Genomic DNA, 144,179 nt, shown 5'->3' on the forward strand with positions numbered 1-144,179 from the left:
GTAGAACAAGTGTAAATCGGGCCTATGTTATTTACATGTGTGCAATTGGTGTAATTTGAGCTCGTAGGCCCAATTTATACTTAAGGCAAAGTGTGGCTCAAAGGTGTAGTTTGGGTTCGTAGACCTGAACTACACTTGGGAAAAATAAAGGTCAAGTGTACATCGGACCTATAGATCTGAACTACACTAAAAAAGTGCAAGTTAGGTGAAGTTCGTGTCTATGAATCCAAAATACACCAAAACTGGTGCAGTTTGGGTCTACGGATCCAAACTACACCAAGACAAGTGTAGTTTGGGTCTATGGATCCAAACTACACCAAGACATGTGCAATTTAGGTCTATAAATCCTAGCTACACCAAAATAGGTGCAGTTCAGGTCTATGAATCCAAACTACACTAAAATAGGTGCACAAGTGCAAAATCAGGTTTAAGAACCTATTTGACACTAGAAACCCCTATACAAGTGTAAAATCGGGTTTAGGACTTGATTTGACACCAAAATCAACAAAGATGAAATAAACTAACTCCAAAAGGGCATTTTGCTCAATCTTTCAAATTGACAACCTAAGACTTCAAATCCATATGATCTCTTGAGGGTCAAGTCACAAATGAAGACAACAAAAATTTACCTCAATCAACGTGCTTAAAACACATGGGCTACAAATTGGACAAAATTTATAGGGGTTATCCCATAATTATGAGCAAGCCAAAATTGAGGATAATAAAAGACAACATTGAGGATAACAGATAGATAATAGTAATAATTCTTAAACCCTTTTTAGTCATTTTCTAATTTAGTGGTACTTATCTTCCAATATAATAATTCCTAATTATTTTAATCAATATTATTTATAAGGGAATAGATCATTGGATGCTCTCGCTTTGCAACCTAGTGAATTTTTGTGAATGTGGATGATATCGAATGGATATGGCCTTGATTGTGGGGGGGGGGGTGGCAAGACCTCCACCCCAAATAATCCAACATTATCCAACATTTGGAATGATTCCATGGTTAAAGTTATTGATAATGAAAAGGTAGTTTAAAGGATGTACCTATTTTCTTGGTAGATGTGGACACTACTAAATGTCTAGCTAGGAAATTCATAGATGAATGGTTCAAAAATATTTGGACAAAAAAATTAGGGTTTCTTTTTTCATTTTGTAGAATGATGGAGAAAGGTTTATTTGTTATTTATTTAAAGATGCCAAATCTTAAGTGGTAGTTATTCATTTAAGCAATTTTGGCCTATTGGGAGTTGTACCTTTAGGGCCCTTAATTGGTCTCATGATGTTGTTCATGATGAAATTCTTGCACTTTCATGCCCTAGATGGATTGTTATGAAAAGTCCTATGATTCTATGGAATTTTATTTCATAGTTGCTTGAATATATTGGGAGAGTGATTAGGGTTGATAAATCCCAATCCCTTATCCCTCATTTGGATACATGGGTGCTAATATCGATTAATCGTATCCAAGAGATTCATAGGTTTATTGAGATTAGTATTGATAATTTCCCTACATCATGCCTAATTAAAACCCTAGGTGGGATCAAATATGTGTTTTCTTTGTAGACACGAAGGGCACATTAGAAAGAAGTGCCATATTTTAACCTCCTGCAAAACACCCACATCTTCTAATAAAGTTGATAAGACTCACTCTATGGAGAAGGGGGAAGATAATGTCCCTTCTCCTTCTGCATCTAGTCATAACCACCAAACTCCCTCGATGGATAAGATTGATGCTCTTAATAAATATGTCAAAGATGTGGTTTCTAACCCAGTGGTTGATCTCCCAATGTTTAGTCTACCAAATTTAGGGTGTTTACTATTAATGCCATCACTCACTCGATTATCTCTAAGGCTCTTGCTCAAGTTGGGGATTCTCAAAAAGATAACTTTAAGCATTTTGTGAATCCCAAATTGTGTAAAACCAAGAGGAAAATTGCTCAACAATTTTGGCCATGGATAAAATTAAATTTTGTGTAGCCTCTAGGAAAGATTTCAATCTTACCCCTCGAGAGCCCCCTATTTATTGCACAATCCATGTTCCTATGGATGATGATGCTTGTGGCACCCTGCCTGAGAGTAGGTTATCTATTGTCAAGGGTTTTGAAGAGAAAGAATGTGCTATCAATAGCAAAGCTAAGTCAGGTGGAAATATTTCCTCCTCTAAGACCACATGCAACTTAAATTTATCTAATAAATTTGATACTCTCACAAAAGTTTACCCTGAGACCTCTATGCCTGATGAGGCATGCAAGGATCTATATAACTGAGGGGTGAATCTTCCCTCTCTAACCTCCCAAATTATTTCAAGTCCCACTCTTGAAATTTTAAATCCCCGTGAATTACCTAACAAAGATTGTGTATATCTTGATATTATTACTACTGACACTTTTTTATAGTCCCTACACTTGATAAGGCTCTCAGGCTTTCTATGGTATTGTATGATGCTAATAAGATGAGTATTAGTGAAGATGTCCTTGAGACTCATTATACTGAGTCTTATATGGAGATAGAGTCAATTTCTAGTGACTCAATCACTAATGGGGACCAAGTTATAGAGAAAGATATTCATGGGGATGGTGATCCAGATAGAATTGGAATTCTAGTGCCCGTTGGTAAGGGCAAGTTTATCAAAGCTAGGCAGAAGAGAGAGGGGCCTAAATGTAAACTATCCCTCATCCCCAAGAAACTTGATACTAAGAAGGAGTTGCCTAAATGTTTCAACAACTTTATGGCTACCAAGAATCCTTAATATTACTTTGTATTAATGACATTGAAGTACATATCTTGAAACATTATGGGGCTTGAATCCCCTGATAGGAAACATGTGGTTAGAAGATTTCTTAATCAACATAAGGATGTAGACATAGTTATGTTTCAAAAACTCAAAGCGACCAAATTTACCTTAGAAGTGAATCTGAAGTTCATTTGGAAAGATGCCTTACAAATATCCACCAATTATGAAAAGGGGAAGGGTTGTGTTGTCTTGTTAATCAAAGGAAGATGGAGAGACTTGATCATAGATATGGCTCCTCGCCTTACAATAGATCTGTCTGGGCAACTATGAACTTTTGTAGTACTAGAATTGGGATTTGCTCAATATATGCACCCAATGAGTACAAAGAAAGAATAGAGTTGTGGCAGTGGATTAGTTTCCTTTCAGACATCCCCTGGATTAGACTTTAATATGATTGAGCATCTGAAGTATAAGATAGGGGGCATTAACATGGATTGGAAAGGGGGGGAGAAATTGAATTAGTATAGAATGAAGAACAATATGAGGCTATTTGATCCTTTGGAAGGCTAAAAAAAAGAATATCAGGGGATTTGGTTTACTTGGTGTAACTTGTAGCAAGGTCATAAAAGAATTTATTGTAGGCTGGATAGATTTTATGTGAATACAGATTCCTTTTCCTTTGTTCAAGATGATAAAGGGGACTCTGTTAAAGTTTTTCTATATACACTTTTTGATCACCATCTGATTGTCTCTCAAGTCTGTTTAAAAGATAGAACCATTCCTCAAAAGGTGAGTAATGAGAAGTTCATATTGAACACTAAACTATTGTAGGATCAAAATGTGCCCACTATTGCATATATGATTAGGAAATTATTAAATGGAACAATTTTTCAAGTTCAAACATTAAAAGGTGGAACCAGAACGTAGAGAGTTGGAAGTGTTTGTTTCAAAAAATTGGAAAAAAGAAGGCCAAAGATAGTAGGAAACTTGAGAGAGATCTTGTGGACAACCTCTAAATGATGGAGTCTCTAGTCCAAAATTATCCTTTCAATTCTAGGCATGCCAATTTTATGGCACAGTTTAGAGATTGCCTTAGGATTATCTAATAAAACAAGAGTCAAGGAGCCAAAATTAGGGCTAGATTGAACTGGTTGCAACAAGGAGATAAAGGCTCTAATTTATTATTCAATATGCATAAGCAAAAGGAAGATAAAGAGAATACTGTGGGATGAAGGGAAGGAGCTGGTGGGAGACCATGAGGTTAAATCTATATCTCTAAACTACTATCAGAAGCTCTTTACCTTTGAAGATAAATCTTTCTCTTGCATATCTGCTAGAGATAGATGTAGAAAAATGATCCCTAATGTAATCTCTGTTGAAGATTATTTAGCTCTCAAGAATCCTATTTCCATTAAGGATATTAGAAAAGCCATTTGTTCTCTAAATATTGATAAGGTCCCAGACCCAAATGACTTACCTATAGAATTCTACAGAGCTAATATTGACTGGATTAGTGAATATCTCCTTATGGTATACAAGGAAGTTGTACTAAGGGGTATGTTGGCCTAGATATCAACAAGGGGATTATTAAGCTCCTTCCTAAAGAAGGGGATAAGTCACTGATAAAGAATTGGAGACCAATTACTCTACTAAATGCTTCATATAAGATCCTTGCTAAGATTATGGTGCTCAGACTGGTGGATATTTTGCCTAGTTTCATAAGCTCTACATAAACTCGATTCATCATGGGAAGATACACTCTCAAGAACCTTATCACAAGCTAGGAAGACATGAGCTGGGAAAGGTCTACTAATGAAAATGTGGCTTTATGTTCCTCCTTGATTTTGAAAAGGCATACGATTATGTAGAATGGGGCTTTATTACCATGATGCTAGAAGCTTTCGAGTTCCCCAAAGAATTTTGGCATATGGTTAAGGTCCTACTTAAGGATGCTTCTGCTCAAGTGGAAATTAATGGGTCTTGGACTAAAGTATTTAAACTGGAAATATCTATAAGGCAAGGCTGCCCCTTGGCACCTGAGTTATTTGTTATTTCCTCTGATGCCATGTTCTATTTGATGCAAGATGGAACTCTTTCACCAAAAATTAGAGATATTTCTCTATCAAATAAAGTGGACTCGATAAATATACAATTTGTTGATGATACAAATTTATTTCTTGAATTGAATGAGGAAAATATGGATTCCCTAATGTTTAAACTCAACATCTTTTGTGAGGCCTTAGGAGCCAAAACTTCTCCATCTAAATCCATCCTCCTAGGTTGGCTTGATGACCCTCCTAATTGGTTGAGCAAGTATGATTATCAGTGGGGAGGTACCTCTAAGCAAGTTTGATATTTGGGCATTCCTTTCTCTATTTGCCCTTGTCTAAAATAAATGTGGCTTTGGATTAAGGGCAAATTGGAGACCAAGTTAAGTTAAGGAAATGGGATAAACATTATCTGTCACTCACTACTAGAATCTAGGTTTGTTAGAAGATTCTACCTTCTTATAGTTTATACTATGCTTCGGTATAGATGTTCAAAAATTATCAAATTAATGAAATTCTAAAAAACTATAAGGAATTTCTTGTGGTCGGATGGAAGAGGGAACAAGAAAAAAGACTTTGTCAAGTGGAATTGGTGTTGTCTTGATAAGAAGATAGGTGGGTTGGGGTTGAAGGTTCTCAATCTCCAAGGCATTGCTCTAGATACTAAATGGATCTTTCACCCTCTGGAAGACGATGAACCATGGAAGGTCCTTATCATAAACAACATCGTGTTGGTTGTCCCCAAGCAAGCCAAGTCTTGGAAGTCACTCCCCTTTAGTGACCTAGTTGCTAGGAATTTCCCTGTCTCTATAGTCGGTTCAAATGTTTTTAAAGAAATATGGAACGCTTAGGAGTTTGTTAAGTCTTGGGTCTATAATAGTAGGGTTAGCAGTAATAATGGCATAATATGTGGGCAAAGGTCTATCTGGTAGAATCTATTGCACAAAGGCAAACCCCGTGCTCTTTTCCAAGGCTGCTCTGTGAAGAGTTGAGATATCAAAGGTATATATTTCTTTAAAGATATTATTATTAATGATCATCTTATTTCATGGGCTGAATTGTCTTAGAAATTTCAGCTTCTTGTGTCTAATGGGATGACATACTCTTGTAATAGTGGGAAAGTGGTGAATGATAGATCAAGAAGGAAACTACCCTTTCCCTCAAAGAGAGATGGGAATTTCGCTATTGATTACCATTCAAGCACTTTTCACCATGTTACATTAGAAAGAGGAGAGGATAATTCACTAGGTTCAATCTCTCCACATGAAGATGGTAGATTGAATTCTGAATGAATTGGGAATGTTAAGTTGATCCCCTCTTCCTTGTTTGAAATGGAAAGGAAATTTATTGAACTATGTAGTGCAAAAGTGACAAATAATTGATTATAACTTGAGATAGGAATATGGGATGAAGTTGTGCAGTTGGATCTGGCAGTAAAATGTCGAGACGAAGTCGCCCTATGAATTTGAGGAAAAGTTGCTCGGACCATGGTGGGAACGTACACGGTCCTCTGAAAAATCTGCAAAATGAAAAGGGTTTTTCTACCTCTGCAAATGGAGCCTGAATCCAAAAGTACATTTGCACACCTGCAACCTACACACAAAAAAGAGAGGAAAATGGGTTGGGATTGGGGGTTTGCCTTTAGGTCAAACCCCAATTCTGGAATTAACTAAGTAATTAAAGAAAGTACTTGCAAGTAGATGTAAATAAAAGCACTGAATTGTAAATCACCTCAAGGGAGGTTGTAGTAGCAATGTTGATAGAAGTGCTTCTGTGGAATTGAATGTTGAAATTAATCTCCTCTTCAATGGTTGAATCCTTGACTTGAATGCAACACCTAGCCTTGAAGGGAGACTTGAGAATGCTCAAAGCTGGAAAAGAATGCTTGAATGCTCTTGAATGTTTGCTCACTTGAATTTCTCCAACTTTGACCTATCCAACTTATCGAACTTTTGCAAATGAGAGGACAAACGCCTCTTAAATACATGTTAGTGGATTTGAATTTCATCACGTGCTGACATCGAGGGAGTTTCTCGCCCGAGGCACAACCAACAATGCAACCCTAGGAAGGGTCCTACCCCAAAATAGGGTAGGGACAGGGGTGCCATGCCTTGTCCTAGGAGGGATAGTGGCACAACGCCCCTATCCTACCCCTTTCTCCAGGGCAGAGTGTGGACAGGGTGATGCAGAGGCCAAGGAAGAAGTTGTTTTTGCAAACTAAGCAATCTTCAGTCTCCGATCAGGCTAGAGGATTCGAACTCGCATGCGTGAGGACCCTAATGTAGTCAAAATTTGCTAGGGTTGCAATTTTATGACACTAAAACTCTATGTTAAGGGATGCATGCAATATACTACAACTGCCTAAACCTTATACTAAACATTTTGATAGAAGTCTTTCCTACACCTGGACGAATAACACTCCACTTATTAGAACCATAACAAAGTTGGTCTATAATACATTATGTTGCAATATCGATCTTATTTATCATATCAATGTCGTATGGTTTACTAATTTTTCTAACAATTAATGGCATAAATGTTTTGTTAGATTATGGAGCAGTGATATGGCTCCTAAAAAGAAATGTTTCAAATGGCTTCTTATTTTAAATAGGCTTCCTTTCAAAAATTACTAGCATGCAATTGATATATGCAATACTTGCAGGGTGGCTAAAACTACTAACCATACTTTCTTTGAATGCATCATTGCCAATAAGATCTCGCTTCTCTTTGAAATCATGGATATAGTTACTGGTTTTGCGCATGGTTTAGAAAATATTGTAATTGTTTTTGGCATGTATTATCATGTGCAATTTTGTGGTATATATGGAAGATTAGAAATGAGGATAAGTATCAAGGTAAAGTTAGGATGCTTACTAAGTGTCTAAGAAGACTTACTTTTCACCATATTACTATGCAGATTACTATAGTCATGAGGATGGCCAAAAAAGAAGTTCGGGAGATTCCTAGAGGATGGGACAATGAGAGTATTCACTTCAGAGATCTCTCACGGGTACACTTGGAGCAAATTCAATATGGAGAGAACCCCATTCATGAGTGCCTTTGTAGATTTCATGCACGAAATTAATGAAGAAAGATGGAGAGGGAATACCAAGCTAATCTCGTAGCACTTGGAGAAATCCCAGTCAACAGTAACAAAGTTATTATATGGATGGATGGTCCCCTTGGATGGACAAACTACATGGACCTATAATCTTTGGGTCTTACAATTTTCACATATGGGTTTTGTAAAATATCTATTATATATGAGTCTCGTTAGATTATGGTATTATAATGTCTCTTTGGCCTGTAATTAAATATATCGTATACAAGGGTTTATCGAACTTTCTGATTATTTTTGTAGGATTAACCTAATTTTTTGGAGAGTATATCCATATAATGTCCCTATGTAATGTTTTATCTTTATATTTAATACAACAAAATTTGATAATTCCTTTAATTTTTTAAGAATTTTAGGAATCCCAAAAACATCTTGTTGTACATACAATACATGCTTCATCCCAAATGTACGTCCCAAATTGATAATTCAATGTAAGTTGTTATAATTGATGGTTTCTTAATAAAGGAAACTATTGTCCATTATGTAGATGTACATGACCTCATATCTCCATATTATTAGTTGTATAGGGAACCGTACACTTTATTACTTCCCCAAATTGCAAAAATTCATTCATTCTACTAATCTAAGGCACCAATTTGTAAAATCAATGGTAAGATAAAACTACTGTAGATTATTACAACAAGAGGTAAATACCACCTCCTTAGTGGATAGCTTGTAAATTTTATAAATATAATAAATCGTCACATGGATGTCTAGATCATAGAAAATTAGAAAAGGTAAAATTTGAGTGCTCCATAAATTACCAATGACTCCAACAACTAAAATACTCAACATGCGAAATTCGGCACCCAACTCTAGGAGACATGCAAATGACATATGTAAATATGCACAAACATCCACTTCCAACTATACCCCACCCTCAAAGTGGATACCCAAATTGGATAATTTTTCATGTGTTTTGTAACCTTCACTAAAATGTGTCCACCTCTATAGAAGGGAATTATAATTTGACATAGGAAATAAAGATAAATATTTAGACTCTCATGTCTCTTAGAACATTTTCCAAGGAATGTGGAGACATGTAAGAATGACTTCGGAATGCAAGGTTTGTGTCATCTATCCTATCATTCTCCTACTTGGCATTATACATTGCAATTACATCCATGACATACATAAAAAACTAAATAATAAAGGCTTATGGATTTCTCACACCAACAAGGCAAAGACATCCCTTTGCCACACATGCACCACTTGATTCTTCAACTAGGTACCTGCAATAGCAACCAAGGTAAACACCATCAAGCAATAACTCCTTGTATCCTCCAAAATGCCACTTAAAAAAGAAAAAGGAACATTGCAATGTGAAACATACCAACTAAAACCAAATCCTACATAAATTTATACATGAACACAAGCATTAAATTAAATTATGACAAAGGCTCCAAGTAACTACCTTACTCATACTGATATAGAATAGCAACCACAACTAGTTGCTAACTCATCTAGTCTAACCATGGCTCGAAAAGGAGTAAAACATCATATATAAAAATTCATAACATCAACATTGCAAACAAAAATTATAATTAAGTCTTTATACATCCATCCTCATATAGAGCTTAAATGCAACATACCAATGCATGAATGACTAAAAACAAAGCCAACAAACAAAGTCTACATTAACATTAAATTAATATTGTGGATATGGATAGTCTACATAAAAATCATCCCGCTACAATCAATATGCTAAGATCACCTAAAAAATGCATAACTTGCAGATCTTAATACAATCAAACATGCAAACTTATCATCACATTAGTCACTAGCAGACTAATAAATGAAAGAGGATAACAAAACATATATAACTAGAAACTCCCACTACACAAGTAATGTCAAATCTAAAAATAGATCAAGGTATACCAAGTCTACCTATACTAATTCACATAAAGGATATGGCTAACTCCTCTACTACATAATGTTAAGAAAACATACAATTATATGCAAATTATACAAACAAATGTCACAGTACCTCTCTCACTAATAGTCTCTATATCTCTCCCAAGTCCTTTGCACTCAATCGAAGAAAGAGATTAAGGACCTCCATATTGTTACCAAAGAAAAATGAATAAAAAATGACCACAAACGTACAAATCACCATGACTCCAACCTAAACTCAAACTAATGTCATATAAATACAAACATCCAGGAAGAGGAACATGACCCAAGAGAGAACATTCAAATCAAACCATATCCTTTTTTCACTCTAAAATTTACCAAAATGTATATAGTAATATTTACTCCACATTCCTGAATTGAAAGGTGCAATGGTGAAAAATACTTTTAGGGTTTCCACCATTACATGTATGAAGACCACTAATATTTTTTATTAGGGACCATTACATAAAAGAGGACTCAATTCAATAGATCTAGCCTCAATCCAACAGATCTAGCCTCAATCCAACAAAGATGGGGCTGAGAATTCTAATTAGATTCATTGGCTGGAGTTTGATACCCTCTTTTTAAGTTGAATTGTAAAAATGTTGATGTAAATTGAAGCAATTATGCATAAACAGTGAGCTACAGTCATTAAATAGATCCACAAACTTGGATATGAGCAATATGTGAGTGTTTGGATATGTTCCCAGAAGGTCTTCATGAATTGTTGGGACCAGAATGCTCATTTCTCTAGTCCTTTGCACTTTTTATCATCCAAAGGAGAACTTGTTTGTAGCTATGAATAATGTTGATCCTAAAAATTATAGCTCTGCACCTATTCCTGCACATAGTAGAGAAGGGGAAATGGTTGGGAATAGGATTTTTCCTTAGGTCAAACCCCGATTCTGAAATTAACCATGAAATGGAATTGAAATGTAAATGGAATGTTGTAATGGAAATGATTTCCTTTTGAGGGAAATGCTAGAAATGTTTCAAACACTAATGAAATAGTTTTTTAATGAAGTTTTGTTTGTCTTCACAAAAAACTAGGGTTTCATGTAGTCTTCATAAAACATAGAACATGGATGTCATCTCCAATGCTTGAATCTTGACTTTACTTTTGCTCCAATGCATGAAAGAAGATTGGTTGCTTCCTCACTTGAATTTTAATGAATTCTTGATATGAATGTGTGATTAATGAATTCATGAATGTCAAAATGAGAGGGGTAGACCTCCTTTTATACATGCTTGGTCAAAAAACAAATTAATTTTTCAACATGAGCCGACACGAGATCCAGGTTCCTACTCATTTCAAGTTACCATTGTGAAGCCCCAAAATGGGCCCTGATTGGGAGGACCAAAGTGAGGGTGCTCTAATCCCTGAGGACCAAGGCTAGCACTTTGGTCTTGACCAATCAAGGACTTCAAATTTTGGGGGAGAAAGTATAGGTGTTGAAAAAAAACAGTTTGGTGCTTGGTAAGAGCAAAATCAAGGTTCTAATTAGGCCTTGAGGGACGAACGCTAAGGTAAGGGCCCAAATGAGGACAAAATTATAAGGGAGCACAATTTAGGATGCTACATTTAGCCCCCACTTTAGCAGAAGTATGAGACTAAGAATACTCTCAGTAAAGTACAAATATTTGCATTGAAAATTTTTCATCGAGACATCGAGGAGGAAAGACACACCAAGCCCCCACGTGACTTTAGGATATTACAAATTCAATATCAAAATAAAAAAGGGACATCATAAGAGAAAGGAAAGAGAATCATGACTATTGGCCTAGTAACGTTTGCTTACTATGAGTCGTGAAAAAGAAAAACACCCAAATTACAAAGCAAAAGGCTCAGTTTGCAAAGTAACTTGAGTATATAGACATGTGATAGTGTGTGCATAAAGTGAAACATTGAGTGGAGTGTATGCCTCCATGTTAAAGTGATTGCATATGCCTTATCAGGAGCAATTGCTTTAAGGTAGCATGCATCTAAAAGGCAAGCACATTACTACAATGATATTCCCCCAAAAACAGACAAATCAAAGGATAATGGTGACAAAACACATAAGGGATACACTAACTTTGGGGTTAGTATGCTCTTATGATAAATAATGTATATCATGAAAATATTTGCATTGAATTGATCCTATCCCCTAAAGGTAGTGGAACCACAAGCACAATGGAAGAAAGGAACATGTGTCTTTTGAGTCAATATGGAAGAGACCAACAGAGATATCAACGCTTAATTTGCATCATCCCCAAGTAGACAACACAAGGGATAACAAATAGAAGAAGTGATACAAATAGAAGAATTGCACAATAGAAAGAGCAAGAGAGGAGAGAGAGAGAATCTATGACACAAATGAAGCTAATCAAGCAAATCATTTGCCTCCCAATCTTGCCGAACATTGTTTTGGGAAGGTGGACAAGATGCAAGAGGAGCAACTGCAAGCACGGTAGATGGAGCTACTGCAAGTTCCAAGCAAGGACCATGCTCTAATGATGAATCACTTTGTCTGTCACTAGGAGCTAGGATTGATGTTTTTGAAAATTGTTTAGATAAATCGTTGTCAACGTCAACAAGCTCGTATTTATGATTCAAATTATTATCATCAACATTGTTAGCATGAACATCATTTTCATATATTTCTTCATCAAGATTAATAAAAATAGGATCTATAATATGAATAGAACATGAACCATCATCTTTCTTAAGCATTTTTAATCTTGGTGGTTTAAGTTGAACTTCCTCCCCAAGGCTAGGTGAAGGTTGGACAAATGGGAACAAGTCAACATTTGGTGTCTTCAAGGAGGAAACGAGTTGAGAAGCAAGTTCACAAGCCATAGCATAATGTCTATGTCGGTATTCTCTTGCACAATGGTTTCTTTTAGTTTTAGTTGAGGGTTGTGAAGGTTTAGGATCAATAGAAATAAGCTTATTCTCTTCCTTTAAAGGAGGATGAATGGGATAAGGTATACTAGGTTGAAAGATAGGAGATGTCGGGCGCTTTCCTTTGTAGGAAATAGGAGGTGGGATTGTGTCATATATAGGAGGAATCGAAGGTGTAGGAAAGATACCGAGTCCATCACGAGGAGGAGGAATAGGTCTAGGATCTCTAGGCTTACTCAAAGATAAGATCATCTCATTCTTCCACTTTTGATAAGATTGAAAGAGAGCATCACTTTAAGGCTTAAGAGGCTCAAATTGTTTAGGCTAAAAGTAATTGTTAGATTAAATTAATATTTACTCACATGCTTAAGTTTAATTAGACAAATTTATCATTTCCTAGGTGTTAGGTAAGGTTTATTTGTTTTTATTTACCTACATCTAGTATTATGGGTTGGGTGGTTGTACCTACCCTTGCACCTCATTAGTCCTTGCAAGGTTGCTCTTGCCTAAATAAGGAGAGCTCATGTACATTTTAATTATATCAATCTCATCATTCATCTATTGGTGATTTATATTTTTCTTGTGAAGGTTTATAATTGTTTGCAGGTTATGGGAAATTCATAATTTCTACATGGTATTAGAGTCGTCTTCCAGCAACTCCTTCCAAATTTGAGATATTTTGCCAGCATTGATTGAGGTCTTGGGAGGTTCTATTGGAAATGTTAGTGCCATTGTATTTGGCTCCCCTCCATTCTTTTTTTTGTCTGGGTTATATTTATCCATAGTTTTTAATTATTCCTATAGAAGCTAGTTTCTTCGAATTATAGGACAATTTTCATACTACAACATCATAATTGGTGGATGCGTTCAATCTTTTGAGCGTTTCATCCTAGGCTATATTTGAATTTTGTGGATTCGTATTTGCTTGGCTAGCTATATTGTGGGTCAGATTTTGCTTTTGATTTGCAAGCATCGTAGTTTGTATATTGGCTCACTTTATTGGTGGTCAACACTGTGTTTAGCTGCAACTAATGTTATTGCTCAAATTGAACGGTGTCTCATATCTCTGATATCTTTGGTGATATTGGTATCTTAGTTTTGCCTAAGTCACGGTTTGCCTTTGGGCCTTTGTTTAAGCCAACGACAGTTTTGGAGGCATATTTATGGACCAACAAATTCATTTGTTTTTGGTCTCTGCTAATATGTGGTGTCTTGTATCATCTGGCTCCTTATTGGAAAAGCTCGATCTTCATTGGCTCAGATCTGGCTATGCTTGACCAGTTGTTTTGGCACTTGATCTGTGTGAAAAGTGTTATTGTTTGGCTGGTCTCTCACATGTTGGTGCACTCCATTTCTTGGCCCAAAGGGTTTGCAGAGATTGTTGTGATCAGGCTCCTTGCATATGGCCAGGGGTTATAAACTAGTGCATCTGATTTTTGTGGCGATTTCAATTCATTAGTCCGTGTTTTAGTTGGCTACTACATTATCTTTGTGGTTGACAGGTTTCACTTTCTCAACGAACTCATTACAGTCAGCAGCCCGTATCCTCACATTGATAGTTTCTTGTGTTGGGTATGCACATTCATTTTAACTACATTATTTGTGTGGCCAGTTATTTTTGACCAATGTTTGCAGCTTTGTTTAGGACCTCAACTTTGACAGTTTGGGAATCGATCCATATACCCTAGTGATTAGTGGACAACATTACCTTCATTTGCCAGTCAGTACTAGGTCTAAACCAATTGCACAATGCCTTGACTAACATTTTTCGAGTTGCATCAGGTGGGGTTAGGCGTAATCATTGATCAATCTATTATATTTTTTGTAGATCAGTGCTAACTTTCCACAATTGCTTCATTTTGTTGTATCAATGTCCTTTTTCAGAATTGGTGCAAGTTCTTATTCTTTTGTAGCATCACCTCATATTTTATCTATAGCTTGCATAATCTAATTGGCTTTGGTGAGCCCATGCACTTTTGTGTTTGAAGGATTTGGGATGTCATTAATCCCACATTCGTTCCTTTGAGGAGGCTCACAACATGTCTTAACTGAGCTTGTGAGTTATTGATGCTAATTGCCGTGTGTTAAATGCCATCTCATCGTCATCCCACCCCACCATCTTTTTTTTTTTTTGCAAATCAGGTTTATTATTTTTTTGGAGGTTATTATTGTGATGACACTATCTTTGCAACTTTTTTGAAGAATTATCATTATAATGGGTTTTTTTAATTACTTTGGAGAGGGGATCCTCATCCATCTTAGTGAGTGGGATATATTGCCATATTTGTATAATGAAGTTCCTTATCTCGGCACACCTTGGGAGTATAGTATTGTAAAGCGGAAAATCGCGATCGAACCCTAGTTGCACTCCCTCTTCCAACTCCGAGGAGAGAGAAGGGAGGTTCGCTAGGATTCGATGGTTTTCACTTAGGGGAGAGACTTTACATTCAAAAGAGGGGTTGAAACCCACAAGATCCAATCCCACGCAATGCAAGATTGGATGCTAAATGTGTTTCAAGGGTTAAGACAGCAAGGCTACCCTCTTTTGTAAAGAATGTGCATAGAAGCTTGAATGCTTGAGTATAGTTTCCACGCCTTTTCCCTCATGTATGTGTTATATCCAAATGAGAGAGAAAAATGTAGTTTATATACTTGCCAATTAGGGCTGATAGACTGATTTTCCCGACCTTAGGCCGACCAGGAAATGTAATTTCCAAATTGCAAACAAAAAGACCCGCAATCTCCTTAGGAGACCGGGCCCAAAATAGGACCCAGGGACCAGGGCGCTGGGCGCTCTGGTCCCACCTCCCGGGACAGCAGGGTGCAAGGAGGTTCAGGCCAGGGTACTTGAAAAATGCAGTTTTTGGTGTCGTGAGCAAGTTTCAGGGTCTCCATTCAGGTTGCGTGTTGCGTCGCCATCGTGAAGACCGAAATGCAGTCGAAATTGCAAGTGTCGCAATTTTAGGACGCTACATTTAGCCCCCACTTTAGCGGGAGTATGTATGCTCATACTTCCGGTAAAGTACAAGGAAACAACATTGAAAGACTTTCACCACGTCAAGGAGGCAAGATACACCAAGCCCCCAGTGGACTAAGGATCTTACGACTTCGATTGACAAAGTAAAAGGGAAGATCACGAGGGAGAACCATGACTGTCAGTAGTAAGGTTCCCTCACTATGAGTCATGCAAGAAAGATATCAAAAATTTTCAAGGCAAGGTTAAATTTGTCAAGAAATTTTCAAGTATCTTGAAAAGATATGAACGGGATGTATGCCCCCCTACGTTAAAGCGATCGCACACGCCTCACCGGGGGTGATTGTTTTAACGTAGTGATACACATAAGAAATGAGAAAGGAAAGGAGCACGTTATCGCAAGGATTTAGCCCCCAAGTGTGAGATAAGCCCAAGGATAATATACACAAAACACAAAGCACGAGGTGACTTCGCTTTCCTTGGGGTCAGTATGCTGTATGATAATTCATGTATATCATATGTATGTATGCATAATTGTTCTTCATTCCCCAATCAAGGAAGGTCACCTAGAAGAAGGGAACACATGTGTCTTTTGAGTCAACATGAGAGAGATCGAGAGATCTCAATGCTTTGCATCGTCCTCAAGTAGACAACACTAAGGACAACAAATAGAAGAATGAGAATAACATATAGAAGAAGTAACACAAGAGAGGAGGAGAGAATCTGCTATGCTAATGTAACTAGTCTAGCACGTCATCTACCCCCCAATCTTGCTGATCAATGTTTCGGGAAGGCAGGGAACATGCTAGAGGAAGAACATCCAACACAGCAGATGGAGCTATCACTAGATCCAAACAAGGGCTATGTTCATATCCCAAGCCGCGGTGTTCTTGTCTAGGAGCTAGGATAAGTGCTTTAGAAAATTCATTAGATAAATGGTTATCAATATCAACAAGTTCATACTCACTATCAGAATGAACAAGAGAAGTAGCATTTTCATCATGAATAACATTTTCATCTATATCATCATCAAGATTTATAAAAATAGGATCTTTAACTCGCACAGGATCGAGACCATCATGCATCTTATGTTTAGGAGATTTAGGCTCAATGTCCGGCTGAGGAGAAAATGGAATAATGCTTGTTGAAGGTGTTTTTGGGGATTGCAAAGTTTGAGCTCTAAGACGACGCTTTCGTCGGCGTTCACGTGCAGAACGATTTCGTCTAGTCTTAGTAGGAAGATTAGGAGATTGAGGAGGAGGGATGTTCTCATCCTTATCACTTGGGTGTTTAGGTTGTGGTCTCTTAGGCTGGATAATAGGAGAAGAAGAAGGTCTCTTCTCTCTATAAAAGGACGGAGGAGGAACTGCTCCATATAAAGGAGGAATTTTTGGTTTAGGAAGGGGACCAAGTCCATCATGACGAGGAGGGATAGGTCTACTTTTAGGAGGTTTATTAGGCATAGACATAGTCACATCCATAGGGATAGGTTGGGAATCTTCTTGAGGAAAGATATTAGTTTTATCTTTTAAAGGAAGAACTTCCTTCTCAAGAATGATAGGAATATCAAGTTTAGGTGTTCTAGGTTCACTTAGAGATAGGATCATATCTGTTTTCCACTTTTGATAAGATTTGAAAAGATGATCACTTCGCGGAGGAAGAGATTGGAATTGTTTAGGCCAAAAGTAATCAATAGGAACGCTAGAAGTTCTTTCAGCTAGTTTAAAGAGACTATGATTGACAGTAACAATTTCACCATTATGGGGAAATTTCAAACACTTATGAATAGGAGAAGCAATAGCATTCATGGAAGATAGCCAAGGATAACCAAGCTTCACACGAAATTGTTCGGACGATGGAATAATAGCAAAGTTCACATCAAGGGATTTGTTATGGACCTCAATAGGCAATGTAATAGAACCAATTGCAGGAGAAGAAAATGCATCAAATAGTTTCACAATCACATCTGTTTTGTCATATATCACTTGATTCAATTGCAAAGTAAAAAGAAATTCTTCAGTAATAACATTAACCATGCACGAAGGATCAATAAGCACTCCACGGCAAGGTGTATTCTTGACTTTTGCAACTATGTATAAAGGACCATCAGGTGCCCTAATGGTTTCACTGGAATCAAATGTGATGGAAGGTTCTTTAGGGATTTCTTGCTGCTCTACAAAGTTAATCACATTCGGAGCCATAGACACAAGACCATCAGATGAAAAAGAGGAATCATTAGCCTCAATCGCATTAGAGGTATGAGAAGTATGAGAAGGTAATGGATCAGTAAAAATCTGAAGATTTTGATTAGGAGGAGCTACAGATGTATTGCCTTTATCATTCACTCCAGAAACAGAAATAGTATTATTATCAATCAAATCTTGAATTTTACCCTTTAAAGAAAAACATTTTTCAGTATCATGCCCAGGCTGACGATGAAATTGACAAAAGGCTTTGTTATCAAAATAAGGTGAAGTAATCTTTGCAGGATCAATTTGCCTTATAGGAGGAAGAGTAAGCACATTTTGTTCCAATAATTTATTCATAATACTATGCAATGATTCATTCAAAGGAGTATACTTTCTTTCTTTCTTGAAAAATTTAGAAATAGGAGGCACACCTGATGCTGCATTCACATTGTTGTTGATGATTTTTTCATTGAATTTGATGGAATCTATGTTCGGTTTAAACTTCCCAAATGGTTGTTGACTGCTATCACCCTTATCACTCGGAGCCATAGGATGTGATTGTTCCATTTGACTCACAGTCAGTTGATAATTGTGAAGAGTTGCACACAACTGTTGGAAAGAAGTAAACTCAGAAAACAGAAGTTTGTCTCGAATATCTTTTTGTAAATTAGAAATAAAGATTCTTTGAATATCATTGTCAGGCACTGGAAAAGAAATTTGAGCATACAAATGCTTATATCTACCAATGAAATCAGTCACTTTTTCTTTAACACCTTGTTTACAATGCATTAAATCAATCAAAGTAACTTTAGGACTTATATTGTTTTGAAATTGTTGAATGAAAGCATTTGCAAGTTGTTCGAAAGAAGTAATAGAATAAGAAGGCAACGAGCGATACCATTGTAGGGCTTTGTCTCTTAATGTTCTAGTGAACAATTTTGCAAGCAACCTTTGGTCATAAGCAAAATCAGTACATATTGTTTGAAAAGTCTTAACATGTGTTAGAGGATCACCTTTACCATTATAAAGCTCCAAATGCGGGATTTCAACATGTTTAGGAGGGATAGCTCGAACAATGTCAAGAGAAAGTGGGCTCGCAACATCAAATGTGGGCACACTAAACTTAGATTGATTCATAGAGGCAATTTGTTGCTGTAAAGAAGAGACAGTTTGTGCAAGATTGTTAATGGTCGCTTCAGTCGAAGAATTCATATTGGATGTGTTAGATTGAGATGGAGGTGTTATGTTATTGAAAGAAGGTAAAGAGTAAGGTGGTGGGACTCTATGATAATTAGTCATAGGAGATGATTGGACAGGAGGAACACTACAAGGAGGAATGGAATGGTTAAACAAATTGCCCCCTTGCGTCATGTTCATTTGTGGAGATATAATAGGGACATTCATTGAAGGAATGAATGAAGAAGTCGGATTAAATGAAGGAAGAGGGTTAATTGAAGAAGAAGGGTTGCCCCCATGACTAGTAATCACGGGAGGAATGTCTTGTGTAGAAGTAGCCATTATGTTTGATGTAAAGGTAGGTATGCTAGCAATAGAAGTCATCAAAGGAATAGAATGATTGACTTGAGTGGGAGGTTGTGTATAACCTAATGTTTCGGCACAACTTTTCACAGGCATCACATTTGAATCCACAATGTGTGCAATACCACGCAAAATATCAATTCCATTCTTATCACTTTGAAGCATACGTTTTAGACCCTCAATTAAAGAAAAAGCTTGACTATCACGGTATTCTTGAGACATCCATTGTCGAAAATCATCAAATTGGTTATCCAATTTCGAAAGTTGTTCTACAGAAACCTCATGGAGAGCTTCTTCATCATTAGGAGGATTAGAGGAATTACCCATGTCCTCGTTAAAAAGGCTATTCAAATTAGGTTCCATTTCCTCAGTAATTAAACCTCGGAAAGACTTAATTCTACGGCTTCGTCTAACGGGAATAGTGTAAGTAGGGCTTATTGTTGTAAAACTCATGCACTAGAGAGAGAGAAAAAAATTTGAATTTAGAGGTAGCAATTTTCAGTAAAATCAGCCAATCTTCTGGATTTAAGCTGTTAAATGCAATCACGACAGTCTCCCGAAATTTCGGAAAAAATGTCTGGGACCGTGGCGCTCGGAGTGCAACACGGTCCTTGCAACTTTTTTTGAAATTTGCAGGGATGAAAGGTATGATGATTTTAAAGCCAATCTGAAAAAATTGAGTGATTTTACGATCTATAGATAGGCCAAATTAAAGTTGCAATCTCGAAATTGAACCCTACCAAGATTGTCGAAAAATGCAAAATTTGAATTTTGAAAAAGAGAGGGAAACTGAAATTTTGAATTTTATGATTTTAGAGGGAATACCAAAAGCAATGCAAGTTTTGAAATTTGAAAGTTGACTCAATTTCACGCAAAATTCAATTTTGAAAGCGGAAATTAAAGTTGTTGTAATTAAGCACTTAATTTCAAAAGTCACAAAATGCAAGAATTTGAATAAAGCACTGAAATTTTTAATGAATGCAAACACACTTTTCAGATTTAGGGCAGTAAGAACACAATTTTGACACAAAATTTCAATTTCAATGATTTTTGAATGTTTAAAAGCCTTAATCCAAGCAATCACAAGACCAACTTTGACTGTAATTTTGAAGGTGTTAAAATTGATAAAATCAGCCAAAATTCTGAATTTTAGCAGGAAAATACAGTAAGATCTTGCTCCCGAAATTTCGGAAAAAATGTCGGGGACGATGGCGCTCGGCGCCACGGTCCTCGCAACTTTTTTCCAAATTTTCAGGGATGAAAGATATTGTGATTTTATTGCGGAATCCAAAGTTACAGCTGATTTGGAGATGTTTTGATCGGTGAACTTGTCCGTCAAAGGTTGAATCAAGAGGGTTTCAAAAATTAGGGTTTTGACACTTAACCACTTAATTTTCAAAATTAAAGCATAGATATGAATTGATAATTTGTAATAGAAGGACAGATCTGAAACAAGCATTAACAATTAAATATTTCACAAGTTTAATTACTAAAAAGAAATTTTAGGGTTTTTATGCAATCACCTCTAAAATTTGCAAAAGATCAAACATGGAAATGTAATCAATTTTTTCAAATCTAAGCATGAAAAATCAGAAAGGATGTTCACGTCGGGTTCACCAAAATGTAAAGCGGAAAATCGCGATCGAACCCTAGTTGCACTCCCCTCTTCCAACTCCGAGGAGAGAGAAGGGAGGTACACTAGGATTCGATGGTTTTCACTTAGGGGAGAGACTTTACATTCAAAAGAGGGGTTGAAACCCACAAGATCCAATCCCACGCAATGCAAGATTGGATGCTAAATGTGTTTCAAGGGTTAAGACAGCAAGGCTACCCTCTTTTGTAAAGAATGTGCATAGAAGAATTAAGCTAGGAATGCATAGAAAGTGAGAAAGATTCGCTTATAAACTGAGTTAGGGATATAGGATGAAGCTGCGGACCTGGAATTAGCAGTAAAATGTCGATACGACGTTGTCCTGCAAATTTGAGCAAAAGTTGTCGGGACGATGGCGCCCAGCGCCACGGTCCTCCGAAAAATCCGCGAAATGAAGGGGGATCTGTTCGTCTCTGCACAAGGATTCCAGATCTTCAATTTCAGCTGCGTACCTGCAACCTACACATAGAAAAGTGAAGACGATTGGGGGGTTAGGGATTAGGGGTTTGCCTTTAGGTCAAACCCCGGTTTTGGAATTAACCAAGAAATGAGCAAGAGCTGTAAATGTAAATGACTGTAAAACAAGTACTAATACCTTGTTCTAAGGATGTTTGTATCCTTATGTGCGAAGGTTTAGATGTTGTATGTTGTATGTTGTATGTAGCATGTAGTATGTGATCTCCTCTTCAATGGTTGAATCCTTGTCTTGAATGCAACACTTAGCCTTGAATGGAGACTTGAAATGATCAATTGCTTGAAGGAATGCTTGAATGCTTGAATGCTTGAGTATAGTTTCCACGCCTTTTCCCTCATGTATGTGTTATATCCAAATGAGAGAGAAAAATGTAGTTTATATACTTGTCAATTAGGGCTGATAGACTGATTTTCCCGACCTTAGGCCGACCAAGAAATGTAATTTCCAAATTGCAAACAAAAAGACCCGCAATCTCCTTAGGAGACCGGGCCCAAAATAGGACCCAGGGACCAGGGCGCTGGGCCTGAGGGACCAGGGAGCTGGGCGCTCTCGTCCCATCTCCCGGGACAGCAGGGTGCAAGGAGGTTCAGGCCAGGGTACTTGAAAAATGCAGTTTTTGGTGTCGTGAGCAAGTTTCAGGGTCTCCATTCAGGTTGCGTGTTGCGTCGCCATCGTGAAGACCGAAATGCAGTCGAAATTGCAAGTGTCGCAATTTTAGGACGCTACAAGTATTTGGAAAAGCTTAGAGCTGAAGTTTTTAGAGTCATTTTTTAAACATATTGATGATGACTTTTTGGAGTCCCTTATTCACTTTCAGAGTCCTCATGCTTTTTGGACTCCTATTTCGGAGGTATATGAGGACCTTGATTCTTCACCATCTCTTGACACTTCTCTTCCCAACTCCAATGTGCCTCTTTATTCTTTAGAATTGGTAACCCATGCTTGTGATCCTTTGGAGGATTTGGAGACTTCATATGTCATTGCAGATTCTTCAGAGGTTCTTGATTCTTTATCAAAGATAGTTGATTAGCCTTCGCATTCAATTAAGATTTCCATCATTCTTGAGAAACGTGTATCTATTTGTCTTACTGATTAGGATTCCTACTTGCCAAATATTGGTACTTTGTTTGTGGAGTCTCATATTTCAGATTTGGGAGACATACTTGAGGGGATTTCTCTTTTCTTTGATGATAGTTTCATCATAGTTGGGGATTATTCTACATTGTATTTGGAGATTGAAATCCATGAGTCTCCTCCTTCATTTGTTTTGTCACATTTTATGGTTTAGTTTGATTATGAGCAAGTGATGGCTTCTTCAAGCTTGGGGGCTCCTATTCAGTTTTTAGAGGCATATTTGATATTTGATGATAGTCGTGGCACTAGTGTTATCACTTAATCTTTGTCTTTGGATCTAACTCCGAAAGAATTTTGATGCAGAGATTCTTGGAGTGGATTCAAATCACCAACTTGTCTTCCTTGTTCTCCCTCCAACCTACTAACCACTCAAGCCCTTCCAAAGGTACTTGGTATAGGTTCTGATAGTTAGACCTCCAAGGCCTAATGCACCTTATCTTGCCTCCAAGGTATAGCCACAAGTTCTTTACTCAACTCTTCCTATTGAGGATTCCACTTCAATCCCTATCACACCTTCCTAATACTCCAACAACCTCTGCTAAGGATCTTTATCCACCATTATGTTCTATGCATTCAAGATGCATTTACATAGTGTCTTTGTTGTCTTTTATGGGTTTGATCACTTTCTAGTCCATCGCCAAGCTTTCTCAACCTCTCTTGGTCTCTACTGGCTCCAAATAGGCCTAATACAATTAGCCCTCCTGTTGCGGTTTTAAGGGATTAGTTTCAAATCTTCCCACACAAGGCCAAAAATAAATTTCAGATTTGAGTACCCTTTTCAGAGTTACAAACAATATTGAAGAATTGCATTTGGGTTCTCCGTACACATGGGGTAACCAAAACTGTCCTATTTTAAAGGGTTTAGGCCTACCCGGGTGACTTACAAATTTGGTCTTAAAAACCTTCACCAGTCAAATCATCTGCACAAATAAATTAAGGATTCTTTAAGTACATTCATAGGGCTTTCCAACCATGTCTCAATTTTGGCTCCACCAATCCATATGTGCTCTTAAAACGCACCTCCCTTGTTGTCCTAAACTTGCCAAGTCCTAGTTGTGAGCCTAGGGTATCATTGTAGAAACACCACAAAGGCCTGCAAAACTAAAACACCTACTCTAAACATATGTACAGACTCTAACCTAGCGTTTCACTTGATTTCAACTGGTTCCATCAATGGATGCTCAGGTTAGAGCCATTTTCCCCTTAAACCCTACTTTGCAAGGGTTTTACACCTAGTCACAGAGAATAGATTAGATCTCTGCAACCAAACACAATCAAACTTGTTAATCTACCTTGTTGGGAAGAGTATTCAACAAATTATCATGCCCTACAATCATATTTTTCTAACAAGTCCGTATCAGACCATACAAGGCAACAAAACAAAGGAAAACAGTTAAAACAGTGTCAAAACAAGATTTCTTCTTGCAACAAAAACTTGCTTTTGCATTCCAAATCCTCCAACCCGTACAATGAATTTGTTTTTGGCTTATATGCTCATAATTTAGTTGGTTGAACCAACTTTTCAATGCCAATCAACAAAAGTGCAACTTTTTTCAAATGTTGCAAAATGTTGCTCAGCAACTTTTACATCTTTTCACCCTGAGAATGCAACTTTGCACTCAAGTGCATTCCAAGGCTCAAAAAGGCCCTCAATACATTCTAGGAGACTTAAAACAATATATTGCACCTTATTACATAATGACTCTATTCTAGAGTAGTGCACCTATGACCATCATGATCATTACATCTTCTAGGATATCACCATCCTGAACACAACAAAAGCTTGGACAACTCAACCATGACTTCCTGGAGTCCCAAATGGCTGGTCCATTATTACAACTTGAAAGACAACACAAAAACTTAGAACAAACCAAAATTTTTTGCTTGGAGTGATGTGTGCCCTGCACCATACTCCCCTGGGACAAAGAACTCAAGTCCCTTGAGTTGAAAGGTCTGCAATTTCCACTCCATGCTAAAGTATATCTGATTCTGACATCCACATAGCATCTAATTCGGGTAACCTTGCCCACTTGACAAGATAATGCTTGTATACTCCTTTCCTTATCTTCTTTACTATCTTGGTGTCCAAGATACTTTCCAACTTGACCGGTTGGCATGGTGGAAAACCACTCACCCAATCTTCATTAGCCTGTGATGAAATGTCCAACTAATGTCTTTGTAATTCTCCCTTGTATGGATAGAGATCACATGCATTAAAGATAGGAGAAATACCCAAGGTGGGAGGGAGTTCAACTTCTTATGCATTATGTCCATATTTGTGCACCACCTTGAGAGGTCCAATCTTCTTCATCAATAACCTAGTAGGCTACCCTTTTGGAAGTCTCTCCTTCCTTAGGTATGCTAGGACCAAATCTCCAATCTTAAATTACACATTCCTTCTTGTTTTATCAACATTCATCTTATACTGCTCAGAATTTTGTTGTAAGGTCTACCTTACCTTATCATGCATTTCTTTGATACCTTCTGCAAAATTCTCACCTTGTGCACTCTTAGGTGCCATAGAACTGAGATCTTCGAGCTCTTGTATGCCCCTAGGATGAAATCTATACACTATCTCAAAGGGACTTTTACCTGTGCTTCGGTTAACTAAGTCATTGTATGCATATTCTACTTGGCTGAGTACCAAATCCCAAGTCTGCCCATGTTGTTTAGTAAGGCATCTGAGAAGATTACCCAAGGATCTGTTGACTACCTCTGTTTGACCATCTGATTGAGGATGATAGGTAGATGAAAAGGATAATCTTGTGCCCAACTTTCTCCAAAGTGTCCTCCAAAAGTGGCTTAAGAACTTCACATCTCTATCACTAACTATGTTGATTGGAAGGCCATGAATTCTAACTATCTCCTTCAAGAAGAGGCCTGCAATATAGGTGACATCATTGGTCCTCTTGCAAGGTATAAAATGTGCCATTTTTCTGAACCTATCAACCACTACATACACATTGTCAAATCCCCTTGGAGTTCTTGGTAAGCCTAACACAAAATACATGCTCAAACATTCCCAAGGCCTCTGAGGTATGACTAAAGGTTGGTATAGACCTGCATTAATTGATGAACCTTTTTCTCTTTGACAAATTGCACATTGTTCTACAAACCTTCTCACTTCTGATTGCAACTTGGGCCAATAGTAAAACCTACTAACCTACTCCATAGTTTTATCTATGCCAAAATGACCTCCTAGATGTTGGCATTATGTGAACCGGCATGATGACAAAATGATATTGTATGTTGTCATAGATGTCAATATGAGACATGGTGAGAACCGGCACATGTGATAGGTGAAGAGAGAGGAACCGACATATATATGAACCGATTTATATGCCAAAGTGAAGCGGCATATTTGTTCAAGGTGAACCGGCATGTAGTTATGAGAACCGGCACATGGAAGCATTGTATGACTACCGGTTGGTAGGCAGCTTCCACTTCGGGGTTTTCGGTTGGAGTACCTCAAGTCTGTGTGACTCAATCAGTGATCCTTGTGTGATGAGTTAGCAGTATGATGGAGGACAGATCGTGTTACCACATAAGCTCTGTGCGTGTGAAGGATCTTGCATGAAGAAGACTATTCCTATCTACCTCAGGAATGTGCGAAGTTTGTCAAACAGTGATAACGCGTGATGGGTTATCCACCGCCATGAAAATGGTGGATAATGGACGATGGAGAATGTCTTGAGATCGATTCAAGATTGTTGCATTTAATGCAGTATGATTCAATGGTCAGAATCGAGCCATTTGAATTGCTTAACCTAACAGGTTTAGGGTTTAGGGTTTTTGCTACCGATCTGTATGTTTCCTATAAGGTCGACGTTGTGTTTCTTTCTGAAGTTGTTGGCAAAAGTTATGAGTGTGTATCCAAGGGAAGTGATACGTGTTTCTTGCCAGACCAAAGGAGAGAAGAGATATCTGCAAAGTGAATGTGCAGAAGGTGAAGAGGAGCCAAAAATGGATCTGTATTAGCATTGGGTGTTGTTAACAGATCATTGTAATACCTGTTGATCTCTAACCATTTCAACAGTTGTAAAATCCCCTAACAGGGTAGCCTTAACTGGCTTGATTCAAAATCCCTTAAATCGGGTGGTCTTAACCGGCTTGTTTTAAATCCCTTAACCGGGTAACTCAAGGCTAATGAGTTCTGAGAAGCTTGAGAAGCTTAGGAGATCCTTTCAGCTATTGAGTTCTTGAAATCCTCTAACAAGGTGACCCTACCGAGTTTAACCCTTAACCGGGTATCCCTTAACCGGGTGATCCCTAATAGGATCAGTTCCTACCAGAACCAATTGTAATGTCCTTAACCGGACAAGGCTCCTAACAGAGTGGACTTCCAAAAAGTTCAAATAGCAGCTTGTGGGTATTCATCCCTACCGTGGTTTTTCCCAGTTGGGTTTCCACGTGAAAAATATGTGTGTCATGCGAAATGCTTTTGTCTTGTGATGCTTTGTTTTATCTATTAAGCACATGAAGGTTCTATGTTTTATGCCTATCTATAAAACATATTGAACTCACTGTTGTGAAGATCTGATGGTTAAGTTTACTTGTTTATGCATGAGAATATAATGATACTATAGTATTGAGCGAAGAGGAAAGCTTATTGAGTGACCGGTTCATGACCGATTGAACTATACTGGATGTTACCAGTTGCACTCTGTTTTACTGATATTCCTGTTTGTCAATCTTTTGGAGTATTTGTTGTCAAACCAGTTTCTGACTGTATTTGTGTTTGTACTGATTCACCCCCCCCTCTTAGTACCGGTTTGGTACTAGTGGTTCATCATTGAGTTATCACTAGACCTCCTTGATGCTTTTCTTGTATAATGTTTTGTCTCATAGAACATTGGGGAATGCAAAGAAGGTATCCTTTGAACAACAAACCCTCTAGTATCATATATTATGAATAAGAGACATGTGAAGTGTTAGAAAAATCAGTACAAACAGCATATATTTATGCAAAAATTTTATCACCCTTGTAGAGGTCTTTTAACTCATTCAATCCCACACTTTGCAATTGTATCTCTTGCATAGTCATGACTCTCCTACTTAATGCATCAGCTACCTTGTTTGTAGTGCCCTTTTTGTGCTTGATAGTGAAGGTATAGGATTGTAGGTATTCAACCCACTTTAGGTGTCTTTGATTCAACTTCTCTTGCCCATTAAGGAAACTAAGGGCATGGTTGTCAGTGAAAACTACAAACTCTTTGGGCAGCAAGTAATGACGCCACTTCTTCAATGCTTGCACCATGGCATATAACTCCAAATCATATGTGGAGTATCTCTGCTTAGCTTCATTCAATTTCTCTGAGAAGAATGCTATAGGATGACCTTCTTGGCTTAAAATTGCCCCTATTGCCCTTTGGCTGGCATCACATTCTATTGTAAACAACTGACTGAAATCAGGCAATCTAAGGGTTGGCAGCTCTGCTATCTTAGCTTTCAACACTTCAAATCCCTTATTGGCTTCCTCTGTCCACTTAAAGTGACATTTAATCCCTCCTTTAATGGTGTTAAGGATAGGAGCACAGACATGGCTAAAGTCTCTCACAAACTTCCTATAAAAAGATATCATTCCATGAAAACTTCTAACATCACTTATGCTCCTAGGTGTAGGCCAATTAAGTATTGCTTCTACTTTACTTGGATCCATCTTTAAACAACCTTGTGAAATAACAAAACCAAGGTAAACTAGCTCTATTTTCAAAAACTCAAATTTTTCAAGGTTGATTTTGAGTTGAGCCTCCTTCAACTTCTTCAAGACCATCTCCACATGCTTAAGGTGTTCCTCCTTGGACCTACTAAAGACCAAAATATCATCAAGATACACAATAACAAATTTACCAATAAACTCAACTAAGAATTCATTCATGAGCCTTTGAAAGGTACTAGGTGCATTGGTGAGGCCAAAAGGCATCATCAACCACTCATATAGGCCTACATTGGTTCTAAATATTGTCTTCCATTCATCTCCAGGTCTAATTCTTATCTGATGATAACCAAATTTCAAGTCCACCTTTGTGAAGTAGCTTGATCAGCCTAGATTGTCCAATAGTTCCTCAATCCTTGGCATGGAAAACTGGTATCTTATAGTGATCTTATTGATTGTTCTTGAGTCAGTGCATGTCCTCCATTTTCCTCCCTTTGTTGGCACTAATACAGTAGGAGCAACACATGGACTCAAACTCTTTTTAATAAACCCCTTGTCCAATAGTTCTTGCACTTGTTTGGCGATCTCTTCATTTTGGCTACGTGTCATTTTATAAGCAGCTTTGTTAGGCAGATTTGCTCCTGGCATCAAATCTATTTGATGATTTACATCTCTCATTGGAGGCAAAGAATCAGGCATATCATCTCCTATATCTTCTACATATTGCTTTAGTAACCCTTGCACTTCTTGAGGCACTTCACTCATTGGATTTGCCTTAGCTTCATCTTTAGGCTTTAACACTATAGCATTGCCCTAATTACCTTCTTGTTTTAATACTTTAAGGAACTCTTTACCACTCAGCAACATAACACTTGACCCTACTTGTTTTCCTCTTTTGGATCAGGTAATGGATCCATTTGATACTTCTGTCCATTCTTGGTGATGAGATAACTATTATTTTCTCCATCATGACTGGATTTTACATCATATTGCCATAGACAGCCCAAAAGCAGATGACAAGCATCCATAGGCAATATGTCACGTAGTAGTTTGTCTTTGTACTCATCAATTTCAAAGTCCACCCATGATTGTTCATCAACTAAGACATGTCGACCCCGATTGAGCCATGACACCTTATATGATGGTATGATGAAAGAATAAGTATCTAGTAGAATACTGAGAGGGGGGATGAATCAGTATACTGAAAAACTGATACAAAATTCCCAAGCTCAAATTCAATCACACAAAGTAAACATATCTCATTCAAGTTCAATATTCATAAGAATACTTGACATCAACCGGTTTGACTGTTATGACAACTTAACAGTAAACAACTTCAATCTTGTAAACATCAACAATGCTTAATCATAACTCAACATATTCATCTCTCAATAATTCTAGTTATAATGCCTTATCATAAGTTAATCAAAATCAACAAATAATATCATAACCACAAAAATTTCACCACTTGACACAAATGTTTCTACGTGGAAAACCCAAATAGGTAAAAACCACGGTGAGATGAGACTCACTAGGATAGCTATCTAAACTCTGCTGAAGTTCACCCTGTTAGGAGCCAGGCCTGTTAAAGCTTTACAATAAGTCCTGTTAAGAACTAATTCAGGTTAGGAATCACCTGGTTAAGGGATTTACAAATATGCCTTGATGAAAAACACCATACCCTGTTAGGAGTAACCTCGCTAGAGGATTTAAGAATCCAAGTTAATGGACCACCTTGTTAGAGGATTTAATGAGTAACCAAACTTGTTAGAGCTTACCCGATTAAGGGATTTCACTTCTGCTGTAATTGTTAGAAAACAACAAGTTTTCTTGATCTATCTGAATAGCAATACATTTGCTTGATCAGATCCTGTTAAGCTTCAATCTACCTTCACTCAAAGTGCAGATCCATTCACCGGTTAGGCAACTACACACTCAACAGGTTTCTGCCAATCTTGCCAATACTTTTACAAACAACTTCATCAACCTTAAATACAAATCAATTAGGTCGGTAACACAATAAAAACCTAATTCTCATCATCAAGATTACAAACAATTCGGTATAATATTGACCGTTTAGAAATCATAACAATCTCTTCACATTCTTCAAGAAAATTCCAACCACTCCATGATCACCACTTCATCGAACTTTGTAACTCATCACGCGTTGTGCACTAGATGCAATCTACTTTGCTCTTCCCTAGACAATAAACAAACGTGCCAAAACAATTTGAACTTATCCTCATATAGTGATCACACGTGTCTCCATCATTATTGCTCATCAGATAATAAACCAACAAACTTGATCGGTTAGGGTTTAACAATTACATTGCATAGAAAGGTTTAACCCTTTTACATCGGTTTACCAGTTCAACTCACAAACTTAACATACTGGTTTACAACATCTTCCACAAATCTCTTCTTACCAGTTACTAGCCAATATCAACAATAACATAAATACCATTACCAGTTCAATTGACATCAATGACAACATATCATTAATGCAATCTTTATACAAAATGCAAACAAATTAAATATGCCAACAATCTCCACCTTTGGCATTGATGGCAATACAAATATCAATGCCTCTGATTGCTGCTGAGATTGGTGAATAGGAATCCTGGTTTACATTACCAAGTATTCACCTTGCTCTATCTGTCTTCAACCTACCGCTGGTTCACCTGATCAGACACATAATTCTTCTCCTCAATCACATAATTATTCTCCCCCTTTCACAACAATGCCAAAGTGAAAGTAAAAACATGTAATTCTGCTCTCACTGTGTATCAACATCATACTGCAACTTGATGTCCCCCCTATGGAATACATCCACTTCTTGATCAATCCATGTAAGATTCTACAAGTATTTCAGGGACTGATGCAATCAACATCATGCTCAACTAACTTCATGAAGAGGGACAACCCCCAGTTGACTTCTAAGATACTCAAAAGTGGTCTTAGGAAGAGGTTTGGTAAAGATATCTGCAAGTTGCTCCTTGGTAGAAACATGCTCCAAGATAACATCTTTACATTCAAATTTTTCCCTCAAGAAGTGATACGTCAATTCAATGTGCTTAGTCCTTGCGTACAAAACAAGATTTTTAGAAATGTTTATTGCACTTGTATATCACACAAAATCTTTATTGGTTCTGATATTTTCATCTTCAAACCTTCCAAAATGTGCCTCATCCACATAGCTTGTGTGCAATTCATATAAGTTGCTACATACTCAACTTCAGCAGTAGATTATGAAGTACAACTCTGCTTTTTACTACTCCATGAAACTAGCCTCCCCCCTAGAAAGAGTGCTCCATTGGTAGTACTCTTTCGATCATCAATATTTCCTACCCAATCAGCATCTGTGTATGCCTTCAAGTCAAAATTTCCACAATATGGATACAACCCATAGTCAACAATACCTTTCATATATCTAAAAATTCTCTTGGTTGCCATCAAATGTGCTTCTTTTGGATTCTTCTGAAATCTAGCAACAATACCAACTACATGGGCAATATTTGGTCGATTGTGAACAACATAGTGTAATTTGTCAATCATTGATATGTATTCCTTTTCATCTACAGAATTAGATGTATCTTCCTTGGACAACTTACAACTTGTAACCATTGGGGTTCCAACTAGTTTACAGTCACTCATACCGGAAGTCTTTAAAACCTCTTTCACATACTTGGATTGAGTAATGAAAATACCATTCTTCATATGTTGTGTCTACAAGCCTATTAATTTTTTTATTTCCCCTACTAATGACATCTCAAACTAATTCTTCATTTCATCTACAAAATAATTACTCGTGTCATCATTACCTCCAAATATAATGTCATCAACAAATACTTCACTGACCAGTATTTCATCTCCTTCATATTTGAGATAAATGTTGTTGTCATCACTAGTTCTAGCAAAGCCTATCTTCATCAGATGAGTATGAAGTCGTTCATACCATGCTTTGGGTGTCTGCTTTAATCCATACCAAGCTTTATTCAATTTGCATACCATGTCTTCCTTATCTGTCAATGCATAACCATTAGGCTACTCTATATAAACCTCTTCTTCCAATATCCCACTAAAAAATGCAGACTTGACATCCATCTAATATACCTTGAACTTCTTATGCGCTACAAATGCAAGTAAAGTTCTGACACCTTCCAGTCTTGCTACTGGTGCAAAAGTTTCTCCATAATCTTCTCCTTCTTCTTGCGCATAACCTTTGCATACTAATCTTGCCTTGTTGCGAACTACAACACCATCTTCATTTAACTTGTTTCTGAACACCCATTTAGTACCTATAACATTCTTGTTTACCGGTCGGGGTACCAAGGTCCAAGTGTCGTTCTTCTCAATTTGATCTAACTCCTCCTCCATAGCTTTCACCCAATGATCATCATCAAATGCCTCCTTAGAACTTCTAGGTTCAAAGGTGGAAATCATGCAAGTGTTCTCTCTTGTTCTCTTTCTAGTTAGTACTCCAGCATCCTTATCCCCAATAATATGTTCAGGATTGTGATTCAGTCTCACATACCTAAGAATAAAATGATCATTCTCTTAAGGTTCAGCTTCTTCATTATCATCTTCTTCTGAATTTATTTGTTCTAGTTGAACAAGTACATTAGGATTTGCTTTACCAGTTTCTAATTTAATAGTTTTAGGTTCCAAAAGCAAAATGCAAGGATCTTCATCCTTCTTCTCTGAACTAGTTCCTTCTAAAACTTCAGGACATTCATCTACATGAACATTAGCACTCTCAACAATTTTCTGTGTCCGGTTGTTGAAGCATTTATAGGCCTTACTCTTGGTGGAATAGCCAAGAAATATGCCTTCATCACTTTTAGCTTCAAACTTGCTTATGTAATCACCTCTTTTAATAAAACACTTCCTTCCAAATATCTTAAAATAGCTAACATCGGGTGATCTTCCATACCAATATTCATAAGGGGTCTTGTCCTTACCTCTTTTCAACAGAACTCGGTTCATTGTGTAGACAATTGTACTTACAACTTCTTTCCAAAATGTTTTTGCTACACCTCCTTGTACCAACATAGTCCTAGCAGCTTCAACCACTGATCGATTCTTTCTCTCTGCTATACCATTCTGTTGTGGTGCCCTTGGTGCAGAAAGCTACCACTTTATACCATTCTCATTACAGTACTTAGTGAATTCCTCAGAAGCAAAATTTGCCGCCTTGATCTGTTCTCAGACATATTATCTTTTTGCCACTATCTTTCTCAGCTAAGGCCCTAAATGCCTTGAATTTACCAAAAGCTTCATTCTTATCCTTCAAGAACGTGACCCACATCATCATTGAACAATCATCAATGAAGATCATGAAATATCTATCACTTTGAATGCTTCTTGTTCTTATTGGTCCACATAGATTTGTATGAACCAAATCTAACAAGTGCTCTACTGAGAAGGACTTGCTCTTGAAAGTTGAAGAAGTCATCTTTCCTAATTGACATTCTTTACAAAGAGCATTAACTAGTTTGTCTAGTTGAGGTAAACCTCTTACTGTCTTAGACTTGCTTACTTTAACAATATTGTCAAAATTTATATGACAAAATCTCCTATGCCAAAGCCAACTATCATCTATTTTTGCAATCAAACAGTTGCTAACTTTAGGATTAAGATGAAATAGATTACCTCTGGTCTGTTTCCCGGTCGCAATCAGTTTACCTTTGTTGTCAAATATTTTGCACATACCATTTCTAAACTCCAGTGGGTATCCTCTATCATTAAGTTGTGCCACACTCAAAATATTGTGCTTCAGGCCTTCAACCCAATAGAAATTGTCAGCATTTCTCTTCTCATTAAGAGAAATAAATCCCTTACCTTTAACCATACAGGGTGAGTCATTCCCAAATCTGACAACACCGCCATCAAACTCCTTCGGGGAAAGAAATTTACTCTGATCACCGTTCATATGATGTGAACAATCACTATCAATGATCCAATCATCAGAGTTATCCATCCTAGATACTAGTGCCTTCTGATCTGACATTCTTCCTTAATAGATACAAACATAATATCTTCACTAGCATCATCATTAGATTCTTCATCAGTAATACCACTATCAATAGCTACAAGACAATTTGTCTTGCCTTTACCCTTATACTTCTTAAATTTGTCTCTCTTGTATTCATTTTCACCATTAGGACAATTAGCTGCTATATGACAAATCTTGTTGCATGCAAAACATTTTAAAGGTAGCTTACCTCTATATTTACCAGTGCCTCTAGGAAGTCATTTTTCCAACAATGTTTCAAGTTCCACTAAGTTGTCTTCATCATTATCATCTCTGCTGGATCTATATTTATAACCATGGCCAGTATCTCTACTTCTTTTCATAGATGGGTTAGAGACAAAATCTTTGAATGTATATTATGATGTCTATACACTACCATCATAGCCATTTAGTTCAAAAGCAGTGAGTTTGCCAATAATAGAGTCGAGAGTTACCTTTGTCTTGTCAATGGATTTCAGCTCCTGAATAGCTGCAACTCAGATAGCATAGATTGGTAGCAGGGTTCTCAGTACCTTACTGATCACCATGGCATCTTCCACTTTCCCTCCTGCACTCTTTATTTCACCAACTATCTCTTTAATCCTTTGACCATACTGCAAGATATTCTCACCTTCAGACATTCTCATGTCATCAAACTTTCCTCGTAGACTCTCTTCTTTTGCAATCTTATCATGTTCATCACCGCTATAAATCTCTTCAAATTTTTTCCATACTTCATATGCAGTTTCAAGACCATGAACATCTACATATTCAACATCAGATAGGGAACTGATAATAGCCTCTAATGCTTGATGATTTTCTTCTTGTTATTTCTTCTAATCATCAATTAGGATACCAGTAGGTGCAATATACTTAGTCTCTATATGATCCCAATACTGACTACCAAGACTCTTGATGTAAATCTTCATTCTATCACTCCATATTCTATATTTATCTTTGTTGATCTTCAAACCTTCTTTCTTCATCATGATCTACAAGATCTTTTCCTCAAGTTGTTAGGCTTTTAGATTAAAGAGGACCTGAGATGCTCTGATACCAATTGATGGTATCATGAAAGAATAAGTATCCAGTAGAATACTAAGAGTGGGGGTGAATCAATATACTGAAAAACTGATACAAAGTTCCCAAACTCAAATTCAATCACACAAAGTAAACATATCTTAGTCAAGATCAATATTCATAAGAATACTTGACATCAACCGGTTTGACTGTTATGACAACTTAACAGTAAACAACTTCAATCTTGTAAACATCAATAATGCTTAATCATAACTCAATATATTCATCTCTCAATACTTCCAATTATCATGCCTTATCATAAGTTAATCAAAATCAACAAAAAAGATCATAACCACAAAAACATTCACCACTTGACACAAATGTTTATACGTGGAAAACCCAAATAGTTAATGTAAAGCAGAAAATCGAACCCTAGGTGTTCTCCCCCACTCCAAGGAGAAAGGGGGTCACTAGGATTGGCAGTTTTCACTTAGGAGGGACTTTACACTCAAAAGAGGGGTAGAAACTCACAAGATCCAATCCCGCACAATGCAAGACTAGATTCTAAATGAGTTTCAAGGGTTGAGACATCAAGGATACCCTCTTTTGTAAAGATTGTAGATAGAAAGATTGAACTAGGAATGCATGCAAAGTAAGAAAGATTCACTTATAAACAGAGATAGGGATACGGGATGAAGCTGCGGACCTGGAATTAGCAGTAAAATGTCGAGATGATGCTGTTCTGCAAATTCGGGCGAAAGTTGACGGGACGATGGCGCCCGGCGTGCACACGGTCCTCCGAAAAATCTGTGAAACGAAGGGGGATCTGTTCATCTCTGCACAAGGGTTCCAGATCTTCAATTACAACCGCGTACCTGCAACCTACACACATAAAAGAGAGGACGATTGGGGGGTTAGGGATTAGGGGTTTGCCTTTAGGTCAAACCCCGGTTTTGGAATTAACCAAGAAATGAGAATGTTGTAAATGTAAATGTTTGTAATGTAAACAAGTACTGATACCTTGTTGTAAGAATGTTTGTATTCTTACATGCAAAGGTGTAATGAATGTTGTATTTTGTATGTTGTAAGTGATCTCCTCTTCAATGGTTGAATCCTTGTCTTGAATGCAACACTTAGCCTTGAATGGAGACTTAGAATGCTCAATTGCTTGAAGGAATGCTTGAATGCTTGAATGTTTGAATATCGCTTCCGCCTCTTTTTCACCTACCCAAATGGGAGGGCAAATGTAGTTTATATACTTGTCAATTAGGGCTGATAGACTGATTTTTCCGACCTTAGGCCGACCAGGAACATTATTTCCCAAATTGCAAACTTAAAGACCCGATGCCCAAAAGAGACCGGGCCCAAAATAGGGCTAGGGACCAGGGCGCTGGGCACCCTGGTCCCTGGCCCTATTTTGGGCCCGGTCTCTTTTGGGCATCGGGTACCAGGGGCGCCCTGGTCCCTAGCCCTATTTTGGGCCCGGTCTCTTTTGGGCATCGGGTACCAGGGCGCTGGGCGCCATGGTCCTGGGGGACCAGGGCGCTGGGTGCCATGGTCCTGGGGGACCAGGGCGCTGGGCGCCCTAGTCCTGAAGGACCAGGGCACTAGGCGCCATGGTCCCACCTCCCGGGACAGCAGGGTGCAAGGAGGATCAGGCCAGGGTGCTGAAAAATGCAGTTTTTGGTGTCATAAATAGGTTTCGGGGTCTCCATTCAGGTTCAACGTTGCGCCGCCATCGTGAAGACCCAAATGCAGTCGAAATTGCAAGTGTCACAATTTTAGGACGCTACAGTTAAAAACCACGGTGAGATGAGACTCACAAGGATAGCTATCTGAACTCTTCTAAAGTTCGCCCTGTTAGGAGCCAAGCTTGTTAAAGCTTTACAATAAGTCCTGTTAAGAACTAATTCCAGTTAGGAATCACTCGGTTAAGGTATTTACAAATATGCCTTGATGAAAAACATAATACCCTATTAGGAGTAACCTCGCTAGAGGATTTAAGAATCCAAGTTAATGGACCACCTTGTTAGAGGATTTAATCAGTAACCAAGCTTGTTAGAGCTTACCTGGTTAAGGGATTTCACTTCTATTGTAATTGTTATAAAACAACAGGTTTTCTTGATCTGTCTGAATAGCACTACATTTTCTTGATCAGATCCTTTTAAGCTTCAATCTGCCTTCACTCAAAGTGCAGATCCATTCACCAGTTAGGCAACTACACACTCAATAGGGTTCTGCCAATCTTGCCAACACTTTTACAAACAACTTCATCGACCTTAAATACAAATCAATTAGGTCGATAACACAACAAAAACCTAATTCTCATCATCGAGATTACAAACAAGTCAATACAATCTTGACCGTTTAAATATCATAACAATCTCTTCACATTCTTCAAGAAAATTCCAAATACTCCATGATCATCACTTCATCGGACTTTGTAAATCATCACGCGTTGTGCATTAGATGCAATCCACTTTGTTTCTTCCCTGGACAATAAACAAACGTGCCAAAACAATTTGAACTTATCCTCATATAGTGATCACACGTGTCTCCATCATTACCGCTCATTAGATAATAATCCAACAAACTTGATCAGTTAAGGTTTAACAACTAATAGGGTTTACCGGTTACATTGCATAGAAAGGTTTAACCCTTTTACACCAATTTACTAGTTCAACTCACAAACTTAACATACCGGTTTACAACATCTTCCATAAATATTTTCTTACCAGTTACTAGCTAATATAAAAAACAACAATATCAGCAATAACATAAATACCATTACCGGTTCAATTGACATCAATGACAACATATCATTAATGCAATCTCTATGCAAAATGCCAATAAACTATAAATGCCAACAATCTAGGGAGTGAGATGAGGTAATCTTTTCAGTTTGAGTTTATCCACCATTTCAACTGAGACAATATTCTTTGTGGAACCTAAATCCACAATCACCTTACAAATTTTCCCATGTGACTTACAAGTGGTCCTAAATAAACTTTTCCCCTGTGGTGGCTCTTGAGCTTGGGGTATCTTGAGCATTGTTCTTCTCATCATTAAATTTTATCCATCTGTCACTGACCCTGCCTTGTTGATTGGAGAGGTCTCACTTTGAGTATCTTTCTCTTGCACTAACTGAGTCCTTCTTTCACCCATGTATGAGCTTGTTGAACTTGAGGCTTTTCTCGGGCACCTACTCATGGTATGTCCAACTTGGTTGCAGTGATAACACCTACTGGCAAAGACTATATTTCCTCTTCCTAAGCTTCCAAACCTACTCCTAAAATTGCTTCTTCCTCTAAAGGATCCTCTATATGTTCCTCTTTGTGAGTCCCCACTTCCTTCTTGGTTTTGATGTTCTTCATTTCTTCTAGCATTCTTCCCCCTACCAAAGGTTTCTCTACCTCTGAAGTTCTTACCACCTCTATGTTTTTGATTTTGCTCACTTCTCCTTTTGATCTTTTCCTCTGCCCTTAATGCCAACTGAAAACATTTATGAATAGTGTCTGGTGTGAGAATGCTTATTTCATCTTGTATGTTCTATCTAAGGCCATTCATGTATCTAGCCAATTTCTCCACTTCATTCTCATGCTTCCTAGCCCTCAAACTTAGCTTGTGGAATTCCTCAGTGTATGCATTGACATCTAGTTCCCTTTGTTTCAAATTTTGCAGTCTCTTGTGGATTTGACCTTCATAATCCCTTGGTAGTAATTGAGCCTTAAGCCTTATCTTCATACGCTCCTATGAAGTTATCTTTTTCTTGCCTACTTGTCCCCTTTCTTCTTGCATCATGTTCCACCAAACCAATGTTGATCCTCTCAATCTTGACTTGGCCACATTTACTCTTTTCTCCTCTGCTACCTCCTTATAATCAAAATGATTATTTAATGCCTCTATCCAATCCAGTAGCTCCTCTCCATTGAGATTTCCTCCATAGGTGGGTAATCCATCCAAGTTATCCTTGGAGATAGATTTGACTGCATCCAAGAATAGTTTTTGGTCTTGGGGAATTATTACTGCTATCTGGTCCTCCTCATTTTCCACTTCTTCATCTGTCTCATCTCCCCGTTTTGTCTTAACCTTCCCCTTCTCCTTCTTAGCATCTCAAGTTCTTTTACTTCCTTCCTTATCCTTCAATCCTTCTACAATCTCTGTCACCATTTGTCGGATGGCTTCTGGAGTCAATGTCTTTGGAGGCATTGAACTTGTTGTTGATTCCTCATAGTCTAACATACACCAATGTTTCAAAGGGTGGCTCTGATACCACTCTGATGTAGAGATTCTTAGAGTGGATTCAAATCACCAACTTGTCTTCCTTGTTCTCCCTCCAACCTACTAATTACTCAAGCCCTTCCAAAGGTACTTGGTATAGGTTCTGATAGTTAGACCTCCAAGGCCTAATGAACCTTATCTTGCCTCCAAGGTATAGCCACAAGTTCTTTACTCAACTCTTCCTATTGAGGATTCCACCTCAATCCCTATCACACCTTCCTAATACTCCAACAACCTCTGCTAAGGATTTTGTTCTATGTGTTCAAGATGCATTTACATAGTGTCTTTATTGTCTTTTAGGGTTTTGATCACTTTCTAGTCCATCGCCAAGCTTTCTCAACCTCTCTTGGTCTCTATCGGCTCCAAATAGACCTAATACAATTAGCCCTCCTGTTGCGGTTTTAAGGGATTAGTTTCAAATCTTCCCACACAAGGCCACAAATAAATTGCAGATTTGAGTACCCTTTTCAAAGTTACAAACACTATTGAAGAATTTCATCTAAGTTCTCCGTACACATGGGGTAACCAAAACTGTCCTATTTTCAAGGGTTTAGGCCTACCCAGGTGACTTACAAATTTGGTCTTAAAAACCTTCACCAGTCAAATCATCTGCACAAATAAATTAAGGATTCTTTAAGGAAATTAATAGGGCTTTCCAACCATGTCTCAATTTTGGCTCTACCAATCCATATGTGCTCTTAAAACACACCTCCTTTGTTGTCCTAAACTCACCAACTCCTAGTTGTGAGCCTAGGGTATCATTGTAGAAACACCACAAAGGCCTGCAAAACCAAAATACCTACTCTAAACATATGTATAGACCCTAACCTATCATTACACTTGATTTCAACTGGTTCCATCAATGGATGCTTAGGTTAGAGCCATTTTCCCCTTAAACCCTACTTTGCAAGGGTTTTACACCTAGTCAAAGAGAATGGATTAGATCTCTGCAACCAAACATAATCAGACTTGCTAATCTACTTTTCTGGGAAGATTATTCAACAAACTCTCATTCCCTACAATGAGATTCTTTTGACAAGTCCATACCGGACTGTACAATGCAACAAAACAAAGGAAAACAGTTAAAACGGTGTCAAAAAAAGATTTCTTCTTGAAACAAAAACTTGCTTTTGCATTCTAGATCCTCCAACCCGTACAATGAAATTTTTTTTGGCTTATATTCTCATGATTTAGTTGGTTGAACCAACTTTTCAATGCCAATCAACAAAAGTGCAACTTTTTGCAAATGTTGCAAAATGTTGCTCAACAACTTTTACATCTTTTCATCCTGAGAATGCAACTTTGCACTCAAGTGCATTCCAAGGCTTAAAAAGGCCCTCAATGCATTTTATGAGACTTAAAACAATATATTGCACCTTATTACATAATGACTCTATTCTAGAGTAGTGCACCTATGACCATCATCATCATTACATCTTCTAGGATATTAGCATCCTGAACACAACACAAGCTTGACAAAAGCTTGGACAACTCAACCATGACTTCCTGGAGTCCCAAATGGTTGGTCCATTATTACATCTTGAAATACAACACAAAAACTTAGAACAAACCAAAATTGCTTGCTTGGAGTGATGTGTGCCCTGCACCAAATTTCTAGTGGTTCCTTGTTTTTCACCTTCTCTCATGATTGGGTATGTACGTAATTGCTTCATTCCACATTCATCCAAGGACTTGGAAAGACATGAGAAAATTCAAGAGACATCATTCTACATTTGGATTTTTCTTACTAGTGTTATCACTTCATCTTTGTCTTTGGATCTAACTCCTAATGAATTTCCAGTGGTTCCTTGTTTGTCACCTTCTCTCATGATTGGGTATGTACCTAATTGCTTCATGTCATCTTCATCCAAGGACTTGGAAACACATGAGAAAATTAAAGAGACATTATTCTACATTTGGATTTTACGTCCTACCAATTCCTATCCAAGATGGGAAGCATACTTGCATTTTTACTTGTTGTATCTTCTTCCCAAGGGGATGAATGTTGTTGGCAAGATTTGGACTATGTTTTTCCTTCAAGAACTCACCAATTATGTAAGACATTGTTCATTATGGGGGGGGCTATGTAGTCTCCTTCCTATGGGGGGATACTTGACTATATAACATGACATATGTAGTTCTTGGGGGGTCTTGAGTCCTTCATGCATCATGATTTGCTTTTTTTTTCTCTTTTTGAAGATGAGTTTTCTCCTTTTCTCCGCTTTATGAGAGATTTCTTGCAGTGCATTTACATTGTATATGGGTACCTAACATGGCCTAGTAGTTGAGACCCATATTGCATCTTTCAATAATAAGTGTACTCCCTAAGTTGCACTTAAGGTTGGCGGAGGGGGGGTGTTGGAGTAAATTAATATTTACTCACATGCGAAAGTTAAGTTAGGCAAATTTATCGTTTACTAGGTGTTAGGTAAGGTTTATTATATTTTATTTACCTACATATAGTATTTTGTGTTGGGTGGTTGTACCTACCCTTGCACCTCATTAGTGATTACATCCTTGCTCTTGCCTATATAAGGAGAGCTTATTTACATTTTAATTATCTCAATCTCATCATTCATTTATTAGTGATTTATGTTTCTCTTGAGAAGGTTTATAGTTGTTTGCAGGTTTTGGGAAATTCATAATTTATACAGTAATCAAGGTTGACATCTCCACACCTCACCAAGGGTTGATACATTCTATGATTGATTGTTATGATTTTATCATTATGAGGAAGTTTGAGACATTTTTGAACAGTAAAACGAAACACTTTCGTGGAAGAGAGCCAAGGATGTTCCAACTTCACACAAAATTAATCTGATGTAGAAATGATAGTAAAAATGATATCTAAGCACTTAGTACCAACCTCAATGGGAAGAGTAATATAATTGATATTAGGGCAAGAGAAAACATCATACATCTTAACCACTATAGATCAAATTTATCATATGTTACTTGATGCAATTGTAAAGTGTAAAGATATTCTTAAGTGATCACATTCACCATACACACAGGATCAATGAGCACCCCTTGTGAGAGTTGGTCTTTGATATTTGTAGTGATATATAGTGAGCCATTAGGTGCATCAATAATCTCACTAGGATCAAAGGTAATGCATAGGTCCTTAAGAGGTGTAGGTTTATGAACAAGACTCACCACATTATTAGACTCAAGGCCAAGGTCATTGGGAGAATATGCAAGAGACTCAAACTCAACCATATTAGTAGAATGGGAAGGCAAAAGCTTAGTAAAGATTTAAAGGTTTTTATTTGGAGGAGATATGAATTTATTTCCTTTGTCATTCACACTAGCTAAAAATATGGTATTTGTAATGGTGGGAAAATGGTGAGAGATAGATCAAGAGGAAAACTACCCTTTCCCTCAAACAGAGATGAGAGTTTCACTTATTGATTATCCTTCAAGCACTTTTCACCATTATATTAGGAAGATGAGAGGAGAATTCACTAGATTCAATCTCTCCACACAAGGATGATAGATTGAATTCTGAATGAATGGGGAATGCTAAGTTGATCCCCTCTTCCTCGTTGGAAATGGAAAGGAAATTGATTGAACTATGTAGTGCAAAAGTGACAAATAATTGATTATAAATTAAGATTGGAATATGGGATGAAGTTGTGCACCTGGATCTGGTAGTAAAATGTCGAGACGAAGTCGCCCTGTGAATTTGAGAAAAAGTTGCCTAGACCGTGCCGGGAATGTACATGGTCCTCCGAAAAATCCACGACGAAAAGGGTTTTTCCGCCTCTGCAAATGGAGCCCAAATTCAAAAGTACAGCTGCGCACCTCGAACCCACACATAGAAAAGAGAGGAAAATGGGCTGGGATTGGGGGTTTGCCTTTAGGTCAAACCCTAGTTTTGGAATTAACCAAGTAATGAAAGAAAGTACTTGCAAGTAGATGTAAATGAAAGACTGAATTGCAAATCACCTCAACGGAGGTTGTAGTAGCAATGTTGATAGAAGTGATTTTGTGGAATTGAATGTTGAAATAAATCTCCTCTTCAATGGTTGAATCCTTGACTTGAATGCAACACCTAACCTTAAAGGGAGACTTGAGAATGCTCAAAGCTGGAAAAGAATGCTTGATCGCTTGTACATACTCCAATCTTGTCCAACTTCCACCTATTGAAATCATGTGAATGAGAGAGCGAATGCCCCCTTAAATACATGTTGGTGGGTTTGAATTTCATCATGGGCCGACATCAAGGGAGTTTCCCGCCTGAGGCACAACCAACAATGCAACCCTAGGAAGGGTCCTGCCCCGAAATAGGGCAGGGACAGGGGTGCCATGCCCATGTCCTAGGAGGACAAGGGTGCCACACCCCTGTCCAAGGGGGGACAATGGTGCCATGCCCCTGTCCTACCCTTTTCTCCAGGGCCGAATGCGGACGGGGTGATGCAGAGGCCAAGAAAGAAGCTGTTTTTGCAAGCCGAGCAATCTTCAATCTCTAATCAGGCTAGAGGATTCGAGTTCACATGCATGAGGACCCTAATGCAGAAAAAATTGCTAGGGTTGCAATTTTATGACACTATAGTATTATTATTAATAAATTATTGAATCCTACTCCTTACGGTATAACACTTCTTAGTATCATGACCAGGTTGATGATGGAATTGGAAAAAGACTTTGGGATCATAAAGAGGACGGAAAAGGTTTGGAGGTATCAATTGGCTTGATGGGAGGAAGTTTAAACACACTTTTCTTTATCATTTGTGTCATTATGCTATGTAAAGATTCGAAAAGAGGAGTAAATTTGTATTTAAAATATTTGGATAAAGGGGCCACACCTAATGTCATGGTTGCCACTTGAGTATTGATGTTGTCATTGAAATTGATGTATCCCTTATTTGTTTTAAACTTTTCAAAATATTGTTGAGCACTCTCATTCATATCAACCATAACCATTAAAGGATATGATTCAATTTGACTCACTTGAAGCTGATAATTATGAAGCACTGCACACAACTACGTAAAGGAAGTAAACTAAAACAAGAGAAGCCTATCCCTAATGTTTTTTTGTAAATTAGTAATAAAAAATATTTGAACATCATGATAATGCATAGGATAAGAAATTTGAGAATACAAATGTTTATATCTACCAATAAAATCAGTCACTTTTTCATTAACACCTTGCTTACAATGAAACAAATCAGTTGAAGTAATTTTAGGACCAATATTATTGTGAAATTATTGAATGAAAGCATTAGCTAGTTTTTTAAATGATGCAATAGAATAAGGAGGCAAAGAACAATACCTTTGCAAAGCTTTATCTTTAAAGGTTCGAGTAAACAATTTAGCCACAAGTCTTTGATCATGAGCAAAGTCACTACACAAAGTTTGAAATGTTTTCACATGAGTCAAGGGATCACTTTTTCCATTTTAAAGCTACAATTGAGGGACTTCCATGGGTTTAGGAGGGACAACACAAACAATGTCATTGGATAATCAACTCACTACATCAATTGTGGGTACACTAAACTTAGATTGGATAATGGAAGGTAGTTGTTGTTGTAGGGATGAAACTGTTTGGGCTAAGTTGTTAATGGTTGCTTCAGTGGGTGGATTGAAATTGGACATATTGGATTGTGATGGAGGAGTATATAGGTTAAGGTTGAGAGTAAGGAGGTGGAGCACTATGGTATGTGGGTAAGGGAGATGATTGGGTCATAAATGGAAGACTCACAGAAGGAAGTATAAAATAATTTTGATTAATAAAGTTGCGCACTTGACTAACATGTGTAGGATTGATATTTTATGTGGAATTAGTCATGATAGAAGATGCGCATGTAGACACACTAGGCAAGGATGTAGGCATAGAAATAGAATGCTTGACTTGACTAGTAGTATGGGTATAACCAAGGACTTTGACACAACTTTTTCATAGGCATGATATTAGCGTCAACAATATGAGAAAGGCCATGCAACAAATCAACACCAATTTTATCACTTTAAACCATTCTCTTTAATCCTTCAATCAATGGGATTTCCCCACTTTTAGGGTATTGTTGAATCGTCCATTGTTAAAGATTTTCAAATTCATTGTCAATCTTCTCCATTTGATCAATGAAAACCCCAGTTAGTGATTCATCCACATCATGAGAATTATGGAAAGAATGAGGATAAATGACATCATTTGTTGGATTAGAGGAACCACCAACATTCTCATGAACACAAGCTATCTGAATCAAGCTCCATATACTTAGTAATTAAACCTTGGGAAGCCTTAATTCTACAACTTCTTCTCACAATAATACCATAGGTGGGACTAATGGTAGTAAAAGTCATGCACAAAGGAGGGAAATTTAAATTTAAAATTGAAAATTGTGATTAAACAATACAAAATTTTGTAAAAGTGATTGATTAACCAATTAATTAAGCAATTTGATTTGAGAATTTGAAAGATAAATGCATCTAGATCATAATATAGCATATCACAAAGATCAGATCTAGAAATGAATTTGAAAAAAATATGTAGCCTACAATTAAATTTTAGAATTAAAAATTAGGGTTTTTGTGAATTCAACCACTAAATTTATGTAATTCAATCGGAAATTAGATCTATGAGTGAAAACTTGAATTTTAAATTGCATAAATAATCAGATTTGAAACAACTAATCCAAATCAGGTAACCCACAAGTTCAATTTTGGAATTAAAAATTAGGTTTTTTGTGAATTTAACCTCTAAATTCATGTATTTCAATTGAAAATTAAACTTGCAAATGTAAATTTAAATTTGAAATGCATGAACAATTAGATATATGAACACAAATTAGAAATTAAGGTGTAAGATGTTGACTTCACCAAAATGTAATGGTGAAACATATTATCAGGGTTTCCAACATTACATGTATGAAGACCACTAATATTTTTGCTTAGGTACAATTGCATAAAGGAGGGGTGAATTCAATAGATATTACCTCAATCCAATAAAGATAGGGTTGGGAATTTTGATTAGATTCACTGGTTGGAGTTTGATACCCTTTTTTTAAGTTGAATTATAAAAATGTTGAAATTAGGGCAAATGTGTGTAAATTGAAGCAATTATGCATAAACAGTGAGCTATAGTCGTCAAATAGAGACACAAACTTGAATCTAAGCAATATAAGAGTGTTTGGATTTGTTCCTAGAAGGTCGTCATAAATTGTCAAGACTAGAATGTCTATCGCTTTGGTCCTCCGCACTTTTCATCATCCAAAGAGGAACCTATTCGTCTCTATGAATAATGTTGATCCTGAAAAATATGGCTCTGCACTTGTTCTTGCACACAATAGAGAAGAGAAAATGGTTGGGAATAGGAGTTTGCCTTAGTTCAAACCCTAATTTTGGAATTAACCATGAAATAGAATTGAAATGTAACTGGAATATTGTAATGGAAATAATTTCTTTTTGAGATAAATGTTGAAAATGTCTGAAACACTAATGAAATACCTTTTTCATGAAGTTTTATTCGTCTTCACAAGGAATTAGAGTTTCATGTATTCTTCATAAAACACAAAACATGAATGTCATCTTCAATGCTTGAATCTTGACTTCACTTCTACTCCAATGCTTGAAAGAAGACTAATTGCTTGGTCGCTTGAATTTGAATGAATGCTTGATATGAATTTGTGATTAACAAATTCATGGATGTCAAAATGAGAGGGGTAGACCTCCTTTTATACATGCTTGGTCGAAAAACAAATTATTTTCTGACATGAGTTGACACAGGATCCAAGTTCCCACTCATTTCAAGTTACCTCTGTGAGGCCCCAAAATGGGCCTTGATCGGGAGGACTAGAGCGATCTGGCATTGTAGCCCTTGAGGACTAAGGTGTTGGTGCTTTGGTCTTGATCAATCACAGACTCATAATTTTGGGGGAGAAAGTGTAGGTGTTGAAAAAATGAAACTATTTCATGGTGTGACCAAAATTAGGGCTCCAATTAGGCCTCACGGGATGAACGCCAAGGTGAGGACCTAAATGAGGACAAAATTATAAGTGAGTAAAATTTAGGACGCTACAAAAGGATATCAATATCTAACATTCAAAATATAATGAAGAAATGTCAACAATATATGTAAATATCTCATACCAAAGGTAGATCAAAGAAACCAATAATTCTCACAACAAATGGAAATATGCCCAAAGGCACATACCATTTCCTATACCTCTCCAAATAAGTCCTCAAAACTAGTTTTATAAATCAAGACTAAATAACAAAGAGAATACCAAAAATCCCTAAAATCCATGCATCTTCTTCTTAACATGTCTTAAGAGATTCTATATTTAAGACTAATTCATATGAGAAGACAAGATACAAATTAAAGAATACATTTAATGTTTAGGTGGGTAAGACCTCTCAAATCAGTCACTTGCCAAACAGACCAGGAGGGATACAATTTTTCTCGTGCATACAACTCCAAGAATTAAGAGCTTATAATACATGGTAATATTCTCTTCGACTCCATTATGGACCCACTGATGCAAAGGCTTGGGTTCAACTCACAACAACATGTAACCTATCAATGCCAATTTAGGCATGTTTTACAACAATTGGCTCAACTCCCTCCATATCAGGGTTAAGACACTTACTCCAACTTTGTTTGGAAACAACACTCACCTAAAGATAACTCAAACTCATAGGTTCTAACAAGCCACCCCCAAAGTAAACAATAACTTCACAACTTCCATCCAACCTTCCAATACTCAAGCACCATCAATAACCCTTACTCTATCACTTACTTGACACCAACCCTCAATTAGGACTTCAATCTTCTTTTCACCTTGGCACCTTACAAACTCCCACAAGACACACACAAATATATCCTTGTCATTCCTCAAAGGGATTTCAAACACATACCCTCATGACTCTTTACCCTCCCAACCAACCCAACAAGGTTTCTACTAACTCACTACTAACTTATTGTTCTTTTGGATAGTCAATCAAACTAGGACAATCATCAATTTCAGATTCATACTTACCCCAAGGAACCCAAATATTATCAAGGAAGATGAGAAACATTCCCACTCTTCCCTCTTACTCCAAACTCAATGACAAACCCTAGTCAACTTTCAAAATGAAGATGAACAATACCCTATCAAAACTGTGACAACCACAAACAATATTAGGAAAGTCATGAACATTTATGAATCTGAAGTGGTTTCTTGGTCTCTAACCCCTTGGGACCCTTGTGGATCATGTTCACTCTCTCCTCAACACTTCCAGCCACCTCTCTTTGATCAAGCTTGCATTCAAAACTCTTATATACAATCCTCTCATTACTATTCTTAGACTATGACACTGGGACAGTCACATTATCATCCTTAACACGTGCCAAATCAAAGCATGGAACCCTACAACCAAGTAGGAATAAAATAAATAATTATAGTCCCCCATTCCACCAAGATTTGGAATTTGATCATCATGAAATGGAGGTGTAACAAATTTTATTTTTTCACTGCTTACCCTAGGAAGGGTTTCGACAGTTTGTTCAAAACTCCTTATATCTCACTCAAAATGTAATGAAATCAAATGATACAAAGAAAAAATTAGAGAATATTCAACCCTCAACAATATCCAATGAACTTCAAGAGAGATTGAACGAGTTTCAAAAAAGAAAAATAAGTAATTTCAGGCTGTCACGTTAGAAACTTCATAAAAATGTAGGAAACTTATAACTTTTATTGATATTCTTCCCAATACATCACATCCTCTCTCATTTCCAGGATGAAATCATGATTATATACCCTCATACACTTTATGGAGTAGTTACAACTGATCTAAACTACACCCAAATCCATAAACCCACTTTTGACAACTTTTTACAATTTTGCAATAATGCAACTTGACAACTTTTGGTGCAACTTTTGCACTTTTGATGCAACCTTCACAAAACTTTTCAAGGAACCTTAAAATATATTAAAAATAACTTTAAAACATCATATACACCATTCTACCATATTTTAGACATTTTCCAAACCCTTTTACCATGGTCAACCAAATCAAGACCTAATTAGCCTAGAGGTTACAAAATGACACAATGGACTTACATCTTTGATCCAAATGAACATAATAACCTTATAAACACTAGAATAGGCTAATTAAATCTTATTAAATCATTTTCAACCTTCCTTGAGCATTTTCTATTCTTTGACCATATTTGACCTTCTTAGGACTTTATAGGTCTAAATTGAACAAAAATGGCTTAAATGCCTTACAATATGATTTATAATGACTGAAAATGGTCTCTTGTATCTTATACATCATTGACACAACCTTGAAAACAAAAACCAACATAAAAATTTTCATGAGGCCTTTCAGGGCCTAGGTGCTCTTGCACCACCCACCTCCATAATTGGGTCTAGTCTCCTTGATCTTTGAGTTGAGACCTCATCAAAGAGAAAATAATCTCAAAATATGATCCCTAAAAATAATATATCTCTTATCCTCATCCAATTTGTAAAGCGGAAAATCGCGGTCGAACCCTAGTTGTTCTCCCCTCTTCTGACTCCGAGGAGAGAGAAGGGAGGTTCGCTAGGATTCGATGGGTTTTCACTTAGAGGGAAGACTTTACATTCAAAAGAGGGGTTGAAACTCATAAGATTCAATCCCACACAATGTAAGATTGGATGCTAAATGAATTTCAAGGGTTAGGAAAGCAAGGCTACCCTCTTTTGTAAAGAATGTGCATAGAAGAATTAAGCTAAGCATGCATAGAAAGTCACAAAGATTCGCTTATAAACTGAGTTTAGGTTATAGGATGAAGCTGCGGACCTGGAATTAGCAGTAAAATGTCGATACGGCGCTGTCCTGCAAATTTGAGCAAAAGTTGTTGGGACGATGGTGCCCGGCGCCACGGTCCTCCGAAAAATCCGTCAAACGAAGGGGGATCGGTTCGTCTCTGCACAAGGATTCCAGATCTTCAATCTCAGCCGCGTACCTGCAACCTACACACAGAAAAGCGAAGACGATTGGGGGGTTAGGGATTAGGGGTTTGCCTTTAGATCAAACCCCAGTTTTGGAATTAACCAAGAAATGAGCAAGTGCTGTAAATGTAAATGACTGTAATGTAAAACAAGTACTAATACCTTGTTCTAAGGATGTTTGTATCCTTATGTGCAAAGGTTTAGATGTTGTATGTTGTAGTATGTAGCATGTTGTATGTAGCATGTAGTAAGTGATCTCCTCTTCAATGGTTGAATCCTTGTCTTGAATGCAACACTTAGCCTTGAATGGAGACTTGAAATGATCAATTGCTTGAAGGAATGCTTGAATGCTTGAATGCTTGAATGCTTGAATGCTTGAGTATAATTTCCACGCCTTTTCCATCATATCGAATGAAAGAGGAAAATGTAGTTTATATACTTGTCATTTAGGGCTGATAGACTGATTTTCCCGACCTTAGGCCGACCAGGGAAGTATATTTCCAAATTGCAATAAAAAAGACCCGATATCACTTAGGAGACCGGGCCCAAAATAGGACCCAGGGACCAGGGCGCTGGGCGCCCTGGTCCTGAGGGACCAGGGCGCTGGGCGCTCTGGTCCCACCTCCGGGACAGCGGGGTGCAAGGAGGTTCAGGCCAATGGTGCTTGAAAAATGCAGTTTTTGGTGTCGTGAGCAAGTTTTGGGGTCTCCATTCAGGTTGCGTGTTGCGTCGCCATCGTGAAGACCGAAATGCAGTCGAAATTGCAAGTGTCGCAATTTTAGGACGCTACATTTAGCCCCCACTTTAGCGGGAGTATGTATGCTCATACTTCCGGTAAAGTACAAGGAAACAACATTGAAAGACTTTCACCACGTCAAGGAGGCAAGACACACCAAGCCCCCAGTGGACTAAGGATCTTACGACTTCGATTGACAAAGTAAAAGGGAAGATCACGAGGGAGAACCATGACTGTCAGTAGTAAGGTTCCCTCACTATGAGTCATGTAAGAGAAATACCGAAAATTTTCAAGGCAAAGCTAAGTTCTCCAAGAAATTTTCAAGTATCGTGAAGGGATAGTCAGGGTGTATGCCCCCCTACGTTAAAGCGATCGCACGCGCCTCAACGGGGGTGATTGTTTTAACGTAGTGATACACATAAGAAATGAGAAAGGAAAGGAGCGCGTTATCGCAAGGATTTAGCCCCCAAGTGTGAGACAAACCCAAGGATAATAGACACAAAACACAAAGCACGAGGTGACTTCGCTTTCCTCGGGGTCAGTATGCTGTATGATAAGTCATGTATATATCATATGTATGTATGCATAATTGTTCTTCATTCCCCAATCAAGGAAGGTCACCTAGAAGAAGGGAACACATGTGTCTTTTGAGTCAACATGAGAGAGACCAAAGAGATCTCAATGCTTTGCATCGTCCTCAAGTAGACAACACTAAGGACGACAAATAGAAGAATGAGAATAACATATAGAAGAAGTAACAAAAGGGAGGGGGAGAGAATCTGCCATGCTAATGTAACTAGTCTAGCATGTCATCTACCCCCCGATCTTGCTGATCAATGTTTCGGGAAGGCAGGGAACACGCTAGAGGAGGAACATCCAACACAGCAGATGGAGCTATCACAAGGTCCAAACAAGGGCTATGTTCGTGTTCCAAGCCACGTTGTTCTTGTCTAGGAGCTAGGATAAGTGCTTTAGAAAATTCATTAGATAAATGGTTATCAACATCAACAAGTTCATATTCACTATCAGAAGCAAGAGGAGTAACATTTTCATCATGCATAACATTTTCATCTATATCATCATCAAGATTTATAAAAATAGGATCTTTAACTCGCACAAGATCAAGACCATCATGTATCTTGTGTATAGGAAATTTAGGCTCAATATCCGGCTGAGGAGAAAATGGAATAATGCTTGTTGAAGGTGTTTTTGGAGATTGTAAATTTTGAGAAGCGGCTGCTTGAGCCCTAAGACGACATTTTCGTCAGCGTTCACATGCAGAACGATTACGTCTAGTCTTAGTAGGAAGTGTAGAAGATAGAGGAGGAGGAATGTTCTCATCCTTAGCACTTGGGTGTTTAGGTTGTGGTCTCTTAGGCTAGATAATAGGAGAAGAAGAAGGTCTCTTTTCTCTATAAAAGGTAGGAGGAGGAACTGCTCCATATAAAGGAGGAATTTTTGGTTTAGGGAGAAGACCAAGTCCATCATGACGAGGAGGTATAGATCTACTCTTAGAAGATTTATCAGGCATAGACATAGTCACATCCATGGGGACGGGTTGGGAATCTTCTTGAGGAAAGACATTAGTTTTATCTTTCAAAGGAAGAATTTCCTTCTCAAGAATGATAGGAATGTCAAGTTTAGGTGTTCTAGGTTCACTTAAAGATAGGATCATATCTGTTTTCCACTTTTGATAAGATTTGAAAAGATGATCACTTCGTGGGGGAAGAGATTGGAATTGTTTAGGCCAAAAGTAATCAATAGGAACACTAGAGGTTCTTTCAGCTGGTTTAAAGAGACTATGATTGACAGTAACAACTTCACCATTATGGGGAAATTTCAAACACTTATGTATAGGAGAAGCAACAACCTTCATGGAAGATAGCCAAGGATAGCCAAGCTTCACACGAAATTGTTCGGAAGAAGGAATAATAGCAAAGTTCACATCAAGAGATTTGTTATGGACCTCAATAGGCAATGTAATAGAACCAATTGCAGGAGAAGAAAATGCATCAAATAGTTTCACAATCACATCTGTTTTGTCATAGATCACTTGATTCAATTGCAAAGTAAAAAGAAATTCTTCAGTAATAACATTAATCATGCACGAAGGATCAATAAGCACTCCACGGCAAGGTGTATTCTTGACTTTTGCAACTATGTATAAAGGACCATCAGGTGCTCTAATGGTTTCACTAGAATCAAATGTGATGGAAGGTTCTTTAGGGATTTCTTGCTGCTCTACAAAGTTAATCACATTCAGAGTCATAGACACAAGACCATCAGATGAAAGAGAGGAATCATTAGCCTCAATTGCATTAGAGGTATGAGAAGGCAATGGATCAGTGAAAATCTGAAGATTTTGGTTAGGAGGAGCTACAAATGTGTTGCCTTTATCATTCACTCCAGAAACAGAAATAGTATTATTATCAATCAAATCCTGAATTTTACCCTTTAAAGAAAAACATTTTTCAGTATCATGACCAGGCTGACGATGAAAATGACAAAAAGCTTTGTGATCAAAATAAGGTGAAGTAATCTTTGCAGGATCAATTTGTCGTACAGGAGGAAGAGTAAGCACATTTTGTCCCAATAACTTATTCATAATATCATGCAATGATTCATTCAAAGGAGTATACTTTCTTTCTTTCCTGAAAAATTTAGAAATAGGAGGCACACCTGATGCTGCATTCACATTGTTGCTGATGATGTTTTCATTGAATTTGATGGAATCTCTGTTCGGTTTAATCTTCCCAAATGGTTGTTGACTGCTATCACCCTTATCACTCGGAGCCATAGGATGTGATTGTTCCATTTGACTCACAGTCAGTTGATAATTGTGAAGAGTGGCACACAACTGTTGGAAAGAAGTAAACTCAGAAAACAGAAGTTTGTCTCGAATATCTTTTTGTAAATTAGAAATAAAGATTCTTTGAATATCATTATCAGGCACTGGAAAAGAAATTTGAGCATACAAATGCTTATATCTACCAATAAAATCAGTTACTTTTTCTTTAACACCTTGTTTACAATGCATTAAATCAATCAAAGTAACTTTAGGACTTATATTGTTTTGAAATTGTTGAATGAAAGCATTTGCAAGTTGTTCGAAAGAAGTAATAGAATAAGAAGGCAACGAGCAATACCATTGTAGGGCTTTGTCTCTTAATGTTCTAGTGAATAGTTTTGCAAGCAACCTTTGGTCATAAGCAAAATCGGTACATATTGTTTGAAAAGTCTTAACATGTGTTAGAGGATCTCCTTTACCATTATAAAGCTCCAAATGCGGAATTTCAACATGTTTAGGGGGAATAGCTCGAACAATATCAAGAGAAAGTGGGCTCGCAACGTCAAATGTGGGCACACTAAACTTAGATTGATTCATAGAGGCAATTTGTTGCTGTAAAGAAGAGACAGTTTGTGCAAGATTGTTAATGGTCGCTTCAATCGAAGAGTTCATATTGGATGTGTTAGATTGAGATGGAAGTGTGATGTTATTGAAAGAAGGTAAAGAGTAAGGTGGTGGGACCCTATGATAGTCAACCATAGGGGATGATTGGATAGGAGGAACACTACAAGGAGGAATGGAATGGTTAAATGAATTGCCCCCTTGCGTCATGTTCATTTGTGAATATGTAATAGGAACATTCATTGAAGGAATGTACGAAGAAGTTGGGTTGAATGAAGGAAGAGGATTAATTGAAGAAGAGGGAGGATTGCCCCCATGACTAGTGATCACAGGAGGAATGTCTTGTGTTGAAGTAGTCATGATGTTTGATGTAAAGGTAGGTATACTAGCAATAGTAGTGGTCAAAGGAATAGAATGATTGACTTGTGTAGGAGGTTGTGTATAACCTAAAGATTCAGCACAACTCTTCATAGGCATCATATTCGAATCCACAATATGTGCGATACCACATAAAACATCAATTCCATTCTTATCACTTTGAAGCATGCGTTTTAGACCCTCAATTAAAGGAAGAGCTTGACTATCGGGATACTCATGAGACATCCATTGGTGAAAATCGTCAGATTGGTTATCCAATTTGGAAAGTTGTTCAACGGAAACTTCATGGGGAGCTTCTTCATCATTAGGAGGATTAGAGGAATTACCCATATCCTCGTTAAAAAGGCTACTCAAATTAGGTTCCATCTCCTCGGTAGTTAAACCTCGGAAGGACTTAATTCTACGGCTTCGTCTAACGGGAATATTGTAAGTAGGACTTGTTGTTGTAAAACTCATGCACTAGAGAGAGAGAAAAGATTTTGATCTTAGAGGTAGCAATTTTCAGTAAAACCAGCCAATCTTCCAGATTTAAGCTGTTAAATACAATCACAACAGTCTCCCGAAATTTCGGAAAAAATGTTTGGGATCGTGGCGCTCGGAGTGCAACACGGTCCTTGCAACTTTTTTCGAAATTTGCAGGGATGAAAGGTATGATGATTTTAGAGCTAATCTGAAAAAATTGAGGGATTTTACGATCTGTAGATAGGCCAAATTAAAGTTGCAATCTCAAAATTGAACCCTATCAAGATTGTCGAAAAATGCAAAATTTAAATTTTTGAAAAAGAGAGGGAAACTGAAATTTTGAATTTTATGATTTTAGAGGGAATGTAAAAAGCAATGCAAATTTTGAAAATTAAAAATTGACTCAATTTCACGCAAAATTCAATTTTGAAAGCGGAAATCAAAGTTGTTGTAATTAAGCACTTAATTTCAAAAGTCATAAATTGCAAGAATTTGAATAAAGCACTGAAATTTCGAATGAATGTAGACACACTTTTCAGATTTATGATAATAAAAACGCAATTTTGACACAAAATTTTAATTTCGACAATTTTTGAATGATTAGGAGCCTTAGACCAAGCAATCGCAAGACCAACTTTGACTGTAATTTGGAAGGTGTTATAATTGATAAAATCAGCCAAAATTCTGGATTTTAGCAGAAAAACACAGTAAGATGTCGCTCCCGAAATTTCGGAAAAAATGTCGGGGACGATGGCGCTCGGAGTGCAACACGGTCCTCGCAACTTTTTTCCAAATTTTCAGGGATGAAAGATATTGTGATTTTATTGCAGAATCCAAAGTTACAGCTGATTTGGAGATGTTTTGATTAGTGAAATTGTCGGACAAAGGTTGAATCAAGAGGGTTTCAAAAATTAGGGTTTTGACTTTTAACCACTTAATTTTCAAAATTAAAGTACAGACATGAATTGATAATTTGTAATAGAAAAGCAGATCTGAAGCAAGCATTAACAATTAAACATTTCGCAAGTTCAATGTTCAAAAAGAAAATTTAGGGTTTTTATGCAATCACCTCTAAAATTTTGCAAAAGATCAAACATGGAAATGTAATCAACTTTTCAGATCTAAGCATGAAAAATCAGAAAGGATGTTCACGTCGGGTTCACCAAAATGTAAAGCGGAAAATCGCGGTCGAACCCTAGTTGTTCTCCCCTCTTCTGACTCCGAGGAGAGAGAAGGGAGGTTCGCTAGGATTCGATGGGTTTTCACTTATAGGGAAGACTTTACATTCAAAAGAGGGGTTGAAACTCATAAGATTCAATCCCACACAATGTAAGATTGGATGCTAAATGAATTTCAAGGGTTAGGAAAGCAAGGCTACCCTCTTTTGTAAAGAATGTGCATAGAATAATTAAGCTAAGCATGCATAGAAAGTCACAAAGATTCGCTTATAAACTGAGTTTAGGTTATAGGATGAAGCTGCGGACCTGGAATTAGCAGTAAAATGTCGATACGGCGCTGTCCTGCAAATTTGAGCAAAAGTTGTTGGGACGATGGCGCCCGGCGCCACGGTCCTCCGAAAAATCCGTCAAACGAAGGGGGATCGGTTCGTCTCTGCACAAGGATTCCAGATCTTCAATCTCAGCCGCGTACCTGCAACCTACACACAGAAAAGCAAAGACGATTGGGGGGTTAGGGATTAGGGGTTTGCCTTTAGGTCAAACCCCGGTTTTGGAATTAACCAAGAAATGAGCAAGTGCTGTAAATGTAAATGACTGTAATGTAAAACAAGTACTAATACCTTGTTCTAAGGATGTTTGTATCCTTATGTGCAAAGGTTTAGATGTTGTATGTTGTAGTATGTAGCATGTTGTATGTAGCATGTAGTAAGTGATCTCCTCTTCAATGGTTGAATCCTTGTCTTGAATGCAACACTTAGCCTTGAATGGAGACTTGAAATGATCAATTGCTTGAAGGAATGCTTGAATGCTTGAATGCTTGAATGCTTGAGTATAATTTCCATGCCTTTTCCATCATATCGAATGAAAGAGGAAAATGTAGTTTATATACTTGTCATTTAGGGCTGATAGACTGATTTTCCCGACCTTAGGCCGACCAAGGAAGTATATTTCCAAATTGCAATCAAAAAGACCCGATATCACTTAGGAGACCGAGCCCAAAATAGGACCCAGGGACCAGGGCGCTGGGCGCTCTGGTTCCACCTCCGGGACAGCGGGGTGCAAGGAGGTTCAGGCCAATGGTGCTTGAAAAATGCAGTTTTTGGTGTTGTGAGCAAGTTTTGGGGTCTCCATTCAGGTTGCGTGTTGCGTCGCCATCGTGAAGACCGAAATGCAGTCGAAATTGCAAGTGTCGCAATTTTAGGACGCTACACAAGTATCCCTAGTATCCATGAGCATGCACCAATCAATCCATGACAAATTCAAATATAACCCTACAAAATCATGAAGCTCCAAGCAAATGATTAATACTCAAAACCAAAGAGAACCAATAACAACACTATTAAAGTTCTAATTATATAATCAAGAATGTATCATCAAATCATGATCTATCATCTCCTCCTAGGAGATCACATGCACCAATGCACATATCTTGGTCTCAAGAGAACATGTATCATGTCAAAATTCTAACTAATTTATAGGAATCAAGGCATGATATGAAACACCTCTAAACTAAGGATCATCTATCAAAACTGACAAAGCATAAATCTAACACCTACTCAAGAATATGTCATGGAAACCCAAGATGTCAACATCTTATTTAGATAATGTTCATGAAGGTTAAGAATGTTTTGTCAATAGAAGAAAAGATGTCATTAAACTCTCACTGTAATTTGTAGGTAGAAACCAAAAGCCCCTTATGACACAAACAACCATTGTAAGATACCATCCATCTTCTAATCAAATATTATCTATAGCTCACTACACGCTACAACAATATTAGCTTACAACCAAAATATTGAAATAAAGAAGATATATCACATTATGTAACTACATAAATCTCCCACAAAAAGTGATATCGAGTTATACAAGGCATCATAACCAATATTATTGCAAAAACTATACTAAAAGTGAATACATCTTCGTATGTACTATAAACTATTGTTATAGATTCAAATTAACAACTATACTAGGTACTTAAAAAAAATACTTTTCTCATTGCAATAAATATACCAATGTAATAATGGTGACCAAGAATATGGCCTTTTGAATAGAATCCACATTAATAACATGCAAAATAGAGATAACATGTTTGATTTCCAAGCTCAAACACTAAGATCAATGCTAGACTTGATTTACTTAGCAAACCTACATAAAAGTAACTATGAATCAATAAGAACTTGCCAAGTATTCCTATAAATATGAAATTATTTCCATATAGAAAACAAAGGGTCTTAACACAATATTTTCACAAATCTACAAACTATAGATTTCGATTTACATGTAAAACCTGCAAAGCCATCTCTATAGATTTGAATCCACTTAAACATCCAAATATTTACATCATGAAATATGTCATCTAAATTAATGGAAATGCTATATATCTACAAACCCACGACTTTTAGAAATATAAATATTAGAAAACCTACTGATTTGTTCAAGATCATTCGGTTCATAGAATAAGTAGCTTCATAGTTCACAAGAAAAAGGATAAAATAGGTTGTCTAAAAGCTTACAAAATATAAATAATATCAATTCCACAATCTAGATGCAACCAATGGCTAGTCATTTGATTCATGTGACCATGGGTTGAAACCACGAACCCAATGTAAGCACTCCATACTATAGTCAAAATAGTAGGTGTTTTTACATGTGACTAGGGGGCTAAAACTACATGACCAACATGCAAACCTTTTTACTACATGTGACCACTAGCAAAAACAATACAACCACCATACAAGAGGAGAGTCATATATTGTCAAATAGGATCTCTAAATCACCACCATGTAAGAAGTAAACATGTGAACAACTCCTATAGGAACACCCATGAGATTCAAACACTCACCATAGATCCCATTGATAATATCCATTTGAAATTTTAAATTTATGGTTTCCATTTTCAAAAATATACAAAACAATGTTAACAAATAAAACATCTACTACCATCCACAAGCCTCTAACAATTTACAATTTCCTCTAATAGATGCCCAAAAACATCTTAGAAAACAAAATGTAAAAATACCCAAAACTAAATTACCATGAATCCTTCACATGCAAGTTCATGCAAGTACATGTGAATCACATACATGCACATGCAAATATATGCAAACCATTGAAAATCCCTTAATATTTGATACCAAATGTCTAGAAATAGTTGTAATTTTGTAGTCTATAATCCAATAGTAACATTAATGAGATTCAAGGCTTAGACCATCACAAAATGGAAAACTATTATTGTATATAGATCTGAAAATTAAGTTTCCTTAATACAAAAACCCTTGGGATATCCATATTTTTTATCATGTGAAAAACAACCACTTTAACATGCCTAACAAACCTATCTTAGATTTGAACATAAAACATCAATGAAATGAACATTTCTTCATCATAATATAGTAACAATATAGAATGACACAAATCAGTAACACAAGAAGAATATCTTGCAGCATAGGATTTATGTGGAGAAACCCTTGTGGGAAAAATCTCTACCAAGAAAAAAGGCCAAGCATGTATTACCTTCAAATGTATGATAATATAATACATTCACTTCTATCACTCTAGTGTTGTTAAACTGATAATGTTTCATTACCTAACAAACCTAAAAAACATATTCATTCTACTAATCCAAGGCATCAATTTATTAAAGAGATGGCGTGAGAAAACCACTATAGAATGTCAAAACAAGAGGTGAATACTACCTCCAAATCTATATGCCCCCATCAGTGGATATATTGTCAACAGTAAAAAATAATAAATCTTCACATACCCTACACAAGGGCACCCAAACCAAAACCAATAAATATATGGTCAAACCTAAGTGCTCCATCACTCATTAACACATTTGATGGCAGAACGGACACAACATGCAAACCTAGGCACCCAACTCTGGGAGAAATATAAATGATGTATGTTAACATCCACAAACATACATGTCCACCTATACTCCACTCCCAAAGTGGTCGCCCAAATGAAATATTCTTTCGTTGTTCTTTATATTTGTCATCAATATGTGTCCTCTTGTATGGAATGCAATTACAATTTATCATAGGAAATAAATATTAAGTATTTTGACAAATGTGAAGACACATAAGACTGACTTAGGAATACAAGGTTAATGTAACGTATCCTATAATATTTCTCTACCCTCAGGAGTTAGTTGGCATTATTGATATTCCTTTTTATCTTACAAGATGTTTAACAAATGGGAGAATATTATAAAAGGTTTCTCAACCTTGCATGGTAATGTTAAAAAAAGTAAAATGCAGAATTTGGGCTATAAATGTTGTTTATGGCTTTGCAAATCATTGAAATGGACTTTAATTAATAAAAATAAGTTAAAGTGATATGGGTATCTCTAAAATATTTAATTTGAAAAGGGCTTAATCAACTTATGAAATCAAAGGTTATAGCCTCTATAAAAACTTAAGTTGTCCTCACCCAACCATGACTTGATTCTATCCCTCTTAAGCATTAATCAAATAAGACTAATTATTTAATTGAACTTTTCAATCATCCTCCAATCATTTATTTATTTAATTTATCATTTATCCCTCTCTATAGTTAACCCTTACTTAAATGCATCTAGCTATTTAGATTTGTTTTTGAGTTGTTTGGAATAGTTGTGGTGAAGCTTTTAAGACATATATTTTCCAAGTGATTGCCCCTATGATGCCCTTGCTCCCATTTTGTTTTAGCAAACTTCTACGTTAAATTTTATGAGTATTTTGAGGCTCGATTATGTGGTTTATGAATGATGATATGTCTAAACCTTCAAGGAAGACATGTAGCCTTTTTTGATGAGCATTTTGATGGTGATTTGTAGGTGTATCAGACCTAAGACAACAAGTAGACTTTCTTTCTTAAAGGTATTTCATGCTTAGACTATGTTGTTAAGTGTTTACTTGTAAAAATTGCATTTCAAATTTAAATGACATGGAATTTAGATTTTATGAACAACACTATATATAGTTTATGTATTTTAGTTTAGATGATGCTTAAATTGGTTTCCATAAATGTATGTTTTGTTTGAATGTTTGGAAAATAATCAAATTAGATTATTTCTTTCATTTCATTTGTAATGGCAAACATTGCATGTTAAAAATATAGATTAGCAAAGACAAAAAAATAAAGGCCAAATGCTACAATGGTATCATAGCAGGTCATTCCTATCGACCTATGTTATTCTTCAATATTGAGACAATTTCTTTTGACGAGTGAAAATGAACAAAGGTGTCTTAATAGATAGTAAAGGAGACCTCATTGGCAATCCCCACAGGTTCCAAAAGGAGAGACTATATTAGGTATCCTTGGATACATTGGGACCATCCCAAATATTCTGAAAGCACTATAGGGAACATGGTTGAAACAAAAAAAAGGGTGAGCTAGTTATATTAGCCCCAACTCAAGAATTGAGAGAAAATTTTATACGATGGATGTGATGTCATAAATTTTTGGCAAATTTGGACAATCACATCAAATTTATGAGCTTGTTTTGGTAGGAGTTGTTTAGGCTATGTGACATAGAGTTGACTCCTAGCACTAGTTACTACTTGTAAAGGTTTTCAACCTCCGAAGCGTAGGATCACAACTGCAAGCTACTTCCACAAGAAGAGAGAAAGATATATTTCACCAAGAAATGAATTTTATTGACATGAGATACCTACAAATGTACAATGAACTTGCTTATACATTTATCTTAGGTGTCCTTCTAGGTAGACGTATTTTGGCATAGTATTTATCCCAGTCAGGTAACCCTTTTTATAGGTCACTTGCAATATTTAGCGGGGGTTTGATTTTAAAATGCAAATCACCCTTCTCGAGGGGTTGTACACATCCTCTTTTGGCATGTGGGTCTTGAAGGGGTTCAAATATATTGTTTAGAAGGTCTGATATTTCAATTTGAGCACTTGGCTATGTAGATTGGGTTTTGTGTGGTTTGGAATAGATTTGGTGAAGCTTTGAAGACTAATGATTTTATTAAGAAATCACCCTTGTGATTCTCTTGCTCTTAGTTTGCTATAGGAGACTTCTAAGTTACATATTCCGAGTATTTTGAGGCTTGGTTTTGTGGTTTATGAATGGTGATATGTCTAAAATTTCATGGAAGGCATGTAGCTTCTTTGTATGAGCAAATTGATGGTGGTTTGTAGGTGTATTAGACCTCAGATAGAAAGTAGACTTACTTTCCTAAAGGTATTTCATGCTTAGACTATCGTGTCAAGTGTTTAATTGTTTATAAATTTCAAATTTGAATCACCAAGAACTCAGATTTAATGAACAATAGTTCATATAGTTCATGTATTTTAGCTTTAAACAAATGTTCTTTACTAAGCAATCTCAATACCCACTTTTTTTCTTTTATTTATTTTTATATGAAAATATCTTCTATGTGGATTGTCAATTTGAACATAAACTCAATTTTAGCGGGCACTCTTCAAAACCCAAAAAACTTTTGCTTTTTGGTTTTTAAATGAGAATATCTTTTACCTATACATTTAATGGGTCAATATTTAAACTCCCCTTTTAACCCCAAATGAAGGTATTACAATGGTCCATTCAATCCAAATGTTTGTTTAAGTAGGCAATCCATTAAACCTGTTAAAAAAAAAATCTTGTGGAAAATCTTGTTTTATGTTGAAAATTGTAGGAATAGGGCAAAATTTTCATAATAGGTATCCTTTAGCTTCTAGATTGCTCTAGTTAGGCAAGAGTGCTTTGTAAGTTATGTGGTTGAATTTTCATGTGTAGAACAACCTTTTAGTTGCAAATCTTTTCTTTAAATCCAAACAATTCAATTGAGCAAAATCCTCATCTAGGTTTCAGCTTGGCAAGATTTTTTGGATTTGACTATGCAATTGTTTTTGGGTCATACTTCATGATCCATCGCTAGGATTAGATAGCCAGAGATGAGAAATGATCCTAATCTAGGTTGTCCTTTTTTAAGGAAAATGTTTTAGTGAGTAAGGAATAATCTTTTGTTTTACACAATTTTTCTTTTCTTTTTGACTTGGTGAATCTTGGGTGAAAATATTGTGGCTCGCCTTTAATAATTGTAAACTTAAGTCATGCATGAATGTACTCCATATTTTTTGCAATTCAATTTCACTCCATGCTTCATGGAGGTTATGTGCTACACCCACTACACTGGGGGATTTGAATTTAGGTATGACCCTCTTCTAAGGGCCTCTAATTATTGTTACACTTACACCATAATCTTTGGAGTCTGTCTGTTGTTTTAATTTTCCTAGAACATGAGGATTGATGGCTGAGAGTTGTTGCTTTGAATGTTTGAAAAACAATCAAATGAGGTTGTTGCTTGAATTTTCTTTATAATGCCAAACACTGCATGTTAAAACTCTACTTTAGAAAAGACACAAAATATCTGCACACTACATTCATTCACTTTGAAATCATCAAGGATAACCTAGAACATTTATTTTTAATTAAAAAATAATCTAGTAGCATAATTATAATATTATATCAATATCACATCATCTTAGGTCCATTACATGCTTGCTTGCATTAATTAGTTCAATTAGAGGTTTGTCTAAATGAACCTTAGACTACAATTTAATAGAGCCCCTAAAGGTGTTTACAAATATTGTCATTCCTTAAGAATATTGAGATATCAAAAGATTGAGTGAGCTAATTCCAATAATCCATCTTTTGCCAAATTAATTCTTGAAATCATAATTCAAATATGTACATCACATTTAAGTCCATACTTCCATAAATCAAATCTATAAATACTTAAAAAAATTAAAACATATCACAATCAATATGCAAATATTTAATTTAATTTAATTTTTTTAGTCTAGAGGTATCCATGTGATCTATTCCAACACCCAACTTGCTTAGTTTGGTCTTACATACTGTAAAGTTGAGACTAGGAAGGGGGCAAGCTGAGGTGAGTCTAGTCCTCTAGGGATGTACACAATTGCCCGCAAGCCACACAATTAATATGTAAATATTGAAGTACCCATCTTAATTAATCTTAAAATTCCAAGCGACTCTTACACATCATTTACTATTCTTCAAAATTCAACAAAATATCATAATTAAATTTATTTAACTTTGAATAATTTCAATTTGAAGTCTTTAACTCCTTTGTTTCTAAAAGAAAAATAAAAAATCCCAAACTCCTTTATCTATGCTAGCATTTGCTAGAATTATTTGATTTTCAATGTGAGGCGTTCTTCCCCTTAACAAACATTTAAAAAAACGTCGGATTTAATCAAACGTTGAGGTTTTCACCCCTCCAGCCTCACATATTCGATGTATTTTTATCTAATAACGATTTAACACGTATAGCATTTGGGACCGGACTCACTTTGCTCATGTAGCATTCGCGAACAGAAAACAATCAGTACGATTTACCATTCACATTTTAATTCGGAAGGAGTTACAGTATATCGCAAAAGGTTACTGGCTCTCTCTTGGATCACATTTCTCGGGTATGCAGAAAACAACAACAGTCTCATGCACTTCTCCTGTGTGCAAACCAGACCCATTCATCTGGTTTTTACAAGGCTATTTTTTCACCTGAGGTAGGCTTAATGCATTTAATTCATATTCCACAGTATTTGGGTTTTATTATTCATGTCAACTGGCATTCATGCCCACATCTCAATAACAAACAAGGTTATTTAATGAAAATCATGTATCAGGTCTATGTATGGGTATTCTGCGTATAAATTATATACATATTCAATTGACAACATCATGCCCTATAACTTACTATTAAAACTACTCTTTTCAAGGCAATCATCGAAACCTAACCTTTAAAATTTTTTAAAAAGGGAAATATCTACTAAGACGGCTATCATTTAATCAGAAACTGCGTTTTATTGGTTAATCTGCGTTTTTTTAAACTCAAAATTATATAACACAGATATCCTTTAAACAAATGTTCTTTACTGAGCATTCTCAATACCCGCTTTTTTTCTTTTGTTTATTTTATATGAAAATATCTTCTATGGGGACTGTCAATTTGAACGTTAACTCAATTTTAGTGGGCACTCTTCAAAACCCACAAAAATTTTGCTTTTTGATTTTTAAATGAGAATATCTTTTACCACTACTAGACATTTAATGGTGAACTGTGAATTATTGGGTCAATCTTTAAACCGCTTTTTTAACCCCAAATGAAGGTATTACAACTGTCCAGTCAATCCAAATGTGTGTTTAAGTGGGCAATCCATTAAATCCGTTGAAAACAAAAAGGAAAATCTTGTTTTGTTTTGAAAACTGTAGGAATAGGGCAGAATTTCCATAATAGGTATCCTTTAGCTTCTAGATTGCTCTAGTTAGGCAAGAATGCTTTGTAAGTTATGGTGTTAAAATTTTCAAGTGCAGAACAGCCTTTTAGTTGCAAATCTTTCATTTGAATCCAAATGATTCAATTAAGCAGAATCCTCATCTAGGTTTCAGCTTGGCAAGATTTCTGGATTTGACTACGTATTTTTTTTTTTGGTCAGACTTCATGATCCATCGCTAGGATGAGATAGCCAGAGATGAGAAATGATTCAAATCTAGGTTATCCTTTTTTAAGAAAAATGTTTCAGTAAGCAAGGAATGCCCTTTTTATGTTACATCTTTTTTCTTTTTCTTTTTGACCTGGCAAATCTCGGGTGAAAATTTTGTGGCTTGCCTTTAACATGGTGTTTGGTATGCTTGGATCGCTCTTAATAATTGTAAACTTAGGTCACGCATGAATGTGCTCCATATTTTTTGCAATTCAATTTCACTCCATGCTTTATGGTACACCAAAATCTTTGGAGTTTGTCTGTTACTTTTTGTTGTTTGTTTAATTGGGATCGCTGGAGTAATTAGTTTTGTTTTAATTTTCCTAGAATGTGAGGATTGATGACTGAGAGTTGTTGCGGTTTGTTGTGTTCGGAGTTGTTGTTGTCATTTGCATGGGCAGTATACCTTTGAGGCAAAGTCTTCATGTGGGTTGTTCTTGTGTTCTGTAAAAAATGTTTCATCTGGGACAGAGTCTTTAGGTTGGCCATTGTGATATGGGATAGTCCATGTGAAGGTGGGGCATCAAACGTAGTCTGGAAAGCACTGCAGTTGGTTTAACCTTTCTCATTTGTGTTTAAAAGCACCACTGGAGTTTTTCCTTTTACGTCCAGCATAATTGCTTTTTCACAAATGTATGAACAGTCCTTTCCTTCCTAGAAAAATGAACATCTAAGCATCTTTTCTCCTTGCAAATACACCAAATGGATGATGTTGAAACGGAGGTATTTCTTTTGTTCATTTTCATATCAGCTGCTGGACCATGTTGGTGTACCCCCAGCGTGTGTCACGTTCACAACAATTGTGGATTATGTTAGTAACTTTGCATCTAAATTTCCAATTCTATTTTTGTAACGCAACTTTGCATCAAAATTTCCAATTCTATTTTTTTAACTTTGAAGCACACATATTTGAAAAGTGTATATGTTGTCAAATACATGAATCTGCTCATGCTTGCTCCCTATTCACTGCCACACGGACACTTCACCTAGCTTTTTTTTTCCACTACACAGATATTTCTGAGCAGTCATTATAGAAGGTTCAGTTTGGCCTGTTATCTTTCTGGCATCATTGCTGAAAAATAGCATGTATGTTTCAACAAGGTTATAAGACATCAAAAGCCAAAGATTCCCATGCTAGCACCATTCATTTGCACCTATTATCTACTCTCAGATTCAATCCTTGCTTGAGTTGGTCAATCTCTGCATCAGATACTTACAAGCTACTTTCACCTCTACCCTCTTAGCCCAGGCCATTAGCTCGACAGTTTCACGATGTTTGACAAGGATGCTGGTACTTCTTATGCTCCTGATTTTGATGCAGACTAGAGTTATGTTCTCCACGGGGCAACATTCCTTGGCTCTTTGGGTGGCTCTTTTTGAGACATGGAACCTTCCTTTTACAGGATTGTTTTATATTATATGATCTTGTATGCAATGTGCTTCCTAGTTTAGGTTATATATTCTTTAGATGCTTTTTGTTGTTGTTGTTGGAGACTTGGAGTCTCTTTTGCACTCCTGATATGCTATTGTCACATGCTGTACGTTTAATTGCCATTAACCTTTAAAAATATGATATTTTTCAGTCTATGAGATTGTAATAGTAAAGCTTCTGGTAGTAAACCGTGTAGAAGTTTTTTGAAATGACATTTCAGATCACACTCAGCAAATCGTCATCAGGAGGGAGATGGTCATTGATAAAGATTGATATAATTTCTTTCTTTATTAACTTTTTAGAAACTTTTAGCTCCTTTTGTAGGTTTGTCTGATAAAGTTGCTTTTATATCATCTTATTCAGTTACAATGGCAAGGGAATACGGTGAACAGTGGAGAGAGAGTATGCTGAGAATGTCATGCCTTTCTTGCAAAGACGAATATAATATGGATTCTGTGGGAACCTGCAGAGAATGCTATGAAGAGGCAAGTGAAACTGAGGAAGAGCTCAAGAAAGAGATTGAAGAGTTGAAAGCACGGATTGCTTTCCTAAAAACATGGGCACCTGAGACAATGCTTGATCAATATACTGACATTGTTTTTGAAGTTGGAGATGGTTCTAAGATAAAAGCTCACAGAATTGTCCTGGTAATTCTGTCTATTCCTTCTCCTAAAGAATTCACTTAAAAGGAAAAATAATTAGTCAGAAAGAAGCTAGATTATGTATGAACTTTATTTTTACAAGAGATATATTTGTATTGATACAAGTACTGTTATACAATACTAATACAAGTTGGATGATAGGTGAAAAAAAGAAGTCCATGTCACCCCCACCATGAATGTCAATTGTCCCATTCCAGTAGCCTTTTGTGATGGTGTATTCTTAGCAATTTATGAAATAATCTGTTTTATGGGTTCAGTATTATGTGATTGTGAAGTCTTGCAATCATGTATTAGCATGGCAACAGTTTAGACCTGCAGAATTTATTCTTGTAACCTACAATGATGAGTCTATTAGCAGATATTATCAAATAAAATACAACTTACCATAATGATCCATTCAATCATTTGAACAAGACTATTAACAACTTCACTAAAAATTTTAAAAATTGGATCTACTGAATTTAGAGAAACAGGATACCATCTGAGAGCTTACCAATGTTTGTTGTGAAATCTCTGGTTGGGGATATGCATTTTATTTTTCTTAGAATTCTACAAAACAGTAATGCACAAGAATTTGTTTTTCATTAACATAGTACGAGATTAACAAGTGCCACGCTTGTACTTCTACATTCAACTTGTTTCTCATGCTCAATTAGGTGTTTGAGATAGTGGATTAATTGTAAAAATAAAAAATACACAGTAAAGAAATCAAACACATTAGCAAAACAGAGATATAAGAAGTAGTTACCCTGGAGAAACCTAATATGGGAAAACTTTAAAGAGTGAAGCATTACTTCCTTATTTCTACTACTCTTTTTTTGTAGTTTTACTGCCTTATTGAGATCTTCAAGGACACAAACATTATTCATAGCAATTTAACACTTGCAAATGCTCTCTGCAATCTACCGTGGATGACTTGTTTTCTTGGCCAACATGACTACCCTCCTTCATCTTGGCTTTGTTGTTTTCAGTGTTCACAATTCACTCTTTACCATGTTTTTGATGTCTCATGATTTTTTTTGCATACAATGCCTTAATTAGACATTCAATTGCCTTATCTAACTTGAAGTCTTTGGCAAACTTACAACATGCTTTAGTCTCAAACAAGAATCCCAAGAGTCTGGAATATGAAGATAAAAAGTTTCCTAATTGCTTCCACTTCCTGTATGTTTCATTGGGACAAAACTACCACTTTACACAAACACAAAATTGCCATTTACAGAACTATCAGTTGTGAAAGCATTGACAAAAGCAAAACTACCTCTTAGCTGTTTCACAATTCCTTCAACTTGCGGAGGTCATAACTTGTGCTCACAGAATTGAAATCAAGTTCTTTTTCTTTAAAGTGCATAACTTTTTGAGAGGAATCCAAATTGTAATGATATTCCACTTTAGATATTTGATATTTCCCTTACGGTGTTTTTTCCCCTGAAACAAACTTGCCTTTGTCTCTTTAGCATGTTGTAAAAACTTCTGATATTCAATAATAGTTAACTCATTTCAGTGACTTTGAAATCAAGTACCATTTTTTCGGATATGTAATAATATTCCACTTTGGATATCTCTCTTATGCTGTTGTATCCAGACTTGAACTCAAGTGCATGTTTTTGAAGTGCATATTTTTCAAGAGGGATCGGATAATATAATATTATTCCACTTTGGATATCTCACTTATGCTGGTTTTTCCCCCAAAACAAACTCACATTTATGAGGTCTTATAATGTTGTAAACACTCCCATTAGCTGATTTCCTCAATTGACTTTGATGATTTTCATGATCCAATTTTGGATTACATATCATTAACTTGAAGGCTTTGGATCCGACAAAAGCTCTAGAAAGAAAAGGTAACAATTCATTTTCTATCATCTCAAGTGGGATCTTTGTTCTTCATCATCTTTCTTGGACTGTTAATGTTTCCCTTCGAGATTGCAGTTCCAACCAGTACTTTGCAAAACAAGATTGGTTTAGCCCTTGACTCCTTCATATACTTGCCATCTGATCCTTTTGCACTCTTGGGTGACTTTGTGCTCTTGGCAACTCGCTTGGAATGCCCATGTTTTTTCTCTTGGAGATTGATGGCCCATCTTGTACTTTTTAAAACCAAAATTTTCTCACAGCCCTTGACTCCTTTAGATACCTGCCAATGATCTTCTTGCACTCTCGGGTGCCATGTTCCTTAGCTTGTCTTGCTCTTTTTGCACTCTTTGTGCTTTTGCTTTTGTGTTCTTGGTTCTTCCTCTTAGCTTCTTTTGTTGCAATATAAATGCTTATTGGCTAGGGTGATGCTCTCTTGTGGAGATGCTTGCCACAATAACCTCCTTGTTGTTCACATTCTTTGAAAAAGTGAAGGAAACATTCACATTATTTAAGTGGTTTACAATAAATCACCACTTCTACAAAATCTCCCCTGTTGTGGGTCTTGCAGTTCAATGTTTACATCAACAACAAATGCAGCATATATGGAATGAAACTATGGTTCCTTCTACAAAGTTACTGCTATCATGCAACTCTCAAAGTTTGCATCAACAACTAATGCAACATACAGGGAATGAAACAAAATCAACGAAGGAACATGGCTTCACATCCAACAAATCAGCAGTCTTTTTGTGGAGTGCTATTTGCTGTGAGTGCTCTTCTCACCTTCATATTGGTGACCCATTGTTATGCAACTTAATCTTCACCATGGGAAATTTTAGTCCCACAAACTTAATTCTAGATACTCACCAATGTGCTTTTACAACTGTTATACTAAGTAAGTTTGGAAAAACCTGCAGCAACCTTATGCCCTGTGCATATAACAATTCAGCGATGCAGCTACATTTCGCTAAAGCTGTTTACAACTTTTTATGTGCATACCAAAGGCATCACAAACTCTCTGCAGCATCTATAATTTTGAAATTAGGCCTATACCTGTATGCTATAATGTAATATCCCTAAATAGAGATACTATAAAAATAAACCAATCTCTTTCCCAATTAACAATATCAATGGCACTTGCAGATAAGAATGTAAGATGTGCAGTTTTAAATGTTGCTTGTTTGATATATTTATCAGATTACACAATAAAGAGTCCCAAGCAGGTATAACGATCATTAATTCTGGAAATGATAATGATGTTGATTTTAAGTAACCAGATTAGCAATGTAGAATGAAAATCAGAATGCTAAGTAAATTATGCACATAACACACATGTACCCTGGGAAAACCTCCCTCTTGGAGGAAAAGCCCAGCAACCAAATTATCTAGATTAGGCTATAATTTAACAGAGTTTACAATGAGCTTTACATAAAGCTGTCAGTAAATATGCATAGAATCCTAGGACAGATAGAAACTATGAACTTATCTGCAATACAACTGTTGCTGTGTCAAGGAGGAAGGCAGATTGAGACTGCTGTCTACAAGGTTGATCTGCTGACCCTTAGATGATGTTCGCTGCCTTCTACAGATCAGTTCGCAGACCTGCAAGAGAGTTCACTGTGTCTTGACAAGGTTGCTGCCCTCTAAATGCAGTTCGCTAACCTCTGATTATACATCGCTGATCACCAAAGTAGTTCGTTCATGGGATAGGTTTGCTGAGCGATGATGTGATAATGAAAATGAATTATTTCATCTTGAAGTGCACATATATATACCTTTCTCACAAGGTCGGCTTGTAGTAAATATATAATTTATTAATTACCTTTTCCCTTAACACATTTCACTTTAAGTGAGAGGCATATTATGATGTGTGAGATATAGGGTCGGCCCTATAGGAGAGTGGCGTGTGAGAAGGGCCCAGCCTTAAAGGGTACACGTTACCCTTTCAAGGTAAAAGGGCCGAGCTCTTAAGGGCGGATTCCAATGTTGCCTGGGCAATTGGAATCCGCTCCTTAAATTAATTGAGACTAACAAATTCAACTTTAATTTCCTACCTAGTTATAAAAACCAACAAATGACCATACAAATACTACAGAGAACCAGATTAAAGCCTAACCTCTTTGCAGATTAAAGCCTAACCTCTTTGCAGTCAAAATTGCTTGCTCTTAAATATTATTGCCATCAGCAGATTGTATGATACATTCAGATATTAATGCTTAGCCTTTTAAGGTGCTAGCATTAATCTCAATTTAGTGCAGACTCACACAAGTGTATTCTGTCAAAAGAACTATTGGACCCAAAGTGTTTCAGGACCCAACTCACACCAGGCACAGAAGAACCGCACTTTAATACTTTCCTTAATGAATTGAAATCCTCTTAGAAATGAACAAGCTCGATGAAGACAAAACTCTAGGCCCGACCTGAACTGTTCCTCTGATCCCTTTTGCTGGCACAATCTCTTCTCTGGCTATTTCAAACACAGGCGCAGCATGCTGAATCACCTTTATTCACCTGAGAATGTTTTTACGGCTTGTGGAGTACCTGTTTGTTGTGTTAAGCTGAGAGTTCACGGTGATTTTATACACTGATTTGACCAAAGTATCAATCAGCTCCACATACAAAATTATTTCACCCAACCTTAATCTTCAACTGTCGATCATTAGAAATAGAGGGGGCATTTGATAGAATATTAGAAAGGAGCCGTCTATTATTAAAACAACGACTTATTCAATATCAGTCACACCCTTATTATTCTGCAAATGATTTGCAAGCAACTTATAATATTAATTCATCAATATTGGAAGAACGGCAAATATCAATAACTTCACATTAATTGCAACTTTATATATCGGCAAATGTAACTTTATTTTTCCTCAAGCCATAACTTGGGAGAGAACCAATGAAGATCCCAATCCCGGTATTATGGCAGACCTCAACAAGGTAATATTAATATTCAGAATAAATATTACTTGTTTCCCAAACCACACAGATATAAAATACCTCAAATTGGCAAGTATCTTATACCCTTTTTACTGCAAACTGCAAATTTGTCTCCAATGGAGACTTTACAAATTTGTGTTGCACTGGTCTTCAATCCTTCCTTGGAATGCTCTCTCAACTTTTAGTGACTCTTTTTACTTATATTGTCATGTGCTAGAAGTGGTAAAGAAATCTTGCATGATTTGCATGTCAACATGAACATATTAGAATGTGGGAAATGATGTAATCTTTTGATGCAGTGGGCTATTCATACTTGTGGTTCTCAAAGAGTAGATGGCTGATTTGTAATCACCCTTCATGGATTAAACTCCTCCCTACAAATGGAGTTAGTTTCTTAGTTCTCTTTGATAATATGATGAAACTATAAGGATCAGGTCAACTACTGAGAGTGGGGGGGGTGAATTAGTAGATAGAAAATAAACTAAACTTTCACCAAACAAACTTTCAACTCAAAATCAAATCACTAAACTTAACCGGTTTAGTCGCTGAATCAAAAACTGCAACTGCACTGTCAAACTTTACCTGTTGATCAAAACATCAATGATACAATGCAACGGATTTGATACTCAAATACCATTTAACCAAAACATTAAACCACTTCACTTAATACCAATAATAACTTATTTCAGATTTTTTCGGGTCATCTAAATATATCTAAGTTGATTTACCAGTCATTCATATCAACCATTTAAAAAACACATCCACAAAATCATTCACCACTTGACACAATGATTTTTCACTTGGAAACCCAAATGGGAAAAACCACGGTGGGAATGAATACCCACAAGTATTCAGAAGTCTTCTGAAGTTCGCCTTGTTAGGAGCCAAGCCTTGTTAGAAGCTTTTACAATAATGTCCTGTTAAGAACAGATCCGTTTAAGAACCACTTGGTTAAGGGATTGACTACAATACCCTGTTAAAGGTAACCTCGGAGGAGGATTTCAAATCCAAGCTAATGGATCACCTTGTTAGAGGATTTCAACAACACCAAGCCTGTTAAAGCTTACCCGGTTAGGGGATTTAATTGCTGTAATGATTAGAGAACAATAGGTTCTTTGCTGATCTGGAAATAACACTACCTTGCTTAATCAGATCCTTTATCGCTCCTATCTGCCTTCACAACATTTTGCAGACACACTTTCTGGTTTGGCAACAATCACACTTAACCAAATTTGCCAACACAATTACGAAACAACTCGTCAACCTTATAAGCGAATACAATAGGTGGGTAACACAACACAAAACCTACAGATCTCATAGAGATTACAAACATGTCAATTCAATCTTGACCGTTAGATTAAATAGTAATCAACTACACATTGTTCTAGACAACTTCAACCGCTCCTGGATCACCGCACATTGGATCCTGTAGCTCATCACGCGTTTTTCACTTCATGCTATGCATTTGATCTTTTCCAAGATAAACAGTTATCTCTATGCACCAAATCCACTTTGAAACTCATCACCCGCAACATGCATATGTGGCATCTTCATCTCCGATCAGCATTCGGTTATAGATCATCACAACCGATTCTCCAAACTTCATTGGTTAGGGTCTGCTTCTCAATGTGTTAGGGTTACCGGTTGAGCTCTGCTTCAATAATAATACCGGTTTACTTCACTGCTTCACTACCGGTTGCTTTACTGCATCATTACCGGTTAGAATACATCTTCAATATCGGTTTCAATACATCTTCAATACCGGTTACTATTGACATCAATGACAACACTATACTTCATCAATGCAATCTTCATGCAATGCCAACATTCTCCCCCTTTGGCATTGGTGGCAATACAAATATCAATACCAATTGATTGTCATGATTGAGAGTAAAGCAATCATGACAATCACATACATAGGTATAGGAATCTTGGTTTGCATTTTCCAATCATATTCTGTCCTTCAACTGTATCTTCATATCTTCAGCTAGTAATTGGCTATCAATCATATACAGTTCTTCTCCCCCTTTGACAACAATGCCAAAGTGAAGGTAAACCATTCTGGTTCTCATCCATGCTTCATCGATCTGCAATTAGCTGCTCCCCTTGTGGAGTAGCTCCACTCTACACCAATCCTTCTGCAAGATTTTCGATAGGCTCTAGGATTGATGTCTTCCACATCTGCTTAATTGACTTCATGTAGGGGTACAACCCCTAACTTACCTCTAAGATATTCAAATGTAGCCTTAGGTAGAGGTTTAGTAAAGATATCTGCTAGCTATTCTTTAGTAGATACATGCTCCAGTGACACATCTTTACTTTGCACTTTTTCTCTCAGGAAATGATACTTCAGCTCAATATGCTTTGTTCTACCATGCAACACTGGGTTCTTAGAAATGTTTATAGCACTTGTGTTATCACAAAAAATTCTCACCGGTTCTGATATCTTCAACTTGAAACCTTCCAAAATGTGTTTCATCCAAATTGCTTGGGTACAATTCATGTAAGCTGCAACATATTCAACTTCTGTAGTTGATTGAGAGATACAACTTTGTTTCTTGTTGCTCTAAGACACTAGTCTGCCTCCAAAAAAATTTGCTCCTCCAGTTGTACTCTTCCTGTCATCAACATTGCTTGCCCAGTCTGCATCTGTATAGACTCTTAAATCAAAGTTTCCTGCATATGGATACCATAATCCATAATTAATTGCGCCTTCAAACTTTTATGAAATCTGGCAACCAATCCTACTGCATGAGCAATGTCCGGTCTGCTGTGGACAACATAATGTAGTTTACCTATCATGGATGTGTACTCCTTTTCATCAATTGGTGCAGAATCATCCTCCTTTGACAATTTACAACCTGTAACCATTGGTGTTCCAACTGGTTTACAGTCTCCCATTCCAAAAGTTCTTAACACTTCCTTCACATTTTTGGATTGTGTGATGAAAATACCTTCCTTCATCTGTTGGATTCGCAAACCGATGAAATTTTTTATCTCACCTACCAGTGACTTCTCAAACTCATTCTTCATTTCATTAGCAAAATCATGACACAAGTCATCATGACCTCCAAAAATGACATCATCCACAAATACCTCACATACCAATATCTTATCTCCTTCTGGCTTGAGATATATGTTACTGTCTTCATTGGTTCTTTGAAAACCTATCTTCACTAAGTGAGAGTGCAATCTTTCATACCATGCTCTAGGTGCTTGCTTCAATCCATATAATGCCTTATGTAATTTGCACACCATATCCTTTTTTCCAGTCAAAGCATAACCATCTTGCTGTTCAATGTAGACTTCCTCTTCCAATATTCCATTTAGGAATGCTGATTTAACATCCATTTGATACACCTTGAATCCTTTGTATGCTGCAAATGCAAGTAGAGTCCTTACTCCTTCCAATCTTGCTACTGGTGCAAATGTCTCACCATAGTTTTCACCTTCCTCTTGTGCATATCTTTTGCATACCAGTCTGACTTTATTTCTGACCACTACTCCATCTTCATTCAGTTTATTTCTGAATACCCATTTTGTACCTATTACATTCTTGTTCTCTGGTCTGGGTACCAATGACCAAGTATTGTTCTTTTCTATCTAGTCAAGTTCTTCTTCCATTGCTTTGATCCAGTGTTCATCTCCAAAGGCTTCTTTTGCTGTTCTAGGCTCAATGGTGGAGATCATACAAGAGTTTTCTCTTATCCCTCTTCTAGTTAACACACCTGCATTCATGTCTCCAATAATCTGATCGGGGCTATGATTGAGTCTAACATACCTTGGAATAACATGATCTTGGTTATCAGGTTCTTCTTCTTCACTTTCTTCATCTTGTGCTGGACCTCCCTGTTCCGATTGAACTGGGGCTTCTCTGTTCTGTTCACCAACTTCTGGCTTTACCGGTTCCGGTTCCAAAAACAATGTGTAAGGTTCTTCTTCTTCCTTCTCCTTACTGGTTTCTTTTGATTTCTCAGGAAATTCATCAACTCGGACATTGACACTTTCAATGATCTTCTTAGTCCGGTTGTTGTAACACTTGTAAGCTTTGCTCTTGGTGGAGTAACCAAGAAATATGCCTTCATCACTCTTGGCATCAAACTTACCAATATAATCACCTCTTTTGATAAAACGTCTGCTACCAAAAATTTTAAACTAACTGACATTAGGTGATCTACCATACTAGTACTCATAGGGTGTTTTGTCCTTACCTCTTTTAACCAGTATCTGGTTCATTGTATAAACAGCTGTGCTGACAGCCTCTCTCCAGAATGTCTTAGCTACACCTCCTTGAACTAGCATAGTCCTAGCAGCTTCAACAATTGACTGGTTGTTCCTTTCTGCAATACCGTTCTGTTGTGGTGTCCTAGGTGGAGAAAGCTGCCTCTTAATTCCACTGTTTTCACAATATCTAGTGAATTCCTTTGAAGTAAATTCACCACCTTGATCAGTTCTTAAGCACTTAAGCTTTCTTCCACTTTCATTTTCAACCAAGGCTCTGAATGCCTTAAACTTGCTAAATGCTTCTGTCTTATCTTTCAAGAATGTGATCCACATCATCCTTGAGCAATCATCTGTAAAAATCATGAAGTACCGATCACCTTGAATACTCCTAGTCCTTATTGGTCCACATAGGTCAGTAAGGACCAAATCTAGCAAAAGTTCAGCTGAAAAAGATTTGCTCTTGAACGTTGAGGATGTCATTTTCCCTAACTGACATTCCTTGCACAAAGCATTCACCGGTTTGTCCAACTGTGGCAAACCTCTTACAGATTTTGACTTACTGATTCTTACAATGTTATCAAAATTTATATGACAAAATCTCCAATGCCAAAGCCAACTATCTTCAACTTTTGCAATTAAACAACTATTGACTTTAGAGTTTAGGTGAAACAAGTTACCTTTTGTCTGTTTGCCGGTTGCAATTAGTTCACCTTTGCTTCCAGAAATCTTGCACACTCCATTCTTGAATTCCAATGGGTAACCTTTGTCATTGAGTTGAGCAACACTCAAAAGATTGTGTTTCAGACCTTCAACCCAATAGACATCATCTACACTACTCTTACCATTCAAAGAGATGGATCCTTTCCCTTTCACCATGCAGGGTGAGTCATTCCCAAATCTCACAATACCTCCATCAAATTCTTTCAAAGTAAGAAATTTACTCCGGTCATCGGTCATGTGGTGTGAACAACCACTGTCTATAATCCAATCATCTGAACTGTCTAAGTGAGAGACCAAAGCCTTTTGATCTGATATCTCTTCTTTGATAGCAACAAAGACAATGTCCTCATTTGCATCTTCCTCAGATTCTTCATCTGTAATTCCTCCATCCACTGTAATGAGATAATTTCTTTTACCTTTGCCTTTATACTTCTTGTACTTCTCTCGTTTTTCCTCATTATCTCCATTAGGACAGTTAGCAGCAATATGTCCAATCCGGTTAAATGCAAAACATTTCAACGGTAGTTTACCTCTGTACTTAACGGTACCTCTGGTAACCGCTTGGCCAACAATGCTTCAAGCTCTATCAAACTATCTTCATCATCTACCTCTCTGTTGGATCTAGACTCATGACTGTAGCTCACTTCTCTGCTTTTCCTTACCGGTGGGGTTGAGACTGAGGCTTTAAATTCAGATTCTGATCTCTGAACACTTCCATCAAAACCATTTAATTCAAAAGCAGTCAATTTACCAATGATAGAGTCAAGAGTTACCTTAGTCTTATCAATAGATTTGAGTTCCTAAATGGCTGCAACTCGGATAGCATAGACCGATAGAAGGGTTCTCAACACCTTGCTAACCATTGTGGTATCCTCCACTGTACCTCCAACACTTTTGATTTCTCCGACTATCTCCTTAATTCTCTGACCATACTGTTGAATGTTTTTTGCTTTAGCCATCCACATATCATCAAATTTTCCTCTAAGACTCTCTTCCTTGGCAATCTTAACATGCTCATCACCGCTATAGATATCTTCCGGTTTCTTCCAAACTTCATATGCAGTCTCCAATCCATGAACATTAACATACTTTGAATTGGACAAGGAACTGATGATGGCCTTCGATGCTTGATTGTTCTCCTGTTGCTCCTTCTTTTGATCATCTGACAAAATCCCACTAGGCAAGTTATATTTAGTAACAACATGTTCCCAATATTGACTTTCTAAGCTCTTGATATAGATCTTCATCCTATCACTCCAGATTCTGTAATTTTCTCTATTAAACTTCGGACCTTCTTTCTTCATCATGTTCTCCTAGATCTTTTCCTCAAGCTGTTAGGCTTAAACTCAAGAGGACCTGGAATGCTCTGATACCAATTGATAATATGATGAAACTATAAGGATCCGGTCAACTACAGAGAGGGGGGGTGAATTAGTAGATAGAAAATAAACTAAACTTTCACCAAACAAACTTTCAACTCAAAATCAAATCACTAAACTGAACCGGTTTAGTCTCTGAATAAATGCACTATCAAACTTTACTGGTTGATCAAAACATCAATGATACAATGCAACAGAACTGATACTCAAATACCATTTAACCAAAACATTAAACCACTTCACTTAATACCAATAATAACTCATTTCAGATCTTTTCCGGTCATCTAAATATATCTAAGTTGATTTACTAGTCATTCATATCAACCATATCAAAAACACATCCACAAAATCATTCACCACTTGACACAATGATTTTTCACTTGGAAACCCAAATGGGAAAAACCACGGTGGGGATAAATACCCACAAGTATTCTGAACTCTTCTGAAGTCCACCCTGTTAGGGACCAAGCCTTGTTAGAAGCTTTTACAATAATGTCCTGTTAAGAACAAACCCGGTTAAGGAACACCTGGTTAAGGGATTGACTACAATACCCTGTTAAAGGTAACCTCGGAGGAGGATTTCAAATCCAAGCTAATGGATCACCTTGTTAGAGGATTTCAACAACACCAAGCCTGTTAAAGCTTACCCGGTTAGGGGATTTAACTGCTGTAATGATTAGAGAATGACAGGTTCTTTGCTGATCTAGAAATAACACTACCTCGCTTAATCAGATCCTTTATCGCTCCTATCTGCCTTCACAACATTTTGCAGACACACCTTCTGGTTTGGCAACAATCACACTTAACCAAATTTGCCAACACAATTACGAAACAACTTGTCAACCTTATAAGCAAATACAATAGGTGGGTAACACAACACAAAACCTACAGATCTCATAGAGATTACAAACATGTCGATTCAATCTTGACCGTTAGATTAAATAGTAATCAACTACACATTGTTCTAGACAACTTCAACCGCTCTTGGATCACCGCACATTGGATCCTGTAGCTCATCATGCATTTTTCACTTCATGCTATGCATTTGATCTTTCCCAAGATAAACAGTTATCTCTATGCGCCAAATCCACTTTGAACTCATCACCTGCAACATGCATATGTGGCATCTTCATCTCCGATCAGCATTCGGTTATAGATCATCACAATCGATTCTCCAAACTTCATCGATTAGGGTCTGGTTCTCAACGTGTTAGGGTTACTGGTTGAGCTCTGCTTCAATAATAATACCGGTTTACTTCACTGCTTCACTACCGGTTGCTTTATTGCATCATTACCGGTTACAATACATTTTCAATACCGGTTACAATACATCTTCAATACCGGTTACTATTGACATCAATGACAACACTATACTTCATCAACACAATCTTCATGCAATGCCAACACCCTTCTTGTTCCTTTAAACAAATGGAACATAATAAATGATTTGAAGCTTCTCTATGTGAGTGTTATACACTCATATGCATGCCAATCAATTTATTAGCTTTGCAAAGGTTCCTTTGGTCTACCAATTAAACCTTTAATGGACTTGTTACTATTATGCACTGTCAATGTGGATGGGGACTTCTCTATGGGCTGGTTAGTCTTGATTGCTTCTTCCTTGGATAGATTTTCTTCTTTATTTGCAACCTCTTGAACAATAGGTGCTTGAACAACTTCCTCTTTCTTGCTTATGCTTCTTCCTTTCAGGAATGCCCTATGAATCTATTTGGGAATAGTCTTGCATGAAGTTTCCAATGCTTTTCATGTCAATGCTCACTCATATTGCAGTGAGTGCAACAATTCTTTCCCATTACTTTGGATAACATTTCTTTCTGTTTTTTTCATCTCCTCATACTGATTTGGGGAGACGTTTCTACAACTTAAACCCTTCTTGCTTTTTACACCTTGGCAATATATTTGTCTTGGAGAGTGGTATAAATATTTCTTCTTCTTTTTGAAGTAATTAGGCTTCTTGGTGATGGATTGCTATTTACAACACTCGACCAAACTAAAAGCAATGAATTTAGAGCATTAAAAGAAATCAATAACAATATCATATTCCTAATCTAAACTAAATGTAAACCTCAGATTGAGCACGATTCTACTTTATTCAAGAGGATTTGCTCATATGCTTGCAATATATTGTAGTTGGAACGGTGGTTTGATTCTAAGTCAGAGCAAGGGAAGAGGGTGGAGGAGGTGGTGAAGAGATACTTTTTGGGTTGATGCAAGATACATTGTTGCGATCATTACTCCAGTCTTTAGAGTGATTAGATATGGGGACACAAATGCACTTAGCCTTGGAGAGGAGTATGTTAAAATATTTGATGTTCAATGTTATTAAACAATAGAGACAAAGTCTCCTTAAATAGACAAATACAAGACGATGTTTCTAAATGAAACAATCGTAAACTGAAGCTGAGAATAAAAATTAATTAAATAAACTAAAGATGACTAAGAAGACTAAGATGACCATTAAAGAAACATTACAATATTCTAATACCCTCCCTTAATGGTCATCGTGCTAACTACCAAAAAACAGCGAAGGCCACCCCCTTCTTCTCAGAATGTTCTGTGACATGAGCTTGCCATTGACCTTGTCACTGAGATGAGCTTGCCACTGACCCTCCCAAAATTTGGAGAACTTTTGGATAACACAAATCGTCCACAAACTTTTGTAGATGAGCATGACGCCCCAAAACAGACTGCAAGAAGCCACAACTTTTGAAGTAAAAATCACCAAACCCAGAAATGAAAGATTACAAAGCATCGTTTTTTCAGAAAAAAACGGTAAAAAACCTAAGACAGGAACATCTGTTCAAAAATTTTTTAAGGGAAAAAAAAATTATAAACCCATCAGAAATTTTGTAAGGGAAAAAAATTATGAAAACCCATCAAAACATCTCCAGGTGACCAAACAAAGAGGCAGATTGCATGCCCTAGTCGCATTTTTGCAGGGAGAAAGACATCAGAAAATGCCTGACTCCACGAACCCCTAGACAACAGGTACACAAGATCTGAAACCCTAGGTCGCAAAATGCAGAATACAAATGCGGGTTGCAGATCTAAAACACCATAGTCGCGAACAAAATCCAAAAATCTGTGTGCATGAAAAAACATAAGAAAACCTCCATGATCTTCAAATGCAGCATCCGAATTGCCCATGAACCCACAAAATTTTTGAATTATAGCTCCAAAAGAGCCCACGAAATTCTGCATGCAAAAATCCTACACGATCTTTGCCTAGAAGACAGGTCAAAACCCTTCATGGGTTTGAACATAGAAACCCACCTTTGCAAATCTATACCAAAACAGAGAACCGGAAAAGCCTTCCCATAAGCCTGAGCCCTCCCGTGATGGAGACAGGCTCATATCAACTTTGATACCATGTTAAAATATTTGATGTTCGATGTTATTAATAGACAAATACAAGACGATGTTTTTAAATGAAACATTTGTAAACTGAAGCTGAAAATAAAAACTAATTAAATAAACTAAAGATGACTAAGAAGACTACGATGACCATTAAAGAAACATTACAATATTCTAATAGTGTATGAGTGTATTGATGGTATGCTTGGCCAAGTCAAGTGCATTGTACAAGAGAAAGATTTCACATTAGAGTTCTACAATGAATACATTTAGCCAATCATTCATTTTCGATGGGAGAAGCTCAACTCTCCCTTGCACATGGTTGTTTATGCATTGAATATGAATTGGTATGTTTAAAGGCTAGACGTAATTACTCAAGTACAACATGTTGAGGTGAAGACAAGCTTCATGAAGGCCATTCAAAATATTTATGATTCTATGCAGGCCAACATCATTTATAGTGGACCAAATTTGCCACTCTTTGGAGATATTTAGAAGAGGCCAAGATGATGTTTATAACTAGGTAAGAGGGTTCGGATTGCCTTAAGGCAACATCCGAACCCATATAGGATTGGGTCCTATCCCAAAAAGGGTAACGTGCCCCCAAGATAGGACCAACTCCATATCTCCACGCCACACTAAATATGTACCACGCCACAATTAAATCAAATTGGCGCCAAAATGCATTAAGGCCGACTTGGAGTTATATGGGTTAAGAGCTCATATAAATAAAGATCAAATGCAAACTCAAATCAATCATTCAATTCCTCATGCAATCAGTGAAATAGCTCTGCAACTAAAGGTGTGAAATATAGAAGAAGACTGTGCGAAATATAGAAGAGGACTGTGCGAATTAGTTCAAGAAGATAGAAGGCATTTGGTATTCCTTGATGCAAACTTGGTGTAATTAGAAGGGGCAGATCTGATATGTTAAAAGGGAGCAGATCTGAAGAGTCAAGCTAAGTATTGTATTGATGCAATTAAGATTAAATACATAATCTGACCTGTGGGTCTTTAGTGCTGGGTTTTTCCTCCTTGGAGGTTTTCCCAGGGTATTTGTGTTGGTCTCTTGCTCTCTTGTTTTCATTCTTGCATTTACTTGATTATGGTTTACTTAATGTTAGCAAATAATTAAATGCTACAAAGCTGATTACTGAACTAGGTCACAAATTTAACATGGTATCAGAGCTAAGGTGTTACTAACTTCAGATTTTAGTAAATCATTTGTTGCATATAGTTGCTGTTTGTTTTCAGATTAAAATGTCAGGTTTGAGGGCTGAAGATAGACTTGATGGAGCCCTTGATTTTGCTGCTTGGAAAGTCCGTATTCTATTGATCCTTGAAGAGAATGATTTGCTAAAATTCGTAGAAGAAGAAAGGCTGCCCCCTCTTGAAGATGCTGAAGAACTGAATTAGTTCAAGAAAGACTCCCTCAAGGCTAGGAAGATCATAATTGAATCTGTCAAGAATCATCTTGTCACTGTCATATCAAAATTTGCGTCTGCCAGGGAAATGATCAAACACTTGGAAGGGATGTATGAAGTCAACAACCTCAGCAGGGCTTTTACTCTAAGGCAGTGTTGTGACCATTTCACACATCGCCCCATTAAAATGGGGACCCCCTCTTTTTGCTCGTTCTTCTCTCTACTTTTTTTAGGGTTTTGGTTTAGTATGTCAGTCGTCTGGACTAGGGTCAAGCCTTAGGGTTTCCGTTTTAGTGTTTTCAGGCCAGAGTCCAGTCAATTTGAGAATTGTTGAGCATCCTCGTGTGGATGCAATTTTGAAATAAGGTAAATTCGTCAGAGGTCAAGTGAGTCTATCTAAGTTCAGTCGGAATTTTGAATGCAAGTCCAAAATTTTGCCTAAGTGTTGATGATGGGATTGTGAACTTTTGTCCGATTGGATTTGTGACCAAATTTTGAAAATTTTGATAATTGATTCCGGGCATTGGAAAAGTCTTATTGTTGCCTTGTCAAGTGATTAAACCCTTAAAATCGTGATATTTTGGCCTGTGGAAGCAAGTTCGCTCCTGTCCCTCAGTCAGGGACCAGGGCGAAAATGGTGTTTTATGCATCCTGGTTATTAATTTGTTTCATTTGCCTTGTGCAGGGTCGCCAGGAGATGTGGTCGAACGCGAATTGAAAATTTGGAAGGATTTTGAGATTCGAAAATGGCAAATTTTTGGAGTTTTAGGCCAAATCGCTCCTGTCCCTCAGTCAGGGACCAGGGCGAAATGTCTTGTCTGGACCATTCTGACTTCATTTTGATCAAGCTAAAGTGTCAAGGACGAGATGAAAGGTGGAATAAACGTGATGGAACGCTAGGACTTAGTCATTTGCAACAAAAGATGAACATTTGCCCTCAAGGACAAAAATCGCTCCTGTCCCTCACTGAAGGACTGGAGCTTGTTTCTCAAAATTTTACTGTCCTTGCAGGATCAAGACGATTTTTGGATTGGAAGAGATAAAGGGAGGCATGCTCTTTTCATTGAATATAATTTGAAGAAATTCACAAACATGGAAATGTGCCAAGAACAAAAATCGCTCCTGTCCCTCACTGAAGGACCGAAGCTTAAAATCCAACATTGCCTTGTCCTTGCAAGATTTGAACGATTTCGCGATTTGGGGAGAACAAAAGAGATACATCTTATCAGTTGAATATAACTTGAAAATGTCATCATGAGGAAAATGGACCATAGAAGCAAAATCGCTCCTGTCCCTCTCCCAGGGACCAGGGCGAATTTTAGTGATAGCTCCCGTCCCTCTCCCAGGGGCCAGAGCGATTTTTCTTATAAGGCAAGATTTGGGCGAAGATCAAGTAAGTGTTAAGTTTGAGGCAAGTAAGGGAGGCGTAACGAACCCATTGAAGATAATTTGAAGATTGCAAGACACCAAAGTGAAGCCCATTTTGTCCTAGGCGCTCCTGTCCCCCAGCCAGGGACCAGAGCGATTTTCTTACTAAGGAGAATTTCTCACCAAGTTGAAATGAATTCCATGCCAAAGGTGAATGAAAGGGAGCATAACGAGTCCGTTGAAGATAATTTTAAACATTGGCAAAGTGTGATTGAGCCTACAAATGAAAGTTCGCTCCTGTCCCTCAGCCAGGGACCAGGGCGAAATCAAGGTTATCTAACATTCCTTCCAAGTTTAAAATCACTCTAGACCAAGGTACGAGGAGGCAATGATGTTTTGAAGATGCTTCAAGAGAAACGAAGTTGCAAAGATCACCAAATATGATGAAATTACCTAAGTTCGCTCCTGTCCCTCTCCTAGGGACCAGAGTGAAATCTCTAAGTGTGCTTAAATTTTGAAGACCACGTTCGTTTCAAGTGTTCAAGAAGGTATAAGGGACATCATTTTACACTGTGAAGACAATTGCAAGCTGATAGGAACAAGGATGAGCCCAAGACACAGAAGATTGCTCCTGTCCTTCAGGCAAGGACCAGGGCGATATTCACTAAACTGGCCATTTCTTTCAAAAACCACGTCAAGCCAAGGTCGTACAAGGTTGCACAAGGTCAAAAATGTTCTTGAGAAGATGATATGCAAGAAACCAAACGTCAAAAAGTGATCAACTTGAGCAAAGAAGCAAGATCGCTCGTGTCCTTCAGTCAAGGACCAGGGCGATATTCACAAAATCAATCATTCTTTCCAAAGGATCACCTCAAATCAAAGTTACACAGGGTTGAAAACGTCATTTGAAAGGTAACAAACAAGGAATGAATGTTAAAAAATCGCAAATTTGAGCTAGAAAATGAAGTTCGCTCCTGTCCCTCAGCCAGCGACCAGGGCGATAATGATCATAAGGGGTATTCAGTTACGACATTAAATCAATCAAATTCAAGATTCCTATTTAAATTGCCAGTTTCAACGTAAGGGATGTGATTTTGAACGTAAAAGGCAAGAAAATCAAGGCTAAAATGAAGTTCGCTCCTGTCCCTCAGTCAGGGACCAGAGTGATATGGTTTGTACCTATACCTCTCTCATGTTTTGGCGCCAATAATTTTCAAAGTATATTAAATGCTAAAAAATCGATAAAATTTGAAATATTTAATTAAAATTGGCATTTAAAAATTGCGCATGAACATTTAATTAATTATTTTTTGCCTTTAAAAAATCGAAAAAATTAATTATGAGGGCAATTAATTAATTAATTATTAATTTAAATAAAAAAGGGGAAGTGCGCTTGGGTTTTATTCTCAATATTTTAACAAGGTCGGCCCCTATTTTATTTTAAAATTTGCTTTTATTTGCCTATTTTTCCAAAGTCGGCCTAGAGGTAATAAAGGAGGTGAGCGCCTATAAAGGAGGAGTGGGTTATTGCATTTTAAAACATCATTCAATCATCCTTTGCATGCGATTTGGAGAAGACAATTACAAGGTGCGAATTTCATCAAGGAGGTGTGAAGCATCATCAAAGGGAGTGCGAACTTGGTTTCAAGAGGAGCGAACTTGCCATCATCTCGATTGAAGACCCCCCCCCAAAGGTGGCGAAGTTGCTAAGGATGACGTTCGCTTGAGGAAGATCACGTTGAAATCATCAAACATCGATTTTTGCCTAGGCAAATTTCTTAATTTTGCATTTTAGAGTTAAGCTCTCAAGATAGGTATGGCGAAGTGATCCCTTGTCTTAATTTTGAATTTTGATCGTCATAGTCTTAGGTTTAAATTTTGAATTTTGAAATTTTGAATTTCAAGTAGCTCGATCATGTTTAGGAAATGATAACTCAAGGACTTATCATGAAGTTTCCTAAATTTAATCTCTAATCTATAGTTATACATTGCAAAATCTATTACTTATTATGAAATGTTGTGTAGGTGTTACCATGGCGACCCCGAAGGCGGGAGCATCCACCAGTCGTCCAGCTCTCATGAAGGAAGATCAAAAGAACGAAGAACTGGAGACCAAGATCGTGTCTAAGTGGAGCAACATTGGAGATACCAACTTGGGCAACTTCAGTATAAAGAAGTTTCGAGAGGTCCCTTACATTGGCAAGCCATCACCTGTCGCCAAGAGGATAATTGAAAGTGGCATCATTAAGGCGGCCGGCTTCCCTCCAGCAGTCCAGTGCCATGAATTGATGATCAAGTGTGCTCATCATTATGATCCTCAGTCCAGAACGATCGTGTCCAAGGAAGGAAACACTTTGGCTTACCTTTCAGAGGAAGCTATAAGTGAGGCTTTCCATCTTCCAGAGCACAGAGACATGGTCTACAAAAGCATAGAAGGAGCCAGGTCCATGTACGAAGATGATCCAGATGCTTGCTTAAGCATCATCAACAAGAATTGGCTACTCAAGAGTCGTCCTCGCCTGAGCAAGATCCTGAACACACCACATAGGATCGACTTCCAGGAGGAGTACAGAGATTTGATAACAATGCTCAACCGAGTCATAGGAGCCCCTCAAGCCTTCTACTTTGAGAAGTGGATGTTCTACTTCATCCAAGTGATAGTTCAGGGAAAAGGAACAATTCATTGGGCTAGAATGATTAACCATTGCTTGGACGTACAGTTAAGGAGACTGAAGGCTACCAAGTCCTTCCACATGAGTTCATACGTCATATATGCCTTGATCAGGAGCTTTGAGTACGCAGGACTACCTCACAGAGGAGTGATTGGAAGAGGACCCGATGAGGTCAGAGTTTGTGATTCTTATGTCCACTTGCATCATCCGCTAGGAAGTAACTACAAGTTAGTTAATGATACCTTCACGATGAACATCACAAGGATGTTGCAAGGCGGGATTCACAATAGACTATCTCAGGATGCACAAGAGCTAGTAAAGAGGTACGGTGCTTGGTTTATCCAATTTCCGAAATTTACTTATATTAGAGTCCATGGATGTCCTTCACCTCCATACATGTTGCCGAGATATCCGACAGACAGAATAGTGTTACTTGAAGTAACTAGACAATTGGCAGCTTATGCGAAGGCATTCAGACACAGACATGGAAATGGAGTTCCTGTACCTATCATATTAGGCAATTCAGTTGAGGTATGTCCTAATGCTCTAACCATGGATGACGCAGAGAAGGAGTTAGCTTTGTATTCATTTTCATTCTTTGCCTTGAGAGAGAGCTTTGATCCACTTGGATATATAGAGGAGACAGTCAGTAGGAAATATAAGCATGAGTTTCAGATAGAAGATTTTATGATGAATCTCTTAGACGATCTTGAAGTGAAAAGAAAGATGCATTCTAGATTGCCTTTGGATTTCATCAGGAAATGCAAGATTTACAGAGTGGCCGACCAGTTCAGGATTGTGGCAGACATCTCCAGTCATCCTATGATCGAGAAAGCAAAACAGTGAGGTTAGATTGGAATGAGCCTGAGGTTGTGGATCTAGATGCTTTGATGGCTCCAGTCTTGTCTTGTACTCGCAAGAGGCCAACCGAGATCGTTCATCCGGCACATCTTCTCGGCAAGAGAAGAGGACATTTGAGATAGAGGAGTCTATGGAATCAATGGTATAGAATGATAAAGAAGGACAAGCACCTCGAAGGTCACCAGGGGGATCTCTCCAAGACAATGAGTTGCATGAAGATAGGGAAGATAACGAAGTAACATCTCCTCCCAGAGAAGAAGAATTGCCTAAGGAGATTCAGGTTAAAGAAACAAGATCTGCCATCCCAGATTGGTTAAAGGAAAGATTAACGAAGGTAATTGTGATCGAGGACGAGGACAATGTGATTGATTTGGAGAGCCTTGTTGGACATTCTCAGGAAGTATCAGAGAAGAGAAAGGCTACTAAGATGTCCAAGATGATCAGAGATGAGACTGGATCCAGAAAATTGCAGATAGCTACACTGGCCGTGGACAAGTATGAAGGTGAGATCCTTGCAGAAGAATATGATGTAGAAACATTTGAGCTTGGTCCACTCACAGCTGAGCAGACACTAGATGATGCCACCGATTCATTTGAGGCATTGAAAGACAAGCTTAGAGAAGAAATGGAGAAAAATAGGAAGCTTGAGAGAGAGGTTGGTGCATGGAGAACATATTTCAGCCATCTCAATCAGCCTTTAGGATGTCAGGATCGAGCAAGATCACCCGTACAGGCACTTCCCCTTCAATCAATTGGTGAGGCAGAGAGAGTCAGGAGTTTGGTCTAGCTTATGAGCTCATGGATTGACAAATCTCATACAGTTGCCATGGAATTTGCAACAAGGATGATGCAGACTATTCACCGAGCTATCCAGGTTCTTGAGATCATCCACAATTTGATGATAACAGTAGCCGCCTTTACTCATACTAAAGATGTTATCATTCCTGTCTTACAAGTAATCAGACAAACATCAAGGAAGGTCCTAGCACAGGAAAAGATAATGGATGGAGGACCTCATAGTTTGCTTCAGTGGTCAACCTTACTCCAGATGAAGGAAGTTCTCTTCGAGGACATCAGTACTAGGTGCAATCATGTTGAGGAGGTTATCCACCCGATCCAGGACAGAGTATTTGAGGTACTACGTACCATTCTTGGCAGGAGGATTGAAGTTGAGACAGATGTGGATTTACAGGAATTGGAGGATAGAGTCAAGGTCATCTTTTGCAAGGATGCTAATGTTATCACAGATGAGCAACGCGACCAGATGTTTGGTACCATGCTCCTGATTGAGAAGACTAAAGAACTTGAACCTGGATGGGACGCTGCTTTTCTCAAGGCATTTGATCAGGTCATCCACTTAGAAGAAAGAATGAGGAATCTTCCCGAGATTCCAATTGCTGAGATCGAAGGAATCGTATCAAGATTCATTGCATATGCTAAAAAGGAGCATTGGAAAGGGAATAAGATTCTAGATGAGAGGTTGTTATAGATGACATGGCACCTTAATTGTCATTGGTCTATGTCTCCTAGATTTTTGTGCCAAATTTAATATTTGGCTATGCATTTAATATTGTTCAGTAAAAAGGGGGCTATTTGTAATAAACCCTAATTAGGGTTTAGGTGTCATAATCTTGGCCATTGATCTTCTTTCGATCTGGACCGTTCATTGTAATTGAGGATGCTATTTATACCCTCATTTCTTTTCATTTTGTAATCAGAGAGTTAGAAATTATTGATGTATTAGAGAATTAGAGAGATTAGAGATTAAAAGCAAGTTGTTTTTATAGCAAGATTGAGCTTTGAGGAAGGAATTTCAAACAATTTTTGTACATGATGGCTTTGAGATCAATAAAATATTGAAGTTATGGTGTTTTATTGCAATTCTCGTGGTTATCTTCATGGTTGTTCATTTTCTTGAATCATTCTCAATCAAAGTAGTGTGTTAATTTGAAGGACAAAGTGTTGGACTTGATCTTTGGTAGGATTCACTTTCCAAACCACTAGCTTCTTGCTGATTGTAGGAACGCCTTGCGTGGTCAACTGGAGATACTTGAATCGCTTAAACCTTCAATCGTTGTTGTATCTTGGATATGTACCTTCGTGGTAGTGTCCTTGATCCTTGATGTATTGAAAAATCATTTGTTACCTTAGAAGATCGCATCAATTTCAATTGAGTTGTTAATTTATGGCAATATTGAAGTTGGTAGAATCTCGCCAAGTCTCGTCCGCATTGAGTCATTCTTAGGGTTAGACTAGACTAGATCTCTTGCAAACCCTGCTCTTTTGATATTTTTTTTTGAGAGCTTGTTTAATTTAGGAAAATCTTCGGAAACGTAAGGCCCCTTGATGACACAACAATCACAACGACCACTGGTGCTTATCCACACGTAGAGACCCTACTAAAAGAACATTGGAGTCATCCTAACTGATCCTTCTTGCGATATCTTCAGCAGTTAGAGACTTTATTCAAGAGAGGATAAGATGCCTTTGGGTATTTTATTCTGTGTATGATTGTGTACAAAATACACGTCAACAGGCAGCAGCTTCTTCACATGAAAATGAAAGAAGACGACTCAATCATGGCCTACTTCATGAAGATCAATGAACTAAAGGACAAGCTAAGTACTTTTGATTGCCAAATTTCGAATAAAGATCTTGTTATGATTGCATTAAATGGTCTACTTGATGAATGGGAACCATTCATTCGTACCATTGGTGGAAGAGTTGATCGTCCCAACTTTGAGCATCTTCAATCTGATTGCATTGAAGAGGAATCTCGAATTGAGGTAAGAGGAAAACTCAAGAACTCTCACAAAGATGATAATCATGTTCTCTTAGCTAAATCTAGGAAAGGTGGACATTGGAAGAAAGAAAAGAGAAGCAAAGATTTTAGATCCTCCTCCTATGATCCAAGGAAGAAATCAAGAGATTCCTCCCACATTCGTTGCTTCAGATGTGATAAGTATGGTCACTATGCCAGAGATTGTCAGAATGATCCCAAGGAAAGGGAAGTCAATTTAAATGAAGTTGCTGAACAAAATGAGGACTATCTTCGTATCTCTGCTCTATCAAGCAATGTTCCTACAGACAGTGATACTTGGATAATTGACAGTGGTGCCTCCAGACACATCTCAGGTTTTCGTGAGCATCTTTCAGATCCGATAGAAAAGGATACCAACCTTCATGTGGTAATCGGTGATGATGCTCGATACTCAGTAAAAGGTTCTGGTACTACCTCTTTAAAACTAGATTCTGGTATTTCCTTACAACTCTGTGATATCCTTTTTGTACCTGGTATTAAAAGAAATCTTATTTCCATTTCTGCCTTAGAAGATAAGGGTTTGCAAATAGCATTTTCTGAAGGTAAAGTACTTGCTTGGTCTAAGAAATCTAATTTCAAAACTGCTCGTGTTATTGGAAATAGATGTGATAGTTAATATAAGCTTGCAGCTAATCCAATTCAAGCTCTCATCCATGAGGCCCCTGAATCATGCGAGCTATGGCATAGAAGACTTGGACATTTACACTTTCAAGCCCTTCCCCCTCTTGGTAAAATGGTTAAAGGTATGCCTAAACTTAGTTTATCTCATGATGATGCTTGTAAAGGTTGTGCAATGGGTAAGAATGTAAAGAACCCTTTTCATAAAAGTGATAGTAGGGCTAAAGAAAAGTTAGAGCTCATTCATTCAGATTTATGTGGTCCCATGTCTGTAGCATCTCCTAGCGGCTTCTTTTATTATGTTATCTTCGTAGATGATTTCTCTAGGAAAACATGGAATTACTTTCTTAAATCTTAAGAGTCTAAAGAAGTCCTAAACAGATTTAAAGAATTCAAAGCCTTGGTTGAAAACACTATTAGAAATCAAATTAAATGTTTAAGGTCTGACAATGGAGGTGAGTACACCTCAGGTAGTTTTTATGATTTCTGTATTAAGGCAGGAATTAAGAGGGAGTTCTGTGTTTCCTACAATCCTCAGCAAAATGGAGTTGCTAAAAGAAAGAACAGGACCATTGTTGAAGCTGCAAGAGCCATGATTCATGATCAAGACATGCAACCCTTTCTATGGGCAGAGGCATCCAAAACAATAGTTTACATTCAGAATAGATGTCCTCATCGTGCTCTAAAGAATGTAACCCCTGAAGAGGCCTTTACAGGAATCAAACCTGACATCAGCCACCTAAAGATATTCGGGAGCCCTGTGTATGTTCATGTGCCTAAGGAAAAACGAATCAAGTTGGATCCCTCTAGAAAGAAAGGCATCTTAGTGGGATACAGTGAATCTTCCAAAGCCTTCAGGATCTACATTTCAGGTCAAAGGTATGTTGAGGTAAGTAGAGATGTAACTTTTGAAGAAGATATTACTTTCAAAAGATCTAAAGGTTCGTTATCTGATAATAATGATATCTGATAATAATGATATGGTGATTGAAAATCAAGATTCAAAAGTTGATGCTAACCCTGAGATACAGAAGGAGTCCACTGACCTCCCGGATCAGAAAGTTCAGGATGACCCAGCAGAACCCATGGACTCTACAGATATACCTAAGGATATTGTGGTCTGCAAGAAGAGGCCACTTTGGGTTAGAAACACTATTCAAGATGTTGAAGGATTTGCTGCTCCCAGAGGAACCTTTAGAGATAGCAAGAGACTCCAAAATCACGCCAACTACATTTCTATGATGTGTAATATCATTGAGTCTGAACCTCTCAATGTCGAAGAAGCTATGTCCCATCATGCTTGGAAATCAGCCATGGATGAAGAGTATGGGTCTATCATCAAGAATGATGTCTAGGACATTGTGCCCAGACCCAAAGGTAAGTCTGCTGTTTCTTCTAAATGGTTGTTTAAAATTAAGCATAATGCTGATGGTAGTATTGAAAAATATAAAGCTAGATTTGTAGCTCGTGGTTTTTCTCAAAAGGAAGGAATAGATTATGAAGAAACTTTTGCTCATGTTGCTAGATATACTTCTATTAGATCTATAATAGCTATTGTTGCAGCCAAAGGTTGGGAGCTGCATCAAATGGACGTTAAGACAACCTTCCTCAATGGTGTCATTGAGGAAGAAGTCTATATTGAGCAACTAGAAGGTTATGTAATCCATAAAAAAGATTCTCATGTTTGCAGGTTGAAGAAAGCCTTATATGGGCTCAAACAGGCCCCTCGTGCTTGGTATGAAAGAATTGATAAGTACTTACTAAGCTTAGGATTTCGTAAGAATGATGCTGATGCTAACATTTACTTGAAGATATATAATGATGATATGCTCATTCTGGTTTTGTATGTGGATGATTTATTTCTCACTAGTGAAAATAAATTAATTATAAGATGTTAGAAAGAATTAGCCTCAGAATTTGAAATGAAGGATTTAGGTCTCATGCATTACTTCCTAGGGTTAGAAGTATGGCAAAAGCCAAATGAAATTTTTCTAAGTCAAGGAAAGTACACTATTGATATTCTGAAAAGATTTAGAATGATGGACTGTAAACCCATGTCTACTCTTATGGAATCTAACTTAAAGAAGTTAAGTGTTTCTGCAGCTAACTCTGATTTTGCAGATCCATCTGAGTACAGGCAGTTGATTGGATCCTTGATGTATCTAGTCAATACTAGACCAGATATCTGTTATGCTGTGAATGCCCTCAGTCAGTTCATGTGCTTGCCTAAACTTGTTCACCTTGTTGCTGCCAAACACATTCTAAGATACCTGCGTGGCACTATTGGTTATGGGATGAAGTATTCACTTAATACCTCAATCTTCTTGGAAGGCTATTTAGATTCAGATTGGGTAGGAAGTGTCAAGGACCGGAAAAGTACTTCGGGTATCTGTTTCAATTTGGGCTCTGCAGTAATCTCTTGGGCATGTAGGAAGCAATCTTCGGTAGCATTAAGCACTGCAGAAGCTGAGTACATTGCAACATCTATTGCATCTAGAGAAGCAGTGTGGCTTCGCAAACTTCTGGTTGGATTGTTTGGTCAATCTAGTGGTCCTACCACCATTCATTGTGATAATCAAAGCTGTATAAAGATGTCAGTAAATCCTGTGTTTCATGACCGGTCCAAACATGTGGAAACGCACTATCATTTCATTCGTGATATGGTGCAAAGAGGCACCATTCAGCTAAAGTATATTAGCACAGATGAACAGGTTGCAAATATTCTTACCAAACCCTTATCTAGAGTGAAGTTCGAATACTTCAGAGACAGACTTGGTATTGTGGAAAATGAAACCCTGGTTGAGAGGGAGCTTCAATCTCAGTGACTCTATCTGCAGCGTTTTGATCATTCTTTGCTTTTGTGCAAGAATGAAAAGTATCCAATCTATGCTTGTGTGCTAGATGGAAAATTGTAATTATGTAAAGACCCACTTGTGTATTACACTTTCTATGCTCGTGTGCTAGAGCGATCCATTCTCGTGTGCTAGGTGGAAGATGTAATTCTATGCTTGTGTGCTAGATCCATTCTATGCTTGTGTGCTAGATGGAACTCTAAAGGTTCAGATTATGTATTCTCTTCTTCCCTAGTTAAGAGGGAGTGTTGTTTATAACTAGGTAAGAGGGTTCAGATTGCCTTAAGGCAACATCCGAACCCATATAGGACTGGGTCCTATCCCAAAAAGGGTAACGTGCCCCCAAGACAGGACCAGCCCCATATCTCCACGCCACACTAAATATGTACCACGCCACAATTAAATCAAATTGGCGCCAAAATGCATTAAGGCCGACTTGGAGTTATATGGGTTAAGAGCTCATATAAATAAAGATCAAATGCAAACTCAAATCAATCATTCAATTCCTCATGCAATCAGTGAAATAGCTCTGCAACTAAAGGTGCGAAATATAGAAGAGGACTGTGCGAATTAGTTCAAGAAGATAGAAGGCCTTGATGCAGACTTGGTGTAATTAGAAGGGGCAGATCTGATATTTAAAAGGGAGCAGATCTGAAGAGTCAAGCTAAGTATTGTATTGATGCAATTAAGATAAATACATAATCTGACCTGTTGGTCTTTAGTGCTGGGTTTTTCTTCCTTGGAGGTTTTCCCAGGGTATTTGTGTTGGTCTCTTGCTCTCTTGTTTTCATTCTTGCGTTTACTTGATTATGGTTTACTTAATGTTAGCAAATAATTAAATGCTACAAAGCTGATTACTGAACTAGGTCACAAATTTAACACAAGATGCTACGGAGAATATGACATAGGACGAACCAATTCTATGGTCAACTATGTGTAGGCCTAATTCTTTGACTACCACACTAGCCATTTGTCTATTGTCTCAAGTTTCTAGTTCCTTTGCTACTGAAAAGAATTGGTCTACTTATAGTTTCATCCACTTTGTTTTTATTTTTATTTTAAAAGGAACCTCATTGTATTAGATAGAAATTAAATTGCACGTGTTCGACCGTGCTAGGCTTGAATGCTATTAGTCCAAGCCCGGGCAATGTAGAGAGAAGGATACTTAGAAGAAGAATTTGTTGGGATGAATCAGAATCTAGAATCTGTTTCAGATCCTCTTGAAGCTTGGTTGACCACCACTGAGGGGGCAAACCATAACAAGGGTCATGATTGTCAAGTGCTCTATTGGCTAGCCCATCTGCTATTTGATTGCACTCTCTGGAGACATGGCTGAAATGAAACTCCTGGAACTTATCTTGCAAGCTTTGAATCTTCCCCAACTTCCTTGCTATTTGCCAACTCTCGCTATGGAAGCTTTTAGGATCAGATAACAAGTTGATGATTGCCTTTGAGTCAGATTCAATTTGTATTTTTTGCCACCCAATTTTGAAAGCCTCTTTCATTCCTTTATAAACAACTTTGATCTCCGCTAAATTACTGGTTTTATGTCCCGATTTTTCAGCAAAGAAGAAGGCTACAAACTTATCTGAATATCTACCAATGCCTCCCATACTAGTGAGACCCAGATTGCCTCTAATGGCACCATTTGTGTTCAATTTGACATACCCAAAAGGAGGAGCAGTCTGAGGTCTATTTAACCCATTTCTCTTTTTAGGTCAGATGGAAGGCATTGTTGAAGTCAGTTGTTGCAAAGAGAGCTGTTTACATAAATGCTCCCATTTTGGAGTGAGAATTTGAGTAAGACAAATCTTATACGTAATAGATTCAGTGATATTCATTTTGATCTTTGCCCAAACATAAACGATATTCCTGTTAAACTGTTGGAAAAGCCTATTGTTTCTCTCATTTCAAATGTTCCAATGCATAAGGTAGATGCCAGAGCACGTAGCTTGGAGGAGGTTCTGACCCTTAGGCAGATAATATTGCATTGCTCCAAGCAGATCTTATGCATCCCAATCTTTATTTAATTTTTAATATCTTCCTAAATGTTCTGATTTAAATGCCACTATAATTACATGTAAGAGAATAAAGATTGGTGAGAATTTGAGGAAGACAAATCTTATACTTAATAGTTTTAGTGATATTTCATATTCATTTTGAGCTTTTGCCCAAATATCATTGATATCCCTTTTAACCTGCTGGAATAGCCTAATATTTCTCTCCTTCCAAATTTTCCAAACATAATGCAGATGCTAGAGCACATTGTTGGGTGTGGGGGATTCTACAAATTACTATTCATGGGGAGAGAGTTATAAACTTATATATGATATGGAGTTTGGGTAGCGGGGAGAGCGCTCTTAGCCAGGTGTTCTTGATAGATGACCTAGAGGTGGAGTATGCAAGATCAATTTGTGGTGGGCAATGGGTAGGTTTGATGCACTACCAATGGTACTAGTTAGTGTTATTGGTGTGATGCTACTGCCAGACAGGAGATTGAGAGGATCCTTGATTGGGTGGACCTTAAGTACTAGCTCATTTGTATCCTTGTTATGGAAAGGATAATACTTGATGGTGTTGTGTTTGCTCGGGGACCTTAAGTACTGGCTCATTTGTATCAAAATACACACCATATAGTTTATAGAGGGGGAGCCAACTTGGCATGTGGTGTGACTTTCCTACATATTTGGGCTTGGGAACACATTTGCCACAGAGCATGGGGACGTGGTCTACTTTATGTGCATATTTATAGCAACATGATTGCTCAACAATAACTAGGCAATGTTTTGTATTGGTGATGGGTTTTTTTGATGACACGGATACAATTGTTTGGAGACCATGTTGAGATTGCATTGTATGGACCGAGAATGCGAAGCATTTACCTTATTGCTAGTAGCCAAGGTTTTTGATTGGACGAATTGCCCATGTAGTTGAGTGATATATGCCAAAGCAGGTGTTACAATAGGTCAAGCAGATATAGGGACATCCTATAGGAGAGGCCATTTTTCCACGGATTGTTGTTTGGGCATGTACCTGATTTGATTGTGGCATCATCTTCTTTCATGGACAAGGAGACACATATGCAATTTTCAGAGACATCATCGTACATTTGGATTCCGCTTCCTACCAATTCATATCTTGAATGGGAAGCATACATGCATCTATACATGGTTTTGTTTCTTCCTAAGGGCAGACAACTACAAGTGGTTTGTAAGCATTGGATCTTGTTTTGTCTTCAAACACTTACCATTCTTGCTGGTGATTATTGATTATGGAGAGGCTATATAATCTCTCACTTTCCTTCCTATGGGGGAGCTATTGATTTGATTCTCATGATGGATGTGGTTCTTGGGGGTATTGGTGTTGAGACCTCCATACATCACATCACCTCACTTGTATAAAGTTTAAATATCTCTTTTTTGGAGAGGAGTTTTGTCCCATGAGGTTTTCTCCTTTTCTCCGCTTATGAGAGATTACTTGTATGATTAGTTGTACATGGGTACTTGTTGTGACCATTTCACACATCGCCCCATTGCAAATGGGGACCCCTGCTTTTTGCTTTCTAGGGTTTGTTTTTTAGGTCTTTTAGGGTTTTGTTTGTTAGCCTTTGCATTTTGAGTGTCGCCAAGGGGATCACCTAGATAGTAGGTCCTGCTTGAGTGATGTCGTGATCCTGAAATTTGGCTAAGTCTGGAATGTCCTGATCCTGAAATTTGGCTAAGTCTGGAAAACAGAAGAATCCTCCAAAAACTAGATTTTGCAATATAACTCCTGGAGGTCTAAAACCACTCTCAAACATCCTGAAAGTATATATGGAATATAACTTAAAGTATAAGTCTTATACTTAAATGTTATATTCCATAAAATTATCTTGACGGAGAGCCTAAAAATGTCAAATTTCGCTCCTGACCCTTCCAGAGGGTCCAAAGCGAATTTCGCTCCTGACTCTTCCAAAGGGTCCAGAGCAAAATTCTCCATATGACATTCTAGTTTGACCCAAACTTAGAACCAACTCGTTCCCAGGCACCTTCGAGGGCAAAACACTTGTTTGGATGGAGAAATGAGAAAATGAAGTCAGGATTTTGGCCAAGATTAGGAATTTCGCTCCTGACCCTTCCAGAGGGTCCAGAGCGAAAGTCATCATAAACTTCATTTGCCACCTTGTTTGAGCTTGAAACCTTGTTCCTAACTTGGAAAATGATCTAACCTTGCCTTGTGAAATGGTTTGAGACCTAAAAAACTGAGCAATTTAGCCTGGAATGAAGATTTCGCTCCTGACCCTTGCAGAGGGTTCAGAGCGAAAATCTTATTTGAGCTTATTTGTCACTAATTTTGGCTAAATTTTTATGTGCAGGGTCTCTTGGAATGAAGATTGAACATCATTCAAAGATTTGGAAGCATGCGAAATGATGAATTCTGGACAAGGGAGGCAATTTCGTTCCTGACCCTTCTAGAGGGTCCAGAGCGAAATTCCCAATAGCTCTCATCTTGCAATGAAAAAAGTCAAGTTTTGGACATAGATGAAACAAGGACATCTCCCTTTACCCACCTGAGAAAGTGTCAACTTGAAAAGATGAAGGACTTTGTTGAAAACCTAAAATTCGCTCCTGACCCTTGCTGAGGGTCCAGGGCGAAAATTTTATGGGGGATGTTTTTGCTTAGTTTTGGAATGTCAAATAGGTTTCAAGGTGAAAAATGAAACATTTTGAGTCTAGATTGCAAAATTCGCTCTTGACCCTTGCTGAGGGTCCAGGGTGAAAAGGCTTAGAAGGAGGCTTTCTTGCTTGGTTTGGTTGAAATGAAGTGTCAAAAGCATGATGAAAGATGAGAACCTACCTTGCAAAGGAGTTTCAAGTTGGAAAAATGAAGATTTTTAGTCAAAATTGCAAAAATCGCTCCTGACCCTTGCTAAGGGCCCAGGGCGAAATTTCCAAGTTCTCCCCTTTTTTTTGCAAAATTAAGACAAGATCTTGCTATTCATGATTTGGATGGGAGGGAGGCATGATGTTCTTTGCCTTAGAAGTGATGTCAAGTTAAAAGCATGAAGAAATATGCCTAAAACTCAAAATTCGCTCCTGACCCTTGCTGAGGGTCCAGGGCAAAAATCCTAAAATCTCCCATTTTGCCTTGCAAAACGAAATCAAACTTGGATTGGGAGAAAGAAGAAAGATATTTCCTAGCATTGAGAGGTGGATTGAAGTTGGAATGATAAAAAATGAGCTACAAAAAGCAAAAATCGCTCCTGACCCTTCCAGAGGGTCCAGGGCGAAAATATCAAAAAATCTATTTTTCAACCTTGTTTGATTGAATCTAAGGCAAATTACAAGATTGAGAATACAAAGGCATGGAACTTTGCAAATATTGGTTGAGAAAATTTCAATTTTATCTAGTGAGCAAGTCTAGCCAAGGGGTTCAGACCATCACTGTGGGTATCTTGATGCTTAAGGAGTCTTGATCAAGCTTTAACATTCCTAAGCTAGCCTATAGCCTTTCATTAAATTTGCCTATTTCAAAGACATTTGGAAAACTAAAGCAAGTTCGCATAAATTAAGGCATTCATAATTTGATTAATTAAATTCTAAGCCTTAAAACAAATGAAAAAACCCACCTTTGAAGCCTTGAAATTAATTTTCAAATTTTAAATGAAGGTGAGTGCTCAAATACACTTATTTGCTTTTACAAGCAAGTCGGCCTCCTTTTAAGTGGGATTTTATCTTATTTTAAAGCTAATTTGCCAAGTCAGCCATCCTTCAAAAAGGGGGGTTTTATTTCATTTTTATTTCCTTTTTGTCAAGTTGGCCTCAACAAGAGTCAAGGTGAGCGCTCTATATAATGGGAGAGGTTCTTTAGCAAATTCAAATCATTCTTGCATTATCTCTCATGCGAATTCAAAGAGCATATTTGGAGGTGCGAAATTGGGCAAGCTGGAGGATAATTTCTAGATTTTGGAAGGTGTTTGAAGGCGATTTTTTGCTAAGTGTGGAGACTAAAGAAGGTGAAATTCATTTTGAAGGCTAATGGAGGTGTAATTCATCCAAGGGAGGACTATAATCTAAGCCTTGTCCATCAAAATCCAGTCTTCTTTCATCATTTTTTAAGGTTTTATAGTTAGGCTTTCAAAGGAGGAGGTATGAAGAATTTTTTGAAGTTCTTATTCAAGACTTATTGTGATTTCATAGCAATTTTGTAAAGTCTAAGTCTTGAAAATCCAATTTCCATTCATAATTAGTTTGAACATGTATAATTCTTGATTTATCATGTCTTTTTCAAATTAATATCTTAAGTTATACGCTTGAAAGGTCCCAAATTCTATGCCTTAAGTTTTGATGCTCAAAGACTAACTTTAATCTTTTGTGTAGGCATCAAATGGCGACCCCGGAGTCAGAAGATCAACTACTTAGTAGACTCTCAAAGAAGATCGGGCAAGGACAAGAACGACCTCTCCAGTCTAGCATCGACAAGGACGACCTTCTTCGTTCAAGCATCATCAGGAATAACCTCTTCCAATCTAGCATTCCAAGGCGAGATACATCATCATCCTGCACATCAAAGACAAAAGAAGTCAGAGCAAGGGTTCGTTGAAGAAGCAGATAGTTTCAGATGAATTAATTAAAGCTAGCTTCTCAGCATCATCGAATTGGATATCTACCAAGTTGCAAGTATCAGACAAGGTGGCATCCCAGTCATCACTCCTCCAGTCGGATTGGTCCACTTCAGCATGTCCAGATTCAATGTACCTGACTCATTAAGGGTGGCACAAACTTCGATGTACCTACCCCAACTATCCATTGGTCGAATTTTTTAGAGAAGACATGTGTCCAATTAATACAATTATTTCATTGGTCAGAATTGAGTTTGTTGTAGCAAACCCTAATTAGGGTTTTCATTGTAGAATCTTGGCCATTGATCTCAAATTGATCTTAGCCATTGAATGGTATTAAGGGCACTATATAAGTCCCGACTCTTCATTTTTGTAAAGGCTAATAAAGAGTAGTTAGAGGAGGAATAGTTAGCTAATAGTGGATAGTCAGTTGATAGAATAGCAATTAGAGTAGAGTAGAGAGAGAAGGCAAAGATTGTTGCCAAGATGTTGTAAAAGACTTGTAAAACTTCATTGAAGAAATGGTGAAATTTATGGGTCGATTCAACAACTTGCATGGTCTCTATACTTCTCATATTTGATTTCATGTTATTAGATGAGTGGAAGAAATGTGTTTGATTGATGGTGAAATTCGTATATCCATACTACTAGCAGTTTGTTGATTGCAGACTTGCCTTGTGTAGTCAACTGGAATCATTCAGCTTAAGCTTAACTTCAATTGTCGCTTCTTCATTGATATGCATCAACTTGATGGTGTCTATGCCTGTGGTGATGATCTGAACATCATAAAGCTTTCCTCCGAAGATCGCACTAACCTTGTGGAGATGGTCCTGCGATGTCAAAACAAGACTTAGTTAGAATTTCATCAAAGATCAATCATTGCTCCTACATTCTTAGTATCAGAATTAGATCCTTTCCTCGCCCTCATCCTTTTTCCTTTTTTTTCAAATCTAAGCCAGTGAAATCTTGTGTTCCAGCAATATTCAAAGCAAATCAGACGTTTAGGTCGTCAAGTGTAAGTCCCCTTGTGATTCCAGCAAAATCACATCATACCACAGAGAGCTTATCCACACGTAGAGATCCTACAGAAAAGAACCTTGAAGTCATCCCGATTGATCCTTTTCGCGACATCTTCAGCATTCGGAGACTTTATTCAAGAGAGGATAAGGTACCTTTAGGTATTTTATTCTGTGTTTGGTCGTGTACAAAATACACATCAACAGTACCTAACATGGACTAGTTGCTGGGACCCATCTCCCTAAGTTGCACTTAAGGGGGGGGGAAGGGTGTGTTGGAGTAAATGTATTTTACATTTATGTTTACTTAAGTCCAATTTAGGTAACCAACATATTTTATTATTTGTATTCCACATTTCCTAAGTGCATTGATATTAGCATCATAGTAGTTGTACCTACCCTACCTACCCTTGCATCTCATTGGTGTTCTCATCTCTGCTCTTGCCTTTATAAGCAGAGCTTTTGAACATAATTATTCATCTCATCAATATATCATTTCCTGGTGATTTATATTTTCTCTCTCTGTTATGGAAGTTGTAGCTGTTGTGATCCTAGTGCAAGAGCTTTCCTCTAACAAGTCTAACAATCAGGACTTGTGAGAACAGATATGGGTTTTTCTGTGAGAATATATGGAGTGCATTGGGATAACTCAAAATTGATATGCTCCTTTAAATTAGACTTCAGAAAAGATGGGTCATAGAGATTTATTTTCTTTGTGACAAAAGATGAATTAGCAGGTATGGATTAGATAGGATGATTTTTCTTGCATTGGGATAAGTCATGCTTGCCATGCTCCCAACCCCAGTGAATCACTAGACAGTTTTCATATCAGAAGTACCACAGAGTCTTAAGCAAGTATGAAACAAAAGTTTATTCTAAACAGAAGCTTTAAAGCATAATAAGAGAACTAACAATCTCAAAACTTTATAGTAAAAATTAGTTAGAATCCAATCTTTCTTGCAGTATTGGATTCTTGGCTGCAACTAGTGTTATCTTCAGACTATTTAGGCAGATGCCAAATATTCTTTTTAAAGTAATGAAGAAAAACTATTTAATTTCGGTCTTGGTACATATTTATTATCTAGATTAGCTACACTGTAAATGTATTTCAATAAACTTGACCACTTTCTGCAGTTTCATATTGATATCACGTTTCCTGTTTCTTGTATATAGCAATTTCTCCTTTTACTCACCTGAATTTCTTGTATTGTTGTCATTTACTGTTTGCAATTCTGTAAAAAGGTCAGTGCATTCCTATACGAATCTATAAATATTGAATGCTCTTGGATGAAACGGGCATTATGTGTATTTTTGTAAGGCCACTATGAATTAATGAAACCCATAGGAGGCCATTGGTAATGAATGCAATGGGATGTAGCATTATAATATTAGAGTAGCTAGATATGCCTCTGCCTATCCCCAAGTGCGCATAACCTCATTTCCGATATGGACACGGATACACATTGGATACCCCATGCATGCCCAAAAAACTTCTGATTTTCCAACCATGCCAGATACTGTGTGATTTGATTTAAAAAAAATCTGATGTAAATCTTCCTAAACTTAATTTAGAAAAACTTAAATCATGCAAATATTTTTGAGGAAGACAAGTGAAATGTTTCTGTATTTAAGCAACCCATTTTTCTGGGTCTTCTTCCTATGCAACTCTACTATTTTTTTAGCATTTTAATTTTAAAAATGATTTCTTTATAATTTAATATTCATATTATGTTGTTTAAACATTAGAGATTTAAAAAAATTAAAATTTAGTTTTTAAATATGAATAAAATTAAGTAAAATACATTTAATTGTTTATTCTTTACTAAGTTATTAATATTTAAATTTAATACTTATTTAATTTATTATTTATATTTATTTTATTATAGTTTTCTTTTTTTTGATTGGATATAGTATATTTTATTAATTTAAAAAGTTTACATAACCACTTTTAAAGAGTTCTTAAACCATCTACAAAACCCCAAACCACCCTGCATTTACTAAACCACTAACTCCCACTAACCAAGCAAACCTGCCCTCCAAAATTTCTTCAAGCACCTCAAAAATTGGCTCGTTACAGTATCTGAAGTGTATAGAGAATAAAAAACAGTTTTGAAGAGAAACAACAAAACAGGGATTAACCCCACGACCAACAAAAACAGAGAAGTGACATAAGCACAGAGACATGGACACTACCCAGAGGAACTAGGGTCCACTCGCCTTCTCTTCTTTGCCCTCGTAGTCAGACCTTCCTTTTCCTCAGCTCCAGCTTCTTCTAATGCTCTAGCCTCCTCAACGGCTCACTGCAATTCCGCCTCTACCTCCATTAAATCTACAAAAATCTTAAGCGCCTCCCAACCAATATGAGCCTCTGCACTGAAACTTGCCCTTGTTTGATTATCCCGCCACCTCAAGAAAGGGGTGTAATTCTCCTCTGCAAAAACGGTGGTAATTCAAGATCCCTTCGCACAAATCAAACCCTTTGCCAGGAACTGCCCACTCGAAGATTGATTCCATTCCCAGCCGATACTCCTTCGAGACAATAGCATGCATCACTTTCTTCATTGGCTCCACGACGCACTCCAAATGCAGTCCCCATGCCAGAATAAGCAAGTATACATCCATGTTCGTCCTATATTGGTGCTCCACCACCCCAATGGATTCACCCTGCAATCTCTATACGCACTTCACCAACCTTTCATCCCGATACAGAAACAAACCATTTCATCTCCTCTCTGAAATTGGCCGGAGGAATGGACAAAGTTGTTTCTTTGTCTTCAGCGTAAAATTCGCTTCCATTTCTGGCTTAACTGACTCTGCCTTCACCTCTACCAAGCTTACTCAAAGTTGTAATTAATCCAACTCGAAAGAAACAGAGAATAAAATTGGAAACCTCACAAAAGCACTAAGTTTAACTCAATTAATCGCCATTAATGTACTGTCCTCAGACCGCCGCCTTTCAGCCACGATAAAAGGGCTCGCATGCTTCCCAAGGTGGTGGGAGATAATTTGCAATAAACACTCGTACTGCCCAGGGAATTTAAACATTCCAACAGATACCATCTCACATCCACCATTAATGTATCTTCTTTGACAAGTAATTCCCACACTTCCCTGCACAAAACTCAATATTCAGTACACGACGACACCTCAACACATTAAAACCAACTCCATTGAATGCCAACTAGGTAGTTCAGTGTACCTCCTCACCTATAGTTCCCCACCACCTGGTTGCAAGGGGGTCCAATTCACACGCCATATTAGACAGATAATCCGCCATCTCATTACCTGCCCTTCTAATGTGTGAAGTTCTAAAATCTTGAAAAGATCGTAATTTTGAGCAGATGATTGAAATGAACTTGCTGATCCACCAAATTGGAGAGAAACCCTGAGAAATGGCATCTACAACGTCTCTTGAATCTCCTTCTAAGTGGACCTTCGGAGCTTTTAAATTACTAGCAGTTCAACCACGAGCAAAGCTGCTTGAGCTTCTGCTTCATTATTTGTTCCATCCTGCAATGTCATGTCCCCTCTCTAGCACTGCCTAAACTCAGTGAATAAATTCGTTAAGTGTTGTTGCCTCCCACACTCAGATTTTTGAATAAGGAGGAGTTGTTTTCAATAAGGAATGGTGGGTCCAGTTTCACTTAAGTGAGTTCCTATATTTCAGTCATGAGTTGGGGCCATCAGCAATCTGCCTTAAGATGATTTTAATAAACATCCTATGCCATCTTTTATATACGCGCTCCAAGTATTAATTCCTTGGGTTATTGCCTAAACTTCAGGACTTAGGGTTATGCGCTTGTTTTAGGGCTGGGTGTTAAAAGATGGGTTTGGAAAAAGAGGAAGGGTTTTTTTTTGATGATATTTTCTTGTTTATTGCTGCCGCTGCTAGAGCCTCTGTTAAGGACAAAAACCTTGACTGGGCTGAACCTTGTATACCCATCCATGGTGGTTACTATCATTGTTCTATGATCTCAGACATTCCGGCCAGAAGATACAGTTGTGACAATGGACTCCATAATACCTCGTGCTGCCATAGGGGTGTTGCTGTGCATTGCTAATAAACCGACCAGTCACCATTGATAGGAAATCTTATGCTTTGAGCGATTACAACTTCTGAATAATAAGTTGATATTGGTATTTATCTGGATACCTCATAAAAGTCTTTGATATGCTATTTATATAATCTGTATGATGTCATTGGTATCAAGTAAACTATGGATGTCATTACATTGTTCAGATTTAATTAATGATGAACCCGATCATTGAATTGTTCGAGGGTTTGTGCATGCAATGTTTCAATTCTGAAGTGTTTTTCAATTCGATACCCTAGTTGGGATATTTCAGTGGTATCAGAGCCACAAACCCTGCCAGCCTGTGGGGTTTAGTTTGCTTTTTCATGCTTTTTCATTGCATGTTCTTGTAACAGGGTTCTATGCACTCCAGAGGGTTAGAATTTCACAGATACAATAGAAGGAGTAGGTTTGGACAACGTGAAGAAGCCAAAAATTATCCCAGCTAAATCCGAGATGGGTGAAAGAAGAGATGCAAGTTTGCCTAGAGATTTGAATAATCAATTGGATAACTTTTTGACAGTGTTCGCCCATCAGCAGCAGCAAATGATGCAACAGTTCCAGGACAAAATGATCATAGCCATAGGGCAACTGAGAACTGATCATGCTCGATCAAGAAGTTCAAGTAGTCATTACAGTAGAGGTGAGGTTGGACAGGGAAATCAAGATAGAACCGCCTCCAATGTGGTAAGGACATCTGATACAAGGTCTGATCGACCTTTACGTCCTCAATTTTTACCACGTCAAAATGACAGAGAACCCTCTCCTGAAGTAGAGGAAGAAGAAACTCAAGTCACAATTGATGTCATGGTGGCACGAGATGAATATATGCAGCTACCAGCTGATGTAAGGCAGCTAATGAACTTAAATCAGTACATGAACCAATGTAGGGACAAGGCCAGGAATCGTCAAGAAAGACAAGACAAGAGGCCTAGAGGTCTAGTGAGGCAAGCTTTCCAGCCATGGGAATATAAAGATGCCTTGAATAAGATAAATATTCCAACTTTTAATGGAATTGGAGAACTATCAGCGAGATCATGGGTTCATAAGTTGGATACCTTCCTAGCACTCAAGCCCATGGAAGAGGAAAAGGCAATACAGTTTGCTACCATGGATTTGGAAGGGGTAGCATATGACTGGTGGCATCACGGTCTCGTTTCCCAGGATCATGCCATGATTCAATCATATGAAGAATTTGTTAATAGGCTGATCATCCACTTTGATAGTTTAGATATAGAAGTTTATTACAGAGAGTTGGCTCAATTGAAGCAAACGGAACAGCTGGAATCATATATCAATGAATTCTAGAAGATTGCAGTAATGGTAGATTGAAAGGCTTAGTGAAAGCTCACAAGCCGAACTCCCTTGATGATGCCATCGGACTAGCTATGGATTTAGAAGTTTCAGCACCTTATCAGCCTCACAAAAAAGAATACAGCCCATGGAAAACTGAGAAAAAGGGTCCAAATCAGCAAAGGAATAAAGTTTTAACCAACCAAGAAGTATTCCTTCAAAGGCTGATCAAGAGTCTAGAAATGAGCTTAGGAGAAAGAAGTTATATTTTTCCTGTAAAGAGCCTTGGGAACCAGGACACCGCTACCTTGGTAAAGGCGAACTTCATTTAATTGAAGTTCACTCAGAAGATGAGGATGAGTCAGAGGAAATTGTTGAGGAAGATAACACACAGGGGTTTCAGAATCCACAGATTGAATTGGAAGATACTGCTGTTAGAGAAAATCCTTAGGTAGCTACTCTCTCTGGAATTCCGAGAGGTAGACCTTTTCGGCTGAAAGGAGTCATTAAGGGGCAGCGAACAGTTTGTTTGGTAGACATCGGTGCTAGTCACAATTTCATTGATGAGAGTCTGGCCAGTAGGCGTGGACTTCAAGCATAGGAGTTCCCTGGATTTAATGTGATTGTGGTAGATGGTTTTCCCTTGAGTTGTACCCGGGTTATACCTCAGCTTAAGATTCAAATGGGAGATTATACTTTGACAGGGGATTTTTTATGTTCTTAGTCTTAGTAATGTGGATGCTATCTTGGGTCTTCAGTGGTTGGAATCTTTAGAGAGGTATGTGGAAGACTTAAAACAAATCTAGCTGGAATTCATGGTAGAGGGCAAGAAAATAGTGCTGAAAGCTATGGCGGATGGAGGACCTAGAGTGGTCTCTGCCAAAAGGATGGAGGCTTTTTTCCATCATAATGACGTTGAGTGGCCATCCCATTCTTTTGTCTCTAATAATGCTGTTACAGAAAAGGAACCGGCCTATCATGTGGATATACAATCTATGTTAGACAAACATGGTGCAGTGTTTGGAGATATTCCACCAGGACGTCCTCCTGATAGAGAATTTGAGCATGTTATTGAGCTAGAAGAAGGGTCAAAACCAGTAATAACCACTCCTTACAGGCATCCTCGTCACTTCAAGGAGGAAATAGAAAAAACAACTAAGGAGCTGCTGAAAATGGGTCATATTAGGCCAAGTTCTAGTCCGTTTGCTTCTTTAGTGGTGCTGGTCAAGAAGAAATATGGCACATTGCAAATGTGTATAGACTATAGAGCACTAAATAAAAGAACCATTAAGAATAGGTATCCTATTCCTAGAATAGATGAGTTGTTGGATGAATTACATGGTTCAGTCGTCTTCTCCAAAATTGATCTACGGTTTGGCTACCATCAAATAAGTGTAAGAGAAGAAGACATATAAAAAACAACATTCCGTTGTCATTATGGGCACTTCGAGTTCCTTGTCATGCCCTTTGGTTTGACCAATGCTCCTGCAACTTTTCAATCTTGCATGAACTATGTTTTCCGCGAGCAGTTGAGGAAGTTTGTATTAGTACTTTTTGATGACATACTAATATATAGTAAAACGTGGGAAGAACATTTACAGCACTTAGACGCTGTCCTAAGCATCATGGAACAACAATCTATGTTTGCCAAAGTTTCTAAGTGTGAGTTTGGGATGTCAGAAATTCTCTACTTGGGTCATGTGATAGGTATTGACGGGGTAAAGGTACATCAAGAGAAGATTCAGGCAATCTAGGAGTGGCCAATTCCTAAAAATATTTATGATCTAAGGGCTTTTTTGGGATTATGCTATTATTACAAAAGGTTTGTGCGAGGTTTCTCCCAGTTAGCTTCACCATTGACTGATCTTATGAAGAAAGGGGCTTTTCAATGGTCTGCAGAAGCACAAGTTAGCTTTAAAAAACTCAAGGATATCATGAGCACATGTCCAGTGTTAGCACTTTGTGACTTTACAAACTCCTTTGTTGTGGAGTGTGATGCTTCAGGTTAGGGAATCAGAGCGGTGTTAATGCAAGATAGACATCCTGTTGTGTTTGAGAGCAAGAAGCTCAGAGATCCAGAAAAACTGTATTCCACCTATGACAAAGAGATGTTGGCTATCATGCATGCTTTAGCCAAGTTTAGACAATACTTGGTGGGTGCTAAATTTAATGTTAGGACTGATCATAATAGTCTGAAATATTTTTTGGAACAAGAGGATCTCAATGAACGGCAACAAAAATGGGTAAGCAAGATCCAAGTGTATGATTTTGATGTGGAATACATCAAAGGGAAGAAAAATGTGGCAGCTGATGCACTTTCTAGGAGGCCTACCCTTTGTGCAGTTTCAGAGATTTCGGCTGATTGGAAGTCACAGCTGTTGTCCGAATACACAAAAGATTCCTTCGCTTGTGACTTAGTGGATGGAAAGGTGCAAGATGAGAGATATACTGTAGTAGATGAAGTCATATATCATAAAAATAGGATCTACCTGGTGCCTAGATCTAGACTTAAGCATAATATCTTGAGGGAATTACCTGATACGTCTTTAGCTGGACATCTTGGTTTCTTTAAAACATACATGCAAGTAAGAGAGTGATTTTCGTGGAAGGGACTTAAAGATGATGTGCTGCAACATGTTCGAGAATGCCTGTCTTGTCAGCAAAATAAGGCAAAGCACACTTTTCCTACAGGACTTCTGCAACCTCTACCTGTTCCGGAACAAAAGTGGGAGGGTATTTCAATGGACTTCATCATAGGACTTCCCCGGGTATAGGGAAAAGATTGCAAATTCGTAGTAGTGGACAGGTTAACAAAATATTTCCATTTCTATGCTATTACTACTGATTTTTCTGTGTCTCAGGTTGCTGATATATTTTTCAGAGAGGTGTTTAGATTGCATGGACTTCCCAAGACCATTGTCAGTGACAAAGACAACAGGTTTATTAGCATGTTTTGGTAGAAATTGTTTCGGTTGGCAGGAACAAAATTGGCTTCCCGTACCAGTTACCATCCTCAGACGGATGGGCAAACAAAAATAGTGAACAAATGGGTGGAGGGCTATCTCAGAAACTATGTTTCGGGGCAGCAGCGAACTTAGGTCAAATGGCTGTACTTAGGTGAGTATTGCTACAATACTACCTATCATATGACTATCGGGATTTCACCTTTTAAAGCTTTGTACGGGTATGATGCTTTGCCATTTATAGACATAGCTTTTGATGATAGTAGAGTTCCCCGTGCAAAGGAAACTATACAAGATTATCAGGATATTCTCAAGGTATTACGAGATAACATCTTATAGGCACAAAACCAACATAAAGTATGTGCAGACAAACATAGAATAGAAAGGTCATTTCAGGTAGGGAACTTGGTTTTCCTACGTTTGCAACCTTACAGGTAATCTTCTTTGAAAAGCAGTGGGGCAGAGATGTTGAAACACAAATTCTATGGACCCTACAAGGTGCTAAGGCGAATGGGAGAATTTGCTTATGAGCTTGATCTCCCTGTAGGAAGTAAAATTCACAATATTTTTCATGTGTCTTGCTTAAAGAAGGCATTGGGACAACAAATTGCTATCTCTCCTGAGTTGCCGCCTTTGGATGAGGACGGAAAATTGATTCTTATACCTGAAGGAATTGCTGATTGGAGAGAGAAGAGATTAAGGAATAAGGTTGTCAAGGAATATCTAATCAAATGGAAGAACTACCATTGGAGGATGCCTCTTGGGAAGGGGAAGATATTTTGCAACACCCAAACTTGAGATTGCTTGTGGACCAGCAATCTGAGGAAGGGAGGACTGTCATGTCCCCTCTCTAGCGCTGCCTAAACTCAGTGAATAAATTCGTTAAGTGTTGTTGCCTCCCACACTTAGTCGATTTTTGAATAAGGAGTTGTTTTCAATAAGAAATGGTGGGTCCGGTTTCACTTAAGCGAGTTCCTATATTTCAGTCATGAGTTGGGGCCATCAGCAATCTGCCTTTAGATGATTTTAATAAACATCCTATGCCATCTTTTATATATGCGCTCCAAGTATTAATTCCTTGGGTCATCGCCTAAACTTCAGGACGTAGGGTTATGCGCTTTGTTTAGGGCTGGGTGTTATAAGATGGATTTGGATAAGGAGGAAGGGGTTTTTTTTGATGATATTTTCTTGTTTATTGCTGCCGCTGCTAGAGCCTCTGTTAAGGACGAAAACCCTGACTGGGCTGAACCTTGAACGCCCATCCATGGTCGTTACTATCACTGTTCTATGATCTCAGACATTCCGGCCAGAAGATACAGTTGTGACAGTGGACTCCATAATACCTCGTGCTGCCATAGGGGTGTTGCTGTGCATTGCTAATAAGCTGACCAGTCACCATTGATAGGAAATTTTATGCTTTGAGCGATTACAGCTTCTGAATAATAAGTTGATATTGGTATTTATCCAGATACCTCATAAAAGTCTTTGATATGCTATTATATAGTCTGGATGATGTCATTGGTATCAAGTAAACTATGAATTTCATTACATTGTTCAGATTTAATTAATGATGAACCCGATCATTGAATTGTTCGAGGGTTTGTGCATGCAATGTTTCAATTCTGAAGTGTTTTTCAATTCGATACCCTAGTTGGGATATTTCATGCAATCCTTGCGCCCTTTGGATAAGACTTTGCCCTCCTCATCATGAGCAACACAACCTGCACCTAATACTCCCAGTTTGCCTTTCGAGGCACCATCAAAGTTCACTTTGATCCACCCTTCTTCCAATCTAGTCCAAACACAATCCGAGCCCCTCCCAACACTAAGATTAACCTAAGACTGCCCATATTTTATTATAGGTTTCAATTTTAATTGAGATTTAAAAAATTATAAGTAAGTGAATTTTTAATTTTTAAGTTTTTTGATACACACACACACACACACATATATATATAATATTTTAATTTAGATTTTTTAATTATAGGTCCTGGTTTGTATTTTTTTTGCATCTTGTAAGTTGTTAAATCAACTTACAATTATTTATGTAGCAACTATGTGTCTACATTGCTTTTAAAGTAATGAAAATCTCCTCTAATAACTTAGAAAATTGTGTAATATGCAAATATGTTTTTTATGAATGTTGTGCCCAGCTGTACCCATATTGGTGGTCTTCAAAAATGGCTGTATCCATATTTGATACCATTTCCCTATCTTTATCCATATCTGTGTTTATGCAACTTTGGATAATATTAAATTATTAATAGATTAAACTAGCTTCATATTTACTAAAATTAGCTGGCATCTTTATGTCAAACAGAAAGACAACCTCTCATCATTTTGATCTGATGTGAACTGTTCAATAAGATTTATGGACTTTGCAGACACCATAATTTTAATTATAATAATAGAAGGTTTGTTGGGTTTAGCTCAAAGTTGAGTGCTTTGAATGATAGATTTTGAGTAAAATTAACGTAGGCACAATGTCATCGGTTTGCATGAAAACTTTTACAATGATAACGTCTTACCTACTAAAATCTTTTTTGTTATGGTTCTGGGGTAGTTTTGCAGAGCATGAAGAGGTTTGTACTTGCTATAAACTTGAGTGTAAGTTTGCCAAGGTTAAATGCATACTCAAGCTTGTAACCAGCTTGCTTTTATTAGCTGTAGGGAACCATCTGGCCAGAGGCCTATTTCTATGGGAATATTGATGTTTTTATAAACTAAATTAGACCTCTTATTTGCTTAATCTAGATGTTTGCTGTGATCAATGTTTTCATAGACATGTAAGTCTACAATATTTATATGTTTTTCTGTCTATAGTTTGAAGCATTCAATGGCTCTGATTTTGATTTCATTCTAATGATTAGATCAGCAAGTCACCTGTTTTCAAAGCAATGCTGGGGAGCGAAATGGAGGAGAGCAGGAGTGGCACCATCAAGATTACTGATTTCAGCTACGAAGTACTTCGTGCCTTTGTACACTACCTGTACACAGCTGAGACTTTTCCAGATGAACATATGGCCTTTGACTTGTTAGTGCTAGCAGAAAAATATCAGGTCAAGCATCTTAAAACTGTATCTGAGAAATTCCTAATGTCCAAGGTGAACAAAGACAATGCCATCATGACCTTTGCCTTTGCCCATCAGCATAATGCCAAGCATCTACGTGAGGCTGCACTTTCATTAATTATTGAGAATATGCATACTTTGACGACAAGAGAGGAGTACCATCTCTTGGTTGACAAAGACCCAAGACTGGTTGTTGAAATCTACGAGGAATATCTATCTAAACAAGTTAATACTGCAGTGAAGGATTCTACAAACTCATCAGTGAGATTTTAAATATATTTGTGGGAAACTTTTGTTAACTCAATTATGTCTAAAAGCTTCAGAGCCCTGGAATTATCAATTGTTTCTCCGAGCCATGATTTTTGTGCTTATTCATCTTTACTACTTTTTGGTATATTTTATGTCTTGTACCATAATAATATCATTTAACAACTCTGGAATATCCTAGTAAATGCGATTGTAATTTTGATTTATTTCCTGTGCATGAGGAGCCAAGGTGAATATATCCTTCTGAATTCTCTATTTACAGGGCTGTAGCTATAAGCTTCACAATGTACCGTGTGATTATGTGTTTTTGATACATAATTGTTTATCTAAGATTTAAACTCAGTTTTACTAAACCATGAGGATGTAATGATTTTCATCTCTCTTCTGACATGCCCAATGATATATTGCAAGTTTCAATATTAGGTTCTTTGGCTAGGTGCTCCATTACACACACAAGTTTGCGAGTTGAGTTGATGGATTATGTTTACATGTAAGGTCATTTCTTTATGATGGTTGTAACTCACAGAACATAATCTAGCCGGATTTATGCAATTGTTCAACTTTACATATATGGGCATAATTGGCAGAGTTCAACTGGTTTGCTATGCCCTATTTCAAATTCTATTTAAATTTCCCTATTGGTGGTGTAATCAAATGTGTGAAGCATCAGAGCATACAGGGGGTCCATATTTCCCTGTTTAAATTATGCAACTCATAGAAGGAGAAAGCAAAGGCGATACTAGAAATTACTATATTCAAAATCCAATTTCAGTTATTAACTGGAAGATAGTTTTGGTTGCTGTTGACTGCTACATTTCCGTGTAAGGCACATTCTTTGTAAGTTTGTAAGATTTCTTATTGGTCCTTTAACCATTCTGCTTGGTACAAATAATTGCTTTCATTGGATTCAGTTGCACTCAGATAGGTCTCACATAAAGTACTAGGGTTTTGAAGGAGCATTATCTGAAAATAATGCCTTATGTGATTTGGCCATGGAAGCTTGATTCTTGTGTTTGGAGAAGGTCATCTCTAATGAAGTCCATGAATGTAGCCATAATGCAGCTTAAAAACATGCTATATTATGACATTGTATATATCTTGTTCTTACATGACGCTGGGATTATCTTTACTGCTCATTGTAAATGAAAGGCATTGTGTTCTCAATCCTGAAAGAAAGAAGAGTTCTAGAAGGGCAAAAGGTAGAACAGGCACTGGAAAGGGAGCTTGTAATGTCCCCTTACTGTATTGCCCTAAGATCACATTTGCAACCAATTAATGTTAGGATGTCATCTTACCAAATAAATATCTTTAAATGGTGCAGTCCGAGGTCTGAAACCTGCAATCATAATTGAAACAACATATGCAGATATATGCATAAATATATTCAATATTTAGATAACTTCTCATATTCATAAACATGTAATAATATTGAAGTTGAGAGAATGGACATGGAGGGTCTGCCCGAACCGCTTTTCTATACCAAGCCTAAGAGGGTTGTCTACAACAGCCCTCTCCCATGGTGGCTTGTATCTGCATTCTCCATCCACATCTCATCTCCCTAAAGACACTTGCCACCTTGTGGGATTGGGCGGGGGTCGTCAGTGGAATACTTGGCCCTCTAGGTAAGTGCCCTTTGGTTTTAGGGACCCTCTTGATCCACTCTAGAACAGCTTCTTACCAGTCTAGTACACCCCAGGCCCCTTCCTACAAGGTGGGTGTCAGTCACTTATCATGTTTTGTATTCTATCATAATCATATATTCATACATTCTTACATATGCAGAAATAAAATGTAGATGTGTAATGCAATAAATGACAGTGATATCTAATTTACCAGTCTCAATAACTGTTAATAGTAATTCTGGAATAAGTATAGTTCTGCTGTGACAAATGGGACTGATCGTTCTTGGGGGTCGCTGTAGCTGTCTTATGGAAAGATACTTCCTTTTTATGCTGTAATCTGCTAGGGATATTGAATCTCTTTCAGAAGTTCAAACTGCTGGAAGGATACTCTCTCGTCCCTCACTGCATTATGGCTTCCCTTTTTTTTATATCCCTATCACTGAATGGTTGTGTCTTTTTGGGACGGAACCTACCTTTGAAAGGTAGCGTCTCCTTTGGCTACTTAATCGCCGCGTTTATTATCTTAACAATTTGTTTAGAAGACTTATTTAAAATCACCCTTGTTGTTTGTCCAAAATATGTGGTGGTTAACTTAATACAAATTAAGTATTTTCTGCTCCATTTTCATTGGCTGTCCTTGATAATTTTATTTAGATTATCATTAATACTTATTCGCTGCAGGGGGCATGACAGAACTCACAGCTTCTCTTGTAATTGAACAGTTGAGTCAATTTTTAAACATTGAGTCAAATTCTTAGTAGAAATTGGAATAGTCTGTATATACCTTTAATCATTATTTGGAAGAAAAATACTGTTAAAAGTAAGCTTTGGAAGAAAAACGCTGTTAGTAATAAGCTTTTTTTTATTCCGTGCTGTCAATTTGTCAAATTGAGTACCTTGAATTCCTGTTATTTTACACAATGCAATTATTGGTGTTTCATAAACCACGGTCAGCATTGTGGTCAAGAGTCAAGTCTTCTAACAACTTATTTTTTATTTACAAGTTGACAACCTCCATAGGTAGGCACAGTGTTAATCACCAGAGAAACTTTAAGAAGAATCTCTGGATAGAAGCAGCTTACATAGAAGAAAGGAGGAAATGAACAAAAGCTTTCTGTGGGTCCTAACAAGGTGAGGCTTCTACCGTCAGGAACATCACCAACAAATTCAAAAGGTGAATATTAGCAAGAACTTACCAGAGATATCATCACAGCATAAACAGTCAAGATCTGTGCATGGTAAATTCTTTGTAAATTTTTACAGAAAATGACTACGTTTTTTCTATATGCTTTGACTCATTTACCTTCGTTGTCTTTGCATAGAAGATCTTGGGGGAGGTTGTGAGCTGCCTTTTAAGACTGTGGGTCAGCTTTGATCACATCCCTAAATTTGGAAGTATGGGTCAATGCTTATTGCATTGTAGGGCAGTAGTTCAAACCTGGGTCATCCAGTTGAAAAAGTCTTGCAGCATACCACAACTCCTTGAACAATAAATGTAATAATAACATTAGCTAAAGAAAAACCTTTGTAATTTATGGTTCCTCAACAAGAACCCTATAAACCTTTGCACTCCATGGAAATGAATATACCCCAAGCACATCTTTTCAGCCTGTGCATTTTGTGTACTTGTATGATTTATCTTGAAGAGGATGAATGATGAAAAAATCCCGTCCTTATTCTGAGATAGTTATGAAGAATTAAGAGCATGGTGACTGACATCCTCATTGCAGATCTGTCTTTTTTTCTATGTCAACACTTTTTTTTTTGGTTTTCTTGGTAAATGCCGGGTGAGGTTATGGGCCGCCTTTAATATGATATTCATATTCTTGTGATCTGTATAAGTGGGCTGCACTTGAATGCAAAACATAGTTGTTACACAACCTCACTACATGCCTGCTAGAGTAATGAGCCACCTTATTGGAATGAGGGAGATTTGAACCTGTGTTATGCTCTTATGAGTGCCCCATTTGCTTTATATCAGTCACCAGGTGTCCTAGATTGGGACTAGTGTCATAATTCAGCTGGATATTTATAATGCGATGTTAGAATTTTTATTATCAAATCAGATTTGAGATCATTCCTTGTTGGGGTTTGGATGCATTTTCTTTTAATATTGAAATTTTTGATGCCATTAAATTTAATAAGAGGATGCTCCATTATGAAGGAAAAGGAAAAATGGTTAGTGTTTTGTTTTTATATTTGGAAAGCAGCCATAAGTTGTGAGATTGGAAGGATAAGGTGAAATTTTTCCATTTTATGAAAGAATGATATCCATCTAAATATCAACAATGGTATGATGTTAAAAGAATGATATCCATCAAAATTTTAACAATGACACAATCTGCATATATGTTTTAGGGATTGAGCATGTTGCCTTGTGATATCAGAGTGCATAACTGGATTAATGAAGCCATTTGGTCACTTTTTTAATATTGGAAATTTCTACATAAGATTCTGTTGGCATTTGTTTTATCATCTACCAAACATTAGAATAAGATACCCAAAGGTATTAGAATAAGACACCCAAAGGTCTATATGTGTGAACAAGCAACTTTTGTGGGATAGCTACTTGGGTAGTGTATATTGAAAATCTCAAGGGGGACTTACGTTTACGAATGTCTTTTAAGCTTATGGACTTAGATGGATTTATCAATTTTAGGCTCTTTCTTTTTTTATTTTATTTTCCAGGATTTAGACTTTAAAAAAAAAGGGGAAAAGGGGATAGGGTTAAGAAAGCTGATCTAAACCTACGAAGTTTGGAGACGGTATTAACTGGGTGTTCTCGGGAAACTACACTTTGCTTCACCACACTAAGGACAACTACGCAAAGCGGGTGCAATCTTCAACGGGTTGTGCTTATGATTGATGTTTTGGCATACACAGGGGATAGGCTCAGACTAACTTTGCATGGCGAAATGGAAATCATCCATTCACCAAAAGTATGAGCAGAGATACACCGTTAATTAATACTTGTCAAATCTTTCATTCAATTCTAACAACTTTGAAAGCAAATTTAAATTAACTTCTAACTAATGTGTTGAGGAAATTTTGCATGAAGCTTGAGACTCTGGAGAGATTTTCCTTGAGAACTGGCCCTGTAACTTTGCATGAAGTTTCCTTGAACTTTGGCCCTCAAATTCTCCGCACGCAGATGCTTCTCTCGTATCTCATCTTGTTGCAATATCTCGGCTGCCACAAGGAAAACCTTGTCTTGAATATCTCTGACGGTTTTTTCAATTTCTACACACTTAGCCTTGGATTTTCTCAGAGATTCAGCCCTTGTAACCAAGGTAAAGTACCAAGTGGTGAAATCATACAGGTCACCAGGTTGGATGACTTTTTTGTTTACAAGATCTTGTCGAGAAAGTCCTCTGATTTCCTTTAGATATGGAATAATCCTCTTTTGAATATCTTCACTATTTTCCCAAGCTTCAGCCATGTCTCAAATTCTGCTCAATAAGGAAGATGTAGACCCACGTGTTGCTACTAGGTTCTCAATGAGTATGTCAACACGTTTTGAGGCATCCACAGTCCATTCCTTCACTTCTTCGAAGGTTGCCTTCATGTCTTCATAATCCTTTAACGACTCTTGCGTAAGAGGTATGGGTAGAGTAACAGGTACCTCCTCCCGATCTAGAGGTTTTGTCAAATGTTGAACATATTTCTTCCATTGCTGATTCTCTGCCTCAAGCTTCATTCTTTTTTCCTTCTCCTTGGCTAGTCTTGCCTTGAGGGCGTTGCAAGAATCATCAAAATATTGGATCTCTTGAGCCTGAGTAGGCTTACCCAACTCTATTGTAGTGATCTTATAATCTTCCAGAGCAACATTGTCCTGCGTTTTTCCTTCTTTAGGTACAGCTACCTGTACTATTCTGAATCTTGCACTATCTCTTTGAATTAAAGAGAATATCTTGGCTGGTTTGGGCGGTCTTATCTCAATTGGTTTACTCACCATAGCCAAGAATGCTGCTGTGTTTTCCTTTGAATGATCCTCTTTAGGAGCTTGAGCCTTTTTTCTTTCCTTTAGCCAATCTAGAATGGTTGGCTGCTCCATGCCACTTTCATCAAACTTATTCTCTGTTTCCTTTGGTCCTATAACTATACCATCTAGGAACTCCCTTGGAAACTCGGGTTTTTTAATCTCTACGTTCTTAGTAGAATTCGGGTCTTGGGCTAGTTCTTCCATTACCTCTTCCACTGAAGGGGAAGGAGGTCTTACTCCTATATCAATATTCATCCTTTGTTCATCAACTGTAGGCTTGATTGGAGCAGCGGATGCAACAATTAAGGTCGAATGACCCTCATTAGATTTATATTTTCTGCTTGCATCTCCGACTACTTTCTTTCCTTTACCCCTTATAGAATTTTCAATGGGTTCTTTCCTTTTTCTGGACCCAACACTTGACGAAACACCATGGTTTGAAGACACTGATTCATTGGTCCCCATGAGATCATATGTGAGATTGGTACCTTTAGATTTAAGATCCGTTGCCTTCTCACTTGCCCACCATTTCGAATATTCAATTATTGGTCTCATAGGTCACACAAGTCCGACCTTTCAGAATCTGACCAATTAACCAAGGCAAGGGACTCATTTCTCAGTTTGTCAAAGTGAGGCTGCTCAAACTCGGGATCCTCTTCAAGTTGATCTGCTACTCCAAATACTTTTGTTGTTCGAATCTAATTCAGGGGAAGTCTAAACCACAATCTCTTTTTGACTTCAAAACTGTTAGTTGCATCAGCCCAATAGTCTTCGAGATCTGGTCTATGCTCGAATATTTCACCATCGACCCTTTTCATCTAGTGAAAAGGGTCAAAATGTGCTCTAGCCTTATAATGGAAGAATGGGTACCAAACAAGCTCCTTTCAACACTAGCAGCAGCCTGTGACGATGGACATGTTTCCAATCCATTCCCAATAGTGAGAGAAGATGTCCCTGCTTGCCTCTTTTTCTCTCTCTGAATGATCATATAATTTTCCAGCTCCCTGACGACTTCAAGCAATACTACCCTATTGGTGGGATACATAGGTAACTTAAAAGGAGATCCGAAGAATCCTTGAATTCTTAGATAAGTAAACTTAGGATATTGGATGTACCAATGCCCAAATCTGCTGATAAAATCTTTAGATTCTCGAGAGAGCCTGTGATGCAGAGTGTCCTAGTAATGTGCATTAAGAATGTATCATTGACTCTTTTGAAGTGAAATTTTTCCTCTAAGTGCAACTACGGGTAGCAATCGTAAACAACAAATTGATTTTCTTAATTTCCCACTTCCCCTCTACATGTGAGTCCTTTGTATCTATAGGTTCGAGCAAGAGAGTACACCAGATAGGAACTCATATAGAATGTCCCTGTTTTTCTCTAAATTCTTCAGTTGGTCATCAAGATTATCACTTATACTCTTTTGCCCAATCAATCGTCTTCACTCCGGTATTTATCTCATTGATGAAGTAGTACATCCAAGGCTCAAATGGCACGCCTTGTGGACTACCCATGACCTTGTTTAGCAGAACTATCAAATCTCCAATATCTTTCTTGAAATATGCTCTTATAAGATCCTTAGGTAACTTGGAAGCACCTTTCCTTGGTTTTTCCAATCATTGATGGTTGATGTTGGCCTCATATTCTTCAATGTTATCCTGGTATAGCTGTGTTACTTCTTCCTTGGTCATGTAAACAAGGTTATGATATTCAGGGATGCGGAAAGCTTCCCTGATAGCAACATCGCTGACATTTGCCAAGACTCTCCCGTTAGGTGTTATGATCTCTCGGCTTATAGAATTATAGTGTTTAGAGCATTCTACTACTAACTCAACACACTGCATCGCCGGAAGGAAACCAACAGCCTGTACAATTCCATTTCTCATCATCTTTCTGGCAGTTGCTGTAGGCATGAAGTTGTCAAGGCCATACTTTCGCTTCTTGAACTCCCTCAAGTTGATATGTCCCAGGTTCGTGTCTTCGACCAGCTTCCACTTAGACCTCATTTTGGATTCCGAAGGGGAATCCTTATCCACCAAAAACTTCATCCTGGCTGCGAGATTTGTAAAACAATCAAACCAACTTAAGTTAAAATCTATACTTTTAGGCATAATCTATGAGTTTGGTGGCTAAGTGGTTGGCATTTTCACTTTGTTCTCAACACTTAGTCATAAAAATGAAGTTTTCACGTGTAGGTATTGTTGTGAAATATTGATCGAAGAATAATGACAACGATTTTGGAAGACTGATTGCCGTGAGTGATTGATCGTCTCCATCGTTGAATCCGGTTTAAATACAAGAGAAAAGGTTGCCTACGTAGGGACATGTCCATACGTGGCAGTTGCCACGTATGGACATGCCCCTACGGAGGCAACCGTTCATAACAATTAGTTTGTTTATGTTTAATTTCCGAACTGCATGCTTCGTTATGTATATAATAACCGATTTACCATTAGTTAGATTCACGAGGGCTATATCTTAACACTCCCTCTTAGCAGGAGTGGATCTAAGTAATTTTCTTGGGAGCATATTCTGTCATGACTTCCGACACAATTTGGGACAACATTTAATATAGTCTTGTCATGACAATAGACTCACTATCATGATATCCGCCTAAGTCCGGGACAATCACTCAAGAAGTCAATCATGAGATGATCACATACTTTAGGATCAAGATATCCGGCACAGTCCAGGAAAACAACTTAATGTAGTCAATCTTGACACTTGGTCAACTATTGTCAAGATCGTCACCTTGAAATAGTAACCTTAAACATAAGAAGATCGTCATCTTCTTGAACACAGTTAGAATATTGCAATATACATTTTATTTATTTATTCATGAACAAATTACACATGGTAGGAATTTCATCCTAATAATCTCAATTATAATCTAGTCATACCAAGTTTACTTCTGAAGTATTCTTTCTTCAATCTTGCAAGTGGCTTGGTGAAGATATCAACATTTTGTTCTTCAGTACTGATGTACACTAGTTTTATGACGTTTCGATCTACCATATCTCTTATGTAGTGATAAGGAATCTCAATATGTTTGGATCGATTGTGAAAAATTGGATTTACTGAGAGCTTGATACAGCTCTGATTATCACAGTGAATTGTTGTTGAATTCAGAGTTTTTCCAAGTAATCCAAATAATAACTTTCTCAGCCATACCACTTCACGAGCTCCCATGGAGGCTGCCATATATTCTACTTCGGTGGAGCTTTGTGCAACTGCTGATTGTTTTCTGCTGAACCAAGATATCATAGCAGAACCAAGACTGAAGCAACACCCTGTAGTACTTTTACAGTCAGTGGTATTTTCGGCCCAATCAGAATCAGAATATCCTTCAAGTTTAATCTCAACATTTTCATACTTTAAGCCAAGTCCGATTGTGCCTCGTAAATATCTTAGAATGTGTTTAGCAGCCATTAGATGTATCTTCTTAGGTTCACACATGAAGTGACTTAATACATTTGTAGCATAGCAGATATCGGGACGAGTATTTACCAAATACATGAGTGAACCGACGATTTGTCTATAGAGTGTGGGATCTGTAGGTTCTGAATCTTCTGCCTCAATTTTTAGCTTGTGCAAATTAGTTTCCATTGGTGTAGCTAATGGCTTACACTCCATCATCCCAAATCTAGTTAGAATATCTGTGGTGTACTTTCCTTGATTTAGGAAGATGTAGATTTTTTTTCTGCCATACTTCTAATCCTAGAAAATAATGTAGAAGCCCTAGATCCTTCATATCGAATTCTGCTGCCAGATCTTGTTTACATTTCACAATGAGATCATCCTTTCTTGTTATCAAAAGATCATCCACATAAAGGACCAATATAATCATATTGTCATTTGAAGCCTTGAAGTAGATGTTGGGATCTGCTAGGTTCTTGGAGTACCCTAGTTTGGAGAGATAGTTGTCTATCCTTGCATACCAGGCCCTAGGTGCTTGTTTTAGCCCATAAAGAGCTTTCTTTAGTTTACAAACATAGCAATTTTTATCACGTATGGTGAATCCTTCTGGTTGTTCTATATATACTTCTTCTTCAATTGAACCATTTAGGAAGGCAGTCTTTACGTCCATTTGGTGAATTTTCCATCCTTTGGATGCTGCAATTGCAATGATTGTTCTTACTGACGTATACTCGGCAATTGGGGCAAATGTCTTTTCATAATCAATTCCTGCTTTCTGAGAGAATCCCCTGGCCACAAAGTGAGCTTTATGTTTTTCAATGCTGCCATCAGATGCATATTTGATTTTGAATAACCACTTGGATGAGACAACTGATTTGTCTTTTGGTCTAGGCACTATATCCTAAACATCATTCTTTAGTATAGATTGATATTCTTCAACCATAGCATCTTTCCAAGCCTGGTTTGATAAAGCTTCTCTGACATTTGTTGGTTCAAAATTTGTGAGTTCGGTTAGAAGTGCAACATAACATTTTAGAGTTCTTGTTCTCTTATTTTCTTTGCAAATTTCATTTGGTTCTACATTATTCTCTTCAATCATTTTCTTTGCCCACAGAGGTCTTTTCTTGTTATTGAGTGTTTCAATATTTTCATCAACAAGAGGTTCAGAAGCTCTTATGATGTCCTCCCTCTCAGTGTTTGAAGGTTTGGAATTTTCTATGATATTCTCCCTCTCAATCTCAGTTATGTGATCTTCTTCTTCTTTAGTAATGTTATCATCCTCAGGTTCTTTGAGTGTAGTGTTTTCTTCAAACTTTACATCTCTACTTATCTCAACAGATTTTTTCCCTGGAATGTAAATGCGATATCCTTTAGTATTTTCACTATAGCCAATGAAGATACCTCTTTTTCCGGATGGTTCTAGTTTTGTCCTCTTTTCTTTAGGAACATGTATATATACGGGACAGCCAAATATCCTTAAATGGCTTAAGTCTGGTTTGTTTCCTGTAAAAGCGTCTTCAGGAGTTATGTTTTCTAGAACTGAGTGCGGACATTTGTTTTGAATGTAGACTGCTGTATTTGAAGCTTCTGCCCGGAATGAAGTGTGTAAGATTTGGTCATGCATCATGGCTTTTGCTGCTTCAATTATGGTTCTGTTTTTTCTTTCTACTACTCCATTCTGTTGTGGATTATATGGTACAGTATACTCCCTCTTAATCCCAACAGAATTACAAAAGTCTTTGAAGTTGTCAGATGTATATTCTCCCCCATTGTCGGATCTTAACACCTTAATTTTCTTCCCTGACTAGTTTTCTGCTAGTGCCTTGAATTCTTTGAACTTAGATAGTACTTCATTTGAGTCTTTGCACTTCAGAAAATATATCCATGTTTTTCGAGAGTAGTCGTCAACAAAGATTATGTAGTATAAGGATCCAGTTAGGGATGGTGTTGACATGGGACCGCATAGGTCTGAGCGAATTAGTTCTAAAATAGATTTTGATTTGTGCTCGCTTGAGGGAAAAGAAACTTTCACATTCTTTCCCAAGGCACGTCCTTTGCAAATACCTGTGTGTTCAGATTTTAGTTGGGGCAGTCCTAAAGTAATCTTCTTTATGTTGGATAGAGCACTATATCTTAGGTGTCCTAATCTTTTGTGCCATAATTCATTATTATTTGAAACTTCAAGATTTAGTGCTTCCTTTTGATCACTGCATAGTTTGTATAGGCTACCATCTCTTGAACCTATTGTTATGGCATTTTTGATATTTGTATTTTTAGGCTAGAGTAGAACTTTATCTTCATTGAAGGTAACCCGATATCCTTGATCAGCTAGGCCTGAGAGTGAGACTAGATTTCTTTTTATTCCAGGTACAAACAGAACATCCTTTAATTGTAGAGATACTCCATTTCTTAGTTTGATAGTACAGGTCCCAATTCCTTTCACAGGATATGTGGAGTTATCTCCAATAGTAACCTCTTCACTTGAGTGCCCGTTAAGTGTTTCAAACTGATTTCTGAATCCAGTTATATGCCTTGATGCTCCACTGTCTACGATCCAAGTGTTTTTATTTGTATTTATTTCGCTTGATAGGGCTAAGAAGAAAAGTGAGTTTTCTCCTTTGACTTCGGCTAGAGTAGCTTGTGTTTTCTTCCTTTCTGGACAATTCTTGTGAGTGTGCCCATATTTGTTGCATTTGTAACACTGAATTTTAGACATATCTCTTTTCTGATGGTTTTTATTTCCTCTCTTCCGTTTGGAGAACTTTTTCTTTTTGTTGAAGGTATTTGTATTAAGTGCTTGGATTTCTCCTTCTTTATTTGGCCCTAATCCTCTTGAGATTAGTCGAGATTCCTCTTGAATGCACTCATTCTTAAGTTGTTCAAATTTGGGTAAGGGGGTTGTTCTGCTAATACATTGAATGTAGGATTCCCATGAAATTGGTAATCCTCTTAGGGCTATGAGAGAGATTTCTTGATCATCTACCTCGTTTCCAATAGTTTGTAATTGGTCTTTTACTTCAGATATCCTTGAAAAGTATGTAGATATTGTATCATCTTTATTCATCTTTATGTTTAAAAGTTGTTGTTTCAAGGTTAACATTCTGCTCGCATTGTTAACTTCATATATATTTTTAATGGTTTTAAATACTTCATATGGCTATAGATGGAAGAATATGATCTTTGACTGAGTCAATAATTATTTTCTTTGTTTTATTATTATGCCTTTTCCAGGTAGATTTCTCTAGATCATCATTTGGCATGCCTAGATTTTCTTCTATGTAAGACTCTAATTCTAGTTCTTCAAGAATGGCAATGATTCGTATCTTCCAGGAAACGAAGTTGGAGGCTCCTTCGAGTCTATCTTCCACTCTCATATTACTTGACATTTTGAATATTTTCTTAGTCGGATATATCCTCTGCGTATATAGCCTCTGCGTCGATTTGTTATTTACTTCCGATAAATGCTTATGAGTAATATGACTGTCTAATTTATTCTCTTAATAACTTGGCTCTGATACCATGTTGTGAAATATTGATCGAAGAATAATGACAGCGATTCTGGAAGACTGATTGCCGTGAGTGATTGATCGTCTCCATCATTGAATCCGGTTTAAATACAAGAGAAAAGGTTGCCTATGTAGGGACATGTCCATACGTGGCAGTTGCCACGTATGGATATGCCCCTACGGAGGCAACCGTTCATAACAATTAGTTTGTTTATGTTTAATTTCCGAACTGCATGCTCCGTTATGTATATAATAACCGATTTACCATCAGTTAGATTCACAAGGGCTATATCTTAACAGGTATTCTGAGAATTTTGAAGAATATATGAACCTAAAGAATATCAATTTCTGATTTTAAATTTGAACTCAGATTATAACTTATAAAAACCTCATTCAACTTGTTTAGATAGGCAGAACATAAGAAAGAAGAAAGGAATAGTCTATCTAGCATGATCTTTCTTATTTGAAAATTTGGATAAAACCTTTAGAATCTGCCAACAAAGCCAACTTCACCTCCAATGGAATGAGAAGAAAGAGACAAGAGGATAGAAGGAACTTTAAAAAAACTTAGAAACTTCGATAGCTCTGCCTCCTATCAGGTGGTTTATCTCCAAAATCTGTGTATGTTATGGGAGAATAAGGTTGGAAATGATACTTAATGCTCTTAACTTCTCCAAAATACATTCAGTCTGAAGAAATATTCTTCGAATACCCTTCAACCTGCAAGAATGTCTCTTAACTTTGCTCTCAACACTTGAAAGTTCGAACTCTTGTGTAAAGAATGAAGGAAAGAACATCTTATTTGTATTGAAGTCGAATTTCATAATTAGAAATACACAGATCCTCTCTAAAAATCTGTATCCATTTTGATTTCAGTCTTAAACGTTCATGAAGAAAGTTTCTAATTCAGCTTCAAGTTGCATAGTCATCATTATCTAGTTCAAACCTTTCATCTCTTTTCAAAACTTTCTAATTTGATTCCTACTTCGAATCCTATCTTGAAATCTCGCTGACCTCACCTTGGAATATTCCTTTGCCTTAAAACTTAGCATGTTTTCTCATGAGGCGGAGTTTATTGTTTTGATTCTCCTTGTTATGGCGGACTTGGACAAACTTAGGAACCATTCCTTATGTCTTAAGGCGGACTTTGTTAATTGCATGTACCAACATACTCTCCATGGGCGGACTTTTTAATCATTGTGCACCTTAAAAACTTCTTCATAGGGTGGACTTCTTGGAGTTCAACTTCAAGGCGGACTTCATAAACTTTATGCACTCAACTTCAAGGCGGATTTTGGAGGGCGAACTTTCTAGGAACCATGGATGGCAGACTTTTCATGTCTTCCTTGCACCATCAAACCTACCTTGGGGCGGACTTTGTGAGTCTATAGGACCCTTTACTTATTATTTCACCTTGGGGCGGACTTTGTGAGTCTATAGCACCCTTTACTTCTTATTTCACCTTGGGGCGGACTTTGGAGTTCACAACATCTTGCATATGGCGGAATTTGTGGGACTTTATCTCCAAGGCAATCAAGAGTCGCGGACTTTTCTTCCTCCAAACACTTTTTAAACTTTGACAAGGCGGACTTTCTTGGGCTCCTTCTCCAAAGGGCGGAGTTTGTAGAGTTCTTGACTTATTTTTTTGGGCGGACTTTCTCTCTTCTTCACACTTTAACTCTCCATTCATGGCAGACTTTGAATGGCTTGTCCACCTTGAGGGCGGACTTTGAATAACTTATTCTCTTCTCAAGTGGGAGGGTGGAATTTTCATGACCACTTACCATTCACCATCTCCTTGGGCGGACTTTTTGGAGTTCATAACACTTGCTTGGGTGGACTTTTTGAGAACATGACCATTGCCTTTGTACCTTGGGCGGACTTTGGAGGAACCATGGGCTTTGGAAGACATCATAGGGCATACTTTCTCTCCTCCATGCCACTTTGCAATCAAAAGTAGGGCGGACTTTGTGAAGAACATGACCTTCTCCATCATCCATGGGGTGGAGTTTGAAGAGCTCCTGACATACATTCACCATCGAACATTGATTAGCTAGACTTAGAGAAATACTTGAAAAAAACTTCAAAATTTGACAACTTCATCAATTTTCGTCAGATTAGAATGATATTTGAAATCCATACTCAGGTAACCCATCCGAAGCGTCATGACCCCTAAAATGTAGGAACTTAGCTTTTTGGGTCAAAACTTGAAATTGTTTTTGATTGCAATCGATGCAAGTAGATGGTACCAGTGCAAACCCTAGGTCCTGTTGACGTGTTTTTTATGCACATGCGAACACAAAATAAAATACCTAAAGGTACCTTATCCTCTCTTGAATAAAGCCTCCGAATGCTGAAGATGTCACGAAAAGGATCAATCGGGATGACTTCAAGGTTCTTTGCTGTAGGATCTCTACGTGTGGATAAGCTCTTTGTGGTATGATGTGATTTTCTGGAATCACAAGGGGACTTACACTCAATGACTTGAACATCTGATTTGCTGGAATCACAAGTCCTACTAAATAACTGGAAGACAAACAAATGGCAAAAGATGCAAGGTTCAGGAAGTCTACTCTACTACCTAGAATGTGAGAAGATGGATGAATGACTAGGTGGATTCCTACTGGGCTGGGTCTCACCATCAGGCTGAACAATTCAACACCAACTCAATGCGATCTTCTAAGGGATGCTTCCAATATGTTCAAATCATACACCATCTGACAATGATCACCATTCAAGAAAATGCATGAAACAATAGACGTGTAACGACTTATGATTAAGCTCATTTCATTCCAGTTGACCACGCAAGGCGCACTTACCATCAACAAGAGGCTAGTGGTTTGGATTAGACAGATTCCACACAGGTGCATTCAACAATTTCCTTCATTCGATCTAATCATCTACCATCTAGAATTGAAGATTCAACAAGAAACCATGCATATTGCAAGAAACAACACACTTCACCATTACTTCAATGAAAATGGAGTTTGTTTACAATCAATGGCAACAATTTCTTGCCTTGTCCTCCTATTCTACTCTAATTGCTATTCTATCAACTGACTACTCACCTTCTAACTATTGACTAACTATTTTCTATCATTCACTAACTACTTTCTATTTATCTTCTTTCTATTATCTATTCTATTCCCTTTTCAAATGAAGAGCCGGGGCTTATATAGTGCCCATAATACAATTCGATGGCTAAGATCAATTTGAGATCAATGGCTAAGATTCAATAATGAAAACCCTAATTAGGGTTTGTTACAACCATTACATAGCATTTAATGCTTGACCAATGATAATTACATTTTTAGGACACATCTTCTCTGGAAAATTCGACCAATAGATAGCTGGGGTAGTGTTGTGACCATTTCACACATCGCCCCATCGCAAATGGGGACCCCCTCTTTTTGCTTGTTTTTCGCTTGTTTTCGCTTTCGTTTTTAGGGTTTTGTTAGTCAGTTAGTTGTCTGGATTTAGGGCTAAGCCTTAGGGTTTTAAATTTTGCCTTTTCAAGCCAAAATCCAGTTATTTTTGAGAGCTTTTGAGCTTTCTTTTCTAGAATGCAAATTTTGAATGCAATGATTTCGCCAAAATGGTCTAATTTTCAATTAGAATGTTCATGCAGAGCTTAAATTTGTCTAAGTGTTGACCGTCAATGTGAATTTTTGTCTGATTGAATATTTTGACCAAATTTTGACTTTTTTGAATTTTGATCCTAGGCATTGGAATTGATTTGTTTTCGCCTCGTGAAGTGTTAAAATGTGAAAAATCTTGTTATTTTGGCCTGTAGGAGCAAAATCGCTCCTGTCCCTCAGTGAAGGACGGGAGCTCATTTTCAAATATCTCATTGTCCTTGCAGAGTCCAGACAAATTTTACGTTTGAAGTGATAGAGAACGACAAGATCTTTCCATTGAATATAAATTGAAGATTTTTATGAGCACAGAAATGCCTCCAGGAGGAAAATCGCCCCTGTCCCTCAGTGAAGGACCGGAGCTACAATTCAAATTTCGCCTTGTCCTTGCAAGATTTTGAAAACTTAATGATTTGAGGACGTCCGAAGGAAGATACTTTGCCAAATGAATATAATTTGAGATGCAAAAAACGAAGGAAAATGACCTATATTGACTAAATCGCTCCTGTCCCTCTCCAAGGGACCAGGGCGAGGTACCTTGTAGCTCTCGTCCCTCTCCCAGGGACCAGAGCGATTTCCTTCATTTTGCAAAATCCAGACAAGGGTCGGGGCAAGTTTACGTTCAAAAACAAGGGAAAACATGAGATGAGCACATTGAATATAAATTGAAGATTTTTGGGACGTCCATACCAGTGTCAAATGCCTAGTTCGCTCCTGTCCCTCAGGAAGGGACCAGAGCGATTTTTGATATAATTGCCTTTTTTTGCAAAATTACAAACAATGTCAAGGCATGGGCGGATAGAGGGAAGAAGGACGAATCCGTTGAATATAAACTTAGAGCATGGCAAAGTGAGATGAAAGCCACAAGGGAAGGATCGCTCCTGTCCCTCTCCAAGGGACCAGGGCGATACAATGGTGATGATACGTCCCTCCAAAGTTCAAGGTCGTCCCTCCAAGGTTCAAGGCCGATCCAAGTCAGGACGAAGGGTGGCAAGGACATTTCAAGGCATTTCCATCAAGCGCAACGTTGCAAAGGTCATCACATGGAAGGATTTGCACTCTAAAGACCTAGATCGCTCCTGTCCCTCTCCAAGGGACCAGAGCGATATCTACATAATGGCGTAAATTTCAAAAGGCAAACAAGTTTCAAGTTACCAAGAGGGTCGAAAGGACATCATTCCACGCAATGAAGATAATTGCAAGTTGGTACAAACAAGAACAAGCATATTATGATGAACTTCGCTCCTGTCCCTCAGGAAGGGACTAGAGCGATATTGATATATTAGATTAATCCATGCAAGATTTACGTAAAGACAAAGATACACAAGGTTACATATGCTCCAGGACATTATTTGAAGATAATTTGCAAAAGTTTTAAACGTCCAAACATTGCTAATCGAGGTAAAAGTCTCCCATCGCTCCTGTCCTTTGGACAAGGACCAAGGCGATACTATTAAAACACTCCCGTTCCTTCAAAGATCAAGGCGAGGCGAGGTTAGGAAGTGCGAAGGACGACATTTGGAGGACATTGCAAAGAGGATCGAAGTTTAAAAGTCGCCAAGATCAAGGAAAAATCATGGATCGCTCCTGTCCCTCTCCAAGGGACAAGGGCGATGGTCCCTTTAATACATCCAAACACATAATGAAAGCAAATGGAAATAAGCGCAAAGGACACAAGCAATGATATTTCGAAGGTCAAAGATACAAGATGAACATGAAGACATGGAGATCGCTCCTGTCCCTCTCCAAGGGACAAGGGCGATGTTAGATAGAACACATGATATTTTTGAAAATCACGTTAAGACAAGGACGCACAAGGTTCTAAATGGCATCTGGAAGATAATACAAGGAAAGGATCGTACCAAAATAGAGAATTTCAAGCAAAGAACTTAGGATCGCTCCTGTCCCTCTCCAAGGGACCAGGGCGATAATGGTCATGTGATGCATTTGCTCGCACAAGAAAGGCAATCCAAGTTCGAAGGACCACCGGATGATCGATTTGGGACGTGGAAATGAAGGAGTTGAACGTTGAAAACGCAAGAATCTAGACCAAAATCATGGATCGCTCCTGTCCCTCTTCAAGGGACCAGAGCGATGAGGTATGGCGACCCCAAAGGCTGGAGCATCCACCAGTCGCTCGGCTCTCATGAAAGAAGATCAGAAGACCGAAGAAGTGGAGACCAAGATCGTGTCCAAGTGGAGCAACGTTGGAGATACAAACTTGGGAAACTTTAGCACGAAGAAGTTCCGAGAGGTCCCTTACATCGGCAAGCCATCACCTGTCGCCCGGAGAATAATAGAGAGTGGCATTATCAAGGCGGCCGGTTTTCCTCCAGCTATTCAGTGCCACGAGTTGATGATCGAGTGTGCCCGTCATTACAATCCACAGTCCAGGACAATTGTGTCCAATGAGGGAAACACTTTGGCGTACCTTTCAGAGGAGGCCATAAGTGAAGCCTTCCATCTTCCAGAGCACAGGGACATGATATACAAGAGCATTGAAGGAGCCAGATCAGTGTACGATGATGATCCAGATGCTTGTCTAAGCATAATCAACAAGAACTGGCTACTCAAGAGTCGTCCCCGTCTGAGCAAAGTACCGAACACACCACACCGGATTGATTTCCAAGAGGAGTACAGAGATTTGATTACCATGCTCAACAGAGTTATAGGAGCACCTCATGCCTTCTATTTTGAGAAATGGATGTTTTATTTCATCCAGGTGATTGTTCAAGGAAAGGGTACAATACATTGGGCTAGGATAATTAGCCATTGCTTAGACGTACAGTTGAGAAGACTCAGGGCTACTAAGTCCTTCCACATGAGTTCATACGTCATCTATGCCTTAATCAGGAGCATTGAGTACGCAGGACTACCTCACAGAGGAGTGATTGGAAGAGGACCTGGCGAGGTCAGAGTTTGTGAATCCTATACCTACTTGCATCATCCACCAGGGAAGAACTACAAGTTAATCAATGATACTTTCACGATGAACATCACCAGGACGTTGCAAGGAGGGATTCACAACAGATTATCTCAGGATGCCCAGGAGTTAATCAAGAGGTACGGTGCTTGGTTCATTCAGTTTCCCAAGTTCACTTACATTAGAGTGTATGGATGTCCTTTACCTCCATACATGTTGCCGAGGTACCCGACAGACAGAATTGTGTTACTTGAAGTAACAAGGCAGTTGGCAGCATATGTGAAGGCATTCAGACACAGACATCAGAATGGAGTTCAGGTACCTATTATTTTGGGTAATTCAGTTGAGGTATGTCCCAATGTCTCAGCCATGGATGACGCAGAGAGGGAGTTAGCCTTGTATCCTTTTTCATCTTTTGCTTGGAGGAATAGTTTTGACCCTCATGGACATTTAGAGGAGACGGTCGGTAGAAGATTTAGACATGAGTACCAAATTGAAGATTTTATGATGAATCTCCTAGATGATCTTGAAGTGAAACGTAAGATACATTCTAGATTGCCTTTGGATTTTATCAGGAAATGTAAGATTTATAGAGTGGCCGACCAAGCCCAGGACAACGGCAGGCACATCCAATCTTCATATGATAGAGAAAGCAAAACAATAAGTTTGAATTGGAATGAGCCCGAGGCTGTGGATTTGAGGATAGAATCACGATCATCTTTCGCAAGGACTCAGATGTTACAGATGAGCAGTATGATCAGATGTATGCCACCATGCTCCTGATTGATAGAACAAAGGAACTTGAACCTACTTGGGACGCAGCTCTTCTAGATGCATTTGATCAGGTCATCCACTTAGAGGAGAGTATCAAGAATCTTCCCGAGATTCCAAGCACAGAAATCGAAGGAATCGTGACTAAATTCATTGCATATGCTAAGAAAGAGAATTGGAAAGGGAATAAGATTCTAGATGAAAGGTTGTTACAGATGACATGACATCTTATTTCTCATTGGTTGATACCTCCTAGATTTTTGTGCCAAATTTAATATTTGGCTATGTATTTAATGTTGTTCAGTAAAAAGGAGGTCATTTGTAACAAACCCTAATTAGGGTTTAGGTGTCATGATCTTGTCCATTGATTTACTTTCAATCTGGACCTTTCATTGTAACTGGGGATGCTATTTATACCCCCATTTTTCATTTCATTTGAGGATAGATGTAATAGAGTAAGAGAAGAATAGAAGAATAGTGAAATAGAGAGATTAGAAGTGTAAGCAATTTTATTTTGTAGCAAGATTGAGTCTTGAAGAGAGAAGTTCAAGCAATTGTTGTATATGATGACTTGGAAATCAATAAAATATTGAAGTTATGGTGTTTTGTTGCAAGTTTCTTGAGTTATCTTCATGGTTGTTGGATGTACTTGAATCACGCTCAATCAAAGTAGTTTGTTAATTTGAAAGACTAAGTGTGAGATTTGATATTTGGTAGGATTCGCAATCCAAACCACTAGCTTCTTGCTGATTGTAGGAACGCCTTGCGTGGTCGACTGGAAAACACTTTGAGTCCTTAACCTTCAAGCATTTTCGCATCTAGGATATGTACCTTCGTAGTAGTGTCCTTGGTCTTTGATGCATTGAACACCATTATTACCTTAGAAGATCGCACTAATTTCAGTTGAGTTGTTATCTTATGGCAAAATTGAAATTGGTTGAGTCTTGCCAAATCTCATTCATGCTAAGTCGTTCATAGGGTTAGACTAGATTAGACTTACTTAAACCCTGTCCTTTTTCCATTTTTTGAAAGTTCCTTTTAGATTAGTGAAATCTTCGAACCATTGAATCCGTAAGAAGCCTTGAAGGAAACAGCAAATCACATCATACCACTAAAAAGCTTGTCCACACGTGGAGACCCCACTAAAAGAACCTTGGAGTCTATCTAACTGATCCTTTTTGCAGATCTTCAGCAGTTAGAGACTATTTTCTCAAGAGAGGATAAGATGCCTGTCGGTATTTTATTCTGTGTATGATTGTGTACAAAATACACGTCAACAGGTAGGTACATAGAAGCTTGTGCCACCTCCCATGAGTTAGGTACATTGAATCTGGACATGCTGAGGTGGACCACACCGATTGGAGAAGTGATGACTGGGATGCCACCTCGTCTGACACTTGGTTGATGCCAATTTGATGTCGCTGAGAAGCTAGCTTTAATTAACTCTTCTGAAACTATCTGCTTCTTCAATGAACCCTTGCTCTAACTTCTTTTGTCTTTGATGTGCAGGATGATTGATGTACCTCGCCTTGGAATGCTAGATTGGAAGAAGTTATTCCTGATGATGCTTGATCGAGGAAGGCCGTCCTTGTCGATGCTAGACTGGAGGAGGTCACTCTTATCCTTGCTTGATCTTCTTTGATGATACTGAGCTAGAGGAGATCATCCTTGTCTTGGACCGGATCTTCTTTGATGAGAACCTGCCAACTTGTAGATCCTCCGGGTTTTGGAGTCGCCATCTTGACACCTACACCACATTTCAACATTAGTCCTTGAGCATTAAAGGGTAGAAAATAAGACTCAAAAAGAAGATTTAAGATTTTTAATTAGGAAACTTCATGATAAATCTAGAGTTATCATTTCCTAATTAACCATGCAATACTTAGACTTTTCTAAAAAAATGTCTAAAAATCAAACCTTGAACAAGGGTGTTAAGATGATTTCGCCATACCTCCTCTTGAGTATTAAACTCTAAGAAATGATGTAAAAAAAATAGGTTTCGCTAGGCAAAGTGTAGATCAAAGCCATCTCTAGGATGAATTGCGCCTCCTCTAGCTTCAAAAGAATAAATTCCACCCTCCTTAGTCTCCACACTTAGCAAAATTTCGCCTTCAATCCTTTGGATTTCGCTCCTCAAATTGCTCCTCAATTTCGCACTTTAGAAAGGATGAATGAATGATTTGAACTTGAAACAATGCCCCCCTAATATATAGAGCGCTTCACCCCTTGCTTGCCCTAGGCCGACTTGGCAAAAATGAGGTTAAAAAATAAATAAAATCTCCAAAAAGGGGGGCCGACTTGTAAGATAAAAGCAAAATAATGCCTTGAGCGCTCACCAATGAATTTTAATTTAATAAAAAATTAATTTTAAATGCCTCCAAAATAAAATTTCGATTTTCTCAAGGCTTAAAATTAATTTATTAAATGCCAAAATGCTTTTAATTTAATGCGAATTTAATTTTAATTTTCCAAATGCTTAGACTTTAGCAATTTTGGCAATCTAATGCAAATTGGAGAATATCACTTTTTAAAACAAGGCTTAATGAAACTTCATGATGATTTCGCCCCGGACCCTGAGAGAGGTCAGGAGCGATTTTCCATTTTAGGCTTATAATCCACCTACATTTGATTGTTGAACCCTCATCGTTATTTCCAAGATCAATTTCCTTGCACAATTGAGTAAATTCATCGAAAATCTTGAAGGCAAAAATGTCTTTTGGAGGAATTTTGCCCTGGACCCTCAGCAAGGGTCAGGAGCGATTTTCCCAATTTTGCTCAAAATTAGCATTTTTCAACGTTCTAAATCTTTTCCAGACATTCCAACTAGGCCTTCTCATTGACTTGCAAACTTAGCTCCAACAAATTTTGGAGAAAAGGTGTGATTTTGAGGTTTTTCGCCCTGGACCCTTAGCAAGGGTTAGGAGCGATTTTTTCATTTTTGACTACAAATCCTCATTTCCTTATCAAGACACCTTCTCAACTAGCTAGATCGTGTTAATGCCTCCAAAATAAGCAAGAAAATCCCTTTTCAAGTTTTTTCGTCCTGGACCCTCAGAGAGGGTCAGGAGCGATTTTTATAATTGCCTTCAAAATCCTCACTTTCAACGATCCTTTTTCACTTCAAGGCAAATTAAACATCATTTCAAGCTTGTGTCTAGGCTTAGATTCGTTCAAACTTGGAGAAAAATGTCCAACATTAGGTTTTTCGCCCTGGGCCCTCAGAGAGGGTCAGGAGTGATTTTTCAAACTTAGCTTGATTGCTTCCTCGTTGATCGTCCAAGTTATATTCAATGGGAAAAACACACTTCCTTACATCCATTCCAACCATAAAAACCATTTTGACTTTGCAAGAAAATGTGCCTTTTGAAAATTTCGCTCTGGGCCTTCAGAGAGGGTCAGGAGCGATTTTTGCAAATTAGACCAAAATGCTCCACTTTTCACCTTGAAACTTTTTGCTAAGGAGGATTTCATCTTGTTTCATGCTATGAATAAAAATTCATGTCCAAGAAAAGTCCAAAAAATGTGTATATAAAGAATTTCGCTCTGGACCCTCAGAGAGGGTCAGGAGCAAATTTACCTTTCTTGGGCAAAACTCCTTCATCTCATCATCTTCAATCAAGTCTGGATACTTTATCACGCTCATTTCATCCTTTACCATGCCTTTGACGTCTCAATTTGACCAAACAAGGCCAAGAATGACTCCAATAAGAATTTTCGCCCTGGACCCTCAGCAAGGGTCAAGAGCGATTTTGATGATTCCAACAAGATCCTTCATCATTTCAAGTTAAGACTCCTTCAGGCGGGTGGAGAAAGTCATTCATTTTCCATTCATGTCCAACACTTGGTCTTTTTTCACTACAAGATGAGGGAAATCAAAATTTCGCCCTGCTCAGGAGCGAATTTTCCCTTAGCCTCCAACACTTATCACTTTTCATGTCTCCAAACCTTCAAAAGCATCAAGCCACGTCCAATCATCCTTCCGGGAGACCCTGCACAAAACAAATTAGAAAAGTCAGTGACAAATATGCTTTAAACAACATTTTCGCCCTGGACCCTCAACAAGGGTCAGGAGCGAAATTACCCTTTCTGGCTAGACTGCTCAAAATTTAAGTCTCAAATCACTTCACTGGGCAAGGTAAGATCATTTTCAAGGCCAGGAACAAGGTTTCAAGCTCAAACAAGGTGGCAAAGGAAGTTTATGATGATTTTCGCTTTGGACCCTCAACAAGGGTCAGGAGTGAAATTCTTAATCTTGGCCAAAATTCATCATTTTCTTCAAGGTTTTCAATCATTTCCAACTTTTCCTTATAAAATGCCTTGCAAGTCATAATTTGGTCAAATAAGGCAAGAAATGAGTCCTAGATTGATTTTTGCCTTGGATCCTCAGCAAGGGTCAGGAGCGAGATTCGTTTTGGACCTCCTGAGAGGGTCAGGAGCGAAATTCGTTTTGGACCCTCAGGAAGGGTCAAGAGCGAAATTTGACTTTTTGAACTCTCCGTCAGGATAATTTTATGGAATATAACATTTAAGTATAAGAACTTATACTTTAAGTTATATTCCATATATACTTTCAGGATGTTTGAGAGTGGTTTCAGACCTCCAGGAGTCATATTGCAAAATCTAGTTTTTGGAGGTTTTTCAGTTTCCAGACTTAGCCAAATTTCAGGATCAGGACATTCCAGACTTAGCCAAATTTCAGGATCAGGACTTTCAGACTTAGCCAAATTGCAGGATCAGGACATTCCAGACTTCATCACTTATCAACTTGACCTCACTCAAGCAGAACCTGCTATCCAGGTGATCCCCTTGGCGACACTCAAAATGCAAAGGCTAACAGACAAAACCCTATAAGACCTAGAAAACAAAACCCTAAAAAGCAAAAAAAACAGGGGTCCCCATTTGCAATGGGGCGATGTGTGAAATGGTCACAACAGGTCCCCACTCCGAAAAAGCAAAAAGAAGACATCCCTAAAAAATAGGGAAAACTTTCTAAAAGTAGCCATACTGGGGATTGAGATAAAAATGCCAAAAACGAAACTTCTTAAAAAATAGGAAAAAGCAAAAAAGCAAACTTTCTAAAAATAGAAAGTTTTCCGAATTTGTTCAAATCAATTGCATTCTTCGTCCTTTGGCCTTTCTAGGCACTTTGACGGTGTCTAGACTCTGTTGTCACTTGGCTTGCACAAACTGACTTTCAATGCTTAGGACTCAAACCGTTCAAAACTTGACAGAACCGAGTAGTATTGAAGCAGAAGGCCACAGGGCACTAACAAAAACCCTAGAAAGCAGGAAAGGAGAGGGTCCCCATTCTCAATGGGGTGATTTGTGAAAAAAGGTCACAACAGATTCCTAGCAATATTATTTGATAGTCATTACTGGTATAATATTCACTGCACAAATGTTGATTACAGGGAGACAGGCTATTAGGATTAGTTCCTCCAATGGCAATATTATGAAAAGTACCTTGGTCCCAATTTTTGCTCATAACCAACACATCCCACTTTCATGTTAAAGTCTCCTACATTAAAGAAACTCAGATTTCCTCCATCTATGGTAAAATGCATGCATGTACGAACTCTCAACTTGTGCCTGTGTATGTGGATCCTTAACCAAAAGACCAAAGCAGTTTATTAAAATACCCAAATATCTTAGATATTAGAACTCTGTGGTCTGTTTAGTGAAAGATCACAATCTGCAGTCCTTGACATGAGACTCATGTTCACTGGTTTTCGGCTTTTTTTAACCTGTCAACCAAGGCATATGAGACAAAAAATCCAGAAGAATTGGATCTCTTCCCTTGTACAGATGGAACTTTAAGTTAAAGAAAACAAATTGCACCAACAAAAAGCTGGATCACTTGGATGTTGAGAATCTCTGGTAAGAAAGCATGCTTCTTACCTTAAATTTTTCTCATAGATGAACAACCACCAGAACTTTTCAGTCAAACATTTAAGAATCTTGGTAAAATATCCAATCATGTTAAACTTCCAATTATTCTTCTAACACAAAGTTATAGGCCGTTTGAAGATCCGAACCCAAAATCTACATGTTTTTATCTGTTAGGGGAACTTCGTTTGGCACTCTACTAGGCAAGTAAAAGAGCTCCAATGATAATGAAAGACTTTCCTGGATTTCAATACCAACTTTCAACTTGATTTGGCATGTGACTAGCTTTGCGTCTTTGTAAAGGGTGGTTAGCTGCTAAGTGAAAAACTTATTGTAGAACTCTCTCAGCTATTGATTTTGATCTGTAGGCATTTTTTCTGGCGAGCTCCACAAGGAAGAAGAAATTAGCATTAGAGCTTTCTCAATGCTAGGAATGACCAACCACTGCCCAAAATATGTCATTTAAAGTACAATTTAATGACCACATCAAACATCCCTCCAAATCCACAAATAAACCGGTTGCAAAAAATGCTTATTAGCTAGAAGATCATGCTATAATTTGAGATTTAGATTTGCTGAATTTGTTGATCTAGTATCGTTCCATGTTGATGCTATTAGATCACCTCTTCGAATGAACTTATGACTTGGAAAAGCATCAAAAGCCCAAAATGCTTTGGTGATACCTGCAAGGTTGGACATGTCATCTACACGGTTTTTGCTGGAATTTGCAGCCTTTTCTAGTCTAAGGGATTGATGAAAATGTATTTTGAGGAAACATCCACATATGAAAGGTCAAATGAAAACTTCCATAGATCAGTATAGTAAGCACATGCCTTTATCTGATGAGGAATCTAAGGCAGTTTTTAGCTGGGGAAAGTAATACAGGGATTGAAATCTTTAGTGCACACAGACCACGTGCTCAAAGGCTTATCAAAGAGGGTTTATTCCAGTATCAAATGATATAAGAAAATACTGAATGTCTTAAGATATGGACTCTACCAAATCGACATCTAAATATAAGAAGATAAAGAGGGCCTCTTTTAGTGTACGATCTAGTATCAAGGAAGGAATAAGTAGACAAGTAGACAAGTAGACAATATCTCTAGGCAATAATGCATGCGATGAATTAAACGAAAGACAATCTCAAGTTAATTAAGTGTATAACAATGCATATGGCAATAAGAGAGGCTAATATATGCAATAATGTAAATAAGGCAATATCTTGACCGATGCAAATGACAAACATGCAAGAGGTGGAGAGTAAAGAGATACTCATGGGTAGTTTGCTGGGACAATGATCTATATCTTTAACTAGAGATTCCATGTTGCGAGATTCAATAGATTTGGTTGGAATGTTGGATAGTAAGAAGCAAGCTAGGTGGACACTTTTGTTCCTATGGCTCCAATCTTGGTTTGCAGCAAATCCATATCTGCAAGTCTTCAAGTCGTATGCTATTGAGTTCCTTTGGTTGAATTCCTCTTTGGTGCTACTGGTTTAAGAAACCACATTCCTCCCATCAACAACATCAAAGAGAAAATTAAGTGAAGAATGGGTGCATTCACTTTAGTTCATCAAGAAGAAGTGAAGGTATAAAGCTTGTGTTTACTTATGTTGTTAATGTTTATGCACTTTTTTACCTTCATATTTTCTTCCTCTTCACCATGAATGCATATAGGATGTGGTAAAGATTTAATAACAACCTGCTAGGCAGATTAAACATCTATTTCAATGTCATGGTTTTGGCCAAAGCACTTATAGTGGGATTTTCTTGTAGAGGGGATCATCCATCTCTGTAGGTCCACATTCGACATCCTATCCTAGAAACAAGGCCGCTCAATACTCTTAAAACATAATGAAAATGAATATGATTTTACTTTCTACATGGTTGTTCCAATGCAAATCCAATTACCCTTGTTCATTAAATGAATCTCTTTGAATGTGAATGCAACTTAGATTCATAATGATAACGTATACTACTTTAATAATGCAAATTTCTTATTATTTGCTAATGCTATGCATCATTTATATGTTGAAAGTGAAATTGGATTCATACTTATTCACTATATGGCTATTATAATTTGCAGAATTGCTTCTGTATTTACATTATGCGTCATAAATGCATTTGTATGCAATTCCAAATTCATTTTGATGCGCTACATGATTGTTTATACATGCAGGTTTGAAAACAGTATTAACATTAAGCTTCTTAAGAGAAATACACTTTAGATTTCATATAAACAGATAAGGAAAGAAGGTATATCGTAGTATATGCACAAGTATGTTTGCATACTAAGTTTCTGGCATGAGTATGCATTCTTTTAAAAGAGAAAGAAGGTGATTATGTCTTTACAATAAGGTATGAAGCATTATATGCGCGTGTGCGTGTTATCACATTATTATACTCATACATTTTTGGATTTATATAACTTCAATGTAAGACAAAAGTATACATAGTAGGTGCATTCAATCTTTAAAAAAACAGTCTTTCTATCTTTTGTTTTCAATCTCACTATCAATGGAATACATTCAGGTATTCGTTCATTATGTAACTAATAAATTTCATTGTATATTGATTTTAGTGGATATTTGTTTGTTTATATAACTAACAGAATGTCATTAAACAATGATTTCCTTTCAATTTTCTGTTGAATTCCTCATATGAAAATATAACAACTACTTTATTCTCTATTCAGATTCATTTTAGAATCACTTGAATAGTTTTCCTATCATTATTTCCTAAATCATTTCTCCCTATTGTGATCTGGTTATTCATAAATGAAACATTAGCACATAAAAGAGAAAGAAATCTACTTCTAGACAAAACATATCGATGAAGGACATAGCAAAAATGCTTTTTGTCACAACTTGAATGATAGTTTCTCCGTCTTTGGTGATTATGAGCTTGGCAATTGGTTCACGACCCCACTTTCGCACGTACTGATCTTATTAGTTTGTTGTTCAATGCCCTTTTTTCTCAATAATAAACCCTTCACCCCTCGAGGTTAGATACAACCCCAAGGATACAATATCAAATGCTATGCATTTCTGTCTGCCACAGAATGAATTCTGATATGATTTTCTTACTCACCCCTTCACAACGGCTTCCTTTTATAAATTAATAAATGAAACAGCTCATTTCAGTTCATTTGCTCTTCTTGGGTATTTACAATGTTTGATCGCTCATACAAGATGGGTCATAACAATGTTGTAAGCTGTTATTGCCTTTGAAGGGCATTATTTAGAAACAACATTATGTTTTTATTTCAAATTCTCTCATTAACTGATGATATTATTGACCTTCTTTATCAAAATGATATAAAGAATGTTTATTATTTTATGGCAGCATTGATAAATGTTATGATTATATTTGAAGAATAAGTGTAATGCATTTATTGATTATGATAAGCCTAGCTACTTCTTTTAGCTTGTAGCAAGTGTTGATCTCAATGATATTTTAACAGCTGATTATACACAATGTTGTGCTATATCATTAATCTCATAATCTATTATATATAATGATTACTATCCTATACATGTATGTGTACATGTTTGTTCATCATACATGTGTGTACACGATATTTTCTAATTTGCATTAACTCATTTTCAATTGAATATAAAATATTCATATGACAAAATTCTTGTATGGTTTACACAAGTATACATGTGTCCATGTTGTTATATCTATACGTAATACATACACATTTGGGTTGATGACTATCA

At 37.5% G+C, this 144,179-nt stretch overlaps 1 protein-coding gene across 2 annotated transcripts; it reads left to right on the forward strand.

The window, feature by feature from the left end:
* The first annotated feature begins 64,984 nt into the window (after window positions 1-64,984).
* LOC131047993 (BTB/POZ domain-containing protein At4g08455) lies at window positions 64,985-114,922 on the forward strand. 2 transcript variants are annotated; one of them, XM_057981812.2, is made up of 3 exons: window positions 64,985-65,249; window positions 68,129-68,306; window positions 114,249-114,922. In XM_057981812.2, exons 1-3 carry the CDS (start codon window positions 65,182-65,184, stop codon window positions 114,720-114,722), a joined length of 720 nt encoding a protein of 239 aa, XP_057837795.2. In that variant the 5' UTR covers window positions 64,985-65,181; the 3' UTR covers window positions 114,723-114,922. The 2 variants fall into 2 exon arrangements, with proteins under 2 accessions (XP_057837795.2, XP_057837794.2); XM_057981811.2 differs by having other exon boundaries at window positions 64,998-65,249; window positions 68,023-68,306.
* The last annotated feature ends 29,257 nt before the right edge of the window (window positions 114,923-144,179 follow it).

This window comes from Cryptomeria japonica, chromosome 10 (assembly GCF_030272615.1).
Source record: "Cryptomeria japonica chromosome 10, Sugi_1.0, whole genome shotgun sequence".
Taxonomy (NCBI): Eukaryota; Viridiplantae; Streptophyta; class Pinopsida; order Cupressales; family Cupressaceae; genus Cryptomeria; species Cryptomeria japonica.

Excerpts from the sequence above, each read along its gene's own strand:
- LOC131047993 (XM_057981811.2), top strand. The coding sequence starts at position 68,028 with ATGGCAAGGGAATACGGTGAACAGTGGAGAGAGAGTATGCTGAGAATG. Across the intron at positions 68,307-114,248 it reads AAGCTCACAGAATTGTCCTG|ATCAGCAAGTCACCTGTTTT; the intron begins GTAATTCTGTCT and ends TCTAATGATTAG.